This window comes from Cornus florida, unplaced genomic scaffold (genome assembly GCF_030987335.1).
Source record: "Cornus florida cultivar Cherokee Brave unplaced genomic scaffold, ASM3098733v1 CherokeeBrave_3.0.0_Hap2_Chr11, whole genome shotgun sequence".
Lineage (NCBI taxonomy): Eukaryota > Viridiplantae > Streptophyta > Magnoliopsida > Cornales > Cornaceae > Cornus > Cornus florida.
In genome coordinates, this window is record NW_026775581.1 from 133,142,927 (window position 1) to 133,287,105 (window position 144,179).

The window sequence follows — 144,179 nt, forward strand, 5'->3', positions numbered from 1 at the left end:
GAAAAAAAAAAAAAAGTATTATTTATTTATAAAATTAGGGATAAAAATGTCATTTTATTTTTAGAAGTGTAGTATAAGTGTAGAGGAGTAGAGTACTAATACCGCCTCCCATAATTAATCATCTTTCTATTAATTTCCACAAAAGCTGCTAAATGCTCATCAATCAATCACTACACCAGGATTCATTTTTTCTTTTAATCTCGCCCCCAATATATATTCACCATAATGATGGAGTGGACGCCAACCATACCATGCCTTGCCGAGGGGTACATACGGTATTTTGTATTCCAATAATTTTATAATCTCTCTTTCCAGATCAAGATATTTGGTTCATTTCATGGCCAAAATAGGAGAGGCACAAAATGCTGTAGCTGGAATGCTATGTCTAGACCTCCAATCACTGGATCATTGTTTGCCAATGCAGCCCCCAGACACGACATGGTCTGGACTTTATCGGGATCGTGACCGAGTGAGTCACCACAACTCGACGGAGACGGATAACCATGCTGTTGATCAAGAAGATCTTCAAAACCAAAATGAGTCCGCATCACCCTTGTATAATTGGAGGATATTTTGGGACGCCAATTCCTGAAAGGGTTAGCTAATATCATAAAATGGTATATGCTCTATAGTTGTGGAGCACAAGCAACTTGTGATCTGGTATATAATACAACTGGTAATTAAGAGATATATATTCAAATCACAAGAAATAACTTTCCTTATTAATTTGCCAAATGGCATTAAAGTATTTTCATGACATGCACAATTAAGTTCCATTACTCGTTTACAAATACACAGGCCACCAAATTCATTTCACATTGGCAAAGCTAGAGAGAGAGAGAGATATATGAGGCCAAGCAACAGTGGTTCCACCAGCCATGACATCTGGAGATGGAATTCTCCGATTCCTTTCGTGTTTGGCAGCTTAGGTATAACGTTAGGACTGGTTGCTGTGGCATTGATCATGCTAGCCTGTTCAATACGAAAGCGCCATATTTCAAACACAACAGGAACAGGTGATACTGAAGAGAAGCCGGCGAAGATCATCGACACTGAGACTAGTACTGCCATCGACCCTAATATCGTCGTAGTCATGCCCGGAGATCACAACCCCACGTACCTTGCAACACCAGTTTCTTTTTTCACTCATTGTGGGAGTGGGTGATTAGGATAATACGCGCTCGCTCTGTACATGTCCCATATGGGCAGAGTCCACTTCCCTCTCTGTCGGGTGATCTTCATTCTCGCCGTGCATGCCACACAGAATTCGGATTCATGTCAGAGATATGTCCACCGGTAATCATTTTTCTTCTTTTGAATTTATTTGTTATCACAGACCATACATTTGAGTTTATAATATTGTTCTTTTTTCTTTTCAGTCTCATAATCTATGACCAGGTCCATGAGAATAATTGCATCATATTTACAGCCATCAAGATCAAAACTATCAAATGAAAATAAAAAATCATCTTCCCGTCACGACCAAGCCAGGATTTCAAAGTCAAGAGCACCGTGTAAAATATATATATATATAAACATAAAAATTATAAAATACAAAAACAAAAAGAAGAATAAAATTATTCATATATGCAACTTCAAAAAAAAAAAATGAAATTTTAAGAAGTAAAAGTATAATAAGAAAAAGGAAAGAAATTTAAGAGAACTTTAAAAGTTAAAAAGTTTTAATTAAGAAAATTTAAAAAATAAAATAAATAAATAAAGAGATAATTTTAAAAATCACAATATTAGAGAGCACTGTATAATTTTTTTATATATATATATATATAATTAAAAAAAATTACCACATAGAGTGCGGGCCAGGTCACAAATTGATTACTTGAATCAACAATGTTTAGTCTCAATCCAAAATAAGTTGGAGACACCCAAACATACTAATTCCAAACGACACAGCTGTCACTAAATTTTTAGCCAACTCCTATCATATCCATCAGATAAGGTTTCAAATTGAGTAATACCAAGAGGTATATATATATGCAGACAGGATTCTAAAAAATTTATACAGTCAACCAAAATTTATTTATGTTAAATTACACTAAATCAAAATTTTACATTCTCTTTCTTTTGACTTTATAAAACTAAATTAAACCATCACACCGTATGGTATTTTTTTTAAGATGAGATCACTTTATTATAGACTAATTTCTTTGTTAATTAATTAATTCATTATTTTGCCTAAAATGTGTTAATTTAAAAGAGAATTCACGATAAATATCCTGTGAAATCAATTTCACGTAGGAGGTAGCTTTACTCTTCAAAATTTACCACCCAACCCAAAACCTAAGTAAGTGTCTAATTATATATTGCATTATTTATCAGTTTTAAAGAAGTAAAGTGTATTTCATTATTGACTTTATGTTGACATAAGCAATATTGGTGGACGCGGCGGCACGGATGCGGAAAGAGAGAAATAATAATGATGAGCTTGTAGAATTGATTTAGGAGAAAAGGTGTTGGCATGCACTGTGACTAGTGTGGTACACCATTTATTTGTGTTTCTAAATTCTTACAACCCATTGCTGTGTTGTACACTGCTTCTTTCGTGCGAATAAACCCTCGGGATATTCCGGGTCGTATTAGTATTACTTGTGTGTTTTAGGGTCAAACAACCTCAAATAAAAAATACTAAAAAATATTAAAGAATTAAAATACACCATATAATATACGTCTGATTAAGATCAACGACAGTGTAGACTAATGATATTTTTTTATTTTTAAAAATATAATGTTGAGGGTTCATGTAGCGACCTTGTGGGCGGGGTATGCATAGACGGATGCGAGACACTGACAAGTTATCGGTGCTTTTTTAAAACTCAAAAACAAAATCATGCGAGTTCGGATTCAAAGCAAACAATATCATATCATATGATAGAGTAAGTCGTTAGAATTTAAGTCTCCATAAAACAACCTTATATGGGCAGACATGCGTGAATACTAACATCAGTACTCATAGCTTAAATACTAAAGCATTCCTCTCGATTTCTTTGCATATAAATCACTATAGCACACTAGAATTTCTTTAGATACTACTAAATTTTCCTACATTTTTCAAAATGACACCAATTTGATCTTAATAAAAAAACAACTTTTTTTTGTCCTTTTCAACATTAGGTAACTTGGGTTGATCTAAGAAGAGTCGAAGAAGCAAAGAGGTTAATGATAACCAAAGAGAATGATCTTGGAAAAAAAGGGTCTTGACAATTTGGCATTGTGAATAAATGGGATACTTTAATACTTCATTATCAGAAATGAAGTTTTCCAGTGGTAACTATTAACTATTTAAACTTCTAAAGTTTCTTGCAATTTTGAATGCATACTGAGGGCTTTAGTTGTTCTACTTTACAAATAGAATCTACAAAGCATAACAGAGATTCTTCATTAAAGGGCAAGGCATTATATTATATAATATATATTTTTTCCTAATTGGTACTCACACACACATGCCTCTATTGAAGTTTGAACCTCTAACCTTCCTTTAGAAAATAGGAGTTGGTACCGCTAGACCACAGGCCTGTTGGTATATTATATAATATATATATATATATAGTGATGCCATGTACACACTCAGAGAACTGTCAAATTCCACTACTCAACTATATATTCTAGATCATCAACCTCGTTTCATTGCACTAACACACACACACACATGAATTCTGCAAAATTTTCCTCAACCTGGCAATGGAATTCTCCCATCCCTTACCTCTTTGGTAGCTTAGCTCTAGCATTGGTGCTCATCATGGTGGCACTACTCATCCTAGCCTGTTCATACCGAAAGCGGTTCAACAACACTTCAAGTGAGGCCAGGACCAGCCCTGGTATCTATATAATCAATGAGCTTGATGCCACGCCAAAGATTGCTGTAATCATGGCCGGAGAAGACAACCCCACGTACCTGGCAACACCGGTCCCTTCTTCTTCTGTGACTAACTGTACTGTACAAGTATGAGCCGATAGCATGCATTGATCATGGATACTGAAGAAGACTTCAATACATTCTCTACTAATAACAACTTTGTTCTTACTTTTTCAGTCATTCAACTTTTTCTTAATCTTCTTCTGTTCTAGCTAAAGTTTCCAGGAATACGTAAATTGATGAGTACAAATATATGCTTTTCTGATGCAGATTGTGAGGCTCTATATGCAAGTTTCTATGTTCTGTTGTCATCAAAAGTGTCCCAATAACATCAATTGAATGCTTTAGTGATCACCTAAGAAGAATCATAGTCTCTCCATCATGCGTCATATCCCATCCACATTAAACAGAGACAATTTTCTGTAACCCATGGGATGTATCCAGTTTAATCTTCCAACAAGTAAAAATTGATCATACACTCAGTTCAATAACATGAATATAAATTAGGATATGTACAGAAAACAATAATATATACAAAAGCATGCAGAATAATGATTGTCATTAATCCTTAACAAAAACAACATTTTTTTCTTTCTTCCATACCTAAAGCTGTGCACTCACTTTATTCTCTTCTTTTTGGACTAGAGGTATGAAGAATATCACTCATTTTGATGCCTATTTATATATATAAAAAATAAAAATAAAAAAAGGAAACGAGAAAAGGTATAAAAAGAACAACAATCAAGAGAAAAAACAGAATTGTACATAATTCATAATCATCACAAGTAGTCCTAAACATCTTATTTTGAAAGCTCCAAACATTTTTCTGATTGAAGTTTCTCTCCTGATTTCTCTTCAACTTCCCAATCAACAATCAATTTATATTATTCAGACCATCTTGGATGTAAACTCCACTTTTTCACATGCCTATCTTGTGTTCTCAAATACCTATAATATTAGACTGACTTTAATTATCAAAAGGAGCACATATGCTTAAAGATTTCTGAAAAGGAAAAAGAGAAATACGTTGATTAACGTGGCAGTCGCGGCACCGTCCACCAAAAACCTAGTTAGGCACCCAGTAATGTCAACATCATGTTAACACTTCTATATCCTGTGTGTTTTTTTTTCTTGAGGATGCAACTAAACTCGGATAAAAAGTTCAGTAATGTTATAATTGGATGTGGCAACTTGGAGATGTGAAGTGGGTGATGATGAACTTGATGAACCATTAGGGAAAAGGTCTTAGCAGTGGTGTGAATAATGGGACACGTTTGTGTTTATAATTCTCAATAGCTCCTGCACAAAATTTTCTGCTGTGGAGATATACCGAGTATATTCTGAATAGCAACAGTTCAGACTGCAACAACAGAAGCTTAGGGTATGATCTAGCCCCAAATAGGGAGGTTGAGAGTTCGAGTCCCACTAGGAACATATCGTGGATAATGAGTGTGCATGTTTGCTTTTACTTTCAAAAAAAAAAAAAAAACCAAACAAACAAACAGAAGCTTAGGGTCAACTATACTGTCTAATAGTACAAGAGAGCAGAAAGCTAGTGCAAACAGACTTCATTTACTTTTTTTATTGCAGTATGGAATAAAAACACATGTTACAAGTGAAAAATTAAGAATATTGAAATGCAGCTGAATAAAGTATAACTGCCAGTCAAAGGAGAAGAGAGGAAGAGTTCTCACTCCTGATTGCTTCTGTTGGCTTTCACAGTGTCTAAGATTCATGGCTCTTCATATCAGCGAAGATGGAGATCAAAGAGAACACCTGGAGGCGAAAATACATAATCTGTTACCGTCCAAATCAATATAGTATAACGAGGTTAAGAGAGAGAAAAAGACCAGATACAAACCTAATCCTTGCCCTTACTTTGCGCAAAGTGGTTACTATCAAACTCATATCTGCCGCGGGGTGATACATCTTGTTGACATTGTGTCTACAGTGAGATGCTTGAAAAGCACATTAAATTGCAGTTATTGAAATTGTGAAAAGCATTACTGGTGTAGTTGAAAATTTTCCACTAATGAATTTGTACATTTCTAGGCTAGCCTAGATAAAAGCTATAAAAAAAAACCTTTACTAAAATTATACTCAAAACAAGCTATTCACATTGATCCCACTGAAAAGTCAACATATAACTATAGAAAGGTACAGCCGGGATACTTTAGGGTACAGAAGAAGATGGAGAGGAATAATGAACTTCTGACATGATCCAAAAACCAATGGTTTGGAGTTTTGATAGACTTCAATCAGGAATAAGTACCCCAACCACATAGATGATGAAATTGGGCAATTTAGGACTTCCTCCTTATTGTTGTCTTCCCAAAACTAAAATATAATTAATATTAAAAAGGAAAATCTGACTTCTTGATCAGCTTGGCTTAAAACAAAGCAAAAAGTTCTAAAATCTCAACAAAATTAAGGAACATCAGGTCAAAAATTCATTATGTCCTCTGGTTCAATCAGTTTTCGATTCAAGGGAGACAAAAATCCACCTGAACCCACAAGTATGAACATGAATAACTAGAAGAATATAATATGAACTCTCCCACATGAGATAGAGCTAGCCTAGTATTTACACAGAAGTCTCCAAACTGTGTTCAATTCAGGCAAGATCTGAATTCTGATGATACTTGTTTTCAAGTTCCATGCTTGTACAATGGTTTACCTTCTCGGCCATCGAGTCGTGTATGCAAATTATAGAAACTACTCAGTTGAAAAATTTTACCCCAAAAAAAACTACTGATTGGAAAAAGCTGATCTATACTGAGGACAGGACTAAGAGTTAAAAGGTTGAAAGATAAATAGTAGGAACTTCAGAAGCTTAGATATGTTCTGATGAGTGAAAGGTAAAAGGAGACTGCAGAGACTCAGCTGTAAATTCTAATATATTTAAGAATTCCAGTTCGTATTTGAAGGCTCATCTGTATTCTAGAATTAAAAGCTTCTTTATAATCATAATGGCAATGAAGGAGATGGTTATTTTGACAAATGAATTTAATGATCAAGTGACCAACCCCACTAATTCAATACTATGGGTTAACCTACCTTTTTTCTTCTTTTCTTACCTTTTTTAAAGTTATAATAAGCTCTCTTCAGTTTTTACCTTTTATATTGGTGCTAGACTACATTCTTGCTCTCCATAAATGACAACTTTTGTGCAATTTGCAAAACAGTATATCTTAATGTTCTTATTGTAGTTATCTTAGGCTCAAAGAATTGTAGTTGTTTCCAGAGAACAGCTCTTTGAACTCCGTCATAAGAGCATTAAATTTTTTTGTTCTCCTTTCTCTGACCAACATTGCCATTTTCTGTCAATCTTCTCTCAATATATTTCACCACAAAACCTAAATAAAATAACATAAATTACTTATGCTCTGTCGGACGAACCCAACAGCAAACCTAGATATGACTGATGGAAAAGAAGCCATGTCAAACCTAGATTAGAGCCAAAGAATCAAATACCATTCACCTCTTCCACCCAAATCACTTCTGAATATCCCCAATTTACTCTCAAACTACCACAAAATTTTAAAGCACACACTAACTAACTAATCTGTTTCGCAGCACCGACGGGCCAGTGGTCTAACAGTATTAGCCTCTTACCTCCTAAAGGGAGGTCAGGGGTTCAAGTCTTAGAAGAGACAAGTATTTGTGAGTACCAACTATAAAAAAAAACTGTTTCACATCCTTGCCACAAAATATAACTGATAATTCCTCTGCCCAACCTGAAAACACCCATCCCTGTACAGTGTTATATAACACATCTGAAATTGACATCAAATGCATATATATATATAATTACACAAACATCCACCTAGAAGCTTTTCTTACCAAAAGAAACAGAAGATGACAGAACACCCTACCTCAGACCTCTCAAAGTCCTGTGCAGACCAACAGCAAGAGCCCTACCATAAAAAAACACCATATTCCTGACCTCCACTTGTCCCCGAAACCCATCCCGTCCATCACATAAAGAAGGAAATCCCTGTTTACAGTCATAAGCCATTTCAATATCAAGCTTACAAGTAACCACTGGCCCCACTTTACTGGGTCAGCTCCACACTCCCATTTGCATCTAATACTACATCCCGAATCAGCCACCAAGTCACAAAAGCATTTTGAGTCACAGATACCACCATACTAACTCTTCAATCTCATTTTATATTTCTCATCAATTTTCCCTGTGGGTGCTTGAAGATTTTAGAGAACCAGCTTGCCATTTAGTCGAATAAATATTCAATGCTTGTATTGTTTCCAAAATGTACCTCACTAAGCTAAGTGAATCCATAATAAAGGTCGATTAAAAAGAGAGTGACAGACGGCAGTTAAATATTTTGAAATTGCAATAGTGGATCTGGGATCAAATCAATCATCACGTATTTGCCATTTGTGAGTCATCAAATCAACTGTTAGAGAATATTTCAGATAAAAGAAACGTCTGAACGTATACATGACCCAAGCAGGTTGGTTCCAATTCACAATTAGGACTTCGACTAAAAGAACATGAAAAAATGGGAGATATTGTCGAAAAAATAAGGATCACAGCCCAGAGCTTCGCTCTGAAGTTACAACGAATGATGAAATATAAAGACCTGAAAGGATTCTAAAAACACAAAATGGACCACGACTGCAACTCAATTCTGTGTTACCTCAAAAATTACTCCTCTAAAGGCCAAAATTGCACACCTGCACAAACTCCATTTCGTAATCAACATATTTAGTCCAGAGATGCTTGAATTGGTTCATAGCAATGTCGAGCCAAGGCTTCATGTTTCCATTGTACTGAATGACAGCAGCATTATTGATCTCATCCATGCTAATACTCGGATTGTAACCAAGCCCCAGTTTATGCCATGATTTGTCCAAGGATTTTGTGGTTGAGTAGAAGGTAAGAAGGCCAGGTGGAAGCGTGCCAAATTTCCATAAAGTCTGATCCTCATTCTGATAAAAAATAAATAAATAAATAAATAACAAAGAAGCAATAATAAAACCCACCTGCAAACTCAACCTAGGACTTCCAACAGCCAGTATATATTCATAGATACCAAAGTAAATTAAAAAAGAAAAAGCATTTCTGGAAGCAAATATACACTTACCAAGTTCTGCCAATAGTGGTACTGCTCAGTGCATTTCTCACGCCTCCAAGCATCAAGGTCAAATATATTCATTCCATACGCCCAGGCACAAGCCTTGGGATTGAACCTCTCCTTAATTTGAGGGTGAGAGAAGTTCAAATACTGAGCATAACGGTGGAATGACCCAAAGCAGGTCTCAACAGCTCCATTCACTTTTCCATCCATATCAATTTTCCACAATGCAGTCAGATCTTTCTGAACTACAACATCGTCATCCAGAAAAAGAATCCGGTGCAGGTTCGGGTACATCTCTGGCAAGTAAAACCGGAGGTGATTCAACATTGACAAATGCTTGTTATTTTGAGTTTTTTTGGTGTTCACATCATCAATCACATTCTCTGTTGTGTCCTCGGAGTGAAACCTCTGCGAATTTGCCGATTCAATTTGCCTAAGTACCGGAACATAAGAAGAATTCAAGAATGTGTAATCCTCCACTGATTTCACCTCAACATGGGCACCCCCTTCTACAGGCCTCCTCTTAAACCAAACCTTCATTGCTGCAAGATTCATTTTTTGTGTCACGATATGAAAAACATGCTTTGACGGCTCCTCAGCATTCTTCACCGCAGAATTCACCACTACAGAGACAGCAATTACATTGTCCGAAAATATGGCATAGTGATACAAACTTGGATCCTCAAACTCAGGCTTAGGCTCGTCATCTTTATACTTTTCGGGATGTGCAATTCGCTCCTCCATGAGTCGCATTGCAAGACAATGCAAACTCTTAGGAGTTGATTTTGCAGCAATTAAGTTAGCAATGGCACCATTCTTCTTGGCCTTAATGAGCAACTCTTTAACTGCAAATATCGTATCTTTCAATTTCTGAATCTTCAATTGATTATCATAGGATTCTTTCGTATCAGCAATCATTAACCTAGCAACCTTGACTTTATCCTTAACCTCCTTCTCAAACTGCCTCAACACATCCTCATCGACCAGCTCATTGGACTCAAACAACACACGATAACTTGGCTTCAACGCTAGATCCGAAATGTTCTGAGCCAAATCATCAAACGTCCGTAGCTGCCTAGAGATCTCGAGCTTAAGCTTCCTTGCATGAGTTGCATATGCAGTCACAAGCACAATGTGATCATTCGCCTGCTTATAAATTAAATCTAATCTAGTCTTCAACGGATCTGACTTCAACCCTAAAAATGTCCGGTGCACATACGCATTCCCAGTAGTCTGTATCAACTGTTTAAATCGTCAAACAGTCAAACCACAACTCTACTCTTTTTTTTCAAAAGTCAACTCTACTTTCATCTAAGAAAACAATCTTATGCGATTCAAAAAAAAATTTATTTTCCTTTTCTAAGACAATCTCTATAATAGAACAGATAACGATCAAAAATTGAGTTCAAATTGATCAACTGAATCGCATAATTGTCAAAATTAGATTAAATCTATCAAACTTCAATTGAATCATTTGATAGTCCAAATCCAATTTCAATGTTTTTTATCGACTTCCTATGTCAAATTCTTTTTCTTTTCCTAGTCTCGGCAACAGAACAATATATATATGCATCAACAAATACATCTACATGTATACATATAGAGAGAGTATAGAGAATAGGAAAAATAAAATAAAAAACTTACGGATTCGCGAGAGGGGTGAGAGGTGAAGAGTACAGATAGAGTGGCGAGGAAGAGGAGAGTGAACATGGCCGAAACGAAGACGCGATACGAGAAGAAGCTGCGGAGGCCACCGCCGAGCCCCGATCCGCCGCCTCGGCCACCGCGGACAGCGATCGCCATAGGAATGGTGGACAGATCTAACCGCCAATACAACGAACTTGTACAAATAAAATATCTATAGATACAGAATTTTGTTTTGAGTGACTACCGATAGAGTTTAGTGAGAGAAAGTGTAGAGAGAGAGAGAGACAGTGTGGAATGGAATTTGACTGGGGGATCCGAAATATGAAAGGAACGATTCAGAGAGATGGAGGAGTGGGACTACTGAAAGATCCTCCCGCGTCGGTGGGTTGATTTTAATTTTTTAATTGGTGGGGCCGATCTGAAACGGGGTTCGCAATTTACGAAAAAATTGTGGGACAAAATCGAATTTGCATTTTTCACGAAGTGGTTTAGTAGTCTTTCACTGTACGAGTCTTTTTCTGTTTTCTCTGTTTTTTTAACCCCCAACAAACTCACTTTTAAAACAAATTAATGACGCACCATAAATAAAAATAAGAGTTGTACACAATAATTAGTTTTTCTTTAAATTGTGACCACACAACTATTTAATCTTAAATGTTATTTGGGAACTCAATTTTTCATAATTCATTAATAAATATTCAAATTTAGTAAATCAAGTGTATCAATATCTATATTTATACTATTATTAAAAATATAAAAAAAATTCATTACATTATTAAATTTCAGTATTTCAATATATTAATTTATTTTATAATGTATATTATTATTAAAAATACAAAGAGTTTCAATACATTATTGAATTCAATATTTTAATATATTAATTTATTTTATAATATATACTTTTGTTAAAAGTACAAAGATTTTCAATACATTATTGAATTTCAATATTTCAGTATATTAATTTCTTTTTAAAATATATATTATAAAAGAATTTCTTATTGCAATATATTAACTTCCTCTTACTCACTAATTTACCTTTTTTAAAAGAGTTCCTATCAAATATTTCTTATATTTAAATATTAACTAAATAAATAAGTTTTTAATATTAATATTAATTTGGAAGTTAAGTTTTTTAATATTAATTAAGAAGTCTTTTTGAAGTAAATAACTATTATAAACTCAACTATATTTTTTTGTTCATAGCATTTTTATATATATATATAAATATTAACTAGATAAATAAGCTTTTTAATATTAATATTAATTAAGAAACCTTTTTGAGGTAAATAGACTAATTGAAGCGTATTTTCCTTTTCTAATATGATATTCATATCAACTATTATATAAACTAAATTGGTAAGTTTTTAAATATTAATATTAAGAATTTTTTTGAAATAAACAATTAATTGCAAAAGCACTTTTATTTTAGATTGAATATTTTAGGTAACTATTTTTCATTAAACAATTTTATCCTTTTATTTTTTATAAATACAATTACACCATATTTGTATTAAAGTTGTTATTATCAAATATGGCAATGTTATATTAAAGGATAATATTGTAAAATTAGCAATAATGGTGTTTAAAAAAAATTATTACCAAATAAATTAAAAATTAATTTAATTGTGAAAAGTACTTCATCACCAAACACCTAAGAGCATCTCCTATGAGTCTGTTAAAATATAATGCCACTTCACCAATATGTAAAATTATTGTGTATTTTATCCAACCTTTTTTACACAGTCACATCGGCATATTTCTTTTCTCCTCCTTCTTTCTTATTTAATTGACAAATCAACCATATATTAAGTAGGTTTGTAAAAATTATGTGGAGTCTAAGTATAACAATGGTTGACTGTTATTGGAGAATATATTTTTACACAAAAGGTATAAACACAACTGCTGAAGCTAAAAATAAATAATCTAAAATTTTTGTGTAAACCTATTATGACACGATTTACAAAAAAAATAAATAAATAAATCTTTTGTGTAAAATCTATAGTATAATATGTAATTTTTTTTTAAGATACAATGTCATGTCATTAATGTGTAAAATTGTTGTATATTTTACAAAGGCACATCAACATATTTTCTTTTTCCTCCATCTTTCTACCCTATATTAAGTAGGTTTGTAAAAATGATGTAGGGTCCAAGCATGATACTGATTGGTTGTTATTGGAGATATATTTTTACACAAAATGTATAAAAGAACCGCTGGAGTTAAAAATAAATAATCCAACATTTTTGTCTAAATTATGACATATCAAATTTGTACCAAAAAATATATATATACACAACGGCTGGAAATGCTCACAATCTATTAAAATATTTTTTTGTGTAAAATATACACTGCCATGTATGATGTGTAATTTTTTTTTTTCTCCAGCAATCTATTAAGATATACTGCCACATCACCAATATGTAAAATTGTTGTATATTTTTTATACAGTCATATCAGCATATTTCCTTTCTGGGATATATTTTTACACAAAAATTATAAAATAATAGCTGGAGTTAAAAATAAACAATCCAAAATTCTTGTAAATCTATTATGTATAACACAATTTACACAATATATATATATATATATAAATATACATATACACACAACGGTTAAAGATGCTCTAACATATTTTTTTAGGGACAGTAATTTTTTGACAACTCTATTGATAAAAGAGTTCTTTAGATACTCTCCCATACATTTTCCTCTTTCTAATTGTTCCACTTAATGCTATCAGAAAAAGAATTTAAAAGAATAATAAAAGGTAGTTTTCATCTTTTTGGTATCAATTGTCTTAGAGCAATAGTTTCTGCAAGGGCGTGAACGTAAATAGGGCTCCCATGAAGCCTCAAAGTAATATGGTAAGTGGTCAATCTTATTGCTACCGTCATGTGTAGGTATCGTTTTTTAATATTAAAATTAAGAAATTTTTTTTTAAAAAATAAACAACTAATTAGAAAAGCAGTAAATACTCTCCCGATTTCTTTCCTCAATCTTGTTCCACTCGAGGCCACCGCAAAAGAATTTTAAAAAAATTATTTAACGTTTTTTGGTATAGATTGTGCATTCTAAATGTAGATGGCAATTTGACCCGTTCTCGTTATCTGCCCCACTTCGTCCCGTTTTTGACCGTTTTGATGGACCGTTTTGCTTATTTGGACAGAAATAGTTTGATGTAATAAAAATCCGCATAGGTTTGGTGCGGGGGGAGGTGGCCCTGCACCGCTCTGCCCCCTTTAGATAACAAATTACTTAAGTATACTTATTTCATTAATATATATATTTCTTATTATATATTAAGTACCTTATATAACAATATTAAAGTAACAAATGAATTTGGAAAGTTGCAATGGTTAAACATGATTAGTGTAAAATGATCATAAAGTCAAGAAAAGATGAATAGTCACCAAACCTAAAACTTAATTATTAATAAGTAACCATTTGATAGTTTATTACCTAAATAACCTTCTTATAATAAATTATTGTGTAAGTGGACAAATTTACCTTGTTCATTAAGTTAAATAAATACTTACTTAAAATGATTAACAAAGAGACGACACATTGTCGGGTGATGGGAGAGAACTGAGGACGGATGTTCTACATCGTTTTCTTTAAGGTTCTAAGAGGCGGGACGAGAAAATTGTAGGTATAATTATTATACTTTACAAGTTGATTTGTTTAAGAGATTTTTCTTAAGATAAAATATTTTAATTTTTAAGAATTTTTTAATACATAGTTATTATACTTAACAAGTTGATTTGTTTGAGAGATCTTCCTTAAAGTGTAAGATTGTAATTTTAGGAAATTTTTAATACTATTGAGTTATAGTTTAAGAAATAATGACCATTGTTGATTAATTTCAGAATTTTGCCAACTGTTGGGTTGTATTGGATGACAATTTTGTTATCTAAAATTTATTTTAAAAATGTTTATCAAACTTTTAAGTGTTTTTGACCAAATTATCTTTAAATGGTCACTTAATATCAATTAAGTTTCAACATTGGTCACTACACATCTTTTCTTGACTTTAAGATCACTATAGAGCAATTATATTTAATTTTGGTTACCAAAATATAATTTTCCCCAAAAAAAATGAGCAAATCTATTTTAACAATAAATAAATTTTGGTCTTAAACGGGGCGAGGCGGGTACCCGTGGAGGTAAAATGTTAAACGGTTACGGAGATGGGGTGAAAAGTTCTCCCGTTTTTTCGATTTTGGATGATAAAGATTTTTAAACGGTTACGGGAGCGAGGGAGGGTACACCCGCCTAAACCCGCCCCCATTGCCATCCCTAATTCTAGAGCAGTAATTTATGCGAAGGTTCTCATCTTAAAGCCTCAAAGTAGGTAAGTGGTTAATTTTATTACTCATATCATGTATAGATAAGTTTTTTAATATTGAAAATAAGAATTCTTCTTTAAATAAATAACTAATTGCAAAAACCTTATTGTTTCCTGTTGGTCCTGAGCCACCACAAAAGAATTAAAAATAATAATGAAAAAGAATTAAAGAAAAACTACCCCGAGAAGCATGTGAGTGGGGGTAGTTTTTATATTAGTTAAGTTTTTCTATAATTTCAAGGATGACAAAATTTTATTTATAAGTATATAAATTAAAAAAAAAAAAAAAAAGAAACAGAATTAATATATATAAAATGCAAAAGAACAAAATATTGTAGTGGGGGCCTATACTGATTTGTGCCTGGTAAGTGGTCGATTTTATTACTCCGGTATAGGTAAGTGTTTTAATATTAAAATTAATTTTTTTTTTAAATAAAAAATCTAATTGCAAAAATCGTAAATATTCTCCCAATCTTTTTCCTCTTTCTTGTTCTTCCACTCGACGCCAGCACTAAAAAATTAAAAAGAATTTCTAAAAAGATATTCTTCATTTTTTGCATCAATTGTTGTAGAGCAACAGTTTCTACAAGAACGTGAACACAATAGGGTTACCATGTTTAATGCTTAAACCCTCAAAGTGATATGGCAAGTGTTCAGTTTTATTTATTCTGTCATGTATACTATTAAACTCAGTTACTATTTCATCAATTACTCCAATTGCATTGTTTTGTTTTTTGTTCAAGTACTTTTTCAATTTATTCTATAATCAAGTGTTTTTTATTGATTTATTTTTTGATTTAAAAGATTTTTGTATTGACTTATTTTTTGAGGTTTCGATTTAAAAGAATTTATTATTATTATTTATATTCTATTTGACTATAATTCTATTGATTTAACTTTTGATGTATTTTTCGAGGTTTCGATTTAAAATAATCTTTAACTACTTCTTTTATTCTATTTGAGTACGATTATATTGATTTTACCTTTGTCGATATTTTTAATTTTTTTATTTTATTATGAAATTTGATGGAATATGTTTTGTTCAATTTTGGATTTTTGATTTAAAAAAAAAAAAATTCCTTCTTCTACTAAAATATATGAATGTATTGATTTTACTTTTGCATTATTTTTTGAGGTTTCAATTCATTTTTTTTTTTTTTTAATATTCTTTATTCGATTCTATTTGAATATGAGTCTATTAATTTTATCTTTGACTTAGCCACTATTTTTTTTTTTTTTTTTTTTCTTGTGTAGTTTGATGGAATATGTTTTGTCCAATTTTGAATTTTTTTTTTAGGTTATTATTATTTTTTAAAAATCTTTCTTTTATTCTATTTGAGCATGATTCTATTAATTTTACTTACCATTATTATTTTTCCTTTATTTGAGTATGAACTTTTTTTTTTTTTTTTTTTACTTGAATTATATTTACATTAATTGTTGCTCACATGTAATGCATAGATATCTATACTAATAAAAATGCACATGCGATGCACGTGAGCATCAAACAAATATTACCAAATTGCTTTAACTATTTTAAAAAGCATGTCGTGCAAGTAAATATAGTATTCTAAGCTGACAGTAGAGGTGCAACTTGGGCAGGCAAACCCAGCCCAAATTAAATAATCTCGCCCAAATCAATAAACACTCAAATCTTTCACAAACCCTAATTTTCTCTCTCCTCATCTTTCTCCTGCAAAAGGAGTACACCGGACCATATGACCAAATCATCGAGCTTTGTCTACTCATCATCGTCCTCCTTCTACAAGTCAACTCTAGGTTGCGTCGTCAATATCGTCTTTAAACAAAAAAATCCACCCTAGAAGAATCGATTCACCAATCTATTGAATTTTCACACACACACACACACATTCAAATGTCAAGCAATTGTATAAGAATGTTGTGATTGTAGAGACTCAGTCTCCTCTCGGTCTCTGCAGCTTTGTCTCTGCAGCAATTGCAACATCCCTCTCTTCCACAAACTCTATATAAAAAATCAGCTTATCCCATCTTTGATCAGTGATATTTTCTTCAATATCAGCCATGGGTGTAGTAGCATCAATGTACTCGGCCATTGCTGATGGTTCTTCATTTATGTACCAAAGGTTAACATGGTGAATCGTCATGGTTCTCTGTGGGTGAGAAGATTTTAAGAAAGAGCAAGAAATTTGGTAGCTTTGGAGAAAGCAATAAATTTTAGTGTTTAGAAAATGTTTTTTTGTCTGAAACCACGTTGTTGTCCTTAATGAAACTCAGTTTTTTTTTTTTTTTTTTTTTTTTTTTTTTTTTTTTTTTTTTTCCTGTTGTTTGAAAATGAAATTATTTCAGATTCTAAAATTTGATCTCTTTCATTCCTTACATTTTCCCGGCAACCAAGCAAAAAATTTCTTAAAAATTACAAACATGTAATTTGTATTTGTAAAAAAAAAAAAAATTGATTGACCTGTGAAACCCATTTGACCAGTCCAAATATTTGGGTTCGTGTTATGACATAACTCATTTTTGGGTAAATTTCGGATTGGCCCAACCCAACTCGATTTTGGGTTAAGGTTGGATTGGGACTGAGCTGGGTTGGGCCTGCCCAACTTGCAGCCCTAGCTGACAGCCTTCAGGTGGTGGGGGTGACTTATACTTTTATCACAAATGACAAAACCTTATAAGCGAATGTTAAAGTGGGAGTGATGTGTTACGTGTGTGTCGGCAAATATTATGGTTGTCGATATTTTTGTGCTAAATTCCACTTTATTGGTTACAAGTTTATTAAATTTATCATTTTTTTTTGTGAAAATTGATCGTTTTTTTATTTATTTAATATTTGTACTGAACTGATTATACTGCGTTAAGAATTAAATTGTGTTAAGTGATTTTGAATCTTTTTTTTTTTCTTTTTACTTGAATTTTATTTATATTGATTGTTACTCACGTTCATCGCACATATGTTCTTGTAAGTATAGATATCCGTGCATCGCACGTGCGATGCACGTGAGCAACAATCAAATATTACCTAAATAGTCTGCTTTAATTATTTTAAATAACAGACCGTTCAAGTAAATACAGTATTCCGAGCTGGTAATCATTAAGTGGTAGTGGTGACTTATACTTTTAAACTAATATTAAAAAGGGAGTGATGTATTACGTGTTTTTTAATTATCAATTTCCTTTTATACATAAAATTAATTATTTTAAATAACAACTGTTCAAGTAAATACAGTATTTCGAACTGGCAGTCGTTAAGTGGTATGGGTGACTTATACTTTTAAACGAATATTAAAGAGGGAGTAATGTATTGCGTGTTTTTGGATTCTCCATTTCCTTTTGTACATAAAATTTTTAGTTGCAACAAAAAATTAGGGTTAGTTGTAGATCTACTCGTGTTGCTACCATGTCTACATTCGGGTGAGTATTATAATTTAATTTCTTAATTTGATCGAGTTTATGTTTACAATTCTATTTTTTTTTAATTACAAGCTTATTAAATTTATCTTCTTTTTATTTTTTTTGTGAAATTTTATCCATGATATTTGTATTGAATTGACTGTGACTGTTGTAGATTTGTGTAAAGAATTAAATTGTGCTATCATGTTTTTGGATTCTCAATTTCCTTTTATACATGCATATTTTAGTTGTATCAAAGATTACGAATAATTGTAGATCTTCTCTTGCTATTACTGTGTCTACAGTCGAGTGAGTATTATAATTCGATTTCTTAATTTGATCAAGTTTGTATTTTAAATTCCACTTCTTTTTTTTGTTAAAACTCCTTAAATTTATCATTTTTAAAAAAATCAAAATTGGTGTATTTTTGTTGATATTTGTATTGAATTGACTGTGACTGTTGTAGTTATGTGTAAAGAATTAAATTGTGTTGTGTGTTTTTGGATTCTCCATTTCCTTTTATACATGATTTCTTTGTTGCGACAAAGATTAGGGTAAGTTTTACATCTTTTTGTATTGCTACAATGTCTACATTTGGGTGAGTATAATAAATCAATTTCTTAATTTGACCGAGTTAATGTTTTGAATTCCACTTTTTTGTTTCAAGTTCATTAAATTTATCAAATATTTTTTTTGAAAGTTGATCAATTTTTGTTAATATTTGTACAGAATTGACTGTGTGACTGTCAAATAATTAAATTTAGATTGAATCCGATATATTTATATAAGGGGGTTATTAACACACTTTTTAAAATGGGGTGAAAGTGCTTATGGGGATTACATTAGAGGTGACTTCACCCTTTTACACAAATTGAGTTTTGTTATATTTTCTTATTCCGCAAAACTAAAATTATAATGGCATTGATATGGAAGGCCATTTTGTTATTTAACAAAAAAAGAAGAGGATCCTTGAAGAGAGGAGATAGACATTTATCTATATGCTTATTACATCTCTTACTCCTAAAATTAAACAAAATTAAAGGAAAAACATCTTCAAATTTTTACAATTTTACATTTCAAAAATCTCATTATCATTATTATTATATATATTTTTTGGTATAATAAAGAGTACAAAATAATGATAGATACAATTCCTTTCTACTTTACGTGTCCTTTCTTCTAATATTCTATGATTAGTGATTTGGTACCAAACCAAACATATACAAAAGTGTTGAGAACGAACTAATAAAGTGAAAATACTAATATTACTAATAATAATGTGTAATATAGGGGGCCAGATCAAATAGTTTGTATATTGTGCGATCATATAGAATATATAAAAAAAAACATAGGGGCAGGCAAGAAAATAAGAAAGTATTATTAAATTTGAAATGCCAGCATCACTCAACCTTCCTTTTTCAGTTTTACTAATCTGTTAGCATGCACTTGTTCAATTTCAATACCCATTTATTTTTTCCTTTTTTGGGATAGATATTCTTGTTTGTTTGTTTGTTTGTTATGTGTTTTATATTTTCTTTTTCAGCTTTTTCAATTTAACTAGTGATTAGGTGTGGTGATGTTACCTGAATAGTAAAGGGCAGACTTTTAAAGCCGGTCACAGGTTCAATTCCTATCTCCTTCCTAACTACTAACCTTCGCTGAGATAAAATTACAAGTCCATTTTGAATTTTAAATATTGGTAAAGAAAAACAAATTTTGATTCTTTAACTTTCTTTCTTTTACAATAAAAAATTCAAAATGAGCCATTGTTATTCTGTCATTATTATGTCACATCAGTTGTGTGTAGGAGGTTCCTCCTTACCGACAAAAAGCACTTTGTAGTTCGCGTTAGTGAAAGAACAACTATATGGACAATACTTGCCTACTCATCGGTGAATAGAAAATTTATGCTTACTATTGATGTAGTGCAAAAGTAATGTGACAAGTATCCTTAAAATAGAAAATAATAAAAATTAAAAAATTTGATTGTTTATCGGGTCAACCCACAAGGATGCAAATCAAATTCTAATTTAATTCTCCATCTCTTTCCCTCTCTCAAACTACTCCGATGAAAACCTTGACATGCTAATAATAAAAGTTTTGACTTTTATCTTTCACGGTTTAATGTGTAATCCTGATATGTACTTATCAATTGTCCTTATGTATTCTTATCAATTATTTTAAAAATATTTTTTTGGACAAGATCCACTTCTTATTCACTCCCTGAACAAAAAGAGACTCTCTGGACAAAAAGAGTAGCGTGAGAGAGAGAGGGGGATTTGGATCATATTGGGTTTAATGGGAATAACCTTTCAAATCTTTTTATTTTTATTATATTATATTGTAGTGATATGTGTTTCACTAATTTTATGCCACATCAGGGTAAGTATAAACTTCATACTCATTGGTGAATAAGCAAGTATTGTCACAACTATATTAGCCTCCTCACCGGTAATGTGATGCAATAATAAAATAACATGTGTTTAAATTAAATTATCAATACGTAATCAATGAAAATTGTAAATAAATGAAAATGTTTACCCAACGCTATAAAATAATAATAATAAAAAAAACTAACAGTTATTTTTTTTTTTATGTTGCAATGGTCAAATTCAGTGGTAGAAATTTTTTCCAAACTTAATATAAGTAAGAACCTTAATTTTATGGTGAATGCGGCTTTCACACACGGTTATATAAAATTGTGGGTTTTTATAGGCTATTTATTTATTGGAGTTGAGTTTTGCTTTCATGACAAGAAGTGAGAAATTAGGCCACTCATGTGCTACAATCTCTACAAATATATGTTTGTTTTTACATATAACCATTAATTATGAACTTATTTAATTTGTTTATATTTTATGCCCTAATTTGCATCTAATGTTAGGAATTGGTGGAACAACTTGGATGACAGTGAGAAGTTTAACAAATTTGAAGCTGAGTATTCTCAACTATTGATGAAAAAGTACTTCTCTGAAGAGAATATATTTGGAGGTAAAGTTTTATACTCTTAGCATATGTAAGTTTAATTTGTCACAAAATTTATATTAAGGGATATTTTTGTCATTATAACACAACTATGCAATAATGATAGAATTCAGGGGGTTCATGTCAAAAAAAAAAATGCAAGGTGGTTTTGTGCTAAAAATAAAAAGTAGGGGGGTTTATGCAATTTGCCTTATCTTTTATTAGACCTTTACTTGGTAATCAATTTCTTGGTAATCTGTTAAAGGTCCTCTCCAGTAGTCGCTCTCGGTCTCTCGGCTTGCACACTAACTCACAAGCTATGAAATAATTAATATCGCCACTTCTAGTATTACTCAAAAGATTACACTTGTACCTTACTATTATGATTCATTTACTCTTCAGAATGTCTTCATTTTACTTGGCATGTTTTGAAGTATTTTTATAGTCTTCATTTCTACTCTTAACAGTAGTTTTTCAGTCTCATCAATTCTCCACATTACAATAGGTAATAAGTCGCAACAAAAATTAGTCATCAACAACTACTACGTATTAGGTTACAAGTTGGAAACGTTTTCTTTTTGTCATTAATTTTCGCGAAACAAAAGGAAAATGTTAAAATCATTGTACAGTTGAATCCGTTCATCGTCATTATAACCTTCGACTGAAATTATTACTGAGGTGTGGGACCGTCGACAGCATCCCCAATTTGTAGTCTAGGGTGGGTCTCAAAGGGGCCTTGCCCAGGTGAGTTCCGGTACCAGCCAAAAAAATAAAAAATAATTAAAAAAATAAAGAAATACAATATATTTGAAAAATTAGGATTGAACTTTATATGTTAAATTTTACTTTAGAAAACTTGTTTCAAATTAAGTTTAGACATTTTAGCTAGTTAATTCATTTCAAAAAAAATTAATTCCAAATGTAGTTTTTTGAATCTGAAAATCGAGAGTATAATTTATTTTTAACTGGTCACGCGAGGAAACTTTAATCACAATTAAATTAGATACTATTGCACTTATAGTTACGGTCGGTTTACAAATTACATTACCACCTATTTATAAACATATTATCTACCATTTAAAATTGTCTCAGATAAATATATGCAACTATGCAAAATCTTCTACTCTCCTAAAGTATCCTGTATTTGTTAAACTCTATAATGCTCTAAAATCTTTCATATTTGTCCGACACTCCACAACCTTTTCAAAGTATTTAAAAGACTTTTCAATAAATAGGTGGCGGGTGACACTAAGCCCAAGAACTAAACTAAGTAATTATTTTGATAAATCTGTTTATGTTTTAAAATTGACGTGGTTCTGCTCTGGGAGATGTGACTTTCCTAGTCAACCTCTCGCTTTGAATATGCATCTGATTGTTCTGCCATATCATGGTTATTTTTCCAATACAGTGTGTGTATACACTGTATACACACACTGTATTGGCAGATTGTTCCATTCTTTTTAAGTGTGGTTTTTTTAAAAAAATTATTATTAAATGAATTCCACATACTTATTAAATATAAATATATATATATATATATACGATACATACAGCGAACAGAGCTTTTGCCATAATGTTACATGAATTGAATCCGAATGTCATGCTTGCAGAAAAAGCATATGAAAAAGAAGTGAAAATAGGAGATGAAACTATAAAATCCAGCAGCAGGTAAGCTATGACAATACTGACAGCTTTCTCCAATTCAAATTTTGCCTTGCAACTCTATGCTTAATTATTTATACTATATTGTAGGTGGCAGTGTGTGCAATCATACGCAGATCCAGTCCAAAGTTTGAAGGATGACAATGGTGCATCATCAATCATCATTCCAACCCCAAGTTTCCAAGACCCTAATGCTGCTGCAATGGTTTCAGTGCCACTTTTCGAAGATCCTAAAACTGCATTTGCTCCAATAAGACCCCATTGTTCCATAGATCTTAATGCTCCACCCGTTTTATTCCCAGATTTCGAAGATCCTAATCCAGCAATGGCTTCTGTCCCAGTGCAGAGTTTCCAAGATCCCAAGGGAAAATCACCTTCTACATGGAGACCCTCCGGCTGACAAGAAGAAATATGAGTTGAAGTGGAGCTGTGAGTATTACCCAACTCACAGAGTGGGAGCTGAAACAGGAGAGTCCGAGCGGAGCACGAGACTCATTTAGAAAAATTGTGTAACTAAGGTATTATGTATCTTGGTGAGAATAGAGTTTATGTATCATGACAGGTTATGTTTGCTTTTAAATTTGGCATTCTAAGATAATGGGTGACCTATATTGTCCAAATACTTTATCCCAATTTTAAATTAATTAACATTGCCTTATCCCATATGTTTGGATTGGTGATCCATTTATGTTGCCAAATTCAGGGCAATGTACCAAAAGGACCTACCTCTAGACCAAATATTTTAGAAAATAAAAAAAAAAATGTTTTCAAAAACATGTTCTTCAAAATTGTTCTAAAAAAAATTGAGCCATATAGGGCCATTGTTTCTTGCTCAGTTCAAATGGTGTAAAGGCATGTAGGAACTGTCCATATTTAGACCCCAACTCCTCGAAACCAGTTTAAGCAAATCAAGAAATGAATGCAACTTTATTCTTCTACTGTATATTCTTCTTGGTAAAGACAACCAAAAGTAGAACATCCTTTGGTTTCTTGACATGTATGCCATCAAAAAAGGTTGTGAAAAAAAGAAAAAGAAAAGGAAATTGACATAAAAAAAAAGGCCAATGTATACTTGAAAATATTATTCTCACAGTTTTATTTACTACTAGTATCATCAAATTCTCATTACTTTCTTTTACAGTACTTCAATATTAATCATTTAAATTCAAATACATAAATTAACAATTAGATTTTTTTTTCTTAAGAATATAAAATTTGGTGGAACTTTTAATTTGATAAATGTCCTTCCAAAATAAATGCTCACATCACAAACTAGACAAATTGTCCAACTTTCATTATCAACCTTTCCAAGATAATATCTATCTATATATATATATATATATATATATATATATATATTGTGTATATAATATATAAACCTTTCCGAGCGAGCTTAATGCATAGACAATTTTGACAAGAGTCTTGATCCCTAACAATTTTGACCAATAGTCATCTCTTGCTCACCAAAATCCATTATCAAAATCGTCTGTCTCTCCTTCTTCAACAGATCTCCCCCAAAAAATCACAAACGCAAAAAATATAATCTATGTGTGTATATGAATGTGTTTTGTGTATGTGTAATGACTTAGACTTAAACAGACTAAAAAATAATAATGAGTGTTTGGGTTCTGCAAAAACTGGTGGAGTTGACCGGCCTTCATTATCTTGCAACTTTGTTGCTTGAGGATAATCAATTGACCAGAAAAGGGAAGAGAAGAAGACCAAAAACATATATTTTATTTTTGTCGGTACAAATCTCAAGACTTAGAGATCCAACCGTTCATATGCGAGAGCCGCGTCGCAATAGCATTATCCTATTTAATATTCATTTCAATTTTTTAAAAGGTTAAAAATATAAATTACTCAATAATTATTAGTTATTCTTTTTTTTCAATCTCATTTTCTTCCCATTTTAAGGCGGATAAAAAATTACAAAGGAACGAGAGATGTTTCATCCTTTCTCCCTTTCTTTCTTTCCTTCTAACCAAACACAAAAATATTCTTCATTTCCCTTCTCATCCATCCCTCCTTAATCCCTTCCTCTAACCAAGTATAACTTCAAATAAATTCTCTTACACTGGGTGGGCAAGATATCATGACTCATTTTGACAATTACCTACTGCCAAACCATTTACTCAGGTGGTACAACCCCCTTTTTAAAGCAGATGTGGGATTTCGAATTGTGAGCAAGAGTGTTGTTTGAGAATTTACCTTAAAAAAAAAAAAAAAAAAAGACAATTACCTAGAGCCTTGCATGAAAAATGCCCAAATTGAATTTACATTGATAATAATCTTCTCACTTATTATTTTTTAAACTATTTTTTCTCTTATACTTCTTCAAATTCACTAATTGTATGATTGTGCACAAAGCCCTAATATCTCATGATGAGCTTTCTATTTGAAAATTCTCTATAATTATTGAGACTCAAAAACAATTAGAGCTAAGAATAAAAAAATAATTTTTCATTGACAATGCTATAACTTTATCCATTAGAAAATATCATTTGGGTTGTTTTAACCAAAAATTGGATAAAACCTTCAAAATTTTGCCAACTATTTTAATAAAACCTTCTTAGTTTATTACTCTACTTGCATGGAGTTTTAGGATCCATTATAGGATCAACTGATCAAGCATGTAGTCCATAGAATTAATTAAAGTGGCTTAATACAAATTGGTGAATATCCAAACAACAAGACGTCACGTGTTCAAGTCACAAATATGACCGTAATAACCATTTTTTCTATCACAATTTGCTGTAATTTATTACTATTTGCACGTTACTTTTACTTTTTTAACACAATTATTTTATTTTTTAACATACTAATTTTAAACACATTAATTCTAATTTTCAGCCGATCGAAAATTTAGCTGGTAGATTTAATAGATTAAAACAAAATTTAATTGTGTTCAAAAACCTTACAATAGGATTAGGGCAACATATACGGATTATAATACATACAACGGGTATAAAATATACGAGTCACACAGTCACACACAACAAAGAGTTCATCAAAACGTTACACGTTATTTATCAACGCGCGCTTTGAACCTTTTTGAGTCTGAAGCTGAAAGGAAATCAAATTCCGTTCTTCTTCGCAATATTGGAAAAAAATAATTTCCGTTCCTGGGGTTGTGTTTCAATGTACCAAATCGAAGAGAACACGAACAAAGCCTCTCGACGTCTGGTTTCTAGTTCCAAATTCCATTTTCTGTTTGCTCCTTCGAAGGTAAGCAAATTTACTCCTCTTTACATGAAACAAATTCTCATAAACATTCTCTTTCATTTTCCTGGTAAAATTCCGGAGGAAAAGAAAAGAAAAAGAAAAATAATCTTTCTCAATTTTCCCCTTCTTGATTTTGATTGTCATGACTTTGAAAGTTCAACTCATATTATAATTACAATATTTCCGTCTCCTACTTTGCTAATCTCAAACAATACACATTGAATATTTATCATTCATATCAGTACTACCAACTCACGCATATGTGTTTTGGGTGTATATATAATTATATATGTATATATATTATCATTACGTATATACATCTGTGTATATATATTATATTTATACCATTCATCTACTTATCAGTTTTTATTATATTTTTTATTTTTTTATTTCTGTGAAATCCAGTGAAGACATATGAGAAAGATAGTCTTGATTTAAACAATTTTCAGTATTCATAGTGTTTGGGGACTATCTTGTTTTCTTTATTGGATCTTTATCAATTAATTTAGGTTTCATTACGAAGTACTTGTAATCGAGGTTTTTGGAAATGCTAGGCTATGAGTCTGCTAGAATCTCAAATTTAACTGTGAACTTGGATACATTTCGTTAGCTTTTTAATGTATGTTTCAGACGTCTGGCAAGTTTCATGGTTTAGGTGAATGTCTAATGAGAGCGTGTCAGTCCTTGTGGTGTGTCTCAGGCTGTAATTCTTGAGCCTCCCCTGGAGGTTACCCTAAAAACCTTTTAAAACTTAATAAATTAGTGTAATTCTTCCTTACATTTTGCTAGCAAAATGTAAGGAAGGAAAATAAGACACCAAATTTTTTTGCTAATAATTCTTTAGTTTTTTTTGGTCCCACTATGAGATAGCCCTTCCCCTTGACCTCCCTACGAAAATGGAGGCAGGTTTTAAACCTAGGTCTCTAGTATGATTACTGAGAGATTTTACCGATTAGGTTAGTTGGCCCTTCTTCCAAAACTCAAATTATATCTAATTTATCCTCAAGTTTGTCTTAATTATTCTTTCTATATAATATTTATGCACATATGATACTATATTTTACTTCACATGTTCATATAAGCTAAGGTGCCGGGTTACCCATATATGTTATTTGCTTTTGATTGCAAAAAACATAATGACTGAGGACAAAAAAAAAACAAAGTTAGTAGATAGATTTGATGTTTTAGATGAGAGCTGCAAGATTTCATCTTCTTATTTATATATGGCGTCCTTTTTGCAATTAACTCTCTTTCTCTCTCTAGCAAGACAATGTCCTGCATACTGCAACAGATACTCTGCACTATTATCCATTCTAAGAATCATATAACCAAATCTGCCTCCAAAGACTTTAGTGAAAAAAAGGTATATAGCCCCCCAAGTTAATTTTTTATTCTATTTTTGGTGCTCAATTTTTCAAATCATTTTAGCTCAGTGAACACCATCTAATCGATGAACTTGGCAATTTACATTGGAGCTTATTTAAGGCATACGATGTTAAGTCTTTTGTGTTAGTCTAATCTATAGTTGTTAAAGGCGCGCCTAGGCTCCAAAAAAGCCCCAGGCTCGTCAAGGCTCAGTTAGAGCGTCTCAACCTACTACAGGCCAGGCCCCTTCAATCAGGCTAACATAAAGCCCTCGGGCTCAGGCTTTTTAGTAGGCTCCAGGCTCAAAAAAGGCGCGCCTTGTATTTTTTAATCATTTATTCATATCATTTTCTTATTTACTTATTGACTACTAAATTAAAAGGTTCTATATCATATACCGTATTGTTTATCCTTATGAAATATTTAACAAAATTCAAAAATTTATGGTTCACTACTTACATTAACTGCAATTACAACTTGATTATGAATATATATAATAATACATGCATTATTATATACATGCGCCTTACTTCGATCAGGCTCGCGCCTTATACTGCGCCTTGCGCCTAGGCTCCAAAAGGCCTAATCTGTCTGGTTTCCTTATCACTCGTTAGTATCATCACATTCTCTTGTTGAACTTTTTACTATTCTCTTATGTTATTTTTCTGTTATCTAATATGAAACTCTTGTCTTGTTGGGACATCCCTTAAATATGAATTGCCCCATCTATGCCATCAATAAAAAATTAAAAATTGTGGAGTTCACCAATTTACATGATCATGTATAGCTTTTCCTTGAATTAAAAAAGAAAAAGAAAAAGAAGAAACAAAACAAAACAAAATTATAAACCTTTTGTTGAGATGGTCTCCACTTTCTCAAATGGCTTCAACTAAGAAGATGTTTTCCTAGGTTCAGACTCTGTAAGTGAGTTGGGTCTTTCAAATGCAAGGGATTTCATGACAGGCCCTTGCTTTAAAATCAGTTTTCTATCTAATTAGTTATTATTTCTCCATATTTTCTAAAATTCAGGATACGCATGTTGCCTCAACACAACTCAACTGAAGTGTTGGCTTGAGTTCTTTGTTGGATCATTTAAATAATTTGCCTATGAATTCTGTAAAGGTCTTTGATTGTTGCAAATTATCATCTTACTCATAGAATTTACCTTCTTATGCTATGTTGATACTTGATACAGCTTATATGTGATCAGTGGGGGTACGATATGACCAAATCTGGGAATCAAATCATGATCCTCTGGTTTCATATATTACATAAGGAATTGGATCATCTAATTTACTAGAAGAACTATGTCAAGATGTTCCATTCATGGGATGATTAGTCTTGCTCTAATCATACTTTTTATCTTAGACACTGGCATCATATTAACGTTCTTTATTTTACTCCATAATTTCTATGCCTTCTTTTATCTGTTTACAGTTCTTTGCTATTTTTTATGAAATGAGCAATCCCAACCTACCAAGGGTTTTCTACTAAATTTGTGGAATACATGTTGATTTGCTATGTTTCTATGTAATTAGTAAATACTCCAAATTTCATAGTTGCCGGTTGTGTGTTAGGCAACAAATTGAAGTCTAATGTTACTTGTTTTACATTTGATGAACTCATACTGGGATCTATGGTTGATCTGATCTTTTCCTCCTTTTTTTTTTTTTTCCTTAAACTATAAGTGCAGTTTATTGTGAATTCAGTAACCAAGCATCTAACAAACAAAAATCTAGTATTATGGAGTTGTGCGTATTAAGAATTAGAATATAGTATTATGGAGTGGTGCATATTAAGAATTGAGCGCTTCTTAGTTTGAGACCAAGTCCTAACTCCAGAGGACCAGAAATCATTGCAAATAAGAAAATTTCAACTGGTTCTCAATCTCTTTTCTAATTATTTTGATGTTCTTTTTCACATTACCATCTGATATGATAAACCATAAGGCTCTAAGAAGATTTTCATTTATTCTTTTTTTAATCATATGAATTTGGTTTATAAGTTTATTCTATCGGAACTTAGCTGCGCATGCCCTTCTAATTTTTTTTTCTTTCTTTAAACTAAATTATTGTCATGTCTTCTATGCAAGTTATTTTTAAAATGCTAGTTTATTTGATTTCCTTTTTAATTTAAATTTCAAAATTTTGGCAATTAAATCCGAATACCACGTGTTACATGAATTTTTTTAAAATTTTCTATAGTTATAGAAAGTGGTGACTGCGCATTAATTGTAAAGATTAGAACAAGCATTTCTAAGGGAATATAGATCTGGCAATCTTGTATATGAAAAAATAATGTGTACAGAATACCACATGTTACATAAATTCTTTTAAAAAAAAATTCTAAAGTTATAGAAAGTGGTGACTGCATGTGAATTGTAAAGATTAGAACAAGAATTTCTAAGGGACTATAGATTTGGCAATCATGTATATGAAAAAACAATGTGTACAGAAGATGTGCATATCTACTGTGTTCTTCTGTAGAAAATTAATTAAAGCTAGGTTAACAAGGTGATGGTGTTGAAATTTATGTGGTGTTCAGCATGATTACTTTAGGAAAATAAGAAAAGGTTAGCAAGGTGATGGGTGTTGACATTCATGTGGTGTTCAACATGATTACTTTAGGGAAATAAAGAAAAACCACAGAAACATGTAACTGTTACTTAACTGACGCAGGTTGAACGCGAATACATGTCAAAATATCTTGATGTTCATGTCACATTCCAGAACTGGCCAAAACAGTTGCAACTAGAAGGATAATTGTGCATGTGCGTGTAGCACAACCATGGAATGCCTGCATTCAAGTTTTGCCCAGTCACTTAGGAGAAAAGCTACGGAAAAGGAAAATAAAAGGATGAAAACGATGAGGACATGGCTCATAAAACTCAATGGTCATTGTAAGAAGTGGTAGAAGATAATTAATGACCTAGCTGGTATATCCCTTGTAAAAGGTGCTAGAAGATTATTATTAACTTAGCTGCTATTTCCCTTCAAAGTAATATTATTATTTTATTTATTTATTTATTTAAACTTAGCTGGTAATGTCCCTTCTTCACTCACAGGAGAGGGAGTAATTGCCCACTCACTGGATCTGCTGAACCAATCCAAAATAGATAAAATGACATATTCCTAGCGGAACATAGTTGTTGGAGTGCTCATAACTTTTTTGCATGTTTTCCTCATTTCTTGACCTCATCTCATATTGTATTATGAAGCAACAAACCTGCTTCACCATTTCTTTACCACTGTTACTCACATCACCAATTAGATTTCTATTCTAGTTCACCAGGCAGAAATATTACTTTCTATTTATAGCAATAATGTGTGTAGAATTTTATTTCAGTTATTTTCTACTTACTGATCTTGATTTTCGTTCCTCATCTTTTTGGTTTATTTTACAGGTGAATTCTTTGGCATCATGATCACTGGTTTTCTTAAGTCGATCAATGAAGATAGGATTATTGTGTAGTCTCTCATGTGTTATGACAGGTCAGTAATATCACTCTCTCTTATTTTGCTCTGTGAACCATTTAAATGTTCATGCAGTTAATTAAAGAGGTGAGACCTAGTTGGTGGAGGAATTTTATGAACCTATAAACACCTATAACTTCTATTATTAGATATGCCACATCATAAGCTAAGAATGATGTGCTCGATAGATATTATTATGGTACTCTGTTCCTACCTCGTACAGCTTATAGTGAAGGCAAATACTGATTAACTTAGCAAAGAAGAACAAAAATGGATAAAGGAAAATCTAAAAATTGTGGCCTTCTCAGTCACGAAACTCAGTGGAACTTGTGATGAACTAGTTTGCGGATTCAGCTCTGAGGTGAGCCGTGTTGCAGGGTATGTCATCCAGGTCCTCCAAAGTTGGGTAAGGACTATTGAGCTGCATGCCACTAAGCATTTGACGAAGTTCTGAAGTTTGTTCTTTGAGCTGAGCATTCTCTTGAATGACCCTGTCGTGGCACTCCGAAACATAATTCAGTTTATCTATGAGCTGGTGATTCTCGTTTCGAAGCCAAACAACCTGTGACCAGAGCTCATTCAGGTGCTTCTGCTTGCGCATACGTGATCGGCGTGCAGATTCTCTATTGGATATCATTCTTCTCTGCTTTCTCTCGTTGATGATACTTTGTTGCTCATCTGCTTCATCAGAAGTTGAGTTACCACTGAAACATGTTGACTGTAGGTTGAATTCTTGAACTTGAGGAGTGATCTGAAGATGATATAGTGGATTAGAGAATCTGCCAAACTGAACTGTGGATGTGTAGTTCTGGGGCAAACTAGATTGAAGGGGGTGTGCAATTGGGTTTGAAGGAAGTAGATAATGAAGTTCTGTAACCTCACCGGGTTGCATGGCTTTGAACTTTTTGAATGAATGGACCGAGTTTTGAGGGGAGGTTCAGATAGAGGAAATTGGTGTTGGATAGAAGCTGGAGGAAGCCTGTGGAGAGGTGGAAATTTATAGGACGGAAAAGGTTAAAGCTGCCCCACCTTTAGCAATTAGAGGTACAGGGGCTTCTTAAAGATGACCATTGGAATATGAAGTAGTCATCTACTTGTGCTTATGCGGCATCATGTTCATGCATGCATGGAGTGATGGAAATATGTGGCATTGGATTCTATTTAGGTGTAATTCACACCATTTATGGCCAATCAATGGTTACATACACACATGCATGTGATGACATATTAGTTGATATTTGCACATATGTATACATACATGGGGCATATGAATTGAGTTGTGGATAATTTGGGATCAAATGATCAATAAATGCTTGCGTCAGAGAGAGAGCTAGCTTTATATTGTGGGGAGTATCATTATTTGAAGGGGCAATGTTTTTGACGAAAAAAAAAGCAAATGAATGAAATTTGGTTCAAGAAGTCAATCTCATAAGTGGTGTATTGACAAAGCGAGCCAGTGTAAGATGGGTTTTACATTTTATTGTTAGCCAACGTTGCCCAGTGACGTAAAGGAATTGGAGGTCTGGGAAGGAAAATCCTTTTCTATAAGTGGAAAAGATTATATAAGGAATCGATGACTCAACAACCACTTTTATGAGACCCAGCAAAGAAAATAGGTACAAAATCTACTCGATCCTTAAAATTTTGGTTATTAGGAACTACAGTCCCTTCTTGTGGCACACTTAAATACCCAATCAATGTGCAGTATTATAAGGAGGGCTGTCTTAGTCATGGTAGCACCAAAAATCAGCAGAACGAGTGAATTATTATATTCTCCACTCCATTCTTTTGAAGAATGACAACAGCACCTTCCACTGTGATTGGTAAGTGATAAAGCATAGGGGAAGTGCCAATAGGTGTGATGTGATATTTTACCAAATAATATTTGCCCATTGGGGTGCCTTTGAATTCCACATGAAAAGTAATTTATTTATTTATTTCTGGTTTTGCATTGAACTTTAAAACAAAACTCAGTCATTCAGTGAACAGAATGTAAAAGAGCATCACCTAAAAGGATGAGGAAAATTTAATTTGCATCATTTAATCAAATACTAGACTCCTTTTTAAAGAATTGACTCATTTCAAGTGCTAATGAAATGAACAAGCATACAGAAAAAAAAAAAAAAAAAAATTGAACAAGCATACAGAACCTTCTGAGATTAACCTTGAACTGGTTTATGTTATGATGATGCTGAAGAAAATAAATAAATAAATAAAAAAGTTCAACTTCTGACTGGAAGGCTAGTTACAATTTAAAAAATACTGACCTCATTAAGAAAAATAGGAATTTAAGCTAGAGTTTTAAGGAAAATAAGAAATAAAAAACTACATGATAGATTTAGAGGAGAACTAAAATATAATGCCTGCTGAATAAGAACTGGGTTACTAAAATTTCTTATGGGTGATGTAAAAAATATTATATAACAATAAAATAATGATAATAGATTATTACATGCCCCAACAGGCTTCATTTGTGATCTCTAGTAATAGTTTTGTAGTGTTGCATTAAGTTTCATTAGCTTGTGTCCTGACTACTAGCGTGTGAACAAGTGGAAAAATCTTGTTAATGGTGGTGGGCATGGAGAGGTGGAAAAGACATGGATGTACTTTGAAGTGCAGTCTTCCATTAGTGCAAAGAACTTTGTAAATGCATCCAGAACCTGAATCCTATGGAGGCAAATGCTCCCTTCCTACTTTATGTTGGGTCAGGTTGAGTGGACTAAATGGTCAACAAAATCATTAGACAGATGTAGACCCCTATTTCTTTTCCTGTCTTCAAATTGCTTTTCCCTTGTTCCATTTAAATCATGTTTCTTTTCTTTTTCCTTTCCGTGTTCTAGTACAGTTTTTTTCCCATATGAGAGGACTAAGAATACAAAGCTGGTTCATGTAGTCGAATAAATATGTCAGTAGATCTTCTTGTTTAGCGTACTTGTATGAATACATTTTTAGATTGATGATATTGCACCAATTAATGTTAATAGCTGAAAATAAACCCGGGGATGCCCAACTAACCATTTCTTTCCCCCTCCGAGCAAAGAGGAATCTGTATAGTCTACTTTGTAGAAGTGAAAAGAGAAAGAAATAGAAGGGAGAGAATAAGGGAAGAAATCCGTATAGTTTTATTGTTTGGTATGGAGGATAGGAGGGAGAGTCTGGGTCAATTATAATATTCCCAGTCAGAAATTTATTTCTTTTTAGTGTAAAGGAAAAGGGAAATGAAGGAGTCCTTTTTTCACTTTTGCCCTTCAAGTATGAACATTCTTTTAATATGTAAAAGATTAATAGTTAAACACCCCCACCTTCCATCAAAAAAAAAAGAAGGAAAACCCCCACCATTTTTCTTTCATTCTTTCATTCTTTCTAAATCTAACATGACAAGGATATGACTTTTTTACGATTTATTTTCTGTTCCTTTTACTATTCCTTTTACCATTCCATTCTTTCTAATTTTCTACCCACCTTACCAAACAGAGTGTCAGATACACTTGATATTTTATCATATTTATGTCAACATCTATTTAGTGATTAATATTGATAGGTATACCACATCTATGTATATTGCCTTTTACCCTTATTTTTTTGGCAGCTTGAACCTTTTATCTTCTTATACTGATGTGAATTCTTCTGATGTATTCCAAATTTTAGGCATTATAATGATAATATTGGCATGTGAGCTCTTCCATTTTTTTTAATTTTTTTTTTGCATTATTCCTTTTTCTTTGTTCGACTTCTCAAAAGGATAATGCTCTAAATATATTTTTAATTGATTTTTTTTTTTGGCTAACGTCATCCATCCAAGTCTCTTAAGTTCTCAACTCAGTTATTCTCTCAAGCATCTGAATTCAGCAACCTCACGTGAATTTGATTCAATAGCCATAACATGCTGGTGCAAGGTTATTTCAACAGCGCAAGAAAGAAATTTCTGAATCTTTTCAAAAAAATTTAATCAGCTGGATTGCTGGAAAGCATTTTCTATAGGACTTAACCATGGTTATTAGCTTGGATTTATTGTGCTAACTGTTTTGCATGTTAGTTAAAATCATAGCTTTGCCTATTCCTGTAGTCTTGGATTTCATAAGAACCAGGCTGAACTTGGTCTTAACACTTCCCTGGATGGACAAGTTCCCTCATATTATATTACAGAAAGTCAAGTCTCCCCCTCATAATAGATTGGTTAGGGCAGTGAATTGATATTTTGTTCTAAATAAATGACGCTATAATTAGTCCACTTGATATTTGGAATACTGTTCTTTTAATCAATAAATTTGATGAAAAATGTTAGCATGGCCAGTTTTCTGTACAAAGGACAAGCTTTACGGATATGAGAGAAGGCATTAGGATCCTCTCCAGTGCACTGCATAATCTTGTGCATTTTTAATCGAGAGTGCACACTATCGAATGTGTGACACTAATGAACACTTCTGCAACATATTTGATTTAACCAATACTTTTCCCTTAGGCACTATCTGATTGCCTCCAAATTCCCGAGAAATTCTAAGTTCCTAAAGAGGCATGAATATATCTGCATATATACAATTACACACAAAACCACCCTCTCATTAGACGTGAAAGCAATGATTGAATACATGCTGATGCTACCCACCTGAGCCCCTCACCTGGCATGCATATCTTATCTATCTTTAAAGATTATTATACCCGTATCTTACTTTTTACTCACTATACCCTTCATAGTGTGAACCCAGAAGAATTCCAAAACATTGGCAATGTCAATTTGGGAATTCTGAAATTGCTGGATATCTGACGATAAGGTTCACTGCCCTAAAATGACGGACTTGGTCATGCACGGAGGGGTACTTGATTTAACGGCCACTCATTTCAAGTATCAAAAACACTAAAATCATTTGGAAAGACAACCTAGGCTAGGCAATGAGAAAAATCTGGACGCATGATAGATTTCATGTGTGGGCTCCGCAAGCAAGCTCGCGTGGGTGCCGGATGCACCAGCCTCTACCCTATAGGCCTGTTGTCCTAATTATCAGCTCGACGGAATCCCCCAACTCCGAAAAAAGTGTGTGTGTATGTGTGAAAACCAGCCTTTGCAGCTCCTCCCGTCCCCACCCACCATTGTACTCTATTTTGTGGAGTATTGTCTCTTGTACCATATGTGGCCATTTCTGTAACCCACTAAACCAACTTAAGCATTTTTACTTCAATTGCAATCCAATTCATGGCAAGGGAGGGCAAGTAATTTCTGCTGTTGTATGATATGTAAATTCAATCTATTTTCTTGTTTTGAGTTTTTCTGTTCACATGTTATCATATCAAATCTATTAAACAATCCTGAGTTCCGTGAGCTTATGTTTGTTCTAGTGCCTTTGCTTCATACTTGGTACTAAGCAGTACGCTTTCCATTGAAATGTGTTCGTTCATAGCAACAATAGCAAGTTGTAGAATTTATCATTTGAATAACCATGAATTTAAACTTCATTTACTAGGACTATGAACGGAGACATGCTCTACCTCTGCTGGACAAAAAATTTAATGCCCCATATCATTTGTTTCTCTAATGAGGTCATGAGATCTTGAGAGATCAGTTGAGAGTGGATAAGCTCATATCAGCCAACACCTTCTTCGTCACCCTCCTACTTTTGTTTCACTTTTTCTTATATAGACATAAATAAAAAAACCTCAATTGTATAATGATTTTATTTGTTGTTAAGTGCTTTAATAATGTTGCATCTTTTGATTGTATATGCTATAAAATATATAGTTGTGGATGGTGCATTTTCGGCTACTTGCACAGTTTGCTACATGCTTGCGTATTTGTAATAAGGTTTTGATCCACTAACAACGTGGATAATAAAGGTGTTTGGTTCTTTTTAAAGCGAATGGACTTTTACCTTTTCTTTTTTTTTTTCGTTTGTGCTAAACACCATCTTTGTCATCCTAATTGTTATTTGTTCTTGTCGTTGTCATAATGTGACTATTTTTGTGCAACATTTGCTTTGTGTTGAGTCATTTTCCTTAATGTGACACTACAGAAATTGATTCTGCAATTCATGTTGTCTCGTTAAAAAAAAGGTACTGGATTTTCCATGTAATTGTCTTCTTTTACATTTCCTGAGTTTTAAACGCATTTGCCTTAAAGTGTGTTTAGTGATGATTGTTTTATAATGACATGGGAGAACCCAATTACACACGGTTAAAACACCTAATCTTCACAAATAGTTCTGGAAGTTTAGAAGGTAATGCCTTGTAATTTTTTCAAGTTGTTACTAGTTCGATGCCAGGTCATTGTTTTTGATGTTTTCATTAGTTTATAATGCTACATAAGCCAACTCGGCAAAGCTGAATCGGCCTAAGATTAATATATATATATATATATATATATATATATATATATATATATATATATCATATGATTTTCCGGGAAATTTTGGAATATGCCTCTCTGTATTATTGTGGTGACGATTGTTGGTATAATGGATCTTAAAAGACTACCCTTTCAAACCAGAGGTGATATGCACCCTTTTCTGTAGACATGGTTAATCCTTCGGTGCTTCTATGTTTATCTGCCTCTTGTTTCTAGTGTCTTATTTTCAACTGACTATAATACTTTTTGATGTCTTTATCCACACCTTCGTGATTAAATTACCAAATTGTTCTTAATCAAGGTTTATAGACTGTGAACGCATTTATAGCCCAACAGTTGGGTTGCTTCCCGTTATTCTTGGAGGTCCGGCTTCGATTTCTTGTCAGGACAAGATTTAGATTTTGAGGAGAATGACATCAATATCTTCATGAAAAGAATTGACTGATTAGTTTGATTTTCTTCAAAATTTCATTCACAAAATAATCATTACATTACTTTAAATAGTTATTATTTAATAGTTATGGTTCATATTATTTGCACAAAGTGATTGTTATTTTTAAATAATAATTAAAATTATGTGATCATAAATAAATATAAAATCAAAGTGTTATCAAACCAATGCTTTCATTTTCAAACCCCAAATGATTGAGGTAATAATTTTTAGTCCCCACACTGGGAAAAAAGGGTACCCTACGCGAGAAAAAGAGAGTGTTGTTGAATCAAAAGGCACTAGCAAGAGGCAAAGGCATAATAAGGTTTCTAAGTGCTTTGTTTGGTTGCATAAAGTGGACATTAAAAACAACCATTAGCCATGGTCAGCCACTCCATTTGTGAAAATGACATATATTTGTATACTTTTTTATTCATTTTCCATCTGTGACTTATTAAGACTAATGGAATTCATATATCTTTAAAGCCCAAAAAAAAAAAAAAAGGGTGAATCAAATTACAATAGTGCAGCTGCCATTGAATTGAATAACCAGTAATGTTAGACACACATCTCATTTAGTAATGCATTTGTCAACCTATTATCTTATGTATAAGATACATGTATAAATTTTATAGTTATATACTACAATCGCATAAAAATTGTTGTCTTTTTTTTTTTTTTTTTATAATCTAATTTTAACCATTAATAACTTATGCAGTACTATAAACCTGGATCAAAATTTTCTCTTGCGCTTTATTATATATGTTCCAGTTGGTAAGAAAAATATTGGGATGCACGATAGGAAAATGTTGAAATAAAAAGCAAAACGTCACATCATTACGTGTATCACTAATTTTTCTCACCGGCTAAGACAGATACAATGTAACGCATGAGCGGGTTTAATCCTATAAACTTAATCCTTTGTAGTCAAAGTTTGACAAAAAGGACATTTCATTAGTTAGTGGTAATTTTGGTATAAGAAAAAGGACCCCTTACCACAAAATGTAAGAAAAATCAATAAAAGATAATGTCATTCATACCGTCATTGCTTGATGAAATAGTAACAATTTGTTGAAAGTCTTTCATGGTCAATTGTACACTATCATTTTGTACCATGTTATGTTTAAAAACACGGAATGAACCTCTTATTTACTTCAAAGTCTTGATTTTTTGTATATTACTTTTACAGGATAATGCTAAAGGATATCCAGTCTTGTGATATTCACACATAATTCTGTCATGCACAGCGCATAATGCATATGCCCTCATTTTCACAACATGGGTGTACACTTGTAGGGGTGGGTATTTGATCTGTCAATTCGCAAGTCTGATTTAATTTGTGCAGACCTGATTGAATTGTTAGATTCATAAATTGGTGGTGATTTTTTTTTTTTTTGCCTATTTGGTACCCACACACCTCGAAATTATTTACACACACATGAAACCTGATCAAGACCTAAGTCTTTTCTAACTAAGCCAATCCCTTGGAATTAATCGGTGGTGGATTCAATAATATGAAATCCGTAGTTTATAGATCATAATACAAATTAGGCTGTTAAAAATCTGATGCATTGGTAATTTGATCTGATTTGTTCCGTGATATATATATATATATATATTCTAAGAATGTATTATTATTGATCATTTAATATCCTGTATTAAGTAATGATTATTTAAATATATAAATTAAAATTTTATTTTCATAAAATTTGTTATCCCACACATCAATGACAAATTAAGATTTTTCAATCCCTTTGAATCAAATCAAAATAGAATTGATGTAGTCACCACTAAAACGTTGCATAAGGCACTCCAACACACAAAAACACACTCGAACGCGTAACAACCACACGCAATCACAACCTTAAATATCACACAAACTTAAAACATAGGACTGCAACACGGCACTTGTGCCACAACACCCTATCAGCTTTCGACACAGTTATTCAAAACATCTCATTACACAGCAAAATTTCAATGATGTAAAATCTATCACTATATCAATAATAAAACAAAAAACAACGGTCTTCTAATAATTTTATTCTCTGAAAAGCTCTAAGAACCAAAAAAAAAATAATAAAAAAAGCTCAAGAATCCAAAAGTAAAGGAATTGGGACCGTACACGCTTGCCAGCTTAATTGTAAGATTTTGGTGGTACTTTTTGTATATTTTCCTTCGCAAAGGTTTGAAGTTAAATGATGCGATGCACATGATTTGTAAGCAGTTAGTGAGGTTTGAACTTAAATTATGTCTATAGTAATTTTTTAAGTTTCGACTTCGAGACTCATCAAATGTTGGCTAGCTCGAATATATATATATATATATATATATATATATATATATAGTGTTTAACAAAGGTCTAAGTTAAGATTATATAAAATAATTTGTTAAAAATTAATAAATAATTTATTTTTGTTAAGTTTTAATATTTTTTTTCTTCATAAGTATTTTACAACCAAATACCAAAAAACAAAGAAAATATTTTTCAGAACACCTGTTTAATTAAACTCCTACGACGCTGGGTGCAAGGATGACTGTCATGCTTGTTGGTAGGCAGAAGTACTTGAGTGGAATGATTCCAAGAAAGAGGCGTGTAGGCCTCACATAATGGCATGTTGTCATCGCCTGCACAAACTAGTTGAAAACTAAAGCCTTTTCCTGATGAGGGCTAAGGTAGGCCAAAATCAGTTAGCATGATCATAACTCATCAGAAGGAAATACATACATGTTTGGCTAATAAAAACCACATATAGGAACTCCAACCTCTATTGTCAAAATCAGTCTCAAACAACTTTAAAGATTTGAACTCTACTATTTTTTTCTACTACATGTTATAATAAAAACTAATCACAGTTGAAAACCATTAATATAGTTACATTATATAATGCTACTGCTAAGTCTGCCAACAATATCATGCACAACACAACGCACATTATCGCTATATGTTTCCCAAGCCCACCTAAATTAAACTACAAAAGAGCATCTGAAACCAATAAATAAACACCAGTCAGTCTATTCAAGAAGCTATGGATTGTCATATAATATCCAAAATCCTAAAATAATATATATATATATATATATATTCCCAAAATCCCTAAATTTCATCATGAACAACTCTAGGAATTCAAGTTTACTCTTAACACAATTAGAAAATACACCTCAGGTCTAAAGTGTGCAAATTTCCCACATGTCTTCTTCCAATGGGCGCAAATAACTTTATGTTTGGGCTTCCTTAGTGGTAGTTTTTATTACAATCGAAGTTTTCCACAATACATCATGATTAAGTGGTAAAAATCACCTCGTGAAATAATATGTCATTTCCTCCATTTGAAATGAGTGGTCTAGAAATGGCCACGTCAGTTATGTTTGGGATGCACTGTAGAAAAATGTTACGATGCATTGTAAGAAAATGTTAAGATACACTTTCATTCACAAAAATGAAGGAGATAGACTACTGTGCAAATGAAGAGGATCCTTGTCAATGATTAAGTACCAAATCTCAGTCCCTTCACATGTCCGGATTTTTCTACAAATGGTTTCATTCCATTTTACTAGATTTAAAAGGGAATAAAAACCATGATGATGTTAGTTCAAGTATAAGAGGTTTCAGGTCCTGATACGACACATTTGATGGCTGGAATTGTCACCAATTCAAATTAGTTAAGACATTGTAAAGAAAAATTATATATTTCTAAAAACTTCTCTAGAAGAATGCTTTCTTTCTAATGAAGCATGTTAAATGGTTCTTTTTCCCTTTTTTATTCTTTTTTTTTTTTTGGCAGGTTGATTAATACTTCGATTCTGAATTTGAAGAGGTTCTTTGTTTGATCTCCTTATGTTACAATACACATTTTTATTATATATATCAGTGCACCGTGTCTATTACGCAAATAAATAGTCATATGTCAGAGAAGCTTTGGAGGATGAGAATGTGCAACAAATACACATGGCTGCTCATGAATAGATGATAAATCCAAAGATAATATTTATAGTAGTATAAAACTTAAATGTCATATTGAAAACCTTCTGAAAAAAAGTGACTTGCGGCAATAATAGGACACAAATCAAGACTTTTAGCAATCCGGGTTACTTAGAACATTGAGGTGTTCTTTAATATATTTGCAAGGAATTATTTTCGAGATTCTAAGAGAAGGAAAATATTGGGAGCACAAAGAAATACTCTTCTGTCTCAAAAGAGACATTTATTTCGGGACAAGGACAGGAACAGAGGTAGTAACTGAAGATTCGTATGTAAACTAGGACATGTATTCCAAGACAATAACTAGGCATCAGCACTGGAAAGACAAGAAGAGACTTCACAACTTAGGTACCAAAAGTTGTCCTCAAATCGCTAGTCTTTTCAATAGTGATTAAGGAGAGACTTATTGGACATATTAAACAAGAGGTCCAATTGCTATTATTCTAAGCTAATGTTATATTCTAATTAACAAACCAATGTACCAATTAAGGCAACCACTTGTAAAAATAATGCCAAAACTTGTGTAAGCACTTAATCTACAGTTCTACACCTCCGAGCACCTCGCATCGGCAAGCCACTGATGCTTTTCTTCTGAATGGGGAAATAAGCTTAGTGATACTACTAAGGAGAGATTAAATGAACATCAACCATAAGAAACCCCAAAAAAGTGACAATATCCACAGTCTTGGATGGATTATCCACTATATGGGTGGTTGAGGTGGATATTGTTTGTGGCCTTAAGAGTAGTCTCGATAAAAGGGAGTGGTACATTTATATTTTGTGTTATCATCAATATTGATGAAATGAGAAAAGAATTACTACAACCAAAAAAAAAAAAAAAAGGAGCCCTTTTCTGCAAGACAATTATTGTTTAAAAAGAATAAAAAATTAGTAACCATGTATATGGTGATTTATTTACAGCTATTAAAAGACAACATTTTTATAGAATGCTCATTTTTAGAATTAAGATATTGAAATGGATGACAGGTGGTGCAAAAAAGGAAGACTAATATGTAATGGCGAACTATAAGGAGCAATGGATATCCAAAATGCAAGATTACAAAAAAAAAAAAACAATACAAAAGCCAAATAATCTTTTTTAATACAAGTAAAATACAAGGAAACCTTCAAATGAGTATGATACCTCACAATAGCTATTTTAATAATAAATCTATCATAGAATAGAACAAATTCCATTTGGCAGCCCTTCATTGGTTTCCTCTACTCCTTATTTTACAGGTAATGTAGTTTAGGGACAGTACTCAAATGATTTCTTTGGCAGACATACCATCGACTTCAAAACTTTTTCAAAGACGGCAAAATTTGTTATTTACCCTACTTTGAAAAAATTAAGCAAGAAAAGTACTAAAAAAGAGGTTCCTTTGCAATCAAACGAATCACTACAAATTCATTCTTTAACAGATCACCAATATTCCATGGTGACATCAATATTCATCTGGCAAGAGAAACCTCTTGCTGAAAAAAATAATAATAAAAAAGAGAAAAAATAAAACAAAGGCTGCAGAACAAAGGCCTAGGCTTTTGTGCTGGATAATTGGACCTAAATGATCCAATAAAAAAACAACAACAACAACAATAAAAATGCATTCTGTACAACATACAAATCAACCCTCAAATCCTGTGAGCCTACCAATTTTCAGAAGAAAGTATATAAAACTACATTGACTCGTGATTTTTAAATGGAGCTAGACGCAGAATAGAAAATCCAAAAGTTCTACAGTATGTATTGTAGCTTGCAAAAATGACAAAGATTCATATGCTTACAACCTAGCCTATCAAATGCACTTAGCAGACAAGTGATCATTCTATTTCCTTTGTTAATGTCTTTTCTTTACTTCTGCATTCAAATAAGATTACCAAAACCATTTACACCTGAAGTTCTAACCACCATTGTAACAAGAGAGAGATCCCAAAGCCCTGATGAACAATTCAAGTCATGTAAAGGGAAAAAAGAGTCTCACTTTTCAATTCATGACTCACATTTTTACTTGCCATGATTCCAGAAAGAGGCAAAGAACAACACTATATTTACAAGCACTTAGATCTCAAGTATTAACAAGAGTAAAACAAAAATGTTAACATCACAGAGCTCCATAAAGCTTTATAATTTTCACTTTATCTATATACTAATATTTTTGGTGTATAAACACCAGTACAACCAGATAGAAACAAATGGCATATTTTATTGAATAGGGAAAATTAAAGAAAATCACTATACTTAACGTTTCATAGTTCCATCAATACAACAAACAAAATCATCAAAAGACGTCATCAACATCACCAAAAAGACATGAATTCTTCCTACATGTTATTTACATAGATAGAACATAGTATCAAGGTAAGAGTTCAAAATTGAATCTGACCTGCATATCCTGTAACAGGCCAATACTATCCCTTCGGGTTTTCCTCTGCTCATAGTCAGGATCATCCGTGGGCAATTCATACCGACAAACAGGACACGTATTACGAATACTCAGCCATGGGACAATGCAGTCCCCATGGTAATGGTGTTGGCAAGGAAGCCTTGTCACTTTCTCTTCTGCCAAAATTGCATCCTTACAAACCGCACAAACAACATTGTCTTCCTTCAACTCTTCCTTAGTTAACACCACCGCCGGAAGATTTTCCACAACAGACTTGGCAGCCGGAGGACTACCCTTCAAAGCACTTTCATTCTGCAAAAATTGACCGAAGAGCGTATCATATTCAGCTGTGAAGGTATAATCATCATGAACGTCTAAATACGTGACACCACCATCACCATCATGTTCCAATTCAGATATTCTATCTAAATTATTAACCGCCAAAAGAACTTCCCATTCTAAATTCCGCACAGCCTCTTCCCCAATACCGATCTCTTCATCAATTGAAGTTTCAGAGGATACCGATAATCCTTCAATGCGATCAATGACTGCACTCATACCTTCTCTGTCATCAATCCTCCCATCCACTTCCTCCCACTCCAATTCTTCATTCGTGACCCTTTGATCCTCAAATCCAAGGCAATCCCAAAATAGCGGAATATCCGAATCGCCAAGCTGGTCATCATGAACGCCAGAATTGAAATCCACCTCCGAATCCGACTCTGATTCGATTCCAACAACTCGTAGACCGCCCGTGCACGAATGCACACCACGAATAGATGAAGATTCATTCGATTGAGAGGCAAAAGCAAGTGTATCAAATTCGATGCGAGAACCAAACCCTAACCCTAGATCCTCCTCGTAGGTTGAATCATATTCACAATTTTCTCCGAAAACCCTAAAATTAGTATCCAAAAATGAATCCGAAACCGAACCTGAATCATCCGCTACGTGTTCTTCGCGAGATTCGAACAAGTCGGTGACGAAATCCATTTGGTCGTCGCCGTAAAAGCAATTGGGATCGGGAGCTGGATCCGAATAACCAGATTCAAAATCAGAATCAGAATCAGAATCGTAAGAATTGGAATTGTGTGGATGAGAGAAGGAGGGTACGAAGAAAGAGAGACTGGGAGAAGAGAGAGGATCGCAATTGAAGCCGAACGGTTCGTCGTCGTCGTCATCTTCGTTGTTGTTCTGAATGAAATCTAGGGTTTTTATGTGCGACTGTTGTTGTTGATGTTGTTCCGATTCTTGTTGTTGGACAACGATGGGACGATGAAAAACGTGAAGGTTAGAGACCTCCGCCATTTGAGGTTGATGGTTTGAAACTCTGAATGTAACTGAAACCTCATTCGACATTAGTGGGCGTGGTATATGTGTATGTGTGTGTGCCCTAATTTCGTAGGCCATTTTACAACCCTTCTTTTCGAGGAATATAGAGTTGTTCCCGGTTCCTTCGACGCCTTCTTTGGAATGTAACAGAGTTTTCAAGATCCTCTCCAATTGCTTAAGGTGAGTGGATTTTGTTCTGATGGTGGGTTGACCTTTAAAAAAATATTGAGTAAAGTTATTAGTATGTTTCACCAATAAAAAATGACTTGACAAAATAAAATAATATAATATATTTTTTTGCAAGAAAAATCCTTTTACCTATAAGAGGACTTGAACTCAAATAAAATTTTTTGATTGGAAGTGATTACCCTTATAAAAAAAAGGAGCACCATCATTTAATAAAAAAATTATTCTATAATCAGGTTTGTTAGATTTTTCATTGCAACAAACCAAATGACGTCGAATTCAAATAAACCTTAGTATAAATAATTAGTTTAAAATTGATGAATCCACCATTTTTTTCATTATTTACTAATTTCAGAGTACTATTTTATTTATTGACAAAGATAAATTTAAAAAATTACTCTTATCAATACAATAAAAAAAATATTAAGAACCTACCATCATAAAAAGTTATATTCCCAAAACACCAAAGAATTTTGGAATAGAAGGAGTAATGAACAATAAATCACGTGTCGTTTCTGGACCTAGAATTTGGGTCATAGGTAGAGCTGTAACTGAGCCGAGCCCGAGCCCAATTTTCAGGCTCGTTTAGTAAACGAGCCGAGCCCTGAACAACATTGGGCTGGGCTTGTATAGGCTCATGAATAAGGCTCGGGCTCGCTATATATATATATATAATAATAATAATAATAATATATATAGTAAGTGACACATTAAAAACTATGACTTAACAAGTTAGCATAGCTTGAACCCAAGACTTCATTATGAAAGAACGCTCTTACCAGGCTACCACTAATCAACTTTGTGTCTTTAAAGCACAACATTGATTAATATATACTAATATACATATACTAAATAGATTATCAAAGACAATTTTAACAGAATCAATAACTATACTACAATTTTTTTAATCATTATCGGTAGAAATGATAATTATTTTAAATTAATAATTTACATATCAAAAGCTAAACACCACACTAATAATGTCAAAAAAAATAATATTGGAGAATCATTATCATGTTGATCTAAAGCTAAACACCACAATTTTGTTTTTATTAAGTATGAATGGAAATCAGAATTGACTCTATAATCTTCAAAGACTCGTCGATTTAAGTATGAATGAAAAACAAAATTGAGCACAACTTGGATAGATATTTTATAATCTTTAAATTCAAATATTTATCTATATTATGTTATAAAATATTCAAAAATGAATTAAGTATGAATGGAAATCATAATTGACTCTATTATTTTCAAAGACTCGTCGATTTAAGTTTGAATGGAAATCAAAATTGAACACAACTTAGATAGATATTTTGTAATCTTTAAATTCAAATATTTATCAATATTATGTTATAAAATATTCAAATGTGAATTAAGTATGAATGGAAATCATAATTGACTCTATGATCTTCAAAAACTCATCGATTTAAGTATGAATGGAAATCAGAATTGAGCACTAACTTAGTCTACTTATTTAATTTTAATTAGCGCCTATATTAATTAACTGAAATAAACTTTTTTAATAATTCAAGTCAATAGAACTAATCCAAACAGATGACTTCACCATCCAGGAACACGCTCCTTGGTAACTTGGTGTGGTTAAGAAGGGGCTGAAACTCTAATATGATCTTTCGTTTTTTTTTTTTTGTGGAATGCTAATTAATTTTGAGAAATAATTTAAAAAAAAAAAAAAAAAATTAACGAGCCGAGCCCGAACTTTTAAAATTAAGACGAGCCCGAGCCCGAGCACAATTTTCTGAGCTCGTCACGAGCTGAGCCCGAGCCCGAGCAGACCCAGTAAACAAACGAGCCAAGCCTGAGCAGACCCAAGCTCGGCTCGGCTCGGTTTATTTGCAGCCCTAGTCATAGGCGGCCCAGTTTTGGCCGCTAGGCCTGATTTATTTTAGCTTCATGGCCCTCCTTTGGTCCAAGCCCATAAATTTGTAACAAACACTTTATCGTTGCCCCCACCGAACTTTTAACAATTTTTTTTTTGGTTCTCCCGAGCAAATTAGGGGAAAAGCCAAAAGGGTACTCAAACACGCGTACACTTATTAAAAACAATTGAGCGTTCTACCAATTAGGTCACCCGAGTAATGTCCACCAAACTTTAACTTAATATCTCTCATGTTCTAGAAAGAAAATTTGATTTTTTGGGATTACCTAGTGGCCTAGTTGGTAGAGTACCTAGCTACCCGAACAAGTGTGCCCGTGCTCGAATTCCCCTAATTTGTCAGGATATATTTAAAAAAAAAAAAAATTAATGGAATTAAAACAAAACAAACAAAAAAATTGGAAAAAAAAAAAGAAGAAGAAGAAGAAGAAAAAGTTAAGTGCTTCTCCAAATTTTAAGTTGTTGTGGAAACATTCAATAGCCATGTTACTGATTCTTTTTCTAAAAAAAAGTTAAATAATTAAATATGAATATAACAATTGCAGCATACTTAAATTATTCTTCTAACTTCCTTGTACTTTATTTATTTATGAGAAGACTATAAATAAATACCATTTAAAAAAAAAAAAAAAAAAAAAAAAAAGACGAAGAAGAAGAAGAAGAAGAAGAAGAAGAGAAAGTCTTTAATACCACATTTCAAATACTTTCAACAATTATTACTATTTTAGTTTAAAAAATCTATTAACATCATCATATACGCACTGAAAGATAATAATCTGAAACAAGACATTTTTAAAAGTTAGTTTTCAGAGAATAAATCTTTTTTAACTAATTTTTTTATTATTGTAGTTTTTTTAGGTTTTAAATAACACAAAACCATTGCCAAAATTATCAAAACTTCCTATGGGACAAAATTATCAAAATTATTGTGTTTTCAAGGAACGCAATCCAGCTAATGGGACAAATAGTGGGCCTATCTACAACTTCCTATGGGCTATTGTGCCGGCCCTTTTAAGACTTAGCCAATCCTCACAACCCACAATCCCGCTAATTGACAAATAACATGTGACAAGATTCAACCTATAGAAATCAACTTGATACCAACACTTTTGTAATTTAGCTTTGCCTCCAAGATTAAATACAAGTCTTAATCATTCCCATCTGTCCAAACATAGGCCACATTATTGACACAAGTGTTCTTCACCAATAAATCAAATTGCTTCCTCATCCATGATACACCACTAACCTTACATTTTACATTTTAAGTAAAATTATTGTTGAGAGCGACATATGTGAAAGATTTAAGAATTATAATTATTTATAAAAATTAACAATTTATTATGAATTATGATATTTGAATGGAGTAAATTGACCAAAATGACTAGAGTATTCTCATGCTGGATACAATGCTGGGTAATTCTAGTGTGTCCCAGAATTGCAGTCAACGTATGTTTATTAATTTGTCAGCGACTTTGACTGGGTCAATTCTGATAGAATAATATAGCTCTATATATTTATACTATTCTGAATTGTGGTGTTAATTAGTGCCGAGTAATAGTGACTGCAATTAGTGCAAACAGTTATTAATGATGACGCTTCTAAGCTGGCTTCAAAGCATTAGATTATTGCCTGTAATTAATGTGTTTATTTGTAATTAAGAAACAAATGATGGGAGGCTACTTTATACATAAAAGTGAACGCATTATTTATAGTTTGTCTTGACATTAATAATTCATCCTTGCAAGTTGGATGTGTACCATCTCTATTACACAATTATTTTTCTTCAATGTAAAGTTGGAACAAATTCACTTTTATTTTTAAGAAGGATTTGAACACATGACTCTGTACTTTAGAACGTGATAAATATATACTTCTTGTTTAAATTATGATACAAAATTTGATAATTGAACAATTTAACTAGTTTGGCGCAAGCGGGGTTGATATCATTCTATACTTTAAAACATGAGAAATATGATAAAATATATAATTTTTATTGCTTGTTTGAGACATGATACAAAATTCGACAAGTGAATAACTTTGATTAGTTTGATGTCCATTATCGCAACTCAACAATTATGGCATAATTCGGGATTGAATACATGACGTTAATTTCGAAATATGAGAAATATGATAAAGTATATAATTGTTTTAATACATGACGTCAATTCCGAATTATGCTATAATTATTGAGATGCGATAATGAACAGTGAAACAAAAGTGTGAGCACACCATAATAGTTTATATTCACGTCTTTCAATCGATTGTCATAACTTTATAATTTTAAAATTTTTAACTAGCTACATCACTGATCATTATGACTTATGTTCACGCTCACATCAAAACAATTAATGTCAGATTCTAGATGATTTTCTCTCTGTTTTCAATCTATATGATACTCCCTTCTTTTTTTATTTCTAACTACAGAAAAAAGATTTTTTTTTTTAAAAAATATTTCTTCATCCCGAAAAAACCATAGATATAACAGATAAAAAGAAGATGTTTCTTAATTAGTCATCTATGTAATAAATAAAGAAGTGAGACCCTTCACTTAATTATATTATGTATAAATAATTCATAAAAAATATTCTATTATGTGATTCAATACAATAAATAAATACAAGTCCCACTACTCATCAATTATTGACGTTGAAATCATATCAAAAAATTGTCAATATATTCCATTTGTAAGCAGTTATCATCACATAAATACAGATATATTATAAATAATAATATTCCCAAAGCACAAATAAAGAAATTAAATAATTTCAAATCTAGGTTTAAAGGCATAATATTTCTAAAACATAAAAAAAATTAATTTAAAATGTAGGCTTAAGAAGCGTAGTCGTTTCTTAGAATAGTGAAATGTCTTTTAGATGCAATCACAATTTCAATTGACGGCATTATTTTCGAAATTCGACAATATGTATGATTTAAAGGATTAGGACAAGATTCAATATTCAATAATTAAATCAAGATGTGATATTACAATATATAACAAGATACTTTTAAATTAATACGTAGTATTTTACGAATCATTCAAAACACATTTCGAGTCAAACAGAAACACTACGACACAATTAATTTGAATTAACGTAATTGCAAATAGGGTTAAGGGTTAAAAAAAAAAAAAAATCCTATAATATTAAGCCGTACCATTCTCTATTTGTTGTCACCGATGTTGCACTGTCGCAACAAATACGACTATAATTTTTCCTAATCCAATTAACGGTAACTATCGTTTCAACCAATTATCAAAACTCTAGCAGTTTAAACCGTATATGTATTTTTTCGCGTCTCTCTCTTTTCAATGTGTTCACGGAACCTCTGGTGGGAGAAGGTATAACCTAAATTTCATTTCTGGCAGCTTGAAAGGAAAAATCCATTGACAACGACTTCAATGGATGTCCTTCGTCTGTAATTAAAGTAGTAAGTCCTAAAATCATCATCGATTTGACCACGACAAGAACTACAATAATAATCGCTCCACGTGATGTTCGTGTCTCAGTCAAATCGTATATTACAAAACTGTAAGTATAATACGTACTCAAACACTACTTGAAGTTTTCTCTTTCTCGATATTATATATATATATTTAGGGAAATCTCCATAACTGAAATAATCTTTATGTTTTTATGATTTTTGGTTTATGATTCTTATTATGGTTCTGATTGAAATATTTTTTTCAGTCTATTATATCCATTGACTTCAAAGCCTCGATTGCGATCGTTTCACATTTCAGGTAGATCTGTCTATTTTCGTAGCTTTTACAAATTGGGTTTCCAGATTTTAGTTGTTTTGTGTTTTGCACGCCTTCTAATTTCATTCTTGAAAGCCTTGTTATTATCATAATATTTGTCGTTTATTGGTTATCTTGAAAGGATTCAATTGATTCGGAAGGTGTTTACTATCTGCATTTCCCAAAAATTTATTTACTTGAAATTTTAGGAAGTTTGAAATTTAGTCCAAAACTGTTTGCAGTTCAAATTGTTCGAAAATTTCAGGAAGTTTGAAATTTAGTCCAAAACTGTGCATCTGCAGGTTTCTAGGGTTTTTTTTTTTTTTTTTTTTGTGTGTGTGTGTTTTGAAGCTGATTCATAAGCATTTTTCTTTCCCTGTCATACAGATCTTGAATTAAATCTTCGAAGATTTAGCTGTTTCTCAGAAAACCCATAATCTTTACTTGAAGAGTTAAGTAGAAGATGACGATCGGAAGCCTTAAGCCAGCGAAAGAGAGGAACTCGCGCAAAAGCAAACAAGTTGTTGATGAGATAGTACCCCTCTTGCCCACCAAGCAAGAAGAAGATGTTGGGTTTGATGAGTTCAATGGGGCTTCCTTCACTGGGGCAGTGTTTAATTTGTCGACCACAATTGTTGGTGCCGGAATCATGGCCTTGCCCGCAACCATGAAAGTCTTGGGTCTTGTTCTTGGTATTGCCATGATCATCTTTATGGCATTCTTGACAGAGGCTTCAATTGATCTGTTACTTAGGTCCAGTAGAGCAGGGAAATCAGTTTCTTATGGAGGTGTTATGGGGGATGCCTTTGGAAAGTATGGCAGGATTTTGCTGCAGATATGTGTTTTAATCAACAACATTGGTGTGCTCATAGTATATATGATTATTATAGGTATGAAACATCCATTAGATAGATTTATTTTCATGTGAATTGTGATTTTTTTTTTTTTCTTTCTGAAGGACACTGTCAACTTATTAAATTTAGAAAAAATCTACTAATTTTATATATTTACAGCACTACATAGTTTTTATTAAAAAAATAATAATTCATGATTATTTTGAAGGTGATGTGCTTTCTGGAACAACTTCTAGTGGAATTCACCATGCTGGTGTCCTGGAAGGGTGGTTTGGAGAGTGCTGGTGGAATGGACGTACCTTTGTTCTTCTTGTTACAACTCTTGCTGTATTCACTCCATTGGCATCCTTAAAGCGTATCGGTCAGTCTTGCTTTGATTTGCCAATGATTAGCAAACTTGTACTAGTTAAAATAGCTTCTTCATTAGCTGCTTTCTTGTTCATCTGCGTATTTATTTTAATTCTAATTAACTACCAAATACTAAACATTAGTAAAATAGCTTCTAAATTAGCTGCTTTCTTATTCATTTGCATAATTATTTTAATTCTAACTAACTACCAAACGCTAAACATTAGTAGGTTTAAGTAACATCAGATGCTCAGTTATGATTCCATATGTTTCAATATCTTGGTTGTTAAAGTTTCTTGGAAATATATAATTCTAGCCTGATAGTTTTTTATTTTATTTTATTTTTGTAAGCAACTACTTGGCTACCTCTGACTTCTATTTGATGTCTGAAGCTGGATTTTTGAGTAACATAAGTAATCATGGGAGTTTATTATTTTTTATCTAGTTTCAATGACCTCAGCAGGTTAAAATATTTAAAAATTATTTCTTTTCTCATTTTAATGATTGAAGTTATATTCATGAGCTCTGTTTGATAATTAGTTAACCCGACATTGAGCAGAAAGAGAAAACTTTCATTTTCTATACAATTAAATTTTTTTTTTTTAGGGTTTGCTTGTCAACTGTCAATGAAGCATTTCCAAATTAGGTTGTTTAATTCCTAACTGTTATAATAGACTAATTTCATTGCACGGCTACCTTTGCTTGACTCTATGACGTGGTGATCATTCATATATGCCTTCTGTTTTGGGTGCAGATTCATTGAGATTCACATCTGCCTTATCAGTTGCGCTGGCTGTTGTGTTCCTTGTTATCACAGTGGGAATCACATTTATTAAGTTGATAAATGGAAGCATCTTGATGCCCAGATTGCTTCCTGATGTCAGTGATTTAGCATCTTTCTGGAAACTCTTTACTGTAGTCCCTGTTCTTGTCACCGCGTACATCTGCCACTACAATGGTATACAAGACGATTATTTATTTATATGATTGTTTATGTGCAAGTATCTTGTTTTTAACTGGCTGATTTTGGGACGATGAAATTGACAGAAAATAGTATGACTTATTCAATACCCAAAGAGTGAGGTTGTAGAGACCTACTTACCAATTAGGTTAAATTCCAGTAACCTGAATTTGATTCTGTTATATATGGTTGGGCTTGTGCATGTGATCTGATCCACATGAAATTTAAATATCTTTGTTTCTTGGACTTCCAATTGATGCTTTTCAGATCGAAGTTTGTTTTAGATTGACCAAATTAATGAATTTATGCTTATGCAGTATGCGATGCAACTGATTGTTTAATCAACTTAAACTAATCCTATCAGGCTGAAATAAAGGTTGTCACCAAACTTTTTGATTGACTTCACAGTAAAATAAGTTGAACGAATGTTGTGAGTTTACTCAGGGTTGGCAATAATAAAATTAAAAAGAATGGATTCATAGTTTTCTGACAGTTGAGATTATAAATTTTGTTTTTTAAATGCCTGGTTTGGTGGCACAAATCAACTAAAGCATTTTGACCTCAATCCTAAGTAATGTAGATTCATCTTTTAGTTGAAGTGCTAAAAATACCATAATCCTGACCTTTTAGGGAACATCAAAATCTTGTTGTTCACTCAATACAATTAGCTTGAGGCCTTGAAGACACTACAGAAATAAAGGCTGTTTTGCGAGCATCACTTGCTCTCTGCTCGTCTATATAAGTTTTTTTTAAATTGAAAATGCTAAGGCTTGGTTTGGTTAAATAGAAAGTAGAAAGTGAGGGAAATGGAAAACTTCTTCAAAATTTAAGGACATTGGATAGCAAGGAAAAGGAAAATATTGAGAGAGTAACTTTACTTAAGTTTCCCAAAAGGTTCGCTATTTTGAAAAAACACAGGAAAAATTTACTTTCTTGGGGAAGTTATGAAAAATGTTTGAACTTACAATTATGCCCTTTCTTTTTTATCTCTCTAGGTTTATGCATAATATTTTACAAGAATGGTAAAATTACTTGATATAAAAAAATATTGAATTACTCATTTTTTAAAAAGTCTAAAAAATATTGAATTGAGACAATCCATTTAGATTTGTTATTCTATTTTATATAAATGAGGACAAGGAATTTTTCGACACTTTCTTACTAAATTTTTACAAAAATGTTTGAACTTACAATTATGTTCCTTTCTGTACTTCACTTTCTATTATTTTCACTTTCTAGTATTTTTTTCCTTTTAACCAAATGTGGCTTAAAATATCAGGAGCCTGACCTGTCTGGGAACATGAAAATTTTGCAGTTCATACAATAGACAATGAACTTGAAGACACTATGCAAATAAAGGCTGTTGTTCAAACTTCACTTGCTCTCTGCTCATCTGTATATGTTTTGACAAGCCTTTTTGGGTTCCTTCTATTTGGTGATGCAACTCTTGATGACGTTCTTGCAAACTTTGACACTGACCTTAGCATTCCATTTGGCTCCCTGCTTAATGATGTTGTTCGCGTGAGCTATGCTGCCCACCTCATGCTTGTCTTTCCTATTGTTTTCTATCCATTGCGGCTGAACATGGATGGCCTCCTCTTTCCGACTTCAAGGCCTTTGGCTTTGGACAACTTGAGGTTTGCATTGCTTAGCGTTGGGCTCATTACTCTCATCTTTTTGGGTGCAAATTTCATACCCAGTATCTGGGATGCCTTCCAATTTACTGGAGCAACTGCTGCAGTTTGCCTTGGATTCATCTTTCCTGCTGCAATTACTCTCAAGTAAGTTGTTTTCTGGAGTAGCAGGAAGTTTAGTTATCATTACGTTTTCAAGTAGGAAATTCAGAGCGTGTCATTTGCAAAAAAAAAAAAAAATAGTGATTTAGGCTCGGTTTTCATGGTTAGAAATGATAATGGCTCTCTAAACAGTAAGAGAAAATTTATCTTTTTTGATCCAGTACTGGGCTAACAACAGGGGCAATAATAAAATTAATGTCCAGAAATGATATATTGGCAGGTGATATCCTGTTATTTTCCTTTCAGGGAATATATGCAAAATGCCTTTATTTAGTTGCCTTCTTTTCATGTAAAAAGAAATATTTTTTTCTAGAGATTCTCTGCCTTTGTTGTTTAGAGCAAATGAACAGCTGGATTTCTTTTCTGAATGTAATGAATAGAGGTACTATGGAGAAGAGAACGGCTTCTACAACTGCTGTTTCATGAGCAAGTTACACAGACTCACAGAGGCTTTCTTTCTTTTCTTTCATTTTATTTTTCTGTTTTTTAGGTTCTCTCTTCAAAATACAAAAATAAGAAAAGGACTTGCCATTCAACACGTTGCAATTTCAGGGAGGAAATATTAATATTGGAATTATAATCATGTATAAGAATTTTTAAGGTTTTGTCACCTTCTTGGAAAAGGATTATAGATTTTTTTCAATTTTTTTTTTTTTTTTTTTTCCTTGTGTTGTTGGGGCTGAGGGTGGAGTGGGGGGCAATAGCAGGAAGGGTTGTAAAAGATGTGAGAAATATGGTTTCTTCGTGTTGGAGAAAAACTTTGTGAACAATTGCTGTGCTAATATTGATAAATGTACTTTGACTGTATTGACAGTCATTGGAAAATTATAGCTATTGTTGTATCCAGAATTTGTTTTATTACTTATAGTAATATATGCTAAATTGATTTCCTGTGGTGTTTCAGGAATCGTCATGGGGTAGCAACAAAGAAAGACAAGATGTTATGTGTTTTCATGATTGTCCTTGCGGTTGTCTCAAACCTGGTAGCCATATATAGTGATGCTTATGCCTTGTTCAAGAAGAATGATGCATCACCACTTGAATGATCTCTCCTGTTACTGTTACAAACCAATGGACCAGGAGTTTAGCCACATTTACTGCTGTTAAGACACCGAAAATACAGAATGATCGGGAATGAATTACAAAATCAGGGTTTCCACAAGGACCAGGACTGATGAGCACAATTTCTGTGAGGCAAACTCTGCTAATACATGATATGAAGTTGCATAGGTAGAATTGTATTAAGGCTGTGTGTCCATTCTGGATTATGTACTCTCTCCCCTGTGCATATTGTATTACCCATTGTGGTTAATATTGGATGTTGTTGTGTGGACTGTGGATTGAAATTACAGAAATACTAGTGCATATCTTGAAACTGTCATGTTTTTCTCCTACTCTTTAGTAACGGTCTTTGTTGATGTGAGGTTTCATGAAAATATCACGTGCAAAATTTCCCGACGAGCTCGTGTAAGTTGGAAGTATAGTAGTCTTCACCATTTTTTAGCAGTAGAACGTCATTTCCTTCTACTGTAATTAATTCTTTAGCACGGATATCTTTCAACTGCAAAATTTCCCAATGAGCTCATGTAAGTTGGAAATTGGGTGATCTTGACCAATTTTTAACAATGGAACGTCATTTTCCTTCATTTCCTTCCACTGTTATTAATTCTTTAGCACGGGTATCTTTCTTTGACAGGTCGATCAGAACAGTTTATACACCATTCTGTAAAGGGGACGAAGATACATGCTTCTTCATTTGCATGTTTTACACGGTTACTTGTAGTACACTTGCCGGTGGGATCTGCAGCAGGTACAGGAAACAAACTACACCACCCCCACTCCAAAGGGATTGTTTTTATCCTTCAGCTGTTCTGCTTGGAGAGAAGTTGTAGAAGGTTGGAGTTAGGTTTTCATTTGTGTTTTTTCTTATCTTTGAATTCTTTTTTTTTTTACGTATTTTCTAATAATGCTCAATGAAAAATTAAATTTGATGAGACCCTGCGAGGCGCGAACCTTTTCTATTTGCCATCTTATAATATCATGTCATATGCTGATGTGAGTTCCCACAAAATCATCAGATGAGCATAGATGTAACGAATTTTGTAATTAATAATAACCCATGAATGAATTACAGTAAAACCCGTGCAAGTGAGTTTTGTAGTTAAGTTGGATTCTCAGTCCCATTGTTGCTATCTGGAGCTATCCTTATGGCGAGCATTTTACAAATTATAATAAAATTATTTGCAGATTAAAGGGACATTGTTCCAGATGACAAGTGAATGTGATCCTTTTTTTTCTTTTTCTTTTTTTTTTTTTTGCAGCTTACAACAATACTAGAAATTGCTTATATAACGAAGCGATTAATTAACTAGAAAGCATAAACACTACTAGAAATTGCACATATAACGAAGCGATTAATTAACTAGAAAGCATACACACTACAGTATATTGACTTTCCATGGGTAGGATGCATTCCAAAGACTAACTACAAAGCAGCGTATTATACAAATTAACAAAATACTGCTATTCTAAGATGCCTATTTGCAAAACCAGCTTCTCAGACTTCTGTCATTCCATCTACCAACATATGTGCAAGACAATCTAGAAGGATATGTTATGTGTTTCCAATACTGGTCACAAAAGGCACCAGCCTTCTGTAATCTCTCCTCCTCCCAAGTGCACAGTTATCGAGCACACGACCAAGTATCAGACGGGTATTCTGTAAAGCCAATTCTCTAGGTGACATTCCCGAATCAGTTGTGCTGCCTTGTGCAGTCGGTGTGGAACCTGCCCCAAACCCTGATCCCATTGCATACTGTAAAGGACCACTTCGAGCCTTGAATGAAGTCTGAGGAGCAAGCATCTTGTCATCTGCCCCACCAAGTCCGTTCTCAAATGCCCCAGGATCATGTGGCTGGGACCCTGTCAAGGAGCTACAGCTCTGTAAAAGGGCTTCCAATACGCTAAGTGCCTCCCAACACAAAGTGCTCTCCACCAACTGTGACACAATTGCGTACATATGGGGACTCTGAGCAGCATCCATAGGAGTATGCTGGAGCAATGCCTTAAGCATGAGAAGTATCACGCGTTGATATTCAGATGGTCCTTTCTCAAGAAACCGTAGCAGGTGTCCAAAAGCAAGAGCTGAGTGCTTTGGGAACCACTCGTTGGATAATAGTGGGGAGACGCAAGCCAGTAGGTTGCCTACACTCTTTATCTCACCACAGGAGTAAGCCACAAATACAGTCGCTAGTTCATCTAACGATTTTGCACGGCACCAAATTGCGAGGTTGGCCGCAACAGAGCAAGCCTTTTGATACTGCTGTTGGAGTGGTGAAGCCCCACCAACTGATTCTTGGCTAAGCTGTAAGCAGAGCCAGGGAAGTAAGCCTGTGATGTGCATCAACAGACGTGTTTCCGCATCCCCAAAGATTGAATCACAAGAGTGCACTGTGATCTGTGAGAGAACCTCAATAGAGACACCGTGACTAGCAATTGACATCAGCCCTTTAAGGACAAGAGGCTGCACTCCTTCAAAAGCAGGAACTTTCCCACTGGATGGTGATGGCTCGCACATCCTTGATTCCATGCGTTGAAACTCAGCACTGTCACAGACACTCGTGTCAAGCTCATCCCGGGGCATGCTTGAGAGGAGCACGTTCTCTGTTGTTCTGTCCAGGAATGATAAACGGTCAATCACGCGAGAAAAGAGCTCAAGCACCTGACAATAAACATGAACGAAGTCTGTGTGCATCATGGCTACGCATCCCCAGAAAAGCTGGGGATAAAGAATCACCTTTTCTGGCTCCATATTCTCTACCATCACTTGCAATGTCAACAGAATTTCCATAATAAAACCTAAAACTGCAGGTACTGGATTTCCAAGGCATCTGTGGAGGCATCGGAGGAGTGATACACATGCATCACTCGTTACATGGGGCCGCAATGCACGATAAATCTGGTGCGAGCGGCAGGCAAGGTGTCTCGATGTGCACTCCATAGCCCATTTGAGTGCCTCAGCACCCCAAGTTTCCCGGAGATCTCCTTGGAAAAATATCGCATCCACCATACTCTGAACAAGGGCAGATAAAAGTGCTGCACTTGGCAGCTCAGTTCTAACAACTGTGGGGTCTTCATTCTCCCACATCATGCTCCCTCGCTTTGATTGGACATAGTTGATAAGGCTCACAACCTGCTGTTTGTTCTCCCCGTCACTGTTTTCCACCTCATACAACTCCAAGTGACGACCTGCAAGTGAATATAACAGATTAACAAGCAGGTGCTGGCAATGCTCCAGCACGATATCTTCCGAACTGTCCATTGAGACAAATGTGACATGAAAAAGTAAAGGTAAATGCTCCCGAAAATCCTCATCATTTTCATATGCAATTTCTGCAAGTAGAATTAATGCTATGTCTGCATGAGTGAGTGAGTGTTGCTGATGCCCTTGTAGGGCTGATTGAAGTTCTTTAGCACTAACACCATGCATTCCAACCCCAGAATGCAAACCATCTTCCCCTGAGTTTGGAGTGTCAATGAGGTAATCCCCACTGTCTCGAGAGACATGGCGACTACGCAAGCTCCCTGTTGAACTGCGGACACCCATTAATGGCCCAGACATGTTTACCATAGCTGGAAGGAGCTGGCCCGACCGGCCAGCAGCTACAGGAACAATGTTCAACTCAGGAGGCATTGGGCTCAATGGCCCTGAGGCACTTCGGCCGCCAACAGCCGCTGTTCTCCAGCTCAAGCTCCCACTGCTGTTCCTGAGCGGACCATCAAGGGAACCTCGTACAAGTAGCGGCGACATGTGAGGCTGGCTGTCAACAACAGAAGCAATTTGGGCCGCATTAGGGCCCTGAGAGAATTCCAAAATATTTCCACCTGCATCACCCTTATTTGAACTTGGCCTCAATGGTTCCACACTATCCTCAAGCATCCTCTGAGCCAATTGGTAAACCAGGTGATCAATTGTACGTTGCGGACAAATCCTAGCTAAATATAAACTTACCCTTTTTGCAACTGAAAAGTATGTAGCAAAAGCACCACTTATTTCTGCAGATGCATTTGAATCACAATCTTCAATCCCTTTTGTGATCAAGAAATCCAAAACGGGACTAATATTCCTAGGTTTGCTAGCGATTGTGCTCCAAAGCTTCTCAATTTCATCAGGGAACTGGTCACCATGTCGCCATGTCACATAGTAAAGGCTTTTCAATAATCTCTCACTCCAACCTGAATCCTTGAGTTTCCAGAAATTAAGATTCTCAATCCATGGAGCCATGCATGTTAGAACCTGATGCTGAGCAATTATATCAACAGCATCAAGTTGCCTCTGCATGATCTCTTCACAAAGGAGCTGGCTCAGCTCAGGATGATCTTTGGCAAGTTTGGATGAGAGCTTGTACTGGAACTGTTGGTAGGAATCAGGGAGGTTGCCAACAACAGCAGCTCGATAACTTCCTGAACCCTCAATGCCATCCTCAGCCCATTCACGGACAGAGAGAGTCTCAAGCATCTGAAGAGCATCATCACGGATTTGTCTCGATGGGTCCACCACCTTGTACAGGATTAGACTCAACAATCTCTGAATTTCACATTTCGGAATCTCTTGGCGCATGTAGACTTCAGCTAGTACACTAAAGTAGCCATCGGCGATAGCAGCATCAGAGTAGTAGCACTGAACAAAAATATGAAGTTGATTAGTCCTATGAATCTATTATAAAACGAATGATACAAAATATTAGTGAGCAAAGTATTGGCAACCATGCTGGTTCCTCGCATCTCAATGCATCTACTTGGTGGTGGTGTTCACAGGGCCAACTCAAGAGTTCAAGTGTGTAATTAAACAAAAAATGAAACATTAAAGGACAACTAAATTCTTTTTGCGTTTCTGGTACAAGTGATGGACTTGTGAACCTAAGAGTTGTGAGCTTACACCCTTCTCACTACCACTCTTAATTGGGTTAGTAAAATATTGTTGTCAGTTCCAGTTGGGATATGGCATATATAGAATCACCACATCAAGTAGACGGTCTCAGACTATGAATATCAATGGGGACAGCGTGCACCTCCAAGAATCAGCTCATCAACTAAAATGATCTTGAACTATACTGTTTCGGATGTGATACACAATTAGAGGACAAAAATATTACCTGATCAATGCAGGAAGGAAATAGGTCCAAATTTGTACGAAGAAGATTTTTCAAAGCTATTTTTGCAAGGGAAACACGAAGGTGGCCACCTTTATGCCTATCACGTCCAGTTCCACGTCCACCTTCTCCTGTGTATTTGGAGTAAGAAGGAGTTCTTGGATCAGCTGGAGAATAACCAAATGGAGCCCTAGGTGCAGGCTCGATGAATAAACTGTTAATCCAAGATATTACTCGACCACTCATTTTTCTTGCATTGTCATCAAAGCAAGGCCCATATAACAAAGAAGCCATAGCATTCACAGCTGCCCACTGAATTGCCTCAACTTGTTCACTCACTTCTTTATCAAATGAAAGTTTGTCAATAGAATCTTTTGACCGACTGTGCTGAGTGGACTTGTAACGTTCGACTTCACGTCGGTAATCGCTTACACCATCCTGATTCCAAGTACTGCCAGTGTCATCTGACCAGGACAAAAGAAGATCAAACAGTCTCTTTCTAGTTCTAAGATCAAATTTCTCTGATTTAGATTCAACAAATTCAGGGGCCAGTGATCTAAGAACAGAAGCAAGTGCATAACGGAGCGGTTGCATTTCTTGAAAGCTCTCAGCTGGCGCTGTTAAGATCTGCCTGGTTGTTTCTTCAATAAACTTCAAATAATGAAGGCGGAAAACTGGTTTACGGCCTAGCATGCCAGGCCAGATATTTTCAGCAACGGTACGGTATATAGTTGCAATGTGTATCCGGAGTTCTTCACGACGAGCCCTTTGACTCTGTATCCATCAAAGCGACATATTTTGTAAGTCTATTGACTGGAACGCAAAATTTAAAATAAAAAAATAAAAAGCAATTTAAATAATCATCAAAGCAAGAAATTTTTCTTTTTTTTTTTTTTTTTTTTTTAACAATAGAAATCTACGATATCATGCCAACCAAAAAAAATTATGTACTATTTGATTATGGTAACATAAAATAGCATATAATCCCATAACTAGGTTCGAATGAACAATGTAAGGACAATTTAGAAACCGACAGTTTCTTTTCTCATTTTCTAAGAGCTGCCTATCATTGGATTTTGTTACGACAAACGCAAAGAACCCAAGAATAAATCAAGAAACACAACAAAAAAGTAATCACACCACACACAAAGATTTAGCGTGGTTCGGCAAAGGCTACATCCACGGTGGAGATCCAGCGAAAAATAGAAGATTACAAGTTTCAGCCCCCCTCTCTCTCTCTCTGCAATTTTCAGTGCCTCAATCCAAACTTTAAGCACCCTTATATATCGGGATACAAGAGAGTACTAATTAGAGTCCACAACCCACAAGCAAATACAGGTCAAAAGCATCACAGATTCGTCGGGTCGTAAACGGGTCACAAAACTCATCCATCGGGTCGTCCGCAAAGCTCATCCAACGGGTTGTAAATGGACCGCAACACGACTTGACACCAAATTCGGGCCACAACATCACAGATTTCATAGACTCTGGAGGTGTAAAATAGGGGAATTCTGTATAACAAATCAAGTGATATTCAATTGATCTTTTCAACTGGTATCCCAATGTGAGACAAGACATTGCACACTGACATCTCAAGTTGAACCTCAAATACCATGGACATATAGTTTACTAGAGCCAGTCTGGACAATCCCAGTCAAGGAACTGGCTCAACGGGTCATTGGTTCCGCCACCACCAGGTCAATTGGTTGAACCAGGGTATCATGAAATATTATTTTCTAATGATACTTACAAAAAATAATAAATGTTAAGGAAGTAGCATAATTGCTACTCCCTCTGTCCCAAAATACATGTCCTGTATGGGGAATCTAACTTTTTATGGTAGTGAAGTTTTAATAGTTTTTTATTATATTGATAAGAGTGAAGTTTCAAATATGCCCTTATTAAAAGACAAAATAGTGCTCCGTAATTAGTGCACTTGTTTATTTAAAAGAATGGTTTGGGAATGTTACATCCCAAAATAGAAATATGAACAAGTATTTTGGGATGGAGGGAGTATTATTCATATTTATTCAAATTTAATAAGGAAACTTTGAAATTTAAATTCAAAGAAGAGAGTTTGTGGTTGCAAATGTATGTATCAATACATAACATGCAATTATGTACTATACAATACATCTGCATATGGGATGACCAGTTTGCCACATACACAACATGCATTTGACGGAGGTCCTGCACACATGTTATATCTAGGGAACTCATTATAATATGCTCACCCAGGAGTTACTTTTTCCAGTTCATGATTACAGGAATCACCAAGGGCACTACTACATGGCTAGATGCTCATTATTAAGTTACAAAGGACACTATGGTAAAGGAAAAAAACCTAGTAGGCTACCTTCCCTCCCCCTCCCCGTGGCTGCCCAAACTGCCCAGGGGTGGGGGGAGGAAACCAAAAAAGAAACAAAAAGCATAGACAAAGAGGGGACTTTTACGCATTAAATCATCAACAGTACCTTCCACTTTGGTTTCTCGGTTTCCTGAGAAACCTCATCAATGAAAGATGCAAGCTCGCCAAACATAATTTCACATATTTCCAGATGTGAGCGGCCAAGAGCCATGGTGGCATGTAGCTGAAAAGAAAAGAAAATAAACCAACTTAAAAATTGAGTAACTATTCTAGAAGCAAAGTATACTTCTCTCTCTTCTTTTTTCACTTACAATACTCGTACTGAAAAGAAAAGTATTGAAAAAAAAACAAGAGATGCCTGCAATTTCATTTTAATCCTAGCACATGTCAAAGCAACTCCATACCCATCCCACTTCCCTCAGTGCAGGCACAACATGATTGACATTTGGCACTGCATTATTATTCCCTGTTGTCTACAAATTCCCTCAACAAGAGAACAATATAGTAGAGCAGGTTATCAGTACATGTTACCTAGTGTATTCCATTCAGAAACATGCATAAAGAGAGATACTGACCATGTACATTAGTACTGCCAGACTACATATTTTGATCCATATGATACACTCATGCTTCTTGCCTATGTAAAATTAAAGTGATGCTATTAGCCATGCCAATAGATGTCAATAGAATATCATTAGATAATATAAATAAATGGTTTAACAAATGGTTAAGAAAAAAAAAAAGTTTCCAGGTCATCCTTGGTAGACCTGGGGAACCGATTGCCAGCAGCAAGGTATTTGTGTGGTACACCTCAACAAACATTAAATTATTCTCCTCAGCAATTTCCACTATGATGTTAGTCAATAAACTCCTCGCCAAATGATCCAGATTACATAAAGAATTGCTCATAAGCAGAATTACCTCATCAATACAATAGAATTATTATGAATAGTAGAACCATAGGATAACTATAAAAGTTGCAGCGTCTTACTTCAGTTCCTGTGTGTGTGTCATTGGAGTAATATCCTGCCTCTTGTGCTTCCTTAACAATGTGACCAGCATATTCTAAATTGATGGTTATTGAAACAACCAACAATAAAACTTCAATTTGATGGATTATGTGCTGCTTTTTCTTCTTCCTCTTTTCTTTTCATCCTTTATTTTTTATTTTGGGTAAATCCCACCTACCTCCCCTAAGGTTCTGGTTTATGTAACAGATTCCCCCCGCCATTAGGCACTTGACGGAGACAAACAGAATCTGTTAATGTTAGCAGCAGAAAATTGATATAAGGTTAGTTTTGCCCTTCTAATGCCTGAAATGACAGCAAACATTTCATGGGTGTTGAAAGAAAAATAGAAGTTGAAAAGAGAAATTAAAACATGAAGAACACAAGAAATTGTTACATCCACGACACACAAAGCCCAAAGGGCTACATCTCTTTCATTACATTCTCTCTTAATTATGTTTACAATAACCACCTCTATGTATAGGTGAATTAGGGAAGACTTGTAGCTAGATAATAGAAATTGTTATGACAAACGCAGCGAACCCAAGATAGAATCAAGAATCACGACAGAAAAGTAAACACACCACACAAAGAACACAAAGATTTATACGTGGCTCGGCAACAGCCTAAATCCACGGTGGAAATCTAGCTAAAGTCTTCACTATGTGTAAAGTCGGAGATTACAAGTTTTCAATCTCTCTCTCTTACACCACTCCAAACCCTAAGTACCCTTATATATCAGGCCACAAGAGACTAATTAGGGTCCACGACCCATGAGCAAAAACCGGGCCCACATAAAGCTCATCCAAAGGGTCGTCAGGTCATGAGCGGCGACCCGGCACCCAATTCGGGCCACAACATCACAAAATTTTCTTACTCTACAAGTATTTTATAATAAAAGAATTACACAAAAAGTCAAATACTAATATGGCAACAACTTGTTGCCCAAGTATAGCAATGTTAACATTCCGTCAATGAGTGATTGATTTAGAGGTTCCTATAATAATATTCTCCAACAATGGGGAAAACGGTAAAATAACCTACTAACGTTATCAAGTTGGACAGTCGTCGCTAACAGGGGAGGTAAGTGGGCATTATGAAACGTAGAGGGGGTCTATGTGGGATATTGACAAACCTCAGGAGAGGTAAGTGGAATTTACCCTTTTTACTTTTGGGTTGGAGGGGGGTGTTGCAAGGGATGTGGAAACAAGCAGAATCATGACTTCATTAAGAGAACCTTGTTCATTAACATTCATATTGGCAGATCATTAACCAAGATCAGACAACATAATTTTTCTGACTGAAAAGAGAGAAGTAAATTAAATATATAATAACCTAATTCTGCCGATCCTTAGACCAAATAGCATGCAGAAACTACCTCTTCCCTTCCATATACTACATTGTTCCGTCAGAAAAGAGAGGTCAATAACATTCTCCGAATTATATCATGCATTCATTGTTTCTGACTACAAAGATTCATGTTGGTGTGCACTTACTATATGTGATTCTGATCCAGATTTTAGAGAGGGGAAAATTAGACGGAAAAGGTCTCTGGTTGTTGCTGAACCAACAGCTTCCCTAGTATCTGGTGGACATGAGCATGCAAACATTGCATACATGAGCCACTGATCTAGTTTGTTGTCTGCATCTTGTGATTGATGAGCCTTTCCACCCAACTCAATGGGCGTTATATGAGCAAGACGCTGCACAACCTCTAACCTGAAACAAGGGATAATCCATGATGATATATCAGGATCTATAATTTTAAAAATATTTAATCCTTAAATTTTGGATCAGAAACTAGGCAAGCACATTACTGAAGGAGCACAAAAGGAAATAGCCACATAACTAAAAGAAAGTTCATGCCTTCTGCATTATTAACTATTACCAGTTCCTCACAAGATTCTGAACCATTCATGAGAAAACAGTAACTTACAAGTTAACTGATAACTAACAACACTGGTTTTTTGTTGCAGATATTTAAGGAAATTTGGGGAGAGATTCATTTAGTTGAACCACTAGCATCTTAGAGGGAGGGAAGGGTTAGGAAAAAAAAAAAAGAAAAAGGAAGAAAAAGAGGAGTCTTTGTTGTATAAGCAATTCAATGATGATGTGAACAGAATCAGCATTCGGCAAAACATGAGTGACATAAACACATTTGTAAAACTTACTTTGCTTCATGAACAGAGTTTGGGCAAAGCTCAGCAGCGTATTTGACAAGCTCGCTAAGACATCGAGCCCATCTGTTCTTATCAGGATTCTCAAATAGAATGGACTGAAGTGTCACATCTGGAGGAACTGCATCAGATTCTCTTCTCAAATCAAATGAACGGCCAGGTTCCCAATAGCAGCTCTGAACAATATCATCCTGTAAAACTCATTGGCTCAAGTTTGAGACAAGGTAAAATATATCATAAAAAGCGATTATTTTCTTTACTGGAGAGGGGGGTGTTGTTTAAGAAGATGAAAGTATAACCTACCCCATTCTCTTCTAAAACATCAATTATAAATATTGGCTCAGCTTCAGTTCTTAAAATGCGATCTGACTGCTCATGACTAGAAAGGTCCCGTATATCATTTCTTAAAGCACGAACACATCGCAGTAACTCCAACGCTGTATGCCTGATCTGATTATCCACAGAACTAAGAAAGATAAGACCAACCGCATCTATCTCTGATGCACGAAACTCAAGCGCTTCCCCAGCCTGATGGAAAGAAGACTTCTTAACTCCCTCTTTTCTCTGCACAAGCTTTGCTTCTTGAGCATCAACTTCTAGCCTATCATCAGATAGACAAGCTTTCCAGAAACGCATGAGGTCCAACAGGCGTCCTAATGACGTTTGTATGAGAAGAGGGAATTCATCAGGAAGCCGTAAGATGAAGTTGGCCATCCCCCTCATAACTGCAAAGCGGCGATGAGGAAGGTCTCTCACAATCCGATTCAATACCTGTACTGCTTCCTCACGAACACCAGGATCAATGCTTATGCCATGTTGGGGTATTATTTCAGTGATTTTATCACTTCGGCCAACTTCCTCAATCAGATAAGGTATGCACTTCAACACTGATCGGAAAAGATATCCATGAGACTTTTCCTTGGTTACAGCATCTGGAGAGGCATTTGTTCATTTAGTAATGTGTCATCCCAGAAACAAAAAGAGGACAATTAGGACACAAATAACAAAGAATATAAAAAGAAAAGAGGACAAAGTTGATAGGCAGGAAGACGTTGGTAAATGATACAACAGTTACCGTCCTACGTGCTGAGTATCAGTGTGTTAACTGTATGGTCATTGGTGAATAAAATGAAAGAGTGACAATATCCCATCTCTGCAAATAGTTCATGGCTGACTACTCCATTATTATTCATTTTTTATTTTTATTTTATTTTGGCCAGAAGGAAACCAGAAACAGACTACTGTTATAAATGCCTTTATCTTTCATAAAAGTCCAAGCGTCACCGGTTCAGGAGGTGATTGTCTGTCAGCCAAGCAAAGAATAAAATGGTGAACCCTGCTCATGGAAGAACTGATTGTATTTATGTGGATACCTTAACATTGAAACAAACATTGGAAACAAAGCTTTGGACACTGTACTCAATAGTTTTGGGACATTTTTTAGATCAATTGATACAATTTGGAGTCGATTTGATTGTTTTAAAAATTTAGGAAAAATGAATCTTCATGAAAATAGCATATATTTTATTAGGAGATGATGACTTTCTCTTTGCATTTTTAAGCTCAGACTTGAGAAGATTATATCTTTAGCTAAGATGATTCGGGACAGTCTATTGGTCAAAATTTGGCAATCAAACAGAGAAAAGACTTAGTAAGCCAATATAATCGCTGGAAATTGCAAAGCAACCTCTGAAACCCCAATTGGGCAAACCAGAAAGCCATAAAAGAGACTTAAGTAGCATTAACATAGTGGCCAAAATATGCACATGTGGAGTGTAACCCCAATAACAGGTTAAGGGAAAAGTATAAGACACCCCACAGAAATTGGATTAATCAATATAAAGTCCGGGTTGTAACTAAAAGAGGACGTTAGGTATATGTGGCATGTGTTTGCAAATTTCTTCTCAGAACTAATGTGATAATGTGTCAATGAATCGTGAGTCATTCGAGGACATCTCTTGCAGACATAGAATTGTGAACACGGCAGAAAACTTACATCCTCAATCACATATCCAGGGCACAAATAAATTGACCTTAGAAAGACCTTATGTGACCAATTTTTATCTTGGTTGGGCTCATAAATATGTTTTGAAAGTGCTTTTGAAAATCGGTTTTGCAAAAAATTTCTATATATTTCTCAAAACTGTTTTTTAAACTGGAAAACAATGTGCATAGATCTACTGAGAGGCTTCCAAAGACATCGATCTAATGGTCGATGGATCGAGATGTTCCAGGAAATATATGATTCAGAACCAGAATGAATTGATGGAAGTACTGATCAATCGAAGTCCTACGGTTTTATCAAAGGAAGATGCAGAAAAATACCCAAATAAGCAGAATACATGCAAGTATGCACGTAGACCAAATGGCCAATAGAGTCCATTTCCCACAAGTAGAAAACAAACATCCTCCACAAAACAAGGAAATCTCCCTCAAAAAGTGGCAAGGATTTATACAAGAGAAAAGAGGAGAGAGGATCTCCCAAAAAGAAAATCAGTCAACTCTTTGAAAGAACAAGCAAGAAATATAAATGTATGTTCTCTCCATAAAGTAATTAATTCATCAAAATAACTTATATACATTTCAGTAGAATGACGGGAAAAAATCTAAATGATTAAGACAAAGTATATCATCTACCATATCACAGCAAGAAAAAAGGAATATATCGTAGAATTACGTAAAACCAAGCATTTATTCATAGTTTAAATAAACATATATATGCTCATCAAAAAGTAAATGAACATCTATGTATAGAACAATTTAAAATTTGAACATTTTATTCTAATAGGTTTACATGAAATATGAAAATATACCTATGGTGGTCTTTGAAGAAGTAAGAAGAGCCTGACTAAAGTTTCTATGGCAAGATCTCAGGATTGACTCAATTGCAGCCTTCACTTTTGGAATGTAGTGGCCAATATCATGACCTGACAACACAACAGGAGTCCATATTAGTTGAGATGTTTAAATGACAAGATATATACAAATACATATATCAAGGTTATAAACTGAGCCATCAATCACCGTGAAGAATTTCCAAGCCAACATGCTGGCTTGTAGGAGACATTACAATGGCAAGTAAAGCACGGAGACCGATAACTTTAGCTTCACTTGGACTATCTTGCTTAAGAAGTTCCAATATCATATGGTTTACAGTAAAATCAAGGTTATGTTCTGCTATAGTTACACAGAATTCAACAAGTTTGTCATGTTGGACATCCTGAGTTAGCATTCCCTTCTTGAGAATAGTTAGGAGTTGTGAGGTCACACTGTCTAGGTAGTCCCACACACGATTTGGCGGCTGGGAATCCCCATGAACACTCAAGTAAAACCTCAAAACTCGATGGAGACAGTCCAAGGCCATGAAACGGTGGTTCTTGTCCTGCATGACAAACGCCGAATTATATCACATACAGAATATCTGAAGTGGAATGCCATGTTAGTATGCCTGTCACACTTAACAAAACCACATGATAAAACTAACTTAATGGACCGAGGAAAGAACAAGTGTCCTTGCTTTGTTTGTCAACTACACCGACAACAAATAATTGAACTCACCCTAAGATGTTTGTAGAGTTGCTCCATGTGAGGGCCAAAGTTACTGAGGAAAACATTAGGATCCCCAAGACACAGAAGAAGAGTGACCAACGGGTAACCAACCTAAGACAGAGAAATGATTGAGTGAGGAAAAACCACTTAAGATACAGACTCAATACACATATAAGAGAAGATAACAAAAGAAAATGTTAATCAAACAATAGTACCAAATAAAAAGTAATCTAAAGTTATAATTTCTAGCAAAACAAGTTTTAGAGGCTGCTTGGGAAGGGAAAACTGGTTTTATTGGATACAACTCAGGACCATACAGAATGGTCCCTTGGTTGGTAATGCAAACTTCACATTAACCTCCTCTCTCATTTGCCCAATTGTATGCAAAAAAAGGTGCAGATGGAAACAAAGATGAGGTTGATTTCATAAAAACCAAATATCCCCCTTATTCTATTACTGCTGAACATTTCTTGTCTTGTCCTTTTCAATGTGGATTGATTGAACCTACTTCTCTCACCCAATGCAACAAAAGTAACATTTTCCTAGAGCACCAATGTTGCGTATCTTCACCTACAAATCCAAACTTGTCTCCAATCTCCAAAGAGAGAAAAAGTTCATGGAAAACATCAGAGATGAAGGGAAGATATATAATGTGTGATTAAATATTGCTTGTGAGGAAGATAAGTTACTACAAGAGCGTTTTTCTAATTTTTTTTAATCCCAAAAGAAGGAAAAAAAAAAAAAATTTCTTCGTAAGAATAACAAATTGGTAGAAATTGGATCAAATTTCTTAGTGGTAAAAAAACCTTCTATAGTTTCTATGGGTTTCTTATTTTTCATTATCAAAATAATACTCATGGTGGTGGACAAACCCGGCAGTAGTGCAGTAGTCGGTGTTGGTTTCATTAAAGGGAGGTGGTGCTGATAACATCCATGTTTGTAGAGCTCTGATGGTGAAGATGCTGTTAAGTTATGGATTTCTAATTTCTCATATTTAAGAAAGGAAAAGAAAACGAACATGATCAGTACCGTTGTTCTTATTGATTGAGTATAAACGATGAACAATTGACTTCTTTAAAAGGAAGTTAAATAATACATTCACCAAACACTCGTTTTCTTTAATTCCTTATACCAAAGTTGTTCCTACAGAGGTCTTCTCAATGAAGGACTTCTGATATCAGGAAGCTCCCCAAAACACTACCTAAATCGATATGAAATTATATCTAAAATTTGAGTAAAAAGTTCTAAATTTAAAAATAAAAATAAATAAATAAATGTCGTGTGTGCTGATTGTGCATCTATTCAAGAGATCTAAAATTTTAGGAGTAGAAGAGCAATTGATTACAGGATCTGACAATGCTGACTTGTGGAGGGTCCAATGAAATTTCTGAACAAGCTATGTAGTGAATGAAGAAGAAAACACTATTAAATTAAATCGGAAAAAAAATAAAAATAAAAAATTCTTCTGAAACACCACAACAGATTAAATTCCTGAAATAAATTAGAAAGAAAACTACTTATCCAAACAAAAGAATTTAGAAATCATTTTTTTTCCTACTTTGATTTGGGGGGGAATTAGAATACAGTTCAAGAATCTGATGAGTTAAACTAACTTCAAAGTGGCCAAGCCTAATTTTAGATATAGGAAAAGAACAAAGTGGTAAGAGATATACTTACAGCTATATGTTTGCTCTGTTTGTCCATCCAATGCATGAGCTGCCCTCTTATTCGTGCAACAGCTTCATACCACAGGATAAGTGCTGGTTCTACTCCAGAAGGAGGCCACTGGCCCTTTCCACCATCTGCAAGCGGTGCTAGAATGTTTGAAAGCATATTGCATAGAGCATGGTGAAGTTCACTTTTTCGTTTATGGGGAGCACGATTAAGAGGATTCGCTTTTGCCACAAAGGAGGCCGATGCATTCAGTCCACCCTCAGTCTTAACCTGGCAATCAGCTTATTGTTATATACTTTTCTTCATGCGAATTTCACTAGAATTTAACTTTACACGTACCCCTAGCTTCAGGTAACGCATCCCATTAATGATACTAAGTGTTTCACTTCGTGCTACACTAGTATCAATCCGACGAGTATTGAGTTCCATAAAAAAGCGCTCAGTCACAGAACTAAACCTATCCAAAGAAAGTGAAAATATTAATAACAACAACAACAACAATACAAAAGGAAGCATTAATGGTTGCCCCAGCATCACATCTCAGTCATAATAATAATTCCTGATAAGAGAATGTGGGTTAAAGTCTGAAGGCAAACACTTTCTGCAAATAATACAAAATGTTAGGTATATACCCAAGCCTTCCCTTCAAGCACCATCAATTAACAGGAAACAACATTTCTTAATGATGCATCATTATAAGCTTTCAATTTAATTATCTGGTCTACATAATTCTATTGTATATAGAAATAGAACTCAAAGATGATAATATTTCCAAATCATGAAAGTACATCATAGAGTCAGCAAGGTGCCAAGAAAAAGAGAGAACAAAATCAGCAATCCAGGCAGCGCAAGAGAGCCTTCACTTATTTTCCTTAATTATTTCTTTATTCAACGAGTATCTTAACTAGGGTTCTTATTAGTTTAAATAAGCAAAATGATTCAAATTAATATGATGTTCGGATGCACTTTAACTTTAAATAGACAAGACGAACATTAGATTCAGCAAATTTTGAGTGATTAAAAACGTAGCAATAACCCTAATGGGTAAGTGACTGAGACGGTTTAAACAAGCTGAACTGGAAATTTGATAAAGATCTAAGATTACTCCCCGTGTGATGATTTTATAGTACAGTCAAACTTTTTTTTTCATGCCAGAAGGCTTCCTTTTAGAAAGGAATCATTGTATATCCTCAAACAAGTCAGCAATTGCAACAGACAACTAAACCAACTTTTATCCTACACAAAAATTGACAAAAAGAACATTTAGAAATAATAAGCTAAGAGTGGAAAATTGATACCATTTATATCTAGTCAATGAATTGAAACCAAATACATGTATTATAAAGACAATATTCTCATGTATGACAATGTAAACAATTATCGTTCAAGAAAGTGGAGCCTAAAGTAAAGAGCAGAGAGCCAATTGCTTGCTTCTCTCGTAGTGCTCTGGACATTTTTTGCTTCTTGTTACAGAAATAGATCCTTAACTTCTATTTTTTGTCTATTGTGACGAGGCAACACAATAATGGTAGTAATAGTGTTATTTACAGGGAATTTATATATATATATATATATACTGTACAAGAAAAACCACATGCAATGTAGTTGAACAGCTTTAAGGTGTATCCCAATTTCCATCAGATTCAAGTACCACTAGTTGATTATTTAATTACCTAATCCTAGATAAAGCTCCAAGGAGTTGTGCAACAAGGTCCAGAAGGAGGCTCCGCAAATCAACCAATGAGGGATAGTCAAGTTGGCTAACAACCCTGCAATAGGTGCATATTGAGTTAATAACAATTAAAAAGATGAGTGGATGAGAGAGATATCTACAGAACAGAGACTCCACATCTCTCCAACTCCAAATTAACATAAATGTGTACTTATCAAATATATATGCATATATATATAAAGCACAATGCTTGACAAGATGTAAACACGAGATACAGCTTAATCACCGGGTGATTAATACCATTTAATCCTAGAATTTATCCTTGTAGCAGATGCTAAAAGGGACAAGAGAGAGGCCAAAAAGAACAAAGTTGAAGCTTAGGGGAAAGGACATCATTTCTTTGGAGCTAACCCAGAATATGGCTATACAAAAAACTCAACTAGAGACGATAAATCCTTGTAGCAGTACCCAAGTAATTGAAATTAAGGCTAATTGAGCCGAGTTGAGTTCATCATAAAACGTTGATTCTAGACTGCAGATTGCAGTACCTACGTAATCGAAATTCGTTTGATCTAATGATGGAAAACAAAAATGTCCATGTAGACAGATCTAAGCTCCATAAGGGAAAGAGTTATAGCTTGAGATTCATGATATATTGCATTCAAAATCAACTCTTTTTTGCACAAATAGAACTAGTGAGTCATTGATAATTTAAGTTATCCATGTAATTTCTGTTAGATTCTAAATCCATCTTAAACACCGTTACCTGTCAGCATTGATTAGCCAATCAAAGACAAAATTCTCAAGCCCAATCCAAAGCTTCTCTGCAGTGAGAAAGAGCATATTCATCCGACTAGAAAATATCCCAATACAAATAGAATAATGAAATGACCATACCTGTAAGTCCCTCTTGTGGGCAGCACTCCACAAAGCGAATACATGCTGAGCAAAAAATGCACTCCACAGCAAGCTGAGCCCCATGTAAGAACATTATTGAACTTTGAATACTTAATGTACATTTCCCAGACAAAAAACTTTATAGCAATATGGCATGAATGAAAGACAGGTGCTAGAATCAAAACATATTTCCTGGGTCTCTTTTCCTAATACAACCCTAACAAAGAGTGACCCGGCAATTTTTAGTACAACAAAGGGATGACTACAGTCCACTGTAATTAGGGACCCTAATTACTCTGATACGGACTTCAAAATCCCAATTTTCACCTAACCAGAATTAGGAAGCATCGTTACTTATACATGGGAAAGCACTGTTCATATCATTTCTCTTTATTTTCAGCTTCAAACTTAAAAGACCCTTTTGCCTGTCATTTAATTTGTCAGCTGAACCGCATTGCTTCTCTTTTTTTTTTCTTTTTGGTAGGTAACTACACACCCCACTATTGTCCCCATTACTTCCCATCTAACACTCTCATTATCTGTTCCCTCTAAAACTAAAACGAAAACGAAAGTTTATCACCGATGAAATTGTTTCTTGTATGCAACTGCACAATTGCAATGTTATATGAAATGGGGACTAAGAAAACTAAAGTTTTCAAGTCACTAGAAATGTGTATCCAGGACACCCTCTTGGTCTCCTAAAGAAGGACTCTCATGTGGTAAAAGTGATACACTTAAAACATGTGTTGGAAAATACATGTTCTTCATGCATTTGAATTGTTGGATAATAGAAATATGAAACTTAGGGCTTCATAAACTCGTTTAGGAGAAACTGGGGTGAGTTATACTAAAAGTGTTACCCATGCACACTAAAAGTAGTACTGGCACACTGAAAGTAGCACCTTGGTTAAATAAAAGTGATACCTGAACAAAATCTAAATTTCATCAACAATGACTTTGGTTTTGGAAATCAACTACACAATTGCAATGCCATATGAAGAGGTGGAATGAAAAAGTTCAAGTTTTTTGGAGTCATTAGAAGTGGGTGCCCACAACTTAATGTGTGCTGAAATACACACATTCATTGTGCACTTGAAGTGTCATACTACATAAATATGAAATTTTGAGCTCCATAAACTCATTCATGAGCAACTGCGGTACAACGTACTAAAAGTGGTAATGCTAAAAGTAGTACCTTGAATCTAAATTTAGCACGTTGGTTTAAGCTAACAGAAACGAACCCAAATTCAATCAACAATGACTCCTTTCTTGAATTCAACTACACAATTGCGTAGTCAACTAATTTTCAGATGTAAGGATACTTTAGTATAAACTTAAAATACTAACTAAAACTGGGTTTATTCTGAAGAAGTGTTTATTCTATGATATAATTTGTAATGACCAACTCCAGTTACAACTTTTTCTGTTTATAAATAAAATAAAATATTTTGCTTCATTTTCTAGTGGGCTTTTGAGTGGGGCAGTGTTTTAAGTTGACGATGTGGTCGCAATTGTTGGGCATAAAGGGCATTATATATAATGGTACAGGTCATTGTAGTCATGAATTCTTTCAACACTAAATAACTTGATTAAAACAAAACAGTATGCAACGTTTTACTCTAGAATCCAACGTTTTACTCTAGAATCCAATAAAATCATGTTCCTCATGATTTTTAATGAATTTATTGAATATTCAAATTTTAAAGGCTATTTTATATGAGTGATGACTGATAACAGCCTAAAATTGCATTATTTTTTTTTTATAAGTAAAAATATATTAGAAAAACGTTCAAAAGGGGAACACGTCCCTAATACAACAGCCTAAAATTGCATTATTATTATAGTATTAGTAGGTATTATTGCGCATCTATTTTAACATTAATTCTCATATTTTACACAAAAATATAATAAATCCATATTTTCCATTGTTAAACATTTTCTTGGTTAAAATAGCACATTAATGCATAAAAATATATAATTCTATTTTTCATCATTTTTTTTTCCTGAATGGGTTTTGTTTTATTTATACAAAATAGAACAATAAAGTACATAAAGGAAGAGTGGCCAGTAATAATATTTATTATAACATATTTTATTTTGTAGGAATGGCCAATAAACTTGGTTGGCCAACTTGGTCAGGTCACACCGGACTCATCAAATATTTAACACAACATAATAAGGAGACTAGAGACTCGCTAGTTACTCGGGGCAATTTGGTGGAAACTGAAAACTCAGAGAATCGATGATGACTAGGGGTGACTCAGACAACCCGGGCCTGAATCAGCCGAGTCAACTTTGACCATGAAAGCTCAGCGACTCTTTTTTTTTTTTCTAATAACCATTTTCTAACCATTCTGTTTCACTCTACCAGCATTCTTTTTTTTATATATATATTAGTAAAGATTGTATAAAAAGCGTTCAAAAGGGGACCGCATCCCTCAAAGCTACACAAGGCCAAATTGCTCTTCTATACCCTCAAAGGCTCCAAAAGATCTACAAGTTCCTCCAAGGATTTACAATTTCTATATTTTAGGTAACTGCTTTTCCTTAGGCAATTCTATCCATTTTTATTTTTTATAGAGACTATTTCACCTCTTCTTTATATAAAGTTACTATTATCAAATGTGGTAACATTTTATTACAGGACATTATTGTAAAATTAACAATAGAAATATTTTAAAAAATATTTTTACCAAACAGATTTTTTTTATAAAAAAATAGTTGTTAAAAGTACTTTATAAAATGTATCTCCAAACACCTAACATGTGCACATAGCTCTACTGACAAAAGCGCTTTTTTCATTCCAACATCAAAGCCAAATGGGCTATAAACATGATATTGTTCTTCTATACCAGATCATCAAGAAGCTTCCTTCTTTTTCTGTCTCTCTAGGTTTCATGATTCCACATTCCCGTGGAAGACGGTGTGGTCGTCAAAGGCGCCTCTTAGGGTGGCATTTTTTGCGTGGACCGCAGCTTGGGGTAAGATCCTGACTTTGGACAATTTGAGGAAGATAAGGCATATCATCGTTAATCGGTGCTGTCTTTGCATGATTGATGGAGAGTCCGTGAATCACCTTTTGCTACATTGTCCTGTGGCCCACAACTGTTGGAGTCTCATTTTCGATCTGTTTGGTGTCCATTGGGTCATGCCCCGGACTACTAAGGATTTGATGGACATTTGGAGGGGCCAATGGATGGGGGTGCATAGAGACTTTTGGAGGGCGACTCCCCTTCGTGTTTGGTGGAGTCTTTGGAGAGAACGAAATAAAAGATCTTTTGATGGGGAGGTGTCCTCCATTGGGGCGCTGAAATTCTCTATTATATGTACCCTTTTTTGTTGCGGCTAGGGGAGAAATTATTCTTCATTTGTGGAAATTGTGGATTTTTTGGGCTCTTTGAGTTCATAGGTCTTTTCTACTTTCTTTTTCTGGTTTGTTTACAGCTCTTGGGATGCGTTCCCCTTTTGAACGCCTTCTAATGCATTTTACTTATCAAAAAAAAAAAAAAAGATCGATTTTTTTTTTTTATTATTTCAAGGTTCAGATCTATTAATTTATTAATGTACTTTTCATATCATAAATTCTCATTTCTTCATGTTAATGTCTATTTTTAGTCATTAATTTAGTAAATAGTCTAAATTATTAAGCTTTTACTAGCAACAACTTGAAATTCAAGTAAAATTCATCACTTGCTAAGAAGCACGGACACGGATACGGGACACGGATACGACACGACACGGACACAGCGACACGGCAAATCCAAAAAAATTAGGACACGAACACGGCAAATAGTATATATATATATATATATCAGCATTAATAATTTAAAAAAAAAACACTGATATGTTTAGGTTGGAATATATATATATATCACTGATATGTTAGTATATATATATATCAGCATCTTTAGGACACGGACACGGCGAATTGTGGCATCTTTAGGTTAGTATATATATATATCACCATCTTTAGGGTAGTACAAAACAAAAAATAGAACATATCAGCATTAAAAATTAAAATTAAAAAAAAAAAAAAAAAAAATTAACATATCAGCATTAAAAATTTTAAAAAAAAAATCCAGAAAAGTGTGTCCGAGCCGTGTCCGAGCTGTCCGACCCGTGTCCGAGCTGTCTGAGCCGTGTCTGTGCCGTGTCCAAGCCGTGTCCAAGCCGTGTCCGAAAATAAAAAAAAATAAAAAAATTCCAGACACGTTTTTTGGCGTGTCCGACACGTGTCGGGGCGTGTCCGACGCGTGTCCGTGTCCGACACGTGTCGGACACGGATTCTTCATCCATTTTGGAGTGTCCGTGCTTCTTAGATCACTTGTATTAAATTATCTTTAAAAACTACTAAAAATACTAAAAATTATTATTCTGCAGTAAAATTTTCCGTACCAGTGCATTTTAGGCCTAAATTGAATTTGGAGGCGACGTAAGAAGTATTACTCATTTGGGGGATCGAGTAGTTCGTTGGGGTTGGAGAAGGGTGGGGTGGTCACTGTGTCCAATTCCTTGGCTCCAGTTGGTAAAAGTGACTCGGTGTTTGAGTCAGATGTTGGTCATGACAGCGGATCTGCGAATGGGCTTGGCCTCGCTCGTTTTTCAAAGTTTTTTGGTGAGGGTGTTACGATCTGCGTGGGACGGAATGTTAGGGTGAAGATTAATGATGCTTCTGCCACTGTTTTGTTGAAGGAGATTCGGGATCTTTTGGCATCCAAATCTGTCCAGTTTGAGGAGGAACTTGATTCACTGATGACTGATTGCTCCCTTTCCTCTTCTATCCTTGATGATTGGGAGGGTGATGCTGGCTCTACACATGATGGGGATTTGGGTTTAGTTCAATGGAATAACATTAAGCAAGCAGTGAACTTGACTGTCCCTTTGGCTGTTGTTCGTCCGGAGGAGGATTGGATGAGAGGTTCTTCTGTTTACGAAGAGGTGAATGATGTGGAGAAGGAGTGGGTGAGGGAGAATGGGATGGAAATGGGCTCTCTGCTGGGAGTTTCTTTCGAGGGCAGGGAGGATGAGGCGATGCAGTTGTTCCAGGGAGTTCTCAATTCTCAACTCAGGGAAAGGGTGGGAGGCAGGGACAGAAGTCAGGAAGGGGTGGGTGTTCGGTGTTGCATAATCTTACTGGTTTTATCACTGACGAAAGGAGGAACAGGGGATCCAAGGAGAGTGATGGTGGTAGGAGGGGTGGTTTCTCTAATTATGTTGTTTCACCATGAAGCTACAAATTCTTTCATGGAATGTCTGGGGTCTTAATGACTCAGTCGGAAGAAAAGTGGTGAAGTCGGTCATTCATAAAGGGGGAGGTCATGTGGCATGTTTGCAAGAAACCAAACTTGCTTCGACGTCGGATAGGTTGGTGCGTAGTTTTTGGGGTGGAAGATTTGTGGAGTGGGTTGTTTTGGATGCTGTTGGCTCTTTAGGTGGCATTTTGATCATGTGGGATAACAGATGGGTGTCTAAGGTGGATTCTCATGTTGGGAGATTCTCTGTCTCCTGCGTGTTTTCTTTGGTGGAGGATGGTTTTCCTTGGGTCTTTTCTGGTGTTAACGGGCCTACAGAGGATAGTGTGCGTCATTTGCTTTGGGAGGAATTGGGGGAGGTTCGAAGGAGATGGTTGTTTCCCTGGTGTGTTGGAGGGGATTTCAATATTGTTCGATCTCCTTTTGAGAGATCGACGGGGGGTAGATGGACTTCTGATATGGAGGTTTTCTCGGATTTCATTGATAAGTTTAGATTGATTGATCTGCCTCTGGAGGGTGGGCCTTTTACCTGGTCTAGTGGACGCTCTCCCCCTACTCTCTCTCGGCTTGACAGGTTCCTTGTGTCCGAGGAGTGGGAGGAGAAGTTTTCTGATGCTGTGCAAGCTACTTTGGCCCGTCCTATCTCTGACCATGTCCCGTTGATGCTGGATTGTGGCGGGTTGCGGAGTAATCGCTCTCCATTTCGTTTTGAGAATATGTGGCTTCGGGATGAGAGTTTTCTGGAAAGGGTCCGATCTTGGTGGGCGGGGTTTGGGGTGATTAGCACCCCAAGTCATTTGCTGGTAGGTCATTTGCGTCGTTTGAAGGGAAGTATTAAGATTTGGAACAAAGAAGTCTTTGGGAATCTTGTGTGTAGGAAAAATTGGGTTCTGGCTGAGATCACTGATATTGATAGGATGGAGGGTCAAGGGGATTTGGCTGATGCTTTGAAAGTTAGGAGGGCGGAGTGTAAGGCGAAGTTTGTTAAGATTGCGATCATTGAGGAGATCTCGTGGAGACAAAAGTCTAGAGCTTTGTGGCTCAAGGAGGGGGAAATTTTTTCACAGATTGGCCAATGCTCATAAAAGGGGCAACCATATTGGGAGGATTCAGGTGGAAATGGAGCTTCTATGCAAGGAGGAGGATATTTGCAAGGGCATCTCAGAGTTCTACGAGAAGTTATTCACTGAGACTGTTGAGTGGAGACCCTTGTTTGAGGGGCTTCAGTTTGCCTCTATTTCTAGTGAGGAGTGCTTAGGTCTTGAGGAGCCTTTCTCTGAAGAGGAAGTTCTTTCTGCTTTGAAGAGTTGTAACGGGGATAAAGCCCCAGGTCCCGACGGTTTTACCATGAGATTTCTTTTGGAGTGCTGGGAGGTGGTTTGAGGGGAGGTGATGGGTTCATTTCATGCTTTCCATGCTCAGGGTTCGTTTGAGAAGAGTTTGAATGCCACTTTCATTTCTCTCATTCCAAAGAAAGGAGGGGCGATGGATATTAGGGATTTTCGCCCTATTAGCCTGGTGGGGTGTTTCTACAAGTTGATTGCCAAGGTTCTTCCTTCTAAGTTGCGGAAAGTCCTGGATGGTGTCATTTCTGATTCTCATAATGCTTTTGTGGGAGGTCGTCAGATTTTGGACTCAGTTCTTATTGCTAGTGAATGTGTGGACTCCCAATTACGCAGTGGGGTCCTGGGAGTTTTGTGTAAGCTTGACCTGGAGAAGGCTTACAACCATGTGAATTGGAACTTCCTTCTTTACCTGATGAAGAGGATGGGGTTTGGTGATCAGTGGAGGAGATGGATTCATTTTTGTATTTCCAGTGCTCGTTTCTCGATTCTTGTGAATGGTGCTCCTACCGATTTTTTCTCTAGCTCGAAGGGTTTAAGACAAGGGGATCCGCTTTCCCCTTTCTTGTTCCTGTTTGTGATGGAGGCCCTCAGCAGATTGATAAGTAAGGCTATTGAGTTAGGGTTTCTGAGAGGCTTTTAAGTGGGCAAGGATGCTGCTCCCCAATTGGAGGTCTCCCATGTAATGTTTGCCGATGACACTTTGGTTCTTTGTGATACGAATGTGTCCCAGCTTAGATATTTGAGGTGTGTCCTGATTTGATTCCAAGTTGTTTCTGGCCTTAAGGTGAATGTGGGCAAAAGCGTTTCGGTGCCGGTGGGAGAGGTCCCTGAGATTGGGTTTTTGGCTGATAGTCTTGGCTGTCGTACTGGTTCCTTTCCCATCTCTTACTTAAGGAAGCCTTTGGGGGCCTCATCTAGATGTGTTGGGGATTGGGACCCTGTGGTGGATAGGTTTGAGAAGAGGTTGGCGGGTTGGAAGAAGCAGTATCTCTCCAAGGGAGGTAGGGTCACTCTGATTAAGAGCACCCTTTCTTGTCTTCCTACTTATTTTATCTCTCTGTTTCAGATTCCCTCTTCAGTTGCGGAGAGGATTGAGAGATTGCAGCGTAATTTTCTGTTGGGGGGGAGAGGTGAAGAGTTTAAGTTCCATCTGGTTTGTTGGGATCAAGTGTGCAGGCCAATTCGTTACGGAGGTTTGGGTCTTAGAAGACTGGTGCCTTTTAATAAGGCTCTCCTTGGGAAATGGTTGTGGAGATTTGGTGTGGAGAGGCATTGGCTTTGGAGGAGGGTCGTTGCTTGTCGTTTTGGGGAGTCTAGAGGAGGGTGGTGTTCTTTGGAGGTGCGTAGCCCTCGAGGTGTGGGGGTTTGGAAAGTCATTCGGAAGTGTTGGGATGAGTATTCCAAACACGTTCGTTTTCGAATCAGGGATGGCACGAGGATCAGCTTTTGGGAGGATGTTTGGTGTGGGGAATCTCCTCTCGCCACCTCTTTTCCTCATCTTTTCAGGATTGCTACGGATAAGCAGGCCATGGTGGTTAACTGCTATCATCTTGACAGTGGGTCTCTGGTTTGGGATGTTCGATTCAGGCAGTTGTTTCAGGATTGGGAGATTGAGGAGGCCATTCGTTTTCTGGAGTTGTTGTATCGCCAAAGGATTGTGGATGGGATTTCTGATTGTTGGTCTTGGGCTGCCACCTCTTATGGGCATTTTGAGGTTAGATCCTTTTTCAGATGCCTCACAGATGATCACAGAGCTCGCTCCCCTTGGAAGGTTGTTTGGCACTCTAAGGCTCCTCTCAAGGTGGGTTTTTTTGTTTGGACCTCTGTTCTAGGACGGATTTTAACCCAGGATAATTTGAGAAGGAGAAATAAGGTGGTGGTCAATCGCTGCTATATGTGTCTTCGGGATGAGGAATCTCTGGATCACCTTCTCCTCCATTGCAACATGGTTAGGACTGTTGGAATTTGATGTTTGGCTTGTTTGGGATTCTTTGGGTTATGCTTGGATCCGTTAGAGAGTTGATTGAGGCTTGGAGAGGTTGCCATGTGGGGGCTCACATTGTGGATGCTTAGAGGGCTACGCCTCTTTGTGTGTGGTGGTGTATTTGGCTCGAGAGGAATAGAAGATATTTCGATGGGAAGGAGTTGTCGATTTCTACTCTTAAATTCTCTATCATTTCCACTATTTTTTGTTGGGTTTATGGGAGAGATCATAGATCTTTAGACGAAATTGTTGATTTTTTGGCTTCTTTGAAGGCCTAAAGGTCCTTTGTGGCCTTGTGTATATTTTCAGGGTTTCGCTCCCCTTTTGAGCGCTTTTATAAAAAATTTCTTACTTATCAAAAAAAAAAAAAAAACAAATATATATAATATATATTAATATATGCAAAATATATTAAAATGAAGTATGCTCTTATTATACACATGTATTGTTACTAAAAGTTTAAAAAATTGCAGGTTATGCCTCAGACCTCACGGGGTCTTATCGATATTTGGAGGAGACAGAGGGTGGGGGCTCGAGTTCGCGACTTCTGGAGGGCGACTCCCCTCTGCATTTGGTGGGGTCTATGAAAAGAACGCAATAGAAGATCCTTTGTTGGGGAGGAGTTACCCATTGGGGCTCTTAAATATTCTATTATTTGTTCTCTTTTAGTTGGGGCATGGGGAGAGATTGTTCTTCCGCTGAGGAGTTTTTGGACTTTTTGGGGTCTTTGGATCCTTAGGCTTTCTGTTTTGCTCTTGGTTCTTGTACAGCTCTTGGGATGCGTTCCCCTTTTGAACGCTTTCTAATATATTTTTACTTATCAAAAAAAAAAAAAAAGTTTAAAAAATTGCTGATTAATCCCGAGTTTGGTGCACTTAGAATGTAAATGGTAAATCTACTGAAAATTCTCAAGTTTTTTGTTCTTGATTCGTAAATTTTTTTATTATGGTAGGGTGGGGGTTTGGTTTTTCCTTATTTTGGTCTTAAGATTTGAACAAAATTGAGCAAAGAAAGCTGAAAATGGGATTTTTAGACTAGGCCAAAATCACAGTCGTCTCGGACTCTCGGCAACGTCAAGCCGAGACAACAGGATTCTTATTCCGAATGAGATCAATACCTGACGCAGTCTTGACCTCGATGAGATGTGTCAAGTTCTAAAACCTTGCTGGAGTGGTAAGCACATATATTTTACTGGCTCGATGACATTTCTCATTTTGTTCACGTCTCATGGCAGTTTCCTCTACTTTCACAACAGTTGTGCGTATAATTGTGATATGTAGTACAATGCATGCTTTTGACCTTCACTAATAGGTTTTCCAAGTAACCAGATCTTCCTCGTTTGTACTTCTCCCAGTACTTTCCATAATTCAGCCTTAACTTCCCCCCACCTTGTAAACAAATATAGTCCTTTGCTGCGAGCTTAGTCTCTTTTTATAAGTAATGAGGCAGATAATGTATACAACCCCTATTCTTATTCATTTAAGGTGTATATTCATAATTCATTTGTGGAATTCAGTTATAACTTCCCCACCTTGTAAATGATATAATCCTATGTTGCGAACTTAGTCTCTTTTTATATGTAATGAGGCAGATAATGTATACAACCCCTATTCTTATTCGTTTAAGGTGTATATTCATAATTCATTTGTGGAATTCAGTTATAATTATCAAATTTCACATTAATTATCTTTTATTTTAGTTTCAAGAATATATCACATATCGTTGTGCTTTTCCTCAATAAGATACATATAGTGATGAAGTACGTGGACCAAGGATGGAAGATTTTGTGGCTGAAAAACAAGCATATGGCGGCAAAATATAATATCTATACCAGACAGTGCACATGCAACAATATTTCCCAATTTTCTTATATTCTTATCATTCTGAAAACTTGTTATTTATTTTATCTACACTTTTTATTTTGTTGTATTCCTATCATTTTACATCATTCTTTGTATCTATATATTACTAATTTATGTAGCATATTCTTCAATGTGTTATCCTTATTAAACCATAATTTTGCACATACAGAAAGTATTTCATCTATATTTGAAGTTTTAACTTCTACATGAATATACTGACCGACTGAAATTGACGACAAGAAGATCTAATCGAATCTAACTCGCACAATTTGCAAATTTGTATATAAGATGTAAGAATATGAATAGACACCAGATTAAATCTGTGTGAATATTCCTTGTCTACATAGAGAAACCATTGAGTTTGCTAACAGGAATAAGATTGAGAGAGAGAGAGAGAGAAAAAATAAAAAATCAATGTGTCACAAACCTTTCTCTGGAAGGTAGATGCGTCATTTGCACCCTTTGGGGACTCACTGCAACAAAAACCAGAAGCACCATATAATTGAAAAGCACCAACTCAATTTAACGATGACGGCTGCTGTGATATAATATGGGTATGTTTCTGCCCTTTCTTATGTAAAATCTCTTACGTGCAAATAAAAAAGTAAATAATTCTTGATATTCGATTAATAAATTCATGAGATGATCATAATAAAAAATAAATAAAAAAGTGCATGAAAGTTCCACAATTAAATCCCCTCTAATATTTCTTCAGAGTCACCGCAAACAAAACTTAAGCACAGGACTGTATTTTATGCAGTTGATCTGACCAATAAGACATTAATTTGTCTGCTATTTCTAAAAATTTCATTTCCAAAACAACATTTGATTGTAACTTAAACTGACTAATTTCTAGCTTCCATTTTATTACTAAAGGAAAAATAAAAATACTTTTGAATAGAAGTTCCTTGCCATTTGTCCACAACAATAGGGATGACAGAGACCAAATAAGGCATTATCTGCAATATCTGTAAACTTGAATATAATCTTTGTAGCACAATTTTGGAATTAACTTTGCTGTTTGCAACTTGAATAGCACAGATTCCTTGTTGCACCCAGGAAAAAAAGATATAAAAACACATGCCACGGCCAACCAAACAATGCTTAGGTCTGAGAAACTTGTACATTTGCTTGTAGATAATAAATGTTTTAGATTGTTGATTACCAGAAATGCATAATAACTTTGTAGGAAATTCTGAACATGTGTATGAATCAAAGCCTGAGGCAAGGGAAAAAGTCAGGAAATTATCAGAAGTGGTTTCATGTCGAGTAGACATGGATAATTGGGACTTTTCTTGTGTTGTGAGCCTGTGAATAATGCAGTAATGTTCGAGTGCTTGGGTTGAGTGTTTAAAGGACAAAGGTTGGAGCTTGTGAAATAGGATTTTAAAATAAAAAATAGGTCGACTCTAATATCATTTTAGGTTTTTAAAGTTTTAAAAAGTGCAGAAAAAACAAGGACGAAAAAACAAGGACGCATAAAAGTACAAGAAGAACCTAAACAGCATACGGTTTTTGAATTGCATCACACAATCCACGGAAGAGCACAATTGCTGATTTTTTTCCTTCTAAGACTTGCTTTGTTGAATTAAAATTAGCACGTAGATATGCATATATGTATAGATATGTATATTGACTTTTAACTAGTCCTATTTCTATAGGTTCATATTTAGAAACACGGAAAGTTTGATTAATAGAACTCATGCACACCTATTGAAGCCTAGAAATAAAGATCGAATAGTATAGCTTGACCCAAAATACGACCTACTGACCATACCAGTTTCCATATCCAACAAAATAATAAAACATACTCTTTCTAATAGAACCACATTTAGAAGCTTTTTTTTTTTTTTTTTTTTTTGTAAGTTAGAAACTTAGAGACTTTGACTAATAGAAGTCATATAAACCGACTGAAATCTAAAAATAAAGAACCAATAGCGTAGCTTGACCCAAAATATACCCATTGACCCCTACTAGCTCCCATTGTCAGCAAATTCCGACATTATCAAAATACCTTTAATTCCTAAAACATATGAAAATATAATAGAAACTGGCAAACAGCATTTTGACCTAAAATTAACAAAAATGACTTACTTGGTAATACAAGGCCCCAAGTGGATGCTTTCCCGATTTGGGACCAATTTCTTAGGTCGTCCTCGATTTTGTTTCTCTCGAGCTTGACCATATAACTAATCCATCACTCCTAACATCTAAAATTGACGGGACAAACGCTAAAATGTCCTTTTAAAATAGGAATGCATTTACCAACCCATCCCACAGGGCCACACCCCACCCTCCATTCAAAAAAAAAAAAAGTAGCATGAATATTTCTTGTGGTCGTGTCCAAACTGGACAATGCTCCAACAAATCTCCTGGAAACGTGGAAAGCAAGCCACAACCTTGATAAAATTTATAAAAGAGCAAATTGCATAAAACCCCCATGGACTATCTGATTTTTGCACAATCCCCTTTGACCAAAACTTTGACCTAAAATCCCTCAAAACTATCCAATTGTTGCAATACTACCCCAACATCAAAGAGCTGTTAACGGTGAATGGAAAGTACCAAAATACCCCGGACATTGAAATAAAGTCTAGGGGACTTCATGCAATATGCCAAAAAAAAAAAAGGTATAGAATTGGAATTTGCAAAGGACTTTAATACCCATGGACGAAACTATGTCATTTTTTAGAATTATTTTTCAATGATAATATTAAAATTAATACAAATAAAGCATTGGGCATAGTGTTGTTAAAAATTATTTCCAAAATATATATTTAAATGGATTATATTTGTAATTTTTTTTTTTTTAACAAAAAAAACAATTAGATGCATATATAAGAAAATGAAATACCTTGGAACAATTTTCAATTCTTTCCTAAATTTTTTTTTTTTTAAATTAAAAAAGGAAAAGAAATCGTAAAATGTAAATCATTTTAAAGAAAACCTAACTTTTAAGAAAATTATATTAAGGGGCTTTTTTATCTTTATAATATTACTTTATGGGCGCGTGAAACTGATGCACTTTTTAGCGTTAAATTCTAGCGGCTAACTTGATATAGGGGACATGTTGCAACAATTGGATAGTCCAGGGGCTTTAGATTAAATAATTTGTCAAGGGTGTACTGTGAAAAAATTGGATATCCAGGGGGGTTTATGCAATTTGCCCTTTTTGAAAAGAATTCATATCATAGATAAGCACCTCAGCCATGTAGTGGACAAAATTTGAAACAAGAAAAGAACAAAGTTGTGAAAAATAGAACGAGAGCAGCAATGCTGCAATAGTATTGCGGTGGAGGTGGTATGGAGTATGCATATGATATTAGTTGAGCTTCATCTTCCAAGTTACATTTTTTTTTTCTTAAAGCAATTCCAAGTTATTAGGTTGTTGAAATAAATTAAATAAAAATTGATCAAAATTTTGTTTTTGCCTCATGTAGTATAAGTGGGTGCGTAATATATATGGGAGGCCACATCCTTCTCGTGTCAGTTTCCTACTTATCAAAGATATGTTGTCTCAGGGTACAAACTTTGCATTGCATCAAATGCTCTTGCTGATGTTCCATGTCTATGATTATACTACATAGCTAGCCTTTATAAAGAGGCATTTACCCTTTGGCACACATGCATCATCAACAACCACAAAATGAATAGCGGAACTATGTTAATGATCCATCACAAAATGCACAATAAATTAAGACTTTACCTTTGAGAAGAAGAGGTTTACACTTTTGTAAGAGGCCACACTACTAGAATCAGGCACAGCTAGCCATTGTATAAAACATGCTAATAATTGATGAGTGTCTATGGATCATAACATTGTGATTATTTTAAAGATGTCATGATAAATATTCACATATATAAAACACATGCATCAGGAACAGTTGATCTTCAAACAAGAATTATAAAGTCATTCATGGATAAACTAAATGAAACAAAAACAAAATGGATGTAACCCACCTCTCTCTCCATCTAAGAAGAGCTTCCAGTAGAGGTACAGGCGTGTGTCGTGCCACCATAGCCAAGGAATCCAGTACCTGCTCATAGGCTGGGTCTGATGGTCTAAGGTACTGTCCATCCTGTAACTCCCCAACACAAAGCAAGAATAAATATGGAGAACTGTTACCGAATATAATTAGCAAATAGCATCTGATAGCACGAAAGACTTTCTCATGCCTTTTTAAAGTCAATAATCTGTTGGTAAAATAATAGTGGCACAAACATAACGTTCTGATTTTGAGAATCCAGTCGTGTTGTCTGTATCATGGCAAGACTATTATATTAAAGATAGTTTAAGACTAAAAGATTTTTAACTCTTGCAAAATTTCTTTGGATTTGTTGACTTTTTCTCAACAATATGTTGAAAACCTTATTGTGTCCTATGTATCATGCCCGATAAATAAAAGTGAACAACAATAGGCTGTTATTATCAACGGGTATCAACACCAAGCTACTGACCCCCATAAACCATTCTTCAAGACTTTTTTCTCAACATTTGTCTGCAGTTATAACATAATCGTACAATCCAAATTCATAATTCTGATTATCATTAGTCACTTCTCTTTCAACTTAGTTATTCAGCTTGTTTCTTGTTTTGAAAAGTATTTTCTGCGAATAAATACCCGCATTTCTTACCAGTTGTGTATCTTAAGGATGAGTAGTGCCACATTCTGTATATATTAGTTGTCATTTCTACTAAACTTGGCCTGAAATGGATTCTATGCCAAGCATTAAACATATCTTGAGTACTTCTTTGGTATGCCAAGCTTTTTGGTGAACAATGTGGATAAATAAGCTTTTTGGAAGCATCCTCACTCTCGACAACCTTAGAATGAGACGCCAGGTTGTGGCGGCGAACTAGTGTTGCATGTGTAAGAAGTTGGGGGAATCTGTGAACCACCTTCTGCTTCCCTGCCCTGTGGTGAGGGATATTTGGGCTATTTTATTGGTTGCTTTTGGTGTGGTTTGGGTGCTTCCTGAGTCTACGTTGGATTTGTTAGAGGCTTAGGTAGAGTGTATAGTAAAGAGCTGAGTTATAGATGCTTGTAGGGCCACTCCTCTGTCTTTGGAGGGGATTGTGGCATGAGAGAAATAGGAGATCCTTTGATGGGGAGGAGTCTCCTATTTGGTCTCTCAAATACAATATCTTGTCTTCTTTATTCTTTTGGGTTAATAGGAGAAATTGTAAATCTATGGATAGTCTTTTGGATTTTGTGGATAGCTTAAAGTTGAAGTGTCGATGTAGGCGGCTTGTAATTCCCTTGGAAGCGCTCCCCTTTTGAGTGCCTTTTATGATTATTGCATTAAAAATATATATATATGCTTTATCAATTGGCTTTCCTCGAGTTTTATCTGGTTTCCATGTGTTCTCCAAATATCTTTAATTTATATAGTGTACTTGGGCAAACCAAATTCAATCAAAGTTCATTATATATATATATATATATATTTACCAGATAAGTACTCACACACACTTTGCCCACACCCACACTCGAACCCCTCCCCTCCTCTTTGAGGATGGGGAGGTTATACCATTGGGCTAGAGGCACTTTGGTAAAGTTTAATATGTTTTATGAGTAGCAGGCGTCTCAACGACTCAAACTACTGCATATAAACTAAGCCCCCCATCCGCAAAAAATAATACAAATCAATATCTCTTCGCAACCCAAAAGTTTGACAACTACTTCAGAATCACCACCACTCCACTCCTTTAAATGAATATTACTTAATTCCAAATCTATCGCAACACTACACAGTTAAAGCAGTATTTTCTGCATGGTAGGGAATGCCCTCCTTCTCAGTTCTCACTCTAACAACCCTTCAACTAAAGAAAAACCCAAACCACAAAGAAAATCATCTCCCTGGCAAACAGACAATAGATTAAAACAAATTATCCACCGTCTCTTTGTTAGTTATGAAGAGACGCCAATTCAATAGGTTGTCAATTTGTTGACAACTTTCCAAGTATCATCATCCACCCAAAAAATGCCTCCTTGGGCAGCACTTCTGACCACCATATAACCTTTCCAAGGCAAATTACTGATAAGAAAAAAACTCATATTTACTTACAGAACCTAGCCACCCTGACGTAATTGCTCGAGTGTTCAATCCAATAAAGATCCAGAACGATCCTCCCGATAAAATCCTCCCTCAACCAGTCCATGCCAGAATTTAACCATTGTTCATTACAGCCACAACCTTCTAGAGATCCAGCCATCTCAAGCTTATGGTCTTCCATTAACCCACTCCATACAAGATGGTAATCTGTGAAAATCACAAATTCCCCTCCCAACAATCTATTTTCTCTCCACTGCTCTCCTCTACAAACTATTTGCCCTACTAAATACTTCCACAGCCATTTAACCACTAATCCCCGTCAAGAAGGTTACGTAGTTCCAACACATGAAAACATTGATCGAGAACAAACTTAATAAAAATGATGGTTTCCGTTTTCATATATATACATACATATAGTTAATCATGTAAAATAGGTGTTTGATCCTGAATATGCCGTTGTTTGAACATATTGAATGGTGATTGTAAGTTATACATCCAGGAGTACTATTGAGAAGTTCTTTGGCCGACTACGTTGAATGATCAGAGATTTCAAAATAATCTGTTCTTCTCAATGCAATTCACCTTTCGCAAATTGAAATGCAATGTTGGCACTCTCTTGGCACCTTTAGTGGATTGGTTTTAGCAATCAAAACAAATGTTTCATGAAATATGAGTTTAACTCAATCAAGCTGCTATTGTTTTTGCCGAACTGGGCACTTGAAATTACAATTCAATTGCTTGAGTTTCTTTCTACTTACCTAAATTTATAATTGAAAGTAAATTCTACCTTTGACCAAACAAACCCCATAAGAAAAGTTTCAAACTAAAAGCAATATTGTCTGATTTAGCATAGCTATATTTCCGAATCAAATCCAGTGACAAAGCTCAATACAATTTACAGTTGGCACGAAGGAAGAGGATGAACTTACCTGTGCTTGGGCAGTTTCGATGCGTCGCCTTGCAAGAGGAAGGAAGCGTTGCAGCAGCGCATCCACTATCAGCTTCGCGGCGCCCCCCGCCTTCATTTCTTTGCCGCTTCACACTTCGACTTCAACCCAACGTATTCACTTGGCTCCTGATCGTGATCGTGATCGTGATCCCAATTAAGTAGGACTAATAATTTCAGACATATTAAAAATTAGTCCCATAGTTCACAGTAATTAGGGCTCTGCATGTATAATAATGACATTTGTTCATTACAGGAACATATATATATATATATAACTCTGCATACATGTATCATACAATATACAGTAATAGTTTAAAGGAATAGGAAAACATAAAAGGAGTTTAGCCGTACAGGGCGGAGGGAGCGGTGACAGACGCCGATGTGTCCTTGTGACATTGATTGGGGCGACGGAGTGAGGGAGAAAAATGAACGAAAATTTCTAAAATATTCTTTTCATTTTAAATTTATAAAATATTCTTCACTTTCCTTTTTTCTTTTTTTTTAATCCTCTTTTGTTTTTTTCACTTGATTTAGTTATAATTTTCTTAACAAAATTATTAAATTTGGGCATGTTTGGAAAAACTGGTACTATTATTTCTGTCAAAACAAAAACATGCTTGGTAAATTTTTTTTTTTTTAAATTAAATCCTTTAGTATTTGACTATAATTGAAAAATAATAAAATAATATTTTACTTACTAATAAAATATTATTTTTTATTTTATTTACTATTCGAGTATAATTAAATAATAATTTTTATTTTATTTAATAAAATAATATTTTATTTACTATTAGAGTATAATTGAAATTTAATAAAATAATATTTTTTATTTTACTATTCGAGTATAATTGAAAAATGATAAAATAATATTTCTCTAGTGAAAAATAATAAAATAACATTTCTCTAACTATCCTTCTGAAATATAATAAAATAATATTTTATATAAGATTCTAGTATAATTGAAAAATAATACAATAACATTTTTTATTATTTTACGTATAGTCAAATATTTTTAAAATTTTATTTACTATTAAGTATGATTGAAAAATAATAAAATAATATTTCTCTAATTGTGAAAATTAATGAAATAACATTTCTCTAATTATTTGATTCTGGTTTTGAAAATGGTAAAATAATGTTGTAATTGGTGTGCAATAATGGAATGGAATGGAATGGAATGCAAGAGATAATGAAATGGAATGTAAGGGAATGGTCATTCTCATTATATTGTTTGGTTGCAAATATAAAATCTATAAGAATGGCCTAATGTTAAATTTAGAAAAAAATGAATTTTTCAAAATACATTTCTTAATGACAAATAATTTTAATTGACAAAATAACATTCTTCTTTAATTTTTTATTTTTTTTAAATAGTGGTACGGTTAATGGTGGTGGCGATGGTGGTGTAGGTGGAAAGCGGTGGTGGTGATGGAAAGCGATGGTGGCAGAAGGTAGTAAGGTGTTAGTAAAAAGACAGTGGTAATGGCGGTGGTGGTAATAGTGGAAGGCGCCAGTGGTGTCAGTGGGGATGATGGTGGAAGATAGTGGTGGTGGCAGTGATGTGGTAGTGGTGTAAAAAAACAACAGTGGGGCAGGTGGCGGTGGTGAAAAGTAGTGGAGGTGATGGTATGGTGGTGGTGAAAGACGGCAGTGGATGTGGTGGCGGTGGAAGTCGATGGCGGTGGAGGTAGCTGTAACAGTGGTGGAAAGCGGTAGTGATGATGAAAATCGGTGGCGGTAGAAATGGATATGGATGTGGAGGTGGAGCTGGCGGCAGCGACGGTGATAGAAGTCGGTGGCGGTAGTTGTGAAGGTGGCAGCGGAGGCAGTGGTGATAGAAGTCGGTGGTAGTAGAGATGGAGGTGGCGACGGCGGTGGTTGACGACGGCCGTTCCAATACGCCAAACTGAATGTAGTGAATGTGTGGTTCAAGAAAAACCTTTTATGTCAAATTTAAATTTATAAAAACCACTACCAACACTACTACTAACGTAACAAGAGTGAGTAGGGATCGTCCCAAGGGATTATACGTGTTGGAATTTCAACTTCGACTCTAGCGTACCAAATGATTGCAAAAGAAAATTGGGTTGGTTGATTATTTCTAGAAAAGAATTAATTAAAATGCAATAAGATAAAGAGTAAGTAGGAAGGAAAGGTCTTGGGGTGTAGAGATCACCACCAAACAATACTATTCCAAACCATAATCAAGTGACTAATGAGGGAAATGAATGTGCTGCGACAATGTTGTGTGTGTAAAAGACATTCAATTGGTAAGGGTGACTCAACAAGTGCAAATTGTCTCAATCAACATGTGTGAGGCCACAATACATCTATTGGTAGAGGAATATATTGTCTATACATCATGTGAAGAGAACAAAATATCAAATCAAGTCATTGAACATTTCATTAAGCTCATAGTCCAAGCAATCCATAAGGATGACTTAGTTAAACATGCATTATCTAAACATCATGTGAGAGGCCAAAATTTATCTATTGGGAGAGGAATAAATTGTCTAAACACATGTGAAAGATACAACATATCATAACTAGTCATTAATCATTCATTAAGCTCACAATCCACATACAACACAATATTAGAGGAATATGCCATTTGGACTCACAAGCATGGAACATTAAACATCAAGAGTAGATTGTCCTCCCATCTAACTTTATACTACCACTACACTAAATCTACACTACTAGCATGAAAATAAAGCTATCTAGACTAGGGGAGAGGCACAAGCCATCAAGAATAGGCATAAACCATCAAATGAACCAAAATAGCATTCATTAAGCATATCATCTTGGTAATCTCTAGATCTATTGCATCAATACACATAGACATGCATTAAAAACACTAAATCTAGAGATAAGCACATGAATATCCTACTCTAGCATATATAGACATATGGGTAGAATAGAATAGTCAATTTGAAGCATTAAACAATACAAACCATGAAATAATCAAGATTTATATATACATGAATATCAAGATGTATCATACAACACTAATCCCTCAATAATACACAAGATTAGAGTATAGAAAGCATGCTTGGGGCTAACTCTAGCCCTAAGAGGATGTCTAGCCACTCATGGTAGTGATGATCCAACCCTCAAGGGCTAACTCCATGGCTGCTCCTTGTTGGTGAAGATCTCCTCCAACGGTGCTCTAGCTTCCCTCCTTCCTCCTCTCCAAGAATAGCCTCCAAGATGATTTTCAATGTGTGACAAGAGACTCTAGACTCCCCTCCAAAAAGTGTATCATATTCCTTATATAGGTAGGTCAAATACACCCTATGATGAGCTGTGGTCGTGCAAGGCATATTCTCCAATGATTGGGTGAAGGACGGAATTAATGAGCTGGACTTTAACTTTTTCTCGCTGGAGGAAGTTCGATCGATCGAACCTTAACTTGGATCGATCGAAGATGGGTTCGATCGATCGAAGTGGTCTGACTCCTCCGGATAAGGATAAGGCTGAGATATTTCGAAGATATTTATGGGGAAAAGGACAAAAGTGGTTAGTAGGCGTACAACTGTGGATAAGATCAATCATTTGAATAGGACAAAATAGGGTTCAATTGATGAATGGTGATGTTGGATCGATCGAACTTGGAATTTCAGCAAAGGCCAAGGTTGGATCTATCGAGAAGTACTATGATCGATCATAGATGTTCGATCGATCGAACTCTAAGTTGGATCGATCGAACTTTTCAGCTGCACAACTTTGATTCCTTTTTGCTCCTTTCTTTCTCCACTTTGCTCCCTCATTTGGTTTATCTCAGGATTGCTTCAATTAAGCTCTTATTTGGCTGAGTTAGCTCAATTTTGGGATTAGTGCCTGAAAATATAAATAACACGTAATAAGTCTAGAACGGCAAAGTAAGATAGATAAAGGTACTAGAATGTTTAAGCTTAACGGGTTTAAATGCGCACTTTTCAGTGCTCATCACACTCCCAAACTTAAATATTGCTCAATGAACTAAGAAGTAAATGAATGAAATGAACAACTAAACAAGTATAAACTGGAAAGCAAGTAAAATGATTGCGCCACTTTCGTAGGGAACACGATTGCATTTAGCATATGCAACAAGCCTTTTAAACCCCTAGGTTACCCCTAGTGGACGAGTAAAGTCTCGTGAGGGTTTCCAAAAATAGTACCCACAAACATTAAGCTCATTCTTTCAAAAGAGGCACCAATATTGCAAACAAACATTGGGAGAAAACTACCTCAAGTATGCAAATTTTCAACCATTTCTAAGCAATCTCCCAAAATTTCAATATCAAGCAAACAAGCATGGTCCTCCACACATCAAGAAAATGATCATGAAAATCGAAACAAGTCTAGAATCCACGTGAGAGGTCCGGCATCAAGTGTGTTGCTATCTTAGCTAACTAGAGAAGTAATCACATCCTTACCCTCAAACTAGCACACAAATCTAGTACCGATCATCAAGATAAGAGAGTGGACCTTTTATTAAAGCTTTATTGTTCTAAGTGCGCTTATTCTTTTCACTCTATTTTTTTTTTCTTTTTATTTTTTATTTTTTATTGAGGATCAAAGATGGAAGTATTGTGCAATGTGTTGATCTCTTAAGCTTTCTAGAAGATTCATGTAGCGAGCTTTAGGTCAATGACTCCCAAACCAGATGGCTTTAGGGCATTAGGCGTTAAGACACCCCTACGGACTTACAAACTCAAATCAACTAGGCTACAAATCAAGACAACAACCATCTAATCATTTCCCACTTCTCACCTTTTGGGAGAAGTCCTCACTTTTATTGCTTTTTGCAACTTCTTCTTTTTTTTTTTTTTTCTATTCAATTATTAACCTAGAGTTTGGGCCCTCCACCTTTCGGCGCGAAAAGTTCACTGCTTAATGAGGCAAGAATCCCGGCTACTCAATGAAAAGGGGTTGTTATCCACCTTTATCAAGAATGAAAGCTTTCAATGCACTACTAGCCCAATTGGGATATAACCAATTCAATAATCAATAAAGCATGTACCCCACAAATGAATGCTAGTGTGCACCGGTGCTAGTGTAGAATCCTAGAATGAATCTCAAAACAATCACAAATTCAGGATGATGTGGACTACAAATGCAAGCAAGATATCAATCTTTTGAAAAATTTACTCCTAAATGGCATCCTCAAGGCATACAAGGAGTATTGGACTCTCAAGTCAAGCAATTTTTAAATTTTAAGCAATATAGTCTTCAAAAGATCAAAATCATAGCTAAAAATGGACCAAGTATAGAAATATCCCTCAAATACACAAGACATGCTCAAAATTTTGAATTTTAAAGTAACACTGAAACATACACCAATACCCCCAAACTTAAACTGCACATTGTCCTCAATGTGTGAAGAGAACAAAGGAAAGAGTATACCAGTGCTTTAGACATGAATGATCGGGATAGAAGTATCCAAAGTGGGTGGCATGGCCCCCCCAAACTTGGGATAAACTATGGTCCTGAAAAGTTTGCACTCGGATAAACTCATTAGATAACAAGATAGGATAATCAGTGCACAGTGGACATGCAAGTGTAAAATGGGATAAATAGAGAATAGAGAGAGGGGTGTAAGAGTGGTCCTGAAAAATTGGGCAGCACTCTCTCACTGAAGTCACTGTGGTGTACCTGATGGAGTCAAACATACAAATATGAGATACTAAGAGACATCCATAATCAAAAAGTAATATATAGAGAATATAAAGTGCAGGTACATCAATAAAATAATAAAGCCGACAGACCGGCCGCAAAGTATAATACAGTAACAGTGACAGTATAATACAGATCCAGAATAAAAGAAATGAAAGCATAGAACAACTGGAGGTGAAGTCTCAGGAGGCCTGATCGTGGAGATCTGCAGTGGCTGGAGGTGCAGGTGCGGGTGCAGGTGCATGGAGTCGGCTGGAGAGATCGGCAAAGCAAGCCATGACATCCGCCCTGAAAGAGGTGAACTCAGCTCGGTGGGCAGTGATGTCGGCTCACATGGCTGCTACGTCCTCCTCCAATGTCTGCAAGCGTGCTCCGAAACCGGGAGTGGGAACTGGAGACTCGGGCAGAGATGCCTCTGAAGAAGACTCCCGAACTCGCTCCTGAGCAGCGGCTCTATCACTGGTATCATCGGCATCAGCATCATCTGCAGCATCGGCATACTCCTCCGCAGGTCGCTCCAGGTCAATGTCCATGCGATCGGTAGCCGAACCGACTGGTGTGTCGTCCGCTGCGATATCTGCTGCTGCTGGAGGTGCCGGCTGTGCCTGGGCTGCCTCCTCCTCCTCTAGTTCAGCTGCTGCCTCTACAGCTGGCTCCTGAAGACTCTGAATAAGAGCATTGTAGCTCTTATTCCAGTCGCTCCTCCTATAGAAGCTGGACCGTGCAAGGGGCTCATCATCTGGGGGCACTCTGTAGCGCTGGTCAAGAAGGATCTGCGTGATGAGGTGTCCGAAAGGCAGGACCTTGGACCGCTTAGGGTCCTTCCTGGATATGAAAGAATCATACAACAACCTCATCACGCTCCAGATGAGGACTGGGATAGATACCCAGCAGCCCGTGTAAAAAGCGTAAAGAGCTGTCAAGTAGTCATGACGCCTCTGGATCTTGTGGCCCGCCATGTAAATGTTCTGGAAAATAACTGTGTCAATGAACCAGAGGTCGTCAAGCAAGAAGGTCCTGGTGGCGAATGTCTGACCACCGGCATGATGGCCTGTCAAGGAGACAGCCATGTGAGAAAATGAAGGCCTATGCAGCCTCGGGTATGTCTCTGCAAGCTCAGGTGGACACCGATGTGGGCACCGGCAAGCACGGGCCAGAGTGTTAACTGTGATGACAATCTCGTGGCCGTCCAGTGTAGTGATCATCTGTGCGGTAGATCGTGGCGAGGGCCGGAGATGCTGAAAGAATAGCCGCACCAGTCGCGGGTATACAAGGCCGGTGACTGGGGCAAAGATGGCTGAGAGGCCACGCTACATGATATCCTGATAGCCAGACCGGGTCAGGATAGACTCAGAGAAGTACTCAGTATCGAAGTATGACTCCTGAGCCACGGTCATAGCTGCATATCTCGGCAGCAACTGGTCACGGCGCTGAGCCGGTAGAGGTGGCTGCGGTGATGGCATGGCGACTACATCTGCCTTGCCGGAATTGGCTCGCCGGAGATGGGGAAGATGATTGGAATGGAGGTTGGCCGGATTGAGATGAGATTGAGAGAAGAGGGAGACTAGGGTTTGGTTTCCTTTTGAAGTTGGATCGATCCAAAGTGATCGATCCAACTCGGTTATATTTTTAAAAACACGATATGCAGAGTTCGATCGATCGAAGATGGAGTTCGATCGATCGAACTTAGGTCTCCACTCTTAATGGCATTTTTTTTTTTTTTAGAATAAATTTTGAAAAATTAAAGGGAATTAAATTAATGAGATGCAAATTTCGATCGATCGAAGAAAGATTTTGATCAATCGAAGAGGATAAAGAATGTACAAGTTTAAGGGTTCAAGAGTTGATATGTGTTGGAACCTTGGATCGATCGAACTTGGAATTCGATCGATCGAACATGAAAATTTTTGAAAAGTCCCGAGAGCATACATTTTGGAATTTGGATGCAGGTCCAAAATTTTTCTAAGTGTTGGGACTCATGATCGATCGAACCACATGTTGGATCGATCGAAATGGTTTACGATCGATCGAACTTTTGAAAATTTGGAGATCCCGAGAGCATGCATTTTGGAGTTTGGATGCAGGTCCAAAATTTTTCTAAGTGTTGGGTGCAAAATGAGAGCTGGATCGATCGAGTCCATAGTTGGATCGATCGAACCAAAGTTCGATCGATCGAACCAAAACTTGGATCGATCGAAATTATGCCTAAATGTTCAAAATGACTTGAATGCTCATGCAATCCCTTACTCAGTTCCTTCCAATGCATATGAACCACAAAAACAGTATCTAGACTTCGTAAGAATCAAAATGCAAGATAGAAATGAGGGAGGAATAGAGTTGTGAAACTCTATGAATACTAGTGTTTAACGTCTCTAGCAAGACGTTAGGTCAACTTACTAATCAAATGAATTAAAAACTGGATATGAAACATCCTTATTGACCCTCTTTTCACTTTTCTCATTTAATGTCCCACTTACGACAATAAAATCATCCTCCAAAAGAATGACTTGAAAAGAAATAAAAGAGATGATACTGTTCCTTTCATCCACGGTCTTGAAAACAAAATCAATCATGGTTAGGCTTGCCTCTTTGTTGTGTTCTTGAAACACATTCAAATGATCATCCACATTGATAATTGGTGAGGCATTGTCTTTCAAAGACTCAATTGGATTAATAAGAAACACATTCTCTTCATCCCTCTTCTCCTCCTCATAAATTACCATTTCCTCACCTTCTAAGTAAGCTAAGGAGTCCATTAGAGAGTTTATTTCATTTTTAGAGCTTTTAGAGTCAAAACCACAATTTTTATACATTTCCAAAAGACATTCCTCAAGAAGGTCATTAGAGATAATAGAAGGAAGGCCCTCTTCAACAAGTTCATCCTCCTTCTCTCCTACCTCAAGTGTGGTCAACATCTCCTCACTCTCTAGAGTAGCCATATCATAGATAAAATCATAATCAAAACAAGGAAAGTCCTCATTAATCATGTTATGTTCTATTGGATTAGCCACTAACTCACTTGCCACTTCATCCTTTATACAAGATAGAGTGCTAGGCATTAGTTCACTTGTTTCATTCTCCTCACTCTTATCATCCCCATCTATATACATTGAAGTTCTTGCCATTTTTTCATTTGCCTCTTCCTCCTCCTCTTGATGAGAAAGAGTACTTGCAATTTGCTCAACTTGAGCTTCTAAGTTGGCTAAAGTTTGAGAATGAGAATTAATAAGTGAAGTGTGTGAAATATGCACATCAAGTAAAGCTAACACTTTTTCTTCAAATCCGAGTGAGTACTTAGAAGGTGGTGGAATTGATTCATCATAAAATGGTGGTGGAGGGCAATAGTCATAAAAAGGATTAAATGAGTGATCAAGTCCATAATAAGATGATGCATGAAATGAATTGGACTCAATCTCATAAGGATTAAAATGTGATGGAGGGGCATAAGGTGAAGGGATGTAATTCCCCCCCAAACTTGGATCAAACAATTCCTCCATTCACAATTAAAACCCAAATGCAAGAAAAAATTGGCCTCAACAAGGGCCTATGCTTGGACAAAAATTTAGCAATAAAATGAGCCTCAATAAGGGCTATCACAAGCATATAAAGAAGTGAAATAATTAAAATACAAGAGAGTCAAGAATTGGTCACAATGGTCCTTTAACACTTCAACTCCAAATTTAGCTTTTAAGCTCTAATGATTGCTTTAAGTTCCAAAGTTCGCCTTCCTTGTAGTCAAGTACCTAATTGAACAAATAATAATGAGAATCAAGAGAAAAGAATATACAATGGAAAATAAAATAAAAATAGAAGCAATCTAATGAACACTATTGTCTAGTTTAATTCCAACAAAACCGTTAAACCCCGGCAACGGCGCCAAAATCTGACGACGGCCGTTCCAATACGCCAAACTGAATGTAGTGAATGTGTGGTTCAAAAAAAGCCTTTTATGTCAAATTTAAATTTATAAAAACCACTACCAACACTACTACTAACGTAGCAAGAGTGAGTAGGGATCGTCCCAAGGGATTATACGTGTTGGAATTTCAACTTCGACTCTAGCGTACCAAATGATTGCAAAAGAAAATTGGGTTGGTTGATTATTTCTAGAAAAGAATTAATTAAAATGCAATAAGATAAAGAGTAAGTAGGAAGGAAAGGTCTTGGGGTGTAGAGATCACCACCAAACAATACTATTCCAAACCATAATCAAGTGACTAATGAGGGAAATGAATGTGTTGCGACAATGTTGTGTGTGTAAAAGACATTCAATTGGTAAGGGTGACTTAACAAGTGCAAATTGTCTCAATCAACATGTGTGAGGCCACAATACATCTATTGGTAGAGGTATATATTGTCTATACATCATGTGAAGAGAACAAAATATCAAATCAAGTCATTGAACCTTTCATTAAGCTCATAGTCCAAGCAATCCATAAGGATGACTTAGTTAAACATGCATTATCTAAACATCATGTGAGAGGCCAAAATTTATCTATTGGGAGAGGAATAAATTGTCTAAACACATGTGAAAGATACAACATATCATAACTATTCATTAAGCTCACAATCCACATACAACACAATATTAGAGGAATATGCCATTTGGACTCACAAGCATGGAACATCAAACATCAAGAGTAGATTGTCCTCCCATCTAACTTTATACTACCACTACACTAAATCTACACTACTAGCATGAAAATAAAGCTATCTAGACTAGGGGAGAGGCACAAGCCATCAAGAATAGGCATAAACCATCAAATGAACCAAAATAGCATTCATTAAGCATATCATCTTGATAATCTCTAGATCTATTGCATCAATACACATAGACATGCATTAAAAACACTAAATCTAGAGATAAGCACATGAATATCCTACTCTAGCATACATAGACATATGGGTAGAATAGAATAGTCAATTGGAAGCATTAAACCATACAAACCATGAAATAATCAAGATTTATATATACATGAATATCAAGATGTATCATACAACACTAATCCCTCAATAATACACAAGATTAGAGTATAGAAAGCATGATTGGGGCTAACTCTAGCCCCAAGAGGATGTCTAGCCACTCATGGTAGTGATGATCCAACCCTCAAGGGCTAACTCCATGGCTGCTCCTTGTTGGTAAAGATCTCCTCCAATGGTACTCTAGCTTCCCTCCTTCCTCCTCTCCAAGAATAGCCTCCAAGATGATTTTCAATGTGTGACAAGAGACTCTATACTCCCCTCCAAAAAGTGTATCATATTCCTTATATAGGTAGGTCAAATACACCCTATGATGAGCTGTGGTCGTGCAAGGCATATTCTCCAATGATTGGGTGAAGGACGGAATTAATGAGCTGGACTTTAACTTTTTCTCGCTGGAGGAAGTTCGATCGATCGAACTGGGGTTCGATCGATCGAACTGCATCTTGGATCGATCGAAGTGGTCTGACTCCTCCGGATAAGGACAAGGCTAAGATATTTCGAAGATATTTATGGGGAAAAGGACAAAAGTGGTTGGTAGGCGTACAACTGTGGATAAGATCAATCATTTGAATAGGACAAAATAGGGTTCGATCGATCGAATGTGATGTTGGATCGATCGAACTTGGAATTTCAGTAAAGGCCAAGGTTGGATCTATCGAGAAGTACTGTGATCGATCATAGATGTTCGATCGATCGAACTTTTTAGCTGCACAACTTTGATTCCTTTTTGCTCCTTTCTTTCTCCATTTTGCTCCCTCATTTGGTTTATCTCAGGATTGCTTCAATTAAGCTCTTATTTGGCTGAGTTAGCTCAATTTTGGGATTAGCGCCTGAAAATATAAATAACACGTAATAAGTCTAAAACGGCAAAGTAAGATAGATAAAGGTACTAGAATGCTTAAGCTTAACGGGTTTAAATGCGCACTTTTCAATACTCATCAGTGGTGGTGGAGGTGGAGGTGGTGTGAGCGGTAGAGGTAGAGGTGGAGGTGGCGGCGGCGGTGTTGGTGGAGGTGGCGTTAGTGGTAGAGGTGGAGGTGGCAACGGAAGGTGGTGGTGGCGATGGAAGTCGGTGGCAGTGGAAGGTAATGGAGGCGGCGACGGTGTGATGGTGGTGAAAGGTAGCTACGGCGGTGCTAATGGTGAAAGGCAACAACGGCGGTGGTGACAGTGACAGCAGGGGTGGCAATGGTGGAAATTACAATGGTGGAAAGTAGTGGTGGTGGCAATTACAGTAGTGGAAGGAAGTGGAAGTAGCGGTGATTGAAGGTGGTAGTGGCAGAATATGGTGGAAGTCGGTGACGGTAGTGACCACAATGGAGGTGGCGGTGGCTAAAAGTAGTGGAGGTGGCGGCAATGTGTTGGTTGAAGGTGTTGACAATGGTGGTGGTGGCGGTGGCAGTGACAGTGACAATAACAGTGGTGGAAGGCAATAGAGGTGGTAGCGATGATGAAAGTCGGCGATAGCTATGGTGGAAGGTGGTGGTTGTGGTTTTGGGACTTGGAGTATGAGGGTCATTTGTGAACTTGATTTTTAAAAAAAATTTACTTGTTTAGTTGTTGAATGGATTTTAATTCTCAATAATGGATTTTCGTTCTAATTGAATGGTCATTCCCACATTATTGGTTGGAATAAGCATTCCATTAATTCACACCAAACGTAGCATAATAGTATTTGAAAACAAAAGGAAAAAACTAAAGCTTCATTTTGAAGTTTGAAAATTGTGAATGAAATGGCAACTAATTTTCAAAAGTTTTGAAATGTGAAAAATCAAAATAAAGTTACCAAACGAATTTTATTACCATTTTAAAAAAAAAAAATTTAACAAAAAAAAAGAACCAGTGCTCAAAGTATTACCAAATACTTAGGCCTTAATCCTTCCATATTTTCATACTAAGCTTGATTGTCATCTAATTTCTATTTAATTTGACGGCCGGATTCCTGGAACGTATCCATTTAATTTGAACTCATGATTCATTGTGCTATTCATTTTATATTTTCCTATTTAGCTTGATTGCCATATAAAGGGATAGTTTGTAACTTGTAATTTGTAACCTACTAATGTCAGTTTATCCTGTGTGCAAAGTGATTAGATAAATTACCCCTAACTATCATGAATTACTTTGACTTTTTCTAAAATGAATTACTTTCACTTTCTTTAAAAGTATGAAATATCTTTTATATCTTTATATAATTTAACATAAACAATATGTCAAACTAAAAAGACCCTATTAAGTTTTTTTTTCCCCATCTCGTGACCTATTATTTTACTCTCTTTTTTTTTTTTTTAATAAAAAAAGTACCCTAATCCAACCTTACAAAACAACTAATCAAATGCATTAACAAAATTTAATAATATAAAATTGGGTAATTTTTTGAATTTTCATTACCAACAATGGGTGTCGTTGAGCTTTCACGCCAAATTTCTGAAGAAGTCAAAGTAATAAAGGCTAAATACTCTACCGGTGTATAAATTACTCAATTTTTTTAAAAAAATGGGTATAATTTACTCAAGTAATTAATACATATATGTACCGTAAATAAATAAATTATTAGTACAAATGGCACTAAGCCTATTGCCATTGAGGATGTGGAGACTGATCATAAACATTGTTTATTTCTCTGCACAGGAATATTATTTTATTTTTAGCCGAGTAGGGTCTGTGTTGGTACGTGTTTTGGTTTTGCATTTTTATTTTAACTCTAAAGAAAATAAGTATTTTTTTGTACAGTATTTTGAAAAATACTTTAAAACATGTTTAAACTTTGGGTTAATTCCACCTACACCCCCTCACGTTTGTTTATATTTTACTTACACCCCCTCTACGTTTCATAATTCCACCTACACCCCCTGTCAGTAACCACCGTTTAGTTTTCTAACAGAAATGTGTGATTTTACTTTTTTGCCCATAAATTATATATTAAAAATTATAACTTAAATAAAAAGACTTAAATGACCTCTATCTCTCTCTCTACACAGAGACACATTATGTAAACGCCGGTGACCAAGTCGGACGACGAAGATCTCTTCACCTCTGAAGATTGCTTCACCCAAGTCGGATGGCAATCCCAAGTCCGGTGAAGTTCAGTTCAGTTAGGTGAAGCTCGCAACGGAAGACAGCAGCTATGATAAGAACTCGTGTCGTCCATGGTTGCACATCGTCTATCTGAAAACCGATAAAATGTCTCCACAAGAAATTTTCAATCCAAGCTAACATTCCCTTAAATTCAGTAAAAATCAAAATCTATAAGCTCTTATCATCCCCAATATCCAACCATCGGCTCGACCACAATCCATCAATAAAGTTGAGTAACCCGGACAATGTAATCTTATCATCTTAAGTTCCATCCCCAAACTCTCGATTCTGCAACCCAACATTACAGTCAATGTCTTCGATCACCAGTATGGACCGGTCTGTCGTGCCGATCAACAGCCTCCTCAGATCTGAATTGCATTGAACTTCTCTCAAGTCCAAGTCATACACATCAAACTTCGAGTAATTAGCCATGGCTGCAACCAAACTCGACTTCCCTGTACCGAGTGGTCCGTACAACAAATACCCACGCTTCCAAGCCCTACCAACTATTCTGTAATACTTCTTCCCATTTATGAACAACTCAATATCTTCAATCAGCTCCTTTTTCGTTTCCGTATTTATGTATCGAATGTTGCCGGATGATTAAGAAGCACCGTACCCCAATAGTCTGTACCATTATAGTCCACCGTGTGAAGTTTTAAAACTTTTCTCTCTTCTTTTATTGCCTTGGCTCAGCCGAATCCATCTCGTCGAACTCAGTCTCACTGCTGCCGGACATCACAGCCCCGAACTTAGTTTTCGCCGGCGCCATCAACATCCTCATAGTAAGCCATCTCCATCTTCGCCGGCGCTGCAATCAACATCCTCACAGCCCGTCATCTTCAATAGCCGGATCGGAGCCAGCCATCTCCCTCTTCGCCAGCGCCATCAACATCCTCACAGTAAGCCATCTCCCTTTTCGCTGGCGCCACCATCAACATCCTCACAGCCCGTTATCTTCAACAGCCAGATCGGACCCAGCCATCTCCCTCTTTGCCGGCGCCATCAACATCCTCACAAACCGCCAACTCCTCCCTGCTTTTGCTAGATCCATCGCCACTGGATCAGCTCTACAACAGTCGCCACCTTCATCTCCAAGCTTGTGTACCTCATGGCCAAGAGTTATCCATCTGTTGAAACTTGAAAATTCTCGGCTACAACAAGCAGGAACTATCTTGGTTTGGGTTGTCACCGACAGAACTATCTTAAGGGTAATTTTGTAAATTTGCATTGGTCAATAAGGTTAAAAATGTCATTTCAAGTATTGGAAGGGTAAAATTGACCTTGAACTGATTTGTTAATGCTAACACCGTAAGTTACTTAACGGCAGGGGGTAAGTTGCTACATAAATCAAAATCTCAAGGAAGGTAGGTGGAATGTGTAAGTGGAATATAAGCAAACATCAGGGGGTGTAGGTGAAATTAACCCTTAAACTTTTAGAATTAGAGTCACATCAGCCGGTCAAAACTAGTCAATTGTATCAAGTTTTCCAGTTTTAATTTGATTTTGTGACCGAATGATTTGACTTTAATTCTAAAAGTTTAAACATCATTAATTATGGTATAATTATTGGTTGGAGGTTAAAAAAAAAAACTAACCTTTTATTGAGAAACATAATATTTATCCATATATAATAGGAACAAGTGTAAAAAATACCCCTAAAATACAATCCGTGTAGCACTTTTACCTCTATTTAAAAAAGTGTAAAAAAAACACCTCTAATCTTTTCACATTGTGCAAAAATACCCCATTTGACATAAATTAGTATTGTAATACTTGTTTTGTTCTTTTACTCTTCCGAAAATATCAAAGGAGTATATATGCTACTAATCTTATAGTTTAGGGGACGTGCACATTATCTTATATATATATATTTTTTTTTTGAATTTTTTTTTCTCTCTCTCTCTCTCTCTCTATATATATATATCTAAACCATTTTTTTTTTTTTTTTTTTTTAACTTTGAAAATTTGCAGAACAAGGATTTGAATTTTGTGATCTGGTTTTCAATGTTTGGAACATATTTATTTTATATAGTTTGCATTTTATTTTTGTTTTTTATTTTTTATTTGTATCTTTACTTTTCATTTATAATTTTAATTTTAATTTCTATTTTTATCTTTACTTGTCCATTGCCTGTGTCCTCCAATAGTGTCATTTTACAAAATTATTTATTTTTATATATTTTATAAAATGGTTCAGTAAGTGTAATTTAGTTAATTTATGGTTTAAATTTGTCATATGGACCTATTTGCACGGAATTGAAACGTTGGGGTTGTTTTTTGCACGTTAGGGACGTTCTCTGATAGTGTTATTTTTGGCCATTTTACATAATTATTTATTTTTTTATATTCTATAAAATGGTTAAGTAATGGTAGTTTAGTCAACTTAGAGTTTAAATTTGTTAGAAGAACCTATTTGCACCAAATTGAAACTTTAGGGGTATTTTTTGTCCGTGAGGGATATAATAGGTAATGTAAACATATTTTAATGGTGTTTTATACACTTGGCCCTATATCATAACATACTTTCAATTTTGATGTGAATATATAATTTTTTGCATGATACATTGGATTTTTCATATATATTTCACATTTTAAGTTTTGTGTGTATGTAGGTATAAAATATAAAGAATATTCAAAATCGTAGAACCTTTTTTTAATTATATTTGTCCCAATAGCCGGTTCCAATATGTAAATTATCAGTTTGGGCCAATAAATCTCAAAATTAAACCAATAAAAATAATAATTGTCATTGTGAATCAAAGAACCCAGAAGCAAACCCCCTTCAGGCACGGGGAAGTGTTCTCCAGTAGGATTAAAGTCCTCAAGAACTCCTTTTCCTCGAGGGTTCACCACCGTCAATGCTTGAATATCCATAGCACCCATGGATCCCTCCCCATGCCTATCCCCACCTGCAACCCTCATTGGATCTGCAATACTCGACAGAATAACTACCGCAGGTTGCAAAGGAAGTACTTGCTAAAAACCTTGGCCCTCAGAAGGACTCCCAAACCCCCAACAAGAATCAATAGGCCATCCATGAAGTTATCAGGATACAGAAGAAAAACTGAAAATACCCTGGTTCCCAATCCCATCCGAATCAGTGTCTTCAACATACAACCATTTTTTACCTAAGTTGTCCCCCTTAACATCACTAATTTCTCTCTCCGGGTACCAAAGATCCCTAGCAATAAAACCTTCAACTCTTAGTAATGCAATTTTCCATACCTTACATGAGCCTGCGATTCAACACTAGTAGGACTGGTTAGCACAACATGACGGTGAATAGGTTGCAAAAGGTCTATTTCCACTTTTAATCGTAAAACCCGGCTATCAACAACAAATTTCTCTTGACCATCAAACATACTTTTATCCCGTAATTCCACCTTTAAACACTTTCCGAAGGAATCGGCAATCCGTTGACCTACCTTCTGGGAAAGAAGATTTGCCTTGACACCCGAGATCTGGACCCAGAATGGGGACACTTGAAAAGGTGTTTCAAACATTAACAACCCTTCCACCCACTATTTGATCACAACCAAATGCCCATCAAACAACCAGGGGCATCCATGAATAATATTATGATGAACAACCGTATCCGGAATGATCAATTGGAACAAGTTCGCCACCACTTTAAACACTTTAAGCCTATGCGAAAAAGTAATATGAAGCATATCCTTCGGCCACAATTTAATAAATAGCTTACCAAATATAAACTTTGCTCCGGCAAGAGTAATAGTTTTAGATGTCCAAACTTTAGCAAAGATACTTTCCTTGCAGACCTGATCACCTTGAGCCGTGTCTTTCTCATATAAAAGAATGGGCTCCTTTTCAGCCGTAGTCAACTTCAAGCCCCTTAATTGATCAAGAACTCCTTGTTCCGTCGCACCCTCATATGGAGTATCCATATAAATACAACAGATAAACACAATTATACCCCACCAGGAACACAACAAAGAAAAACGAGAAGATGAAAAAAAATGACATAGCAAAAATGGCAAAGACAATTGATATTTAACCATAGATGGACACAGTTACCAATAGGCTATAATCATAACTAAGTCCCCAATGTCAAAGAAATGGCACTTACACCAATTGATAAACCAGCCATGCACAGCTTGAGGTAAAACAAATGGTAGTAGAGTAGAAAAAGAAACGTATAAAACACGATATTGAACCCCAGCCACACACATAAGCTGCACAGTGCAAAAAATAAGACAATTGATCATACATAGCAGAGCCGGCAATAGAAACAGCAGTTGAGGTGTTTAAAAAATCACTTGCATAGGCCCCACTACCATCTAACCAACGACGTCCTCAAAAAATATCAGTGACGTCACCCATGACGTCATCACCAAACGAACCGACATCACCATCGCTGACCATGTAGGCTGGCGATCCAACAAGGCCACTACATCACTACACTATAAACTAACTGACCAAATACACCATCGGCGAGAAGACCACTGGGGACAATGGAAACACCAAGAAAACCCATAAATCTGCCCCTGTATCCAGATCCTAAACCCCCGATTTAGAGAAAAATAAGAGAACCACTGAAAAAAAACGAAACAACCAGAGCCCACCCCAACAAAATCCACACCATTTGACAAAAACAAACACCCTCAGAAGCCAAAACCGAGTCATACCATCACCACCAGAAAACCGACCAGAAAAACAGAACAAGACACACAATAGTACAGACGTAGAAAGCAAAAATAAAGGAAAAAGACACCACCAAAACACCAGAAGAATAAGTACAGTATCAAGAATAATTCGAAATCTGGAAAAATTACTAAAAGGAGACATGACTACGATGATAAATCATAAGCAAAAGGAATATCAAGATCTAGATAACTCAAGGTCAGCCACCAAATCAAAACCGTTAACTCCCACACTTCGGCTGACAACACGAACCCATATGAAGAAGGACTTGAAGAAAGGGAAAGCTAAGGTAATTAAGTCTAAAGGGCATAAATCTGATTCTTTTGTTAATTCTAATAGTCAAGGATCGTCTCCGATTTGTAAGGGCCGTAAACGTCGTCAATCAATCTCAGGGGGTTCTAATGTTGAAGGTGCTGAAAGAGATAAGAAGATGAAAGTTGTGGGGGGAGATGTAGTGAGTAAGTTGACAGAGATAAGTTTGCCAAGTGGTTTGGTGGGTCTGCATTCAGCTTCATTTGGAAGGATAGAGACGCAGGCGACGGATTCTTTTACTTCGGATTCGTCTTAGTCTTTTGCTACTAAACTTGCCCTGTTGGTTGGTGTTGCACAATCTTTGGTTCTCATGATGGTGATCATGTCTTAGCTTAGTTTTAGGTTTCTATGGAGTTATTTTGTGTTTGGTTTTGTGTGGTTCTTTATCATGTACGGTGTTGCATTATATGCTGATGTTTGATCTTGTACTAGTTTGTTGGCGGTTTGTTTACCAGGATAAAAAATAATAATAATAATAATAATAAAAAGTCATTGTGAATATGTGATTGTCTCTTTTTGTCTTTACATGACTAATGAATTGTTGTTGTTGTTTTATTTTATTTTATTTATTTATATTCCTTATCATGTATTTTCTTTATTTTTTAAAAATAATTTTTTAACAATTTTTTTTTATTAAACTCTAATCAGTTAGTCTGTCCCAATCAGAATATACATTAAATATGATGATATCATCTAAGACCTAAGTATACCTTCATTCCATCCCCACACCAATTCCTTGCACATCTTTATGACTTTAACTTTTAAACTTCTGTACATTATACCATGTGAATAGATGCCATTTGGTTAATAATTCTACAATACCATCTTTTGTCAGATATATGGAAAATTCACATAATTTTAAAACACAATTTGGTGATAAATGGGCAAAAGTCAAATAGCATAGTAGCTTGTTTGCAAGTGACTTAGACTTTTGCCCAATGATAATAACCAAATGACCAAAAATGAAATAACAAAATAGTATTATCATTATTTTGAGTTTTAAATATATATGTTTGCATTATCAACGCTAAATGTATAACACCCCTTTATAATTTGCTAACATAACTTATAAATTACAATTCGTTAACTGTTTCACATTAATAATGTTTGTTGAATTTATGCGTTGAGATTTAAGAATAAAAGATGCATATTATTTTTTATTTAATAATGATAATAAGTCACTTGCAAACAAACTACTACGCTATTTGACTTTTGCCCAATGATAATAACCAAAAAGGCCAAAAATGAAATAACAAGGTAGTATTATCATTATTTTGAGTTTTAAATATATATATTTGCATTGCCAACGCCAAATGGATAACACCCCTTTATAATTTGCTGACATAATTTATAAATTACAACTCGTTAACTGTTTCATATTAATAATGTTTGTTGAATTTACGTGTTAAGATTTAAGAATAAAATATGCATATTAATTTTTATTTAATATATTGGCCTAATAACCCCCTCAACTTAGGGGTTTGTGGCAATTTACCCAATCCGACCACCGGTTAATTTTTTTGCCGTTAAATTAAGTCCCTCAATACCATATTTAAATTAAATGACCATTCAACCTCTATCATACAAAAATACCATACTACCCTTATATTATAAGATTGTTACCCATTCAACCCAAAATCCCTAATCCTCTCTATCTTCTTTACCCAATTTTATCTCTCTTCTTTATTTCCATTGAAGACCAAAATGAAGAGCTTAATCTCTACTCCATGAACTTCGGCGACGACTTTGATCAGAACACCACGGCAATTTTTGCGTCGCCGGGAAAGAATATGACCAAGTCATTTTTGTGACATAGTTCTCGCCGTGGATGGTAGTGACCTTTGGGTGGCTACATGTTGGAGGATGGGGTTGCTACTGTAGCAACCTAACAAGTTATGGAGGTCAGCGACCGTCGCCCTCCATGGGATATACCAGGTCGCCGCAGGAGTCCTGGTTGAAGGAGAATAAGGTAGTGGCCGGTGTGATCTAAGATATAAGGTTCGTTGCTAAAACAAGACGATCATTAGCTGAGAATTTCAGCTACCCAAATCAGAAAAGGTTTAGAACAATGACTAACCGTCCGGTGAAGTTCAGTCTAGACCCGAGAGTTTCAGTTCAGAACGGGAACGTCATAGCTCAATCCGGTGAGTTAAAGTACAGACCGAACCCCTAAATTGATAGTTGAATTTCGATTTCTTGAATTTCAACAAAACCCAATCGCAAAACTCCATCAATATCTTTATGGCTGATTACCAAGCAAACCCATTCGAAAAATTCATAACCTCGTCATTGCCAAACACATATAATTAACAGAACATTAATTGAAACCATTGTCGCTACAACAACCACGTCGGCGGGTTTCACCATCGAAACACCATCACAACATTCTCACAGCCATCGCCGTTGATCAGGCCTTTTATCATAGTTGGTTAAGCCTTTATCGTTGTCGCCACTGGACTGATTCCTACTATGGCCATCCAAATTTGCCATTGCCATATTCCTCGCCAACTCTTTGCTGTCGTCGGATTTGTTAATTGTCGCCGCTGCTTCGCTTTCCTCAATCTGTTAGAGAGAACTTGGTTGGGTTGACCCTTCTATTTCACAATTTTCAATATCTCTCAGTACATATAACACACACACACACACACACATATATGGCTTGTATTATATTATATAACTGATTTTTATTTTAAGTTACACGAGGTGTCACCATATAATTGGTTATTAAATTTATTTAAGTTCATTTAAGTTGCTGAAGGAAAACGGTAGCGTTTTTTTTGTGAAGTGGCACCCTTTTTATGAGAGGGGTAAAATAGACTTTTTAAAATTTCAGTGATAGGAGATGATCGAAAAAACCTTCTCTATCCTAAGACTACACCAAGAGCATAGCTGAAGGGGGTTATTTGTAATTGAGGAGGATTAGTTGCACTTGGGGTATAGTTGAGGGGGATTTATTGCACTTTACCCTAAAAATGATCAAAACCATATAGTTTGGTTCAATATACAGATAAGGGTTCAAAAAAATTTAATATATTTTTTAGAATTATTATCACTAAAGTTATAAAGTAATCCAAACCAAAGTTGTCATTTATAAATTAATCCAAACCAAAGTTTAGTTGGGCCACCCTCCGTAAAAATTAAAAAATTACTTGGGCCGACTTCGGGCCAATTAGCAAAACTTAAAACTTAACCATATAGTTTGGTTCAATATATGGATCAAGGTTCAAAATTTTTTAATATATTACTTGGGCCCACTTTGGCCCAATTAGCAAAATCTTAGGTTCAGTCTCAGGACATATATGTTTCGGGTCAAGTGAACGGGTTTGGTTCGCTATTCTCACAGGACTTGCATCAGTTACCTCCTGTGTCTACCTCCTTGTACCTAAGGCTATGTTTGATACGGTGAGTTTGAAGAGATAGGATAATATTAGTTATGAGGGAAAGGGAAATGAATGATAATTTTAACTACCTGTCGTGTTTGGTTGATTAATGAAGGAAAAGAAATGAAATGATAATAATTATGTTTGGGAAAAGAAAGGGAAGGAAAGTATTTTTGTCAATTTACTATTATACCCTTTTATATTATAAAAAATAAAGTTATGGGCCTCATAATTTATAGGCCCATGGATGATAGGCCACCAGAAAAACAAATATTAGGGCAAATAATTTCAGCCTTCGCCTCCATCTCTATTCTCGTTCTCAACTCTGAACTTGCCTTCTCTCTTGTTCTCTCAGTCTCTGCAACTGCAAACTACAAAATCTACAAGAATCAAAAGTTCAAAACCCATATATTTCAGAACCAATAGTGAAATAGTTAGGTTCGATAACTTCCATGAGCGGTGAAGAGGTCTGGTCAGCCACAAAATTGAAATTAGCTCCATCCATGTACTTATCTGCCATGCTTGATTCATCGCCGAACTGAACTTCGCCGCCCACTCGCCGTCACACGTGCATGCGAGTAGATCTAACGCGTCTTTCACGTGCACACGCGCCCCTTCGTCTCTGGCGACTGCAATTCTGTTCTAGCCTTTCCTCAACGCAGTGAATTTTGGCACCCTAGATCAAGGGTAAATTTAGTATTACATTGCTCCCTCCTGCTCTGTCCTCTCCTTTCCTTCCATTTTTTCCCATTTTTGGAAGGATTACAAAAGTCACTATTGAGCCTATTTTTATTCCTCCAAAACCTTCAATTCATTTTCCTTTCCTTCCAACTTTCAATACCAAACACGTTTTTTTATCACCCTCCGTAACCTCTCTCTTTTTTTTTTCCTCCCATCTCCACTCTACCAAACTGAGCCTAAGACATCTCCCTCCCACCTCCCCCCTCCCCATCCGACCACCACCACACGCGCGCGCGCGCGCACACACAATGACTACAGGCATGGGTCCGCCACCTCCCAGAAACCCTAACTCTTCCACCATGTCCAACGAAATCCCTTCCGCAGAGGTACAAACCAAAACCCTAGACGAACCCTCAACCTCCGAACCAGCGAAGACTCCTATGGGTCCTCCACCTCCGCAAAACCCTAACACCCCAAAACCTGACCCACTAGAATCCCTACACGACGCCCATCAAGATCAACACCCAATTTGTCCCGAAAATGGTTCAGAACCTATTGTAGATTCCACTGACAAACACAGCGTCGAGAATGAAAAAGAGCAACTTCCAAATGCTGCAGTTCCTTATACGATTCCTCCGTGGAGTGAACCACCGTGCCATCACTATTTCCTGGAAGTTCTCAAGGACGGGTCCATCATTGATCAATTTAATGTGTAAGTTTCTCCAGTTTAAGTTTTATTTGATTTCGATGTCAATATGTCATAATTTTGAAACGTAATTGTGCATAAATTGAATGAAAAATCAAATGTCAACTAGTGAAATTCACCTAAGGGAAATAAATAATTGGCTATATTTATTTTTACTATTACAATATTTAAATTTGGTGGTTGTTGATGATTCTTGATTGGCAATTATTCAGGTATGAGAAGGGGGCTTACATGTTCGGGCGTATAGATCTCTGTGATTTTGTCCTTGAGCACCCGACTATCTCTCGATTTCATGCTGGTACACATGATTTTCTTCCAATATTTTCTTGCTCTTCAGTAATTTTAAGAATATACATGAACATATACTTGTTGACAAATATATATATGCATTATACACTCTATTTCTTCATGCTTCAGATGATATTATTCCGAATGGTGGAGCCAAAACTGTCCCTATAACTCACCAAGGGTAGAACATGTAAATTATACAAGAGCACATTGAAAGAAACTAGAGAAGCCAGTGTAACTAAATAAATTCCGTGGGAATTAATAGAAGAATCTAAGGAATGCGATGCCCAATGTCAAAATTGAAGGATTCATGACAAATGACACTTATCATCTCCTTCCAATGCATATTAAAAAATATACGTTGTTATTCTAAAGGAACGGAGTTGCATTGAGTAGCATGCTGCTCAAGCTTGGGTTAAAAAATTAACGAGTTGCAAGATGAGCTTTGCTTGTTAGTTTCATGAGCAATCTCGAGTAAATGTCTTCTCTAGTTTCCAAGTTTGAGTCGCTCGAGTATATATGTTTATGTATACACTGTTGTTGATGCTCGTTAGCTCAGTGAGCAAAGTAAAATAAATTGCTCTAACGAGCTTTAAAACATAAGATTGGCTCATTTTCTCATGTGTGATCTCAAGTAGCAGTCTATCTAAACATTTGAATGGACAATGAACTATGCTTGAGTCCAAGATCGTTTTACTGTTTACCCTGAATGACCTTTAAGTCAACAAAAAAATTAGTGAAAATTTGATTATTTGTGATATTAAATGGGTGGAAATGGACCTCTAATATTTTAAAATATAATTTTATGGGGATCTGTCGTTGTGGTTGTTGGATTTTGGGAGAGATCTGCCATTACTGTATTAGGAACTGTCTCACCTGCAATGGAAACTATTTCAAGAAAATTGGCAGGGGTATTGGATTCTACTAAGAATCCTGTGATATTTATGACGGTGAGAACGAAACAGGCTTCCTTGCTTGCAAAACTCATTGGAGAATCAACAAGAAATCATGGTGTCGTGGCTCTTTTTAGTTGCGGGGGAGATCAGAAATCTTGTAAAGAAAAATTATATAAATAATATGAGAGTTACTTATATTCTTATAATGAACTTAATTTTTATGACCAATTGGTTGTCTGGTTGATCTTTTGATGGTTGGCATCCTAATAATTTAGTTCTGAGTTTCTTATGGTTGGAATGCTATTATTATTAGTGCTTGACCTAGTTTTATGGCTTGGCTCCACCCCATACCTGATAGCATTTGCTGTTTGATGCATGATAGTATCATGTTTATTAAAAATAAGATTAGATGGTTTTCTCAATAGTTTAGTAAGGAATATGTAGATACATGACACTTATGGTACTCCAAATAAAATTTAGTAGATGTTTTGGCTTTTATTTTACAAATTCTTTGAAAGTTTACAGAAGCTTCTTAATTATTGAATATTTTAGTGTAGTTATTTGACCACATGTTTCCTCTTTGCTAGTTCTGCAGTTTAAGAGAAATGGAGATGCTTACCTTTATGATCTTGGTAGTACGCATGGGACTTCTGTAAACAAGAATCAGGTATTTGAATTCATTTACTCAATGCTAACTTGTTTTCAAATGCTTGCATTTTTTCTTTATTGTTTTGAATTTCTTTATTTGAAACATTAAAGGTAGGTATGAAGTCAACTTTCCAGTTGGTTATTGAATTTGTATTCTTAAATAATTTGATGAGCGTGGCCTTTTCTGGGATTCTAATTCCAATTTGGCAATTGATTATGCATTCTCCTTCCATATTGGATTGCATCTGTATATGGTATGATGTTACTTGTCTCACGCTGAGTTGGCTGGTTGTTCCATTACTTATAATAACAAAAAAAGTTTTGAGTGCGCTGCATGGGAAGCTTGGACAATTGCAACTTGCAAAATTTTATTCTCCCCAGCAATATAGAGAGTTGAAGAAGTTTTAATTTTGATGATCATATGTTCAGGTTGGAGGGTATGAAATTTTAAGCTGTTGGTTTAATTTCCTTAGGTATGGTTTGTTGAGTGCATTCAAGAATTTTACTGATTTCCACGTACCATTATGGGTTGATATTTTGTGTACTTGCACAGTATGGGTGTGTATTAGACCTGGCAAAGTCTAATTTCAACTTATATACGTGCATGCAAATGGATCAGCTTGAAATGGCTTCCAATGCAGTTGGTTTTGAGTTGTCAGAAACAAAACCTTTCATCATCTCCAACCCTCTTGAAGTGGAGAAGTTGTTTGACATGCTCTTAGGAAAATTCTAGTTATCAACCTCACACTGTATATTTATGTGCATTATTTTGCTACGATTGAATTATAATTAAGGGCTGATCCTGATATTTACATTGTTTGTAATTTATAGGCATATAGCATTTGCAGTCTAAAAGGTTGTGATATAAGTGAATCCAGTTAGTTTTATTTGTCAGGAAACGCCAATGTTTTGCAGTCTAAAAGGTTGTGATATAAGTGAATCCAGTTAGTTTTATTTGTCAGGAAACACCAATGTTCTGTTTGGTAGGAGAGATCGAAAAATAGAAGGGAAAGGAGGAAAGGGATGATATTATTATTTCATCATTATATTCTTAAATATTTAAATTAATAAACTTAAGGATAGTAATTATTATTCTTCCAATTTTAGATGGAAACAAAATGGTGGGCTTGGAGGGATGCCTCATCCATCATCCCGTCCTTTCCCTTTTCCTCTCTTCTATAGTCTTTACCAAACAATGGAAGCTTGCTCCATCCCTCCTCTCTTTCCTCCCTCATTCTTTTTTCCTCCTGCCAAATGTAGGCTACACAGATCTAATGAAGTCCTTAGAAGCATCAAATTCATAGTGCGGGCTTGGTGATAATTTTGGTTAGTGCTGGTTTGAATTACCCAGTAAAGAACCTGCCCTCTCCGAGGTGATTGCTGTCAAATGATCGAACATATCAGAATACCTTACGGTTGAAGTAGTAATTAATTACCAGTTCTAGCTTTTGTTTAATCACTTGCATATTATCAATTCGAGAATCCACTTATATATATTAATTAACATGCCAACCTAAACAGTGTACCTTGTGCAACTAAATAATTTAGTATTCGATACCTTTCATACTATTGAAATTTATCATTCTTCTTACAGATACTGCTGATGCTTTTGTATTATAGCAGTGCTATACTTCACAAAAAAAAATTGTAGATTGTATCACAAATGTTAATACGATGTCATATTTCTCCCACCCACATGGGCCGCATCACTCTCACCTCCTTCTTAGGCCAGTTTTTCTCTCTCAATATTCTCTTTCCAAAAGTGTAAAGATCCGTAGCGTCCCTCTACCATAGTCATCACATCAACATTGAAGCCATCAAAGTAGTCCTCTACAATGGATCAAACAATTGTCCATGACTAAATTCATTTATGGGTGCCTTAATTTTTTTTGAGTAATCATCCGTAATCCCAGATCCTAACTATGCAACAGAGATTCAAACATAATCCTAAATTTGGAGTTATATATCCTTCTTTCCATGTTTAATTATACATGTGATTCGATATATAATATATACATACTCACACAATTTGTTTAAGTAAAAACTTAGAACTATGCCTGTGTGGTTGCCGCTGGCAGCTTTCCAAAAGAAAATCTAAGAACGATTCAAGAAAAAGGAAATTCGCTCCCAAAAGGAAATCTTAGTGTGGGTTTCTCTCTCCAGTTCTTGAAAGGAAAGCTAATTATGCCAGGTCTCATTTTTGATAAAATCATGAAAATTACTTCGTGATGTTTATCATTTTCCTTTATATTAGTGGTTCAGTTAATTGTATATAGATACTTATCAAAAAAAAAAAAAAAACGGTTAATTGTATATAGAAGTAATTTTTTATATATTTGTCATACTGTTTGCGTTATATCATATTTTCTTAATGAGTTGTCCATTTTCAAATTCTTAGGTGAAGAAAAAGGTTTATGTGGAGTTGCATGTTGGTGATGTCCTTCGATTTGGCCAGTAAGTATTTGCTCTAGTTCAATGTGTTCTTTTGCATATTAGTATATCGGTGATATGTTCATTTCTATTTCAACTCTTAGGTGTTGTTGGAAATGATTTCTTATGGTTCATTTTACTTATCAGGTTAAAGAGAGGGAAACATAAGATTGTTAAACCAAGTGTAGATTATATGTTGATTATGCATGGATTGGTCTTGTAGGAATTGTTGAAGTTTCATATCAAATAACATAATTCTGATTCTAAAAACTGTAAAAACAATAATAACTATTTTAACTTGCATAAACTATATTATTGTGGAAGATAAATTGCTCCCGTGTGCCAATGGTTGCATTTAAGCAGGGTCAAGATTTTTTAGTTTCTTGAGCCATCTAATAATTACTTCTTTCTCAGATTTTTTTATTTTTATTTTTTTATTATTATTTTAAATAGTATATGGGGATCAGGATGCTTTAGTAAAAAGATAGAGTAGCTTGCATAAAAGGTATAATACAAAGAGGTTGATCGAAGCTAACATGCGGAAAGAATGTAAATAGAATTTCATATTGATTAAAGCAAGGATGATGGTGAGATAGATCGGGATGCATTGAGTGACTTATCTTTGCACAAGTAATTAGATGCCTGGAAACTGAGGATTGCATTAGGTGACTTGAGAGCCAGCATAAAACTTTTTTCATGAATCCTTTTGAGAAAATGCTTTGTCGAGTTGATTTGTGTTCAGATCAGGACAATTTAAGGTTATTGGTTGTAGAATAGTAGAGTATAAAATTCTTATTGTCTTGGGTATGAAGTAATGTGGTAGAGATAATGATGACGAACCAGAAAGAAAGCAGGAGGTGGGAGAATTGAAGAAGAGATGAGACTGGAAGAAATGGGTGAGGAGACAGATGAAGGGGTTGGAAAAAGAGAGTGAATAGGTAGATTAGACAGTCTTTGGCTTCGGCCTTGTACAGTGTCCGCGACGCGTGTCCCTTTTGAACGCTTTCTAATGTACTCTTATTTATCAAAAAAACGAAGAATAGTTAGATTATACAGACGGAGGGATTTAGAGAAGCAAGAACAGAAATGGGGGGAAGAAGAAAACCAGAGATAATACAGAAGAAAGCAATAATATTATTCTTCAAAAACTAATGAAGTCTGTTACATGAAGGCTTTTTATAGGCAAACCCAATCATAAAATAAAATAAAATAAAATAAAATACCCAATAATTACTAAATATTACCAGTAAATACTAAAAAGTAAAAATACTAAAATATCCCTAATAAAATGTCCCCGCGCCTATGCCTGACATAGGTGCGAAACACCTCATGATCTCCATCAGATAGATAATATACCTCTGTTTAAGTTGCAACTAATTGGCTAAACTTCGTTATGGGTTATATAAGTAAGCTTACACGCAAACTCCTAATTTCTTGCTTTTGTAGGACATTACCCATCTTTTTGTGTGGTGAGTTCAATTTCATACCGTTGACTAATAAAAGAAGAAAGGAAAAAAAAAAAAAAGGATAGAACAAAGCAATATATGAGAACGATATAATTGATTCAGGGGAAAAATGAGAGATAGAGATATAATTGCACTTTATGCATATAACTCTAGAGTTAGAATGATTAGAGGCCTTGCATCCAGTCCGATTCTCAATTTCAGGAGTAGTGAAAATTACTTGATTTGAAGAGTCGTAATGGATGTTTATTTTCATTGTATTCTGTTCTCAAAACAATTTTGTAGATAATTTAAGGCTCATGCATATAAGTATCTGTTATATACTGACTGACCCTCCACTAAGGCCTTCTTCTTTGTAGTTCCTCAATATTGGAAATCATATTACTGGATTTGTTCAAGATTTGGTGGTTGGATTTTCAAGATGAATTCCCTGATCGCACTCCTTAATGAATTACATGCTTAGAAGTATATAAAGCATTATTTCAGAAGTAAAAGTACTATTATTATTATTAGTTTGCTGTTGATTTGGAAGCTGGCAATGTGGAATGTATTTTTTATATTTTTAAATCCACCTTTTTAAGCAATTTTTCTTGTTTCTGATTTTGCATTTGTTTATATGACTTTGACATGTATATTCTTGATATATCACACTGATACTGCAAAAAATAAATTATCCCAAAATTGTCGTTTTGGAAAATTTTGTTTTGACATATATGTTCATATTCTAAGCATTGTTTTTAACTCTTATAATTTGCGATTCAGTTCACCTTCCCTTACCCACCCTTCCCCCCTTCCCCCCTTCTTCTTCCCTCTCCTCTTCCTCCTTCTCTTGTAAATCAAAAGGGAATCTCATGATTCCGTGAGTTGTGAGATTGGCTAGCTTGTCGAGTCCACATCCAATATAAATTATCCCTGTTTATAAGACTCCACACTATTTTCCCCCACAGTTTTTTTTTTCTTTTTTCGATTAGGTATTTACTCTCTCACCTGCCCTTTGAGCGAGGAAAGGTTATACCTGCTGGGCTAATGGCCTAGTTGTAATTTCTCCCACATTTACTACCTGCCAGAACAATCTTTTATGAAGCAAAGATGGGTAAGAATTTTTTTCCTTTTTTGCTTTGACCTATTAGGTGACCATTTTATTGTTTTTTGTTGGTTTTATTAGAAAATTGTTGCTAGGTGAAAAGACAAGTGACCTAATGGTAAGCCATATAATAGTTGTTTTTGTATCAATGATTTTTATTTTTAACAGTGGAACTCTCACATGCTTTTAATGGGTTGTTATTGTGCCTAATGTGATATTTTGGTGGTTTCATCTGGATAGAACATCTGCTGCTCGTAACTCATAAACACATTTTCGATTGTCTAGAAGTTCTGGAAGTCATTGGAAATTTTTTATTTAATAGATGGAATGAAAAAGAAGACTGAAGTTGATGGTGATTGGCTGGATTTAGTTCAAAGAAGAGTACTTGTTGGTGCCAAGGAAACAATGGATCAGATGTGACGGAAAAAAACAAAATTTTAAAAGGTTCAACAAAAAAATTAATAAAGCTTCAAAATGTATTAGATTCTTCAATGATCATACAAGTTAAAACCCTATGTTTGTTGTGATGATGAAATTGGTTGGTGAGTATGGTTAAGGGTGTAAAACCCTATATTTATCAGGAGGTTAGCTTTACTTAAAAGAGAAAGTGATATTAGATATGTACAAAACAGAATTGAAAAATGGTGACTGGTATGGTAAGTGCCTTACCCATTAGTTGACACATCACTAAAAAAGGCACATATTACTTCATCCTATATTTTTTTACAATGTGTATATATATATTTCCCTTTCTCTCTCTCTCTCTCTCTCTCTATATATATATATATATATATATATATATATACACACACACACCTATTATTTTACATCTATTTTCAAAATTGAGAACCTATTTACGATTCACAATATGTCACAATTCAGGATTCTAAAAAATAGGATAGCAATTCACAGTAAGAATCCTGATTTTACCACTATGATTATGAGCATGTTATACTTGGACGGGAAAAAGTAAAATTCTTATGTACATACTCTTGTGCAATATTTACTTGTATATATATTATATGTTTCTGTTATTGCTATATTTTATTTGATTTTATATTCTCTCTACAGATCATCTCGGTTGTACATATTCCAAGGACCATCTGAGCTGATGCTACCAGTAAGATTGTTGTGTCACTACAGTTTATGGTCACTTTTTTGGTTTAGTTTTCTAAGTTCAATCATGATTGAAATGCTATAGAAATTTGGTTTTCCTGGACTATAATACTACATTTTCAGCTGTCAAACTGCTTGTTTTCATGATAAAATGTGTCCTATAGTTTTCCTGGACTATAATCCTACATTTTCAGTTGTCAAACTGCTTGTTTTCATGATAAAGTGTATCCTATCTATGCTGTAGTAACTGACACTTTGGATACTTGAAGACTTGCTATGTACTTTATTGTTTTTTCTTTTACATTCTCACGAACATGTACTTAAAAATCTTCAATCAATACCAATTATCAGGGGATTTGAGAATCTGAAAGAATTTTATGATATTGTAGGAGCATCATATAGACCTGTACCTATAAGATGAAGAGAACTTTTTATGATATTGTATCCACAAAATCATTTACCAAAATGAGCTCATCTTTTTGGCATCCATACGGAATTTTGACCAGGCCATGTCCTTTACCCCCACTCCTCCTTGAATTGGAAAGTAAAATATATTCTTAGAGCTCTCCTTCCTATTGGAAAACTTCTCCATAAGCTTTGTCCACTTATTGATATCCAAAACAAGTAGGGCTGCAAATGAACCGAGCTGTTCATGAACAGCTCGGGCTCGGCTCGTTAAGGGCTCGGCTCGGGTTCGTTCGTTAAGCAAACGAGCCGAGCTCGAGCCCAATTTATAGGCTCATTTAGTAAACGAGCCGAGCCCGAACAACGTTGGGGTCGGCTCGCATAGGCTCGTGAACATGGGCTCGTTAGGGCTCGTGAACAAGGCTCGTATCAGGCTCGTTATATATATATATGTGCATATTAATTCCCTTCATTAATCAGGCTCAACTTAAATCCTTTCATCCACATCTCACCATCTCAGCCGTTGAGTTAAATCCTTTCATCTCACCATCTCAGCCGTTGAGTTCAGAGATCAGAATTAACCTAAAAACACTACAGCCACATAATCTGCCGACAATACTCTACACAAGATGCAACGCATTTACAGGCCAACTCTCTCTCTCTCTCTCTCTGTCTCTGTCTCTCTCTCTCTCGGATCAACACCAACCTAAATTCTTCCGACATCACTCCACAAGCCACATAGCTATCTCTCAAACGGATCTTAAGAAGGAACTACAGTATGGAAACTTGGTAATATTTGATTTTTATCTTGAAAATTTGATCTTTATTTATTTATTTATATTTTTTTTTGTATTTCGTTTTTTTCTTGGAGATTTAGATGCGATCTCATGTAAGAGATTAGTTACTTTCTTGAATCTGGAATTCATTCTACTACTTGAGTATATTGAAATTTTTGTAGAAAAAAAAAAACAAACAAAAAATGGTAGATGCACTGGTTTTTGGTTCTTGGCTGCCTTATATGAAAAATTCTCTAGTTGCAGATGTAGAAATATGTTCTCCAAATCTCTGACACATCTCTGTTTTTTTTGTTGAATTTGATACATCTTGTTTATGCATAGAAGGCACAGTTAGGGAAGCAAATTTGGAGGGTGTATATAAACGAGCCCGAGCCGAGCCGAGCCGAGCCGAGCCCGAGCTTCATGAAACTCAACCGAGCTCGAGCCCGAGCCCGAGCCTTGCGTAGCCAAGCTCGCCCGAGCCTGAGCCGAGCCGGAGCACCCCTTCAAAGATGACGAGCCGAGCCCGAACAACCCAAAGCTCGGCTCGGCTCGGCTTGGCTCATTTGCAGCCCTAAAAACAAGTATTCTTAATGAGAGACATGATAGCTTAAAAGTTGACTTCAAATTTTATGTTTCATGCTATCGTCTGAGCCTTATACTTAACTCCAGTCTCCATATCTTGGTATCTGTTCCATAGATAATTTATGAGATTGTTCGGTTGAATTCCTGGGACAATTCTTCATCTGAAATCATTATCTTGTCTTCCCCTTCTAACATTTGAAAGAATTATATTAGATAACATTTACAAAGAAGAGAAAAACAAGTAATAGAATTGGTTTGATTTTATGTGTTTAACCCTTTGGCAGTCAACAATATCTATAGTTGGTATTTGTAGTGCTTACATTGTTTTTGTCTGCATAATAACGTTGGAAGAATTTATTTTGTGGTTTTGTATTGAAGGAAAGGGACTTAAAGAGTATCAGAAATGCTAAGATGCGAGAAGATATGCAAGATATGGAAGCTTCTCTTCTACGAGCTAAGCTGGAAGCATCTCTCGCCGATGGCGTCTCATGGGGCATGTGCGAGGATGCTATTGAAGAAGCTGAGGTTTGCCGGACTTTCTTGCCTCTTCAATTTTCGGATGTAACAATTTATTTGCAGAACTTTTCCATTTCTGGACATTAGTTTTTTATATCAATAATTTTGCAAGAATTGCGGAACTACTACAGATATTTTCCTCTCTGAACACGACCTAGATATTGTCCCAAATTGCATGGGTCATTTGTCATGCCATATCTCTTTTTTTTTTTTCCCCTTAGTTGGTACTCATACACACATACCTCCACTGAGGCTCGAACCCTTGACCTCCCTTTGGAAAGTAGGGGCCTGGTACTGCTAGGTCACTGGCCTGTTGGTATTTGTCATGCCATATCAATACAAGTATTGCGAGCAATCATTTGATGGACTGTTGGATGTAAAATACGCTGGTCAATATGATGTTGTATGTTGCAACCCCCTCAATTTGGATGTTCTTTTCAGAGAGCACTATAGGTGTTCTATATTGTTGAGTGTTGACAGCATGATGGATTTTTCTTTCTTCGTTTCTTTTATTTCTTAAATTAGAAATAAAAAGATATTATACAATGAGAAATTGTAGAATATAAAGAACGGCGTAGAGATCCTTCCCATTGACCTCGTTGTTAGTTCAATTTATCTCCTAATAGAATCCGTCATCGTAATGTGGAGTACAATGCTTTTCTACTTCTTATTTATTTTTTTTTTTGAGAAAGTGCCGAACTGTATAGGTGGTATTGTTCTATTGAATGAAAGTTCCTGGCTAGTACCAATTTCTTACAAAATGTTGGAATAATTTAAACCACTGGAATTATCCTGTTATCAATAAATGCAGAGGTTCTTCTGTTGTGGGTCTTGTGGCTCATCAATCTCTCACGTTAGTCTCATCTTTGTCATGCTTATCTTAGGTTATTCAAATTCTTTCTGCGATGCAACTGTACAATTCAATTCTCTTAAACGTGCACACCAATTTTAATTTTGGCTGTCAGAAAGCTTTTCAGTTTACCTCAAATTTTTTTTTTTTTTTTTTTTTTGTTATCAGATTTTCTTCATTTCCTAATTCACTTCTAGTTCTGCTGAGGAAATCAAAGTAGTTGATGCTTTCATTTATCTTTTCTGTTACTGAAGTTGTTTTGTACATTTAGGATGACGCTGAAGAAATAACTTGGCAAACCTACAAAGGACAGCTTACAGAGAGGCAGGAAAAAACACGTGATAAAATTATAAAGAGACTCGAGAAGGTGAGTGCACATTATCCGTCAATGGTATTCCTAACACTAATGGTTGCCACGAAATTTTTTAGTTTGTATATTCTGTTGCATTGAAACTAGTTAAACTTTTATTGCCTTATTCACTTTTGCTGCCAGTCTGCAAGGCTGTCTTGTCTAGTAATGTCTAGATGATATGTATATAGACTTGTAATTCTATGTAATTAATGTTGATGTGGAAGTTAATAAGCGGCCGGGATGAAGAGAGGAAAGCTTTCAGTTGAAAAAAAAGAGAGAGAAAAGAGAAAAGAGAAAAGAGAAAAAAAGGTGGAAAGGGGGGCTGAGTTGCAATTATATCGGAGCAAGGGATTTATTTTACTATGGTGTTCAATGGATGTCAGTAACTACCATATTTTGCAGAAGCAACAGTGCTTCTTTATACTGAAGGAGAAGGATATCCTATGTTCTGTCAATTGCCACTCTATAATATTTGCTATTTATGACTCGTACAGTTATGAGAGAATGTTGGAAGAATTATCATGTCCAAAACAAGGTATATGAATTACTTGGACTTTCTTTTTTGCTCAAATCTTTTTATGGTTTGGAGGGGGAGGTGGAATCTTTCGGACAACTTATTAGCCTGATCCTTTATGAGCCTTGGTAAGGATCATGGAGAAGAAACTACTAGAATTTTAGCTAATTCAACTGGGAGTAAAGATTCTGTGAAAGAGTTTGGTAAGGAAACATACATCTTATTTTCACCAATCCACTTGTTACTTGGTGTTGGCAATATTTTTTTTCCTTAACTGGTAAGTTGGTGCAAACATACATCTCATTTTCACCAATCCACTTTTTACTTGGTGTTGGCAATATTTATTTAAGTTGGTGTAATATTTCTTTATATCAGGGTCATATTTTTAGGGTTGGATGAATTTTACCATATTGAAGAGGAGATTGCTCTCTGGTATCCAGATCTAGCTACCCACATCTGGCTATAGTCTCCCGCATCTCCGTACCTCCTCCGGTTTAGTGTGAATGAGTCCTGATGCTATTTAGGGCCTGCTTGATTTGTCACTCAGAAAAAAGTTTATTGTTTTCAAAGAACTGAAAATCAAGATACTGTACGAAAACTCTGTTTGGTTCAGTTTTCTGAAAACTCAGTTATAAAAATGTTTGTTTTCAACCGTCTTTTATAGTTCTCTGAAAATAGTTTTCTGTTTTCTGAGTTCTTGATAACTGTTTTTTGAGTGACAAACCAAGCAGGTCCTTAGTTTTTTGAATTCTTTTTGTAATTGAAAGGAGTGTCAGCTTCAATGTTTTTAAGAGCCACTCTATTTTGGAAAACAGCGGTTTCAGCATGGATGAAGTCCCCAATACTTTTCTCAACCCTTCTCTGCTCATACCATGAAAGAAATTGTGATGACTTCCCTGCTAAGTCTCATAGCCATGGAATTATAATTGCATCCTGTCACGTTGCTCCCCAAAAGGATGATGTCTATGGGAATCATGTTTCCTTTTGTTTTTCTTAATTTGCTTTGAGAAAACTCTCTCCCAAAATGATGATGTCTATGGGAATCATGTTTTCTTTCATATTTTATTTTATTATTTTATTTTTAATTTGATTTGCAAAAGTGCTCTCTCTCATGTATCAAATTGCCAAGATAAATCTGATGTGACGATGGATTAATGGACCAAGTAGAAATGAAAATTGATTGTTTTATTGTATCAACATTAATGGATTGCATGAGATTTAGAGAATGGTGTTAGATGGCTTTGGTGGTATTTGGAATACTGTGTCATTGACTCATAGGATGAACTAAACATATACTATATGATTTCTTACATCATTAAATTATTGGAGTCTGAGAAATAGTGCTAGAGCCTGAAGGAAATTTGACAATGGGAAGAATCAGGAGAATTATTTGAAAGTCTAACTTAAGATGACACGTCAATGAGCAATGGAAGGTTTGATGGCCTCGAAACTCATTTGCTTTGTACTATTTGTAAAGTTTCAAACTTTATTATGTTATTATTTTGGTCGTTTTATCTTGCTTCTTGACCTCAAAGATACTCCTATGTCCTATTTTGAGGATTTGAAATAGTGGATGCTGAAAAATGGTGTTGGAAATGCCATATACCATTGTTTCCATTGCAAAGAAATAGTGACACTTTCTTTGAAACGGTTTTATACTTACCTAGAAATTAGTTAAAGTGGCTTCCTTTGTAGATTTTGGAATTCCATTTTCAAGAAAATTGATTGGAAATATTAGCCTTATGTCTCTCAAAATCTACAAGTTCTTCATTATATTTTTTACCGATATATTAAACCATGATGTTAAAACCATAATAAAATGTCCCCTACAACCGCATGGACATCCTTGTTCCCTGATCTCATCTGATTCCACTTTACGCTGGAAAATTCGGGGTCTATGGAGTGCAAAATTGAATAAAGATTCATCAAAATTCTATTTAAGCACTTAAACCTGAAAAAGAGAGAGAAGAAGTTCCTTCTTAATGGGAAGTTGGAAGTAAACTATGTTTCAAATAAAGCTCTTTTTACGATCTATGTCTGCAACTTTGAAATGTCGTCATAATAGGTTCGGACATTTGTTCAACCCCTGATTCCTTATGTTTCTCTCTTTCCTCCTTTATTAATTTAATGGTTGTGCTTTTAACGCGTAGTACTACTTGTTCGACTTCAGATTGCTAATATGAAGAAAGAAATAGATGCTATTCGTGTTAAAGACATTTCTCAAGGTGGATTGACCCAGGGCCAACAAACTCAGATTGCTCGGAATGAACAAAGAACATCACAGGTATATCAACACAAGCTGTAATATGGTTGAAATTTTCTCCTTTTTCCTTGGTGCACTGTATTATTGGATTGGATTTCTTCTCCTAGTCTAGTTAATGCAGCATAGTTATTTATTTGGGGTTATTTTTGTTGCACAATTTTGCTTAGATCATGGAGGAGCTTGAGAATTTGGAAGAGACTTTAAATGAAAGCATCCGAGAAAGTATGGGTGCGCGTTCTGGAAGGATGTCTCGCAATAAGAAGAAAGGAGCAGCCGAAGAAGATGATGAAGAATATTTTAGGTACTTTAGAATTGCAATTTCTTTCGACAAATAAAGGAATTTAGGCTAAGAAAGTAATTATATATTGTAACTTGACCATTCAATTTAGATTTCATTTCACTGTCGAAACTTTACAACTGTGTTTATACTGAAGGAATTGAAAAAAAAAAAATGAAAAGGAAGGATAACATAAATCGTGTTTGCTTTGAAGGGGAGGAGACTTCTAGCTGGGTGTTAAAATATCATATTCTTAGTACATTATCTTGGCTAGCTTGAGCTCATAGTGGTCATTATGGCCTTTGTGCAGCTGTATGCGTGATGTGCTCCTGTTTTGAACGCTCTTTATATAAATAAATAAAGAAGGGAAAAGAAAGGAAAAGGAATCCTTTTTATAAGAATTGCCCGTTTTCCTATTTTTTATAAGAATACCACTCCAAAAGTGGGAGTCAATGGAGGGAAAGAATAGGAAATAGCGGTTACCTGTTGTGCACCTATTTTTATAATAAGTGAATTCCTGTTTTGCCCTTACCACTTCCAAAATAAAACAAATCTTTCTTTTCCTCTCCACCATGTTCCCTAACCACGAAGTAGAAATACCACTCCAAAAGTGGGAGTTAATGGAGGGAAAGAATAGGAATTAGCGGTTACCTGTTTTGTCCCTATTTTTATAATAAGTGAATTCCTGTTTTGCCCTTACCACTTACAAAATAAAACAAATCTTTCCTTTCCTCTCCACCATGTTTCCTAACCACGAAGTAAGGGTTACTATTCCTCCTGTATATCCAAACACTAGAAGAGACTAACACTATCCTTTCCTTCTATTGTCTCTAACTAATGCTATCATGTCCTTTTAAATTTCTTGTGAATCCACCCGCATGATTCTTTGTTTGGATTGGTTATCTACTTAACTATATTACTGACCACAAGTTCACGTGCTTAAGCATTAGTATTTTTAAATGACCATAAGATTTTTGTCTCCTTCCCTTTTAAGTGGTCAATATGTTTTACAGTTCGGGTAAAAAATTCAATTATATTACTTGCGTTATTGCCACAGCTCAAAAAGGCCGCTTTCATAGTCTTCCAAAATTTTCAATTGCGAAGGACAAAGCAGTTCTAAATCCATAAGGGTCCAGCCAAAATCTTATCCATTCTCTCCTCCTTGCCGTCACTAGATATTTCTTCTCTTTCTTTTTGTACTTCATTTTCTTATTGCTGCAATAACCGCTGGGTGTGCTACATTCATCATCATCTTAGTTAACAAGAAACAAAATCTCTGCACAGCACCTGCTGTTGCGGCACTTGGATGAGGAATCTGCCACCTAGTGAGAAGGTCCAACCGTCCAAGATAATTTTTACATCTTAATTCTAAGATTAATCTTAACATAGATAGAAAATTCATTCAACAAAGTTCATGGATTTGGTTAACGAAAGAATGCAAGATCAGTGGCTGCGTTTTTGTTTTGTGCACAAATTTATCAGTAGTGGATTTTTGCAGGTTTGAACTTTCGAGGTATTAGTGGTGTATGGGTAACTTTGAGTATGTATTGACTGGTTCGAACTTTGTGTGTTTTTATGTTGAAAATTTGCAACCTTTCTTTCAAGACAATTTCTTATATTATTGGGGCAAATCAATCTCACTTCGTCCAGTTCAGTTTTCTTTCCTGCCATCTTGGGCTGGTTCTCCACCTCTCTCTCTCTCTCTGAAAGTGATAATGTTACAATAACAGCTCAAGTCCAAAATATTACTCAGTTACATTTTTTATATTTAGGATCAACAATACAAGAAGATTGGGAGATAGATGATGATATTATTAGCAGGATGAGAGTAGGATGGACAAAATACAGACAAACTAGTGGGTATTTTATGGGATAAAAAAGTACCAAATAAATTGAAAGGAAAATTTTATAAAACGGTTACTAGGCCAGCTATCTTATACGGGGCAGTCTGCTTGACATTAAAAAAGAAAGAACACCACCACATTCACGTGTCTGAAATGCGAGTGTTGAGATGGATGTTGGGGTGTGAATAGGTTTGCAAACTGAAGTGTGACGGAAAAATTAGGAACAATGCCTATTAATAACAAAGTAAGAGAAATCAGGCTTTGGTGGTACGGGTACATACAACGTAGACCTTTAGACTTACCAGTTAGGCTATGTTTGGTAAGGTGGCAAAGGAAAGAAATGATAAGATTAGTTATGAGGGAAAGGGAAGGGAAAGAAAGGGAAGGATAATTTTAACTCCCTATAGTGTTTGGTTGATTAATGAAGAAAAAGAAAGGAAGGGATAATGATAATGTTTGGGAAAAGAAAGGGAAGGAAAGTATTTTAGTAAATTTACTATTATACCCTTTTATATTTTAAAAGAAAAATTTATAAATTTAAGTATGTAATATTTGCCAAATCAAAAAAAAAAAAAAACAAAAAAAAAACTTATGTAATATAAATATAATATTTTTAGGGCAAATCATTTTAGCCCCCCCGCCTCCATCTCTATTCTCGTTCTCTCTCTCTCTCTCTGCAACTCTCTTTCTCTCCAACTGCAAACTACAAAATCTACAAGAATCAGAAGTTCCAAACCCATATATTTCAGTTTATCTATCTGTCTGCAAGAATCAAAAGTTCAAAACCCATATCGGCATATTGTTTCAGATTGTTCCAAAAATCAAAACCCATATCTTTCCATTTCCATCGCCGGCTGTTCTAGTTCGTGTTCGCCGTTCGCAAGTTTCAGCCGCTGGCCCGCTGTAAGCTTGCCCCCCCTCTCTCTCTCTGCAACTGCTAACTTGTATGTATGGGTTTTGTTTTAATTTTTTTCCTAAATCAACTAATCAAGGTCTGTAATTCTTGTTTTGCAGACTAAATCCTTGATTTTCTGTGGGTAAATTTGGCATCAGAAATTATTCATCAAGTCTCTGCTTCCCTTTCCTTCCAATTCCTCCCATTTTTGGGAGGTTAAGAAAGTCACTGTTTAAGCCTACTGATATCCTTCCAAACCCTTCCCTTTCCTTCCAACAATTTTTGACAAACACAAATTTTTAATCCCCCTCCATCACCTTCCCTTCCCTTTCCACCCTTTCCCATTGCACCAAACTGACCCTTAGAAAAGAAAGATTAGTCGACCAAAACTAACTTGAGATGAAGTAATTGGAAAATGACTTTAAAGACTAAATATTAGTGGAGACATAACATGTCACATAATAGATGGAAAAGAGAATTCATGTGGCGGACCTCATTTGGTTGGGATAAGGCAAGGATGATAATGATGCTGATTATAATCTCTCTCTCCCACTTCCCCACAATTCTCCTGTAGCATTTTTTTCTCAGTGTGATTTGTGGAATTGAGTTGTCACTTGTTCACATAATGGTTTATCAATGTTTGTGATGTTCCCAGTGATGATTTATTTCCCTAAGCCGACAAGGGTGGGAAAAAGGCGTGTGAAGCAATCGAGATGGAAAGCGCGCGCGCGCGCACACACACACACATATAGAGAGATTTATTGATAGAGAAGGGAACAGGAGAGAAGATTCATGGGTAGATCCTTTGACTCCTTTCTTGGTTAAAACTTTTTAGAGCTGTGGGAATAGCGCCATCATTATGATTAAATAATTTGGTTACTACTCTTAAATTGATAGTTTACTCGAACTTCATACTTAGCATTTCTATCATTGATGGATCCTTTGACTCTGTTCTTGATTTAAACATTCAAGAGGCTGTGGAAGCAACATTTAGAGCTGTGGCAATAGTGCCTTCATTTGAATTTATAATTTACTCGAACTTCATGCTCGGCATTTCTAACTTTCCAGTGATGATGATGACTTCTACGACCGGACAAAGAAGCGGTCTTCTAGTCAAAAGGGTGGTGAAAACCAATCAGTTGAAACCGCTGATTCTCTTCTTGATAAGAAAGATGCCATTAGTAAACAAATGGAAGAGAAGAAAAAGTTACTCCAGGAGGAGGAGGACAGGATAGCCTCAGAAAATGAGGCTGTAACTGAAGTGGGAGACACTCTTGAAGCGTACATGTCTGGGCTATCATCTCAATTAGGTATGTGATCCCGTGGCAATGAACTTTTTAGATGGTATTTGATATTTCTATTTACCTTTTGAAATTTCTCACAGATAGAATATTTTCAGATTTCAAGATATTTCTATTGAAAATTGACCAAATTTCAAAGGAAAATCCAAATTTCACACTATCTAATTACTCATCATAAACTCAGAGAAACATTCCGAAGCTCACTAACTTTTTTGAAATACTGTGAGATCTAATTTGATCACACAGTAAAACATTAACATTACTTGTCAACCTAGATAGCCGTTTTTTCTTTGGGTAAGCTACAATGACCTCCTCTGAGGTTTGGCCTTATTGCAAATAAACTGAATGTTGCCATTTTTTCCAAAGACCCCCCTATGTCAGATTTTGTGGTGAATTTACTTTTCTACCCTCATTATTATATTGTTAAAAAAGGCTAATATATCTGACTATCTAATTACTCCATAAACTCAGATAAACATTCCGAAGCTCACTCAAACTTTTTTGAAATATTGTGAGATCTAATATGATCACACGGTAAAACATTTATGTATGCAAATTTGCATGTAACATTACTTGTCAACCTAGATAGCAGTTTTTTCTTTGGGTAAACTACAATGACCTCCCCTGAGGTTTGGCCTAATTGCAAATAAACCGAATATTGCCATTTTTTGCAAAGATCCCCCCTATGCCAGATTTTGTGGTGAATTTACTTATCTACCCTCATTATTTTATTGTTAAAAAAGGCTAAAATATCTTATTATGTTATATTACAAGTTTGCCCTCATTAATTTTTTCCCCTTCTTCTTCTCTCTCCCTCTCCACCAACTACCCACACCACCTCCTCCCACCACCATCACAGGCCATCTCAACAACTCCGATACCAAAATTTTTTTTTTTTTTTTTTTTCTTTAGCTATTCTGCCTAACCCCATACATATATATATATCACAATTCTCAAATTTGAACAGAAAAAGAACAATATATAAACTCATATATATAATCTCATTCTCCCTTTCATTCTCATTAAAGAAAATTAATGTTAGACAAGAAACAACAGCTTCCATATTTTTGCCTAGAGAAACAATAGGATCTTCTTATTCTTCACATGTATAATGAAATGAAAAAATAAAGAGAAACTAATAATCTGTTATGTTCACTAATGTATTTAAAAAAAAAAAAAAAACCACAAATTAAAGCAATCATTGTAAACTCTTTTCTGAACTGAATAGATCATTTCTCAAAATCAATTTTTAACAAATGTTATAAAAGCTGCCCATCCCAACAACTCTGATACCAACAAATTTCACACACACACACACACACACATTTGGTATTTCTTTGGCTATTCTGCCTTTTCTCTATTCCACCATCAGATAATTTTTTACATTTATCGCCTGTTGCCCCGGCAACGGTAACTCATCGAAAAACCATCAGCCAAACAACATTCTTGTGCCTCTCAAACCCCTTATCAGAAACCCCAATTTCAAAGATGAAAATGACCACACACAAACACACACACAAAAACTAAATTCTAGAGGAAAATTACCAAATCCGCTAATGGTTGTTGTCTTGACTCACCATCGTCTTCATGGAAGATTTCTACGGCCTCACTGCAAAATCACTGATTCCTTCCAAGGCTTGAAGATTTGAGGTGGGTTTACATGGTTATATATATATATATATCCCGTCTATTGTCGATTTTCTCCTCTCGCCGGTGATTCCTTTCGCTGACTGCAATCCGGTTACCATCCCACGGCCATTGATTTCTTCGCAATTAGATCAAATCTCAATAAAATCAGTAATGGGATTTTGGTATCATTGGTGTAGAGACATGGGACGGAATTCTGATTGTCCAATTCGCCAGTAGTTGGGTGAGGTGGTAAGAAGCCGTCAACGAGGGTTTCATGGCGGCCGACTTGGTGGTGTTTTTTTGTGTTGTTGGCTACATCTGCTTGCCCTGGGTCGGTGAAGTGGTGGTGGCCCTTTAATATTTTATGAGTCGTGTAATGGATGGTGACTGGTGGTGAGTAAAGACACCGGCCATTACTACAACCAAAAGCAATTTCACAAAACTGCTTATTTTATTTATTCATTACATGGATCATTACAAACAGGCAACTAGGAAAACTGATAGACCCATTTGCAAAGATACACACACACACACATACAGATATATAGATTAAATGAATATATGGGAACTGTCCCATTTGCAAACATATATTTATGGGGAATGGTGGCAGTGATGGGTGGGTGAAGTGAGAGAGAGAAAGGGAGGGAGAGAAGGGAATTTCAGTCCATTAAAACATGGTTTTTTTGTTATTTCAGGAAATTATAAGGATAATAGGGTCGTTACACTTGGTCGATGGGCATTTTGGTTTCTTCAACCAAAATTTCTAACAAAAAGTACTGATTTTTGTACAGAGGGGAGTTCTTTGCAAAATCAGATCAAACCTCAAGGGGACACGTTGCAAAAAAATGCAATAGTTTCATTTACTTATAATTTAGGCCAAATCTCATGGAAGTCATTGTAGTTTACCCTTTTTTTCCCCTCATTTGTTTGTAGGGCTTTACTTATTTTTTTATGTTAAAAAGATTTAGTCAATTATCACCAAGGGTTGTAGCAGAATGACTGACTCCCAAGTGTAAGGTTGAGGGTTCAAGTCTTTATAGTTGCGAAGTGGGTGTGTGAGTTATTTGTCTGACGAGTCTCATGACCCAGAGAGAGAGAGAATGACCTACTCAATTTAATAGCAAGTTGCATCAGTGATTAGCATTTTTGATTGTATGTTAATGGCTTGTGGTTGGGTGGTGGTTGTTGGAGTTGTTTTGTTTGCAACATATTGAGGGTAAACCTTTTTTCTGATTGCAGAATATCTTAGTGATTATATTAGCATCTTTGATTATATGTCAACTGTTGTTGCTGATCTCCTCTAATCACATTGCCAGTGGCTGATAAAACTAACCAGCTTCAGACGGAATTGTCCTCTCTACAGTCAGAGCTGGACAGGATACTGTACTTGTTGAATATTGCTGATCCAACCGGAGAAGCTTCTAGAAACAGGGAATTAAAAGCACAAGAACCAAAACCTACTCTTTTGGAAAGACCTAATTTTAGTGCCTTAAAACAACCATCATTAGAACAAAATAGAAAATGCGGAACAGAAAAATCAATAAGTAGCTCTATCAAAAAATCAGGAACTACTGATGCAACTACTGAATCAAACAAGAAGGCAGTGGTAAATGATGTAGCTGATGCAACAGAAGGTAAAACCACTGTATATACCATCGTTAAGCCCCAATGGCTTGGAGCTATAGAGGAAATGGAAACAAAAGAGACCCAACCAGAAAAAGCCCCAGAAAATTTGCATGAGTCTGAGCAGTTTGTTGACTACAAAGATAGAAACAAGATTTTGGGAAATCTAGATGCTGCAAAAGTGAATGCGGACTCGGATATTGAAAATGCAGCTCCAGGTTTAATAATAAGGAAGCGGAAGCAGGCTGAAAAGTCCGATGGTGAAGTCAAGGTTTCTGAACAGTTGACATGTTCATCCGTGGGAACCGAAATTAGGGCAGAAGATGCAGTAGCGCTGTTATTGAAGCATAAGAGAGGTTATCATACATCAGATGATGAAATAAGAGATGATGGCGGAGCTATGCCAACTGGGACTCAATCTAGGAAGGATAATAAAAAACCTAAAAAGAAGCTCGGTCCTGAGAGACCTTCATTTCTTGATGATGAAGTGGATTATGAATCTTGGGTGCCTCCTGAAGGTAGACTGCTTTTGCTTTGGTTTTACTAAATATTACATATCGAGTCCTTTCATTGTTTTTATTGTTTCTTATGAATTTGTAATTGCGATGCTTAATCCAGGACAATCAGGTGATGGACGGACCACACTGAATGATCGTCTTGGTTATTAATTCATATGCTCATGGTGAATTTGATGTGGGCTTGTGAACTGAAGGAAGTGCCTCTTCCAGATGAGGTGAGTCTGGCCCGTGGATGGTTTTGAAGGAATTGACGATGCCTTTGTTTTTGATAGGCATAGGAGTCCGTCAAGGCCAGAGCTATATTTCGAAGTTGCGCATTGGAAAGAATTTCTGAAGGAGTTGCACATTTGTTAGCTTGCGTACTCTGCAAATTATGATATGTGACAGAACTTGAAGGCTGTGGTACTGGTGTACAGGGATGAAATTGTGGAAGCTGCGATTTTTCTTTTGCATTAAGCAAAAAAGGAAAAACGTTTCAATAAAATAGGTCAGTTGTTTGTACCCTAATGATCCTAGGAAAGAGTGAAAAGGTTGTGTGTTATGCTATATGTGATTTCATATATGTCTGAATATTTCGTATCAAATGATGACAACCTGGAAAAATACACAAGTCCTCGTTCCAGTTGGGTTTAATTTCCTTTTCCTTCATTTTTTTTATTTTTTAAATTAGAAAAGACATCAGACTCTGCAACGGGGGACCAACTCTCAACTCATATATACCCTCATTCACTTCTCTGTTTGGATTCGACGCGGATATGTTCTTCTTGTAACATTCTTCTCTATACGAATTCGCAACTTCCTCGTTGAGGTCGGGCTACTATGCCTATCTGGGTTATCTTATCAATGAACACCGTCTTGTCATCCATCAAAGTCGGGATGGGATCTATGGAAATTGGTATGGCTTTGGGACACCCTAGTATGCTTATATTTTAAGTAGACAATTCAAATTTGAATAAATTTGAAATAATTTTTTTTTAAGAAAATTGAAATATGAAAAAATATTTAACAATAAAAAAATAAAAGAAATTGTCAATTTAAAATTATCATGAAAATGTTGGAAAATGAAAACCTATTGCTAATAAAATAACAATTACAACTTTTCCATTCTTAGGAGGAAAGTGATTCGAGCCTGAGTATGGAATAAAAAATAATAATAAGCTAACAAAAGAATACATATTTATTATCAATTGGTATGGGACGGGTAGGTTTTAGACTATTTTTCTAAACTTGTCCTCAACCACATTAAAAAGATCTAAAAAGACGGATTAAATTGACATCTTCCTGAGAAACTTCCTCAGCCATGGAAATTTGAGCTTTTGGGTTCTGATAACATAAAGGAAAGATAGTTGTATTAGAAGAGAAAAACCCGCATTGTCTTGATCTTTGCTCCTCTAAAGACTGGTTATGTGAGAGTCTTTGCCTTGACTATTCTATTCTGGCTTGCTTGTTTTGGTACTGCGATTAAACTTGCAACCAATAAACTAGGTTACCTTTTCCTTTCCTTGAGCAGTTTCTCTTATTACATTTTCTTCTCTTTTTAGAAAATACTCGTATGAATAAGGTTAAAGTAGTCTTACCACTCCTCTTGGAGAACAACATTGAGGGTAGTTGAGTAACTTACTTACAAAATACAATAAACACTTGCTTGATTTTACATTAAGTAAGCGCTCATTTGCCGAGCTGTCAAAAAATTATTGTTGGTAAAAAATATGTCAAGTGTTTAATAATACATTATAATTAAATTATTTTTTAATTTTGAGAAGAATTAAGTACCCACGATTATCTAAGTCCCGTTTGGCATGCGTTTTGTTTATACTGTTTTTGTTTTTGGGCTGCTACAGTGTTGATTTTGACAACAAAAGAATGTTTAGTGTGATCTTGTTTTATTTTACATAGTGCTAAAACACTTCGTGAACAATGATCTAAAACCAAAATACCAAAAAATTATTTTTTCTTGTTTTGACAACTGTTCATGGCCCAAAACCATAAAAGTTGTTTTTTTTATTTCAGTTTTCGACATTTCCACAGCAAAATATCGTTTCTAAATATGCTTTCGATTTTTTTCCAAAACACTCCTACAGCAAAAACATTAATTCTGTTTTAGCCAAAAACGAAATAACTAAAACAAAGAGCATGCCAAACAGTCCCTATTGATCAACATTTTCATTAAGCCTTTAAGGAGTGAAATAGTCTTCGAATAATTCAATTCAAGAATCATGCTTCCTCGTTGTTTTTGTGAAGTATAAATTTTTAAACGGACATGTGAGACACATGCATTGTTCCATGTAAAGTTATTAACTTGCCTTTTTAAGTTTGAAATATTCAAGTTTAAAATTTTAAATTCCAAAAGTATATATAAAAAGATGAAATATATTATTTGAAAAAGGTTAGTGTGACAGCCAAAAATAGAAAATGGACACTGTTGTTTTTTGGTGGGTAAGACGGAGTATTGTGCACATATAGATTGACCAACATTTTAATTAAACCGTCAAGCAGTTAAATAGTCTCTTAGATGTGGTCGTTCACCTTTCTGATCAATCTACACAACAATCCCCTATATTATAGCCTTCATAATTTGGACTTTGCTTATATCCTTTCCTACCATGTGCCATTGGGTTTGTGAAATAGGGTTGGGCTTCATACTATCAGAACCACATTTCAGATCTCTTTTAAGGTAAATTAAACACATTTCAGCACTAGTCTAGGTCAAATAGTTTTCTTGATGCAATTAAATATAGTCTTCTAGTGGTGCATCCTATGTGATGCTATGAACCATTTAAATTCACCATGCTGTCCAAATTCAAACCACGGGTCGAAAGTTTTCTTTGATTAACGCACATGCAGTCTTGAGAAACGAAATCACCCTTCGAAAAAACTTTTCAACTGCAAATCATCAGTGTTAGAAGTTGAGCAATGGTGAGAATTTTGCTTTTGTATGAATGCATGCTAGGGATATAGTGTGTATAATATAAATATATTTTATATTACACGCACGCACACAACTGAAGTACGAAGATCAAATGAAACATCCAACGAAACTGAGAGAACAAGGCACCAAAAGGAGACCTGAAAATTTACAATGGAGAGGAGCAGCAAAATTTACAACAGCAAAAAACCAAACCTAGAATTCAATTTCATGCCACCCTGAAATACAGATCACTTCAAATATATATTTGGCACAAATCACCGTCCATAAGTTCTGTTGCATCAACAAACAAAAGAGCCAGTTCCATGAAAACAGAAGGCATCGATCTTTTCTTCTTTATTGTTTATTACAGTATTTTCTATGTACTTTTAACTTTTTCTAGTACGCATTTAGGATGATCATAGGGTTGTTCCATTTTCTAATTACCAAGAAAAATTGGAAAAGAGTGAACAAATAATGTAACACGACTAGCCACCTAAGCGCCTCACAAACCAAAATGGACAAGGAAACTTCATGTTTTCCCGCTTAAATCTAGTGCATGCATTAACTAGGGTGAAAATTTCAACATGATTGACAATTAAAGCCACTGGTTTTCTTTCTTACCAGACATAAAAGGATTTCACTCTTGCGGCATCTAACAAGCAGTTCAAAACACGTGATTAGATGGAATAACAAGACAATCCTACACCTTATGCAATATCAGTAAAAGTAGAGATCTGAATCCAAGCGATGAGCCAGCAGAATATCTAGAAGTACAAACTCCTGGGTACTAATTTTTACCAATTATCAAAATGTGCTGGAAGTGAAGTACATGTTGAGTTTGTGAAAGCCATAGAGTTCCAACTAATGATTTGAAGACCTATTTCATTATGACCAATTCTAAAGTAGAAATCCCACCTTAATGAGACTTATCTTAGATTGCTTTATCATCTTCAAATCTGCCAGGCTGAAAAGAGAACTACCCTTCCGTCTTTCCACTAGCAGGGTCCATGACACAAAATAAAATTATACGGCATATCAACAAAATCTCGCACTGAAAGTACTAATATTACTCTAGCAGTATCACAAAATTAAAGATGTTCCTTAAACAGGATTCAATAGATGGAAAAAGGACCCAAAGGAAACTGGAAGAAAATATATAAGTATATATATATATATATATATATATATAATCTTTATCGATTCTCCTACTATCAATAAAGCCAGTTGAAAGAACTTGCTTACAAATACGACATACTCACTCAATTAGTGTACGGACAATCAGAGTAACCAATAAGCAATATTCAACCAACCAGTAAAATTCAATCAATTCTTTGATGTCCTTAGATGCAATAAAACTCTCTTAAGCAAAACATTCTAGCCCTTCACCTAACCTTTGTTTGCATGACTCCATAAAGAATGCCTTTTCCGGTGACAATATGCTTGAACAAAAACAGGAACTTACAACAAAGAAGGATCAAAATGCAACAGCCAATCAAATACAGGGAATTCAGGGAGATAGGTCAAATTTATTACTTTGGACAGACAACATATAAATACATAATCTGCCTGTTAAATTAATTTCCTGTTCTTTCAATGGGACATTAAGAAAAAGACTTTTTCCTATAGCCCAACCAAACCAATTGACCAATCAAAAAAATAGAAAGCAAAACCAGACATTGACTTTTGGACTGACCTTTTTCCCCATCCTCATAAATGAACTTTTTCCCCATCCTCATAAACCTGCTCCTGTGGGCTTGAAACAGCCAATGTTGCACAATACGGCTGACCTCATCATATCTCCAAATCTGCCACCATTTGATTCCAATAGTCAAGAAAACCAGTTTTGTATTCATATATAACATGCCACATTGGGCAAAACGGAATAACTAAAGGAAAGGAGAAAACAGAAAGACACTGTAAGTAAGTCTAAGTTTAATCCAACCGATCAATGCTGTTCCTCGCTTTCTCTGGCTGGTCCATATTGTTATTTGCTTTCTCTGCAGGATCCACACTCCTTAATTTCTCTCTCCTGTCAGTGCTGGCTCGTGATTTCTCTCTACGGTCTGTGCTTAGCCTTGGCTTGTCTCTCTGGTCAGTACTTGGCCTAGACTTCTCCCTCTGATCGGTGCTTCGTCTAGATCTGTCTCTACGATCTGTGCTGTGTCTAGGATTCTCCAAATCTAAACATGGTCCACATCCATTTCGAAAATGTGCTGATTTCTCAATGGCTGAAATGAACTTCTTGAGATGCTTAATGTACTCTGGGTAGAGCTCCAAGTCACAATGATTCCCTCCTTTAACCCATAATGGTTCATACTTCTCTTTACAGAGCTCCCAAAGCTTCTTACCATGAGAGCAATCTACAACATCGTCTGCAGTTCCCTGCAGGCACCAACAGGAAAAATGGAGTGAATCAGCATGATAAATGAACATACCTCAGAGAAGCGAGTCATGATTTGCATGGTACAGGTTCTTAAGTCTACATAAAACACAGTTCTTGTTCGTGGTCACCAACTAGTATCGTGGAAGATAGCACTAACATCAACTCATTAACTATTTTTTTTTATTTTTTATAATCGAGGTATCCCGGGCTTTGCCCCGACTAATCCACAGGACCCGTGCAAAGTGACCCCTCCACACGAATCGGGTAAAGCTCGGACTATATTATTATTGAAATAATATATCTAGCCTAAACCACATTACCATGAATGGAAAAACTCCAAAATAAATAAGTCACCCTGAAATGGAAAAATCATGGTTGTCAGCATCTTAATGATAAAGGAAAATAACGTGCACTATGATACACTTTCTAGTTAAAAAGATAATTATTGTTGAATGCTGATACATATTGTATCATCACTGTAATTCATAGCATATAGATAGAATAAACGAACTGATATAATACGTGCATGATAAATACAATACGTGCACACTTTGACTGTTTAATCATATGGTTCTTAAGGCCTCTCAAACTTAAAGCAGCAGTTCGAGACTTTATAGTGCTTGGAAACTTCTCGTTCACATCCCTTCTTTTTCTAAGAAATAGAAAGGTGAGATTAGTCAATTAACATAGAAACTTTTGAGGACCAGTTCTAGCTGTACGTGGGCTTCAAACATATAACTGATTTGACACTTGGTAACAAATAAGGCAGTCTTGATCAATGTTCTTTTGAATATGATTAAGAATATAAACATCCCACAAGACTAATTATATAGAATGATTGCACAAGATCAAACAATTAATATAATTAAACAAGCACAACTAGATTAAACAAACAGTGAATTCCAATCAATATTGTTGTTAGAGACACAGAGCCAGTGAAAT

At 35.3% G+C, this 144,179-nt stretch overlaps 8 protein-coding genes and 1 long non-coding RNA gene across 15 annotated transcripts in view; 4 read left to right on the forward strand and 5 right to left on the reverse strand.

The window, feature by feature from the left end:
• Positions 1-8,238: 8,238 nt before the first annotated feature.
• On the reverse strand, positions 8,239-10,941 carry LOC132283858 (probable galacturonosyltransferase 9). Of its 2 annotated transcripts, none has more exons than XM_059785891.1 (3): positions 10,618-10,941; positions 8,980-10,206; positions 8,239-8,824 (listed from the first exon to the last, which is right to left on the reverse strand). In XM_059785891.1, the coding sequence occupies exons 1-3, from the start codon at positions 10,774-10,776 to the stop codon at positions 8,549-8,551; spliced, it is 1,662 nt and encodes a 553-aa protein (XP_059641874.1). In that variant the 5' UTR covers positions 10,777-10,941; the 3' UTR covers positions 8,239-8,548. The 2 variants fall into 2 exon arrangements, with proteins under 2 accessions (XP_059641874.1, XP_059641873.1); XM_059785890.1 differs by having other exon boundaries at positions 8,980-10,215; positions 10,618-10,939.
• Positions 10,942-25,964: 15,023 nt separating this feature from the next.
• On the forward strand, positions 25,965-37,181 carry LOC132285676 (uncharacterized). The gene is made up of 3 exons (XR_009472588.1): positions 25,965-26,192; positions 30,958-31,045; positions 36,487-37,181. It is a non-coding gene; the product is annotated as an uncharacterized LOC132285676 (long non-coding RNA).
• On the reverse strand, positions 31,129-32,122 carry LOC132285675 (basic leucine zipper 43-like). The gene has a single exon (XM_059787868.1). The coding sequence runs from the start codon at positions 31,917-31,919 to the stop codon at positions 31,365-31,367; it is 555 nt and encodes a 184-aa protein (XP_059643851.1). The 5' UTR covers positions 31,920-32,122; the 3' UTR covers positions 31,129-31,364.
• Positions 37,182-43,957: 6,776 nt separating the features above from the next.
• Positions 43,958-45,705, reverse strand: LOC132283820 (uncharacterized). The gene has a single exon (XM_059785845.1). It carries the CDS (start codon positions 45,565-45,567, stop codon positions 44,128-44,130), a length of 1,440 nt encoding a protein of 479 aa, XP_059641828.1. The 5' UTR covers positions 45,568-45,705; the 3' UTR covers positions 43,958-44,127.
• A 5,199-nt stretch (positions 45,706-50,904) lies between these two features.
• Positions 50,905-56,658, forward strand: LOC132287160 (amino acid transporter AVT6A-like). Of its 4 annotated transcripts, XM_059789681.1 has the most exons (7): positions 50,905-51,096; positions 51,256-51,308; positions 51,693-52,195; positions 52,368-52,520; positions 53,262-53,465; positions 54,784-55,249; positions 56,169-56,658. In XM_059789681.1, exons 3-7 carry the CDS (start codon positions 51,769-51,771, stop codon positions 56,308-56,310), a joined length of 1,392 nt encoding a protein of 463 aa, XP_059645664.1. In that variant the 5' UTR covers positions 50,905-51,096; positions 51,256-51,308; positions 51,693-51,768; the 3' UTR covers positions 56,311-56,658. The 4 variants fall into 4 exon arrangements, with proteins under 4 accessions (XP_059645664.1, XP_059645663.1, XP_059645665.1 ...); XM_059789680.1 differs by lacking the exon at positions 50,905-51,096 and having other exon boundaries at positions 51,135-51,308; XM_059789682.1 differs by lacking the exons at positions 50,905-51,096; positions 51,256-51,308 and adding an exon at positions 51,364-51,466.
• A 543-nt stretch (positions 56,659-57,201) lies between these two features.
• LOC132287159 (uncharacterized) lies at positions 57,202-92,766 on the reverse strand. Its single transcript, XM_059789679.1, has 18 exons — positions 92,562-92,766; positions 92,191-92,374; positions 89,165-89,283; positions 85,632-85,677; positions 74,761-74,833; positions 74,630-74,687; positions 73,865-73,960; positions 72,531-72,648; positions 72,195-72,461; positions 70,527-70,628; positions 69,993-70,350; positions 69,782-69,895; positions 67,272-67,900; positions 66,963-67,159; positions 66,288-66,510; positions 63,891-64,007; positions 61,420-62,190; positions 57,202-60,944 (listed from the first exon to the last, which is right to left on the reverse strand). The coding sequence occupies exons 2-18, from the start codon at positions 92,284-92,286 to the stop codon at positions 57,879-57,881; spliced, it is 6,450 nt and encodes a 2,149-aa protein (XP_059645662.1). The 5' UTR covers positions 92,287-92,374; positions 92,562-92,766; the 3' UTR covers positions 57,202-57,878.
• Positions 92,767-93,953: 1,187 nt separating this feature from the next.
• Positions 93,954-104,019, forward strand: LOC132282172 (glycine-rich protein DOT1-like). Its single transcript, XM_059783793.1, has 2 exons — positions 93,954-94,057; positions 103,794-104,019. Exons 1-2 carry the CDS (start codon positions 93,954-93,956, stop codon positions 104,017-104,019), a joined length of 330 nt encoding a protein of 109 aa, XP_059639776.1.
• An 11,122-nt stretch (positions 104,020-115,141) lies between these two features.
• On the forward strand, positions 115,142-138,579 carry LOC132286542 (uncharacterized). Its single transcript, XM_059788893.1, has 12 exons — positions 115,142-115,679; positions 115,886-115,971; positions 117,445-117,524; positions 119,904-119,959; positions 123,554-123,602; positions 125,743-125,889; positions 127,002-127,097; positions 129,767-129,880; positions 130,027-130,160; positions 133,944-134,185; positions 137,122-137,946; positions 138,047-138,579. The coding sequence occupies exons 1-12, from the start codon at positions 115,276-115,278 to the stop codon at positions 138,094-138,096; spliced, it is 2,283 nt and encodes a 760-aa protein (XP_059644876.1). The 5' UTR covers positions 115,142-115,275; the 3' UTR covers positions 138,097-138,579.
• A 2,353-nt stretch (positions 138,580-140,932) lies between these two features.
• LOC132284738 (uncharacterized) overlaps positions 140,933-144,179 on the reverse strand; it is a 5,179-nt gene continuing 1,932 nt past the window's right edge. The window contains exons 5-7 of one of the 3 annotated variants that reach the window (XM_059786870.1): positions 142,797-143,236; positions 142,548-142,659; positions 140,933-141,849 (exon numbers count right to left, since the gene is read on the reverse strand). In XM_059786870.1, coding sequence (XP_059642853.1) covers positions 142,587-142,659; positions 142,797-143,236 — 513 coding nt within the window. In that variant the 3' untranslated portion in view covers positions 140,933-141,849; positions 142,548-142,586. Of the gene's footprint in view, positions 141,850-142,360; positions 142,660-142,796; positions 143,237-143,557; positions 143,593-144,179 lie in introns of those variants that run through there. The other 2 variants (XM_059786869.1, XM_059786871.1) reach the window with 2 other exon arrangements.

Excerpts from the sequence above, each read along its gene's own strand:
- LOC132283858 (XM_059785890.1), bottom strand. The coding sequence starts at position 10,776 with ATGGCGATCGCTGTCCGCGGTGGCCGAGGCGGCGGATCGGGGCTCGGC. Across the intron at positions 10,216-10,617 it reads CTCACCCCTCTCGCGAATCC|TTGATACAGACTACTGGGAA; the intron begins GTAAGTTTTTTA and ends CGATTTAAACAG. Across the intron at positions 8,825-8,979 it reads ACCACTATTGGCAGAACTTG|AATGAGGATCAGACTTTATG; the intron begins GTAAGTGTATAT and ends ATTTTTTATCAG.
- LOC132285675 (XM_059787868.1), bottom strand. The coding sequence starts at position 31,919 with ATGCAACCCGGTGAGGTTACAGAACTTCATTATCTACTTCCTTCAAAC.
- LOC132283820 (XM_059785845.1), bottom strand. The coding sequence starts at position 45,567 with ATGGCCTACGAAATTAGGGCACACACACATACACATATACCACGCCCA.
- LOC132287160 (XM_059789681.1), top strand. The coding sequence starts at position 51,769 with ATGACGATCGGAAGCCTTAAGCCAGCGAAAGAGAGGAACTCGCGCAAA. Across the intron at positions 52,521-53,261 it reads GGCATCCTTAAAGCGTATCG|ATTCATTGAGATTCACATCT; the intron begins GTCAGTCTTGCT and ends TTTTGGGTGCAG. Across the intron at positions 55,250-56,168 it reads CCTGCTGCAATTACTCTCAA|GAATCGTCATGGGGTAGCAA; the intron begins GTAAGTTGTTTT and ends GTGGTGTTTCAG.
- LOC132287159 (XM_059789679.1), bottom strand. The coding sequence starts at position 92,286 with ATGAAGGCGGGGGGCGCCGCGAAGCTGATAGTGGATGCGCTGCTGCAA. Across the intron at positions 89,284-92,190 it reads TCGAAACTGCCCAAGCACAG|GATGGACAGTACCTTAGACC; the intron begins GTAAGTTCATCC and ends GGGGAGTTACAG. Across the intron at positions 64,008-66,287 it reads CTGGATCAGAATCACATATA|CTACATGCCACCATGGCTCT; the intron begins GTAAGTGCACAC and ends TTTTCTTTTCAG.
- LOC132282172 (XM_059783793.1), top strand. The coding sequence starts at position 93,954 with ATGGATATGGATGTGGAGGTGGAGCTGGCGGCAGCGACGGTGATAGAA. Across the intron at positions 94,058-103,793 it reads AGTGGTGATAGAAGTCGGTG|TGGTGGTGGAGGTGGAGGTG; the intron begins GTAGTAGAGATG and ends AATACTCATCAG.
- LOC132286542 (XM_059788893.1), top strand. The coding sequence starts at position 115,276 with ATGACTACAGGCATGGGTCCGCCACCTCCCAGAAACCCTAACTCTTCC. Across the intron at positions 117,525-119,903 it reads CTTCTGTAAACAAGAATCAG|GTGAAGAAAAAGGTTTATGT; the intron begins GTATTTGAATTC and ends TCAAATTCTTAG. Across the intron at positions 123,603-125,742 it reads CATCTGAGCTGATGCTACCA|GAAAGGGACTTAAAGAGTAT; the intron begins GTAAGATTGTTG and ends TTTGTATTGAAG.